Source organism: Drosophila albomicans, chromosome 2L (genome assembly GCF_009650485.2).
Source record: "Drosophila albomicans strain 15112-1751.03 chromosome 2L, ASM965048v2, whole genome shotgun sequence".
NCBI lineage: Eukaryota > Metazoa > Arthropoda > Insecta > Diptera > Drosophilidae > Drosophila > Drosophila albomicans.
Genome location: NC_047628.2, coordinates 15,498,960 through 15,643,138, shown reverse-complemented (window position 1 = coordinate 15,643,138; position 144,179 = coordinate 15,498,960). Strand labels below are relative to the sequence as shown.

Below are 144,179 nucleotides of genomic sequence, written 5' to 3'. Positions count from 1 at the left end.
AGGGCCTGATTAACCAAAAGTTTGATAATAATGTGAAACTGATTGTCAAATACATAGCAAACACTGAAGGATATAGAGCTAGCTATAGGATTCGATTGCAAGAGAAGAAACCAAAGAAGCCCAAGAAGCCAAAGCAGCCCACAAAAAAGCCCGATACTGAACCCATCGATAAGCCGGATTTCCCAGATGATGATGATGAGGACAAACCATTTGTGCTAACGATTGCTATCAAAGCCACCTGTCTTAAGTCGTGTGTCGGTTAAGCTAATATATAATCTTTATAAAGCTAATACTTTAAACTATAAATAATACTTCAAAGCAAACCAGTTGTCGATGCAAATCCAGAGCTAATTCATTGACTCTAATCAAACGTGCGAAGACAGGTTCAACGTGCTAGACTTCAAACACATTCGCACATAATTAAAACTTAATACACGTGAGTGTCAACGACGAAGATGTACTCGGTACCAGATTTTATTATTTTCAATAAATTGTTTATTTTACTTGAGTTAACTTCTTTATGTGTTTAATTCAGAATTGTATTGATGTAATGCAAAGTATATAAAGTAGCTGAATTTAATTTGCTTGTTGCATTGGAACAACAAAAATATGTGTATCAAACTATCGATAGTAGTAGGGTTGCCAGATACACATCAAACACTTCATTATGATTTTAATTTAAAAAGTATTTGAATTGAAATTGTGCAAAATTAAATATTCTATACTAACTTTCAATATTGCATACATGAATTTTTTATATTTGTAATTATTATAATTGTTTTTAAAAATCAATATTTTTTAATGCAAATTTCCATTATATCTAAGATAAAAAAATTATTAATGAAAAGTTCCTCAAAATTCTTTACGAACATGTCCACTAATCTATACTACTACTTTACTTTTAAGGTGTCAGGTATGGAATTTAAAAGTTATGCGTTGCTGCTGTATAAAGAACTTGTTTTTTTTTATGATGGATTATCTTTACAGCTTTAGGCTTTTATAATACTCTGCTAAATAAATTATGTTGAATTTTTTTTTTTGCTTTTGTAGCTGGCTTGTTTTTAGAGTCAGCAACATCTACCATTTGTAACAATCATCTTGAAATATTCTTATATAACATTATTCTAAGAAATGTTGACTCTTAGCATATAATAATAATGACAATAAAATTTGCCAAACTCTAAACAAGATTTTATACATTCTGCATTCTGTATACATTAAATTCTTTCATAATATTTCTCTCAGCTTGTTATCGTTTCGCAAGTCGAACTTTTGTACCAACTATACAAATACTTAATACTCCCAAGGAGGGTTTTCAATTGACGCCAATTCCCGGAGGTTATCAATTGCAGTAAGAAAGTGTAAGCAATGAAATGTTGTTCTATTTAGCTAATTTTTGATTGTTTAGAATAATACGAAAAGGCGATGAACTTGTAAGAGAGATTGAACCCAGGGAATTAAAAATACAGGGTATTAAAGATGCTAAACAATACTAACCTATGTATTTTTCATTTTTAAATTGTTCCATTTTCTTGTATATAATAATGCTTAAAGCAATGTTAAAACCACTAGAAAAAAACTAAATTTTCTTTCCTTTCTTTAAGATATTGCACTGCTTAAGCTTAAAATTTATTTAACCATTTCCAGAACTTTATTATTGTTAATTTGTTTTGTTGAAAAAACCTGTTGTGAATGCGGAATTCTTTTATTGTGTTTAGCAAATAACTTACTTAAACGGGAAATAAATTTATAAACATTCTTTTGTTAATGATATAAAAATATTGTATTATTTATATTTTTATTATTTTTGTGTCTAGCAAGACATTATAATTAATCATCTATTTTATTTTTATTCTAGTATCTATGTATAAAAGTCCCTCTAAGAAGTAGAAAGACTGAATCCTTCTATAATTGACACCAACAAATCAACATTGTTAGAAAATCTTTTATGATTTTGTATTTTATTAAATTCGAATATATTCTAACGATGACAGTTGTTTATAAAAATAAAATACTTGAAATCATGTCGCAAATTTGTGAACAGATTTCGCCATGAATCAAAAAAGGCGAGAGATTTCAGTGATTTTTCGCTGATGTTGCTGCTGTTGCAACTCGTTTACTGATGTTCGTTGTGTTCCGTCTCCCAGGAGTATAATGATTGATTATTTATGGCGCTATGTTGTCTGTCACTCGCTGCCGCTGTTGGAATGTTGCTGTTGGAATGCGCAATCTTTAACCCTGTAACGATAACGACATTTCCACAAAGATACATTCTTATGCTCTCTCTCTCTCTCTCACACACACATCCACTCTCTCTCTCTTTCATTTGTATTGATGTTGTTACACTTTCACGTAGTCTACATAAAAAGTCAATTTCGGTTTTTGGGGTCTGACACGATTTAATGGTGTCTGCGCTGCCCTGACAAATCGTGCACGCGGTCAGCCAACTAGGTGCACAGCGGGAGGGGGAGGGGGGAGGGAGTGAAAGGGGGGATGGACAGTAAGGGGAAGCATATCCATGTCGTTCATGTCGTGATAAAAGTCAGTCACTCGACTTGCTTTTTTCCAGCCTGTCTGGGGTTCGATTTTGACGAAATCTAATCAAAACGACGATGACAAAATAAATTGCCAACAAATCAAAGACAAGAAATTGATAAAAAAAAAATAAGGAAGCACAATATTTGAGGATATTTTGCCAGGCGAACCGTAATGGTAATACTTAGTAGTAATAATGATGATGATGATGATGATGATGATGGCGATAATGTAGTTAACTTTTTTCTTTGCTGACCATTTGCATGACACAATTAGCCTTGGCAGCTGGACAGTCGGCCTCGTTGGCATCTTAATGGCATTTAAAGCATTATAAATAAAATTTAATAAAAGTCAACTTTTGACTGCGACTTAATTATAATTTAGTGCCATGGCACGCGCGCAATCTCTCTCTCTCTCTCTCTCTCTCTCTCTCTCTCTCTCTCTCTCTCTCTCACTCTGTGTGTGGACAGGTGTAATTGTAATTACTCCGCATTGCCCACACCGCCCACACACAATTTGCACACGCACTTGGCAAACCAAAAGACCAAAGACCTGAACCAAAACTGTGCCGCTTTCATTGCGAGAAATGTCCATTTAAATGGCTTGATTAATGCCAGCGACAATCTGCCAAGCGGTAACAACAAAAAGCACAGTGGCTCAGAAGTGATTAAAAAGGGTAAAAAATTAATTGAAATTAATATCTCATTTATCAAAATTACCAAATTTGAAAATCAATATATTGCTACTAAAACTTTCAGTTTGCTTAACAAAAGAATTAATCATGTCGACTTAATCAAGCGAACTAGTAACTGGCGCCATCTAGCTATCATAGCAACTATATCGTATTGTTATTTCAATTATGATGTTTTTAAATGGAACGGTTAGAATACATATAGTTCGAAAAGCAGTTCCACTCTTATATTAAATTTTGATGAAACTTTTTTTCGAAAATACATATATATAAACTACATATGTAATACCCCCGAGTTAATATTGCAACAAAAGTAAATAAATAAATAATATTATATATATATATGTATATATATATATATATGCCTCGTTGGTATCTTAATGGTATTTATGGCATTATAAATAAAATTTAAAAAAAGTCAACTTTTGACTGCAACTTAATTAATTTAATTTAACGATCATAATGTATTACGGCTTGGAGGGAAAACGATTTTTTACAAAAATCAGATGTATTTGAATATTATTTCTAAAGTAAGACTTTTTCAATATTAGCTAATGACTTACAAATTTAATGAAATTCATTTTTTTCTATATTCCTTCTTAATTATTCCTTTTTAATAATAAAAATAATTTTTCCTATTTAAAATATTTTACTGTTGTATGCTTACTGTTGTTTCTATATTCAGTTTTATGAGTATTTTATCTAAAATAGTTATTTAGTACCTAAATTCTTTTTGCAAGAAGCATCTTTTTATCTAAAGAAATTAACAATTCCTATTCTGCTATTTGTTATTTCTGATTTATTTCTATCCTGATTTTTGCTTAACCTAATTTTAGATTTCATTTAGTAAAAATTTGTTTGTATTTATTTTTTATAAAATGTATTTCCTCTTTAAAAATGTTAAGCAGTTTATGTTTTGGCTTTAAAAAATCTAAAATTCCACTTACTGTTGCTTAGACGGGATACTTACTTTCAAGTTTAAACACAGTCAACACTTTAGACGCCATCAACCCGAATTTATGTGCCACAAATGTTTGTTTTGGAATTCATCGAGAGTACTTAAATGTTTGGCACCACTGTGCACACAGTGGCCTCTTGGTAAAGAACGATTGTGGATGGTGGACGGTGGCTGGCCACATTCATTCCCTTTTGAGGGTGCCAAGCAACTAACCGACTCTTTTTCCGTTTTAAGTGTATTTATTTGCTCTTTATTTTTATGACTGGCCCCCGTGTAATTGACGCTGTGTGCGCTCGGGAGCGCATTTTGATGGCCGTATAGAGGAGCCTCTTGTGAGCCTGTGTATGTGTGTGCGTGTGTTTGTGTATGTGTGTTGGGGCAGATCGGGGAAAAAAGCCATAAAGTGCACGCTGTTTGTTGGTCTTTTTTATGATGTTTTGTTTGTTTTATTTGCGAGCTTTTTATTCTGTTATATTTTATTTTAAAATTTTGCATCTCGTTTGCTGCTGTTGCTGCTTCTGTTCGAGTGCGTGTTTGTGGATGCTCATTTAAATTTTTAATTAAATTTAAAGTGTAGAGAGTACAGTGTGCACCCGTCCTGAAAATTCACATATTTTGTTAGTTCTTTCGGAATGGAATAATTAAACCAACTTGCAGCCATGATGGCTAAACAAAATTAAGCAATAAATAAATGGAATACCATTTATCATATGTGTGCAAAGTGTTTCTTATGCGCAACAAATAAAACAATTATTCAAATTAAAACAATAATTGTTGAGCAGCTTGTTGCGAATATACAATTTATTTTAATTTCATTTGCTGTATGGAATATATTTCGTTTGAAATTATTTGGCAATTGTTTCTCTATTTGTATTTTAGTTTTTAATTTGTGCAATTTTCAAATTATTTTCCATTTGTTTCTTTATTATTATTTTTTTAGTTTTTCATTAAATTATTATTTATTTTTAAATTATTTTGACTACACTTCATTAGAATAATAAACCGTATTTCGTTTTTAATGAATTCCACTTAAATTGTTTTTGAACTTATAATATATGTATGTACATTTATTTCTCTTCTATTTATTTGATATATTTTTGGATTATAATTTTTTCAGTCACTAGAGTTAATCATCTTTTTTATTGTATATTGAATTTGATTTTGTATTACATTATTCTTTCATAAAATAAATTTATTTTTTTTCTTTTATATACATTATTGTATTATATTTTTTGATTCTATTTCCCTAATCCTAAGAGTAATTAATCTTCGTTGTTTATTAGCTCACTTATATTTACGATGTGCATCGAAAAGTTACTGTCCCAGAAAATTGTGCGAGTTTGACGTATTTAGAATCTGTGGAAAAGCTGAATGGCTGAATTTCATTTGAAATTCCATGAGGCAGCAAATGGTTTAATTAGAGGCAATGGCATGCGATTGCTGGAATCTCAACATTGCATTGCACTCAAATGAATTTTGAACTACATTCTAAAGGGGGCGCAATATGCAGTTTGGCGACGACAATTGAAACGCGCCCACGTTATAAATCACAACGTTTTGGGGAGTAGGAGAACAGGCAGCAAAGCATAAAACCAACAGCACCAAATGACAGCAGGAAGAACAGGAAGAAACAACAACAGCATGAGGCGAGTGGAAAAACATGAAATTCATTTGCATGCAACACGTTGCCATCTCCGTAAACGCAAATGCAAACAAGCAAACGGTACTTGGCAGCCGGGGCCAATGTGGCGTATGAGCAACGCGACACAACGCGACGTCCACGACGACGTGCACAACGTGTCGCATGTGCTGCGCGTGTGGCAAGTTACGGCATTGGTCATGGCATAAAACGCCAGATGCCGACGACAGTTGTTGGCCCCAAAAATATGCAGTTAACTAAACAAGAACAGCAACCAGATGACCAGGGCTGAAGAGCTGTCGAAAAAAGTGAGTCAAAATAGGCAAAAAATATACCGACTTTTGCATTTTTTTTCACGCTTTGTATACAGAAAGAAAAACGTGCTAAAAGCAAGATTTATTCTTAAAACAAGATGGAAAAACATCTAGATTGCCCAACATCTAGATTCAAGAATCTTAGAAATATATAATTTGAACCAAGAAAGACCATATATCTCAAATTTGAACCAAGAAGTCCGCATTTAGATAAATAATTGATAAGAATGGACAAATTTCAAAAATAAACTTGAAAGAAAATTTAAATCAATCACAAAATAAGATATCTCTTTAATAACAGCAACAACAATAGAAATGCAAATATTTTAAATTGATGGAAGATTTTGGAAACAGATCAAAAAATCTTATAATGATCAAGATTGAATTTTTTGAGATCTAGTATAAAACAATTTTGAATTAAGATTTTATTCTTAAAATAAAATGTTTTTCATCTTAAAATGAAAATTTAGCATATAAATTTTGATTTAAAATCGTTTTCAACCTAAAAATCTTATTTCAAGATTGCTTTTTAAGATCGAAAAAATCTTTAATCTAGAATTGCCAAATCTACTTTTTTCTACATCTCGAGTTTTTCTTTTTCGGTATTTGTCCGATTTTCAGTGATTCTTTATCCGCGTTTGCAGCCCTCGTGGCATAATCTAATTTGAGCTCGGTCAAGTCCAGTTGACAATTTGTCACTCCATAAAAAAAAAAAACAGAACGTTGGAGAACCGGCTGTGATATGAGACACTGCCACTTCCATTTCTAGTTGCAGTTGCAAGTTGCAAGTTTTGGCAACCAGTTTCAATGTCAATCTTGTCTAATCTCAGGCTGTGTACTAATTAATCTTAGTCGTACAATGGCAATTGGCAAAGTCAAGAGCACGCATTTAAATTAAATTTGAATTAATTTTTAATGCGCTTGCCGCACGAGTTGGCGCTCTTGAGTTGGTTGCTACTGCATTGCAACGGAAACTTCTAATTGCAGCAATGTTGCACTCAAGTGTGCTACGCTGCATCATGAGCTGAATTTATTAGAATTTCAGTTAGTTAACTTCCCCATTTCCCTTCCCCTCCCATCATGTGTAACACTTAAATGTTGTGCAGCGTTCAGTTGTTGACCTTGTTGTGGTTAAGTGTGGAGGAGAAATGAGGAAATGAGGGGTAAAGAGAAGGAAGACAGGTGTGTGTGTGTGCGTATGTTGAGGGGACCAAGTTTGTTTGTATATGATATGAACTCTCTTGAATTTGTTTGCTGTCAAGCGGGAGAAATCAGACTCGACTGCAAGTCAGTCTGTAGTCTGTTCTCTGTCCTCAGGCAACAACAATCATCATCAAATAAAAACAAGCACAGCATTTCTATTTCAATTTCAATTTCAAGAGAAAAGCTGGAATATAAAAACGAATTACATCAAAATAAATTGTAGTAAATAAGATTCAATTTCAAATCAATTTAATTGATTTTAATTACACCTAAATGCTTTGCTTTCATTCACTTTTGTCTGTGCAGCAAGCAGCAAAGAACATTTTCTTTAGTGGCAGCAATAGCATTTGGTTTGAATATACCAATTAAAAGTAAATATTATATTTTTTAAAGCATTTGAGTTCTGTTTAAATTACTTGTTATAAATGTGTATGAAAGCATCTGTAAAATTAAGACTTTTTGTTATAAACACTTTAAATTAGGAAAGATCTTTGATTGCTTATACTTTAATTTCTATTTTATTTGGTGAGTTTAACATCAACATCCAAATTCTACCGAAATTCTAGATTGTCCAAAATGCACATTTAGCATTTAAATATTGATTTAAGATTTTTCAATCTAATAATCTTGTTTCAACACTTTCTTATTTATTCAAATATCGAAATCGAAAAAGTTTTTAATAAAGGTTTGCATGAATCTTAAATAAAGATTTGCAATCTAATTTTCAATCTAGATCTTCTCTGTGTACCTTTTTTAATTTTTCATTTATTGAAAAAAAGGTATTTCTTGCAATACTCAATTACGATTTGTTATTTTATTGATTGAATACATTTATTTTTAAGTAGCAAGTTTATAATTAAGCGTTTTTGACTGTAATTTTATTTTTTCAATTCATTTTCATTTTAAATAATTTTGTTAAAATTGACGGAATGTTGTGTTATAAGTATTATTTGGCTGTTATATATGTACGTCGTATTATCAATTTGTTGTTTACGATTTACTATATTTAAAGCAAATGCAATCTTTTCATTAAACTAAAAGTTCATTAGCTCTTTACAATTATAAAAATTTAATCAAGTTTCTTAACAACTTAAATCGTCAATATTTTCCTATTAATAATATCAAGTTTTCACTTTTAATTATACATCTATCTTTATATTTTTATACCCGCTACCCATAGGGTAGAAGGGTATTATAACTTTGTGCCGACAGGAAATGTATGTAACAGGTAGAAGGAGGCATCTCCGACCCTATAAAGTATATATATTCTTGATCAGCGTCAACAGCCGAGACGATATAGCCATGTCCGTCTGGCCGTCTGTGTGTCTGTCCGTCTGTCCGTCCGTCCGTATGAACACCTAGATCTCAGAGACTATAAGAGATAGAGCTATAATTTTTTTTCGACAGCATTTGTTATGTTTGCACGCAGATCAAGTTTGTTTCAAATTTTTGCCACGCCCACTTCCGCCCCCGCAAATCAAAAAAATCGAATAACAAGCGTAATTTTAAAGCTAAAGCTTCTAAAGCTTCGAATGGTATATACAATAATTACTATAGTAGTTATGATTCCTGAAAATTTGGTTGCGATCAGATAAAAATTGTGGAAGTTATCAAAGAAATACTTTTGTATGGGCAAAATCGCCTACTTACTAGGGGTCTGAGTTGCTTTGGCCGACAATCTGGCACATTGTGCCGTCTATGGTATATTTAGAATGGTGTACTATATCGATATACCAAACATACCATTTGGTATATTCTTAGTATTTTTAGTATATTTGCAGTATATTCGTTATATTTTGAGAATAATTCCGCAAAATATATTGCTTTTAATCAAATTGGGTAGCGGGTATCTCACAGTCGAGTACACTCGACTGTAGCTTTCTTACTTGTTTCTTTAATAGCAATTTTATATTTGAAAATTAAAATGAGTATCTCACTAGTTTAAATCATCCATATTATCTTACTTTAAATAACCTTTCACTTTCAAGAGTAATCCTTTATTGACAAAAGTTTTGTTGCAGCTTTAAATAATGTGTTGTTCATTTTATGATATTTTTCCTCATAGAAGACGCACACATTGAAGTTCCCATCCTCAAACATGGTTGGCACTTAAAAAGCATTTTGATAGCATTCGGTTTGTGTGCCCAACTAACACATTGTGCTCATATCTCAGTCTCAGTCCAAGTCCCAGTCCCCAGATTACACACATTCAACACATTACATATTTGGTATTACACATAGATATTTTAGTTTTAGCCAAGTCACCGTCCATGAAGGCGAAGAAGTTCATGTGTGTGTGTGGCTTTGCTTCCTAATGAGAAAACTGCATTGCTTTCTGTATCTTTTACACTCGTATTCTCCCTTTTTCTCCCTATTGACATTGGAAGTGTGCGAGCTTCTTTTACACTTTTACTTAATGGCTCCGCTTATTGCACTCTCTGCTTTACTTTTGCTTTCCGAGCAGAGTTGTGAGGTGAAGAAGAGAGAGGAGAAGAGAGGTGAGCAAAGCCTGGAGCTCATTACGGCGATGACAAATCAGTTTTCATGTCAAACACAAAACTTGACATCAAGTTTTGCGGATGACATTTTCCAATTTCATACTCAGCTCCGGGATTACGCTTTTTGCACGTAATCCTCCTTCCTCACAGACGACGACGTGATAGCATTGTTCTCCCCTTTGCCAATTCCGCAGTAAGCAATCTCTATAATTTTTCAAAAATTATCCAAATTACGACAGGTAATTCCAATTAATATCAGCTAAGTAACAAATCAATGGCTAAACTTGGCTAATGTGAGTGCTTGATATACAAGGGAAAGATATGAATATGTTATGAATGGGGAATGATTAGGTGTTAATTGGAGAAAATATTGCTGACAAATTGCATTCAAAATGTTCTTTAACTCTGTTGATAGTTTGTTAAGCAGCTGCTTGACAATGAAGAGATATGATTATGATTATGATTATAATTGATATTATTTATATTGCGAAATAATATACGAATAATTAAAGATATTATCTTATTTAATTTATAGTTTATAGTTAGTTTATATATGTACTTACTTAGTTTCAGAATAGAGATAATTTACAGAGTTGCGTGGTTGGCACCTCTAAGACTTTAAAACGCAGAGTTAAATCAAATAGTTTATTCAAGATTACAAAATTGAAGCCAATGTTCTTACAGAGCTTTATTAATTCAATAATGTTGATCCATAATATTCAAACATATATTATTCCAACAAATACATATAAATATATTTTTAATGGTGAATGATTTGGTTTTAATCAAGATAAATGTTACCATTCAAGATATTCGCCAATATAGTTTATAGTTTCTTCGGCTTCTGAATAGAATTTCATTGTAAAGAATTAAAATTATATTTAATTTGTACTTGTATTTAACTAAAGCATTATTTGCATGCATTTTGAATGAGCTCATAACAGGACAAATTTACATAATGTTATATTCAACATTGATTATTGATGATTATATTTTGCCTCAAACTAAAATTTCATTCATAAATATATAATTTGATTATACATATTATATATGATTTTAATATATATTTCGTATTTCAGGTATATTTCGAATTCTTTACATTGAAACCTTTCCGATTTTCATTTTAACAATATCTGTTCTTGGTGATATTATGTTGTCAATCTAAAACTTTTTTCAAACAAACAAACTTATTTACAAGCAAACAAATAAACCAACAAAAATTATATATATTTGTAATTCGTTTATTATAAAACAAAGTTATATTACAAAATATTATTAAATTAAAAACACTTTCTTGTCGTATTAGCAAATCATCATTAAATTAAGTAATGTACAAATTAGGACTATTTAAAGCATTCAATATGAGCAATTCAAGTTTTAATAGCTCCTTAATTGCTGGCTAAAATCGATACTTACTATTCAGTAATTGATTTGCCATAACAATTGCGCATATCTTTAGCTGAACGATGATGCTAAGTACTGGATTTAGTAGAGCAGAGATAATGTTGCTTGGAATCTGTTCGTTTTGTATACGAATCGCAAATCTAATTGAATGGAGCAGCATTTGGTTTTATTTGGCTTGGAGTTCGACACTCCCATTTTCCTCTTCCATTTTTCCACTTTCCCACTCTCTCGCTCTCTCTTGCTCTCTCAATCGTTCTGTCTCTCTCTTTTGGTGGTTTGCGTCTTTCAGCATTGTTTTTTTATGCGCATTCAAATGATTTTAATGACAGCAATTTGTGTTTCGAAATCGCGCAACATTAGCTTTCGGCTCGACGAAGATGCGATATCTTTAGGGTACAAAAAGTACACAAGTATGGTGTATTACGAAGAGACTGGGGAGAGAGAGGGAAAGGCGGGCGTTAAGTGAACGTGTTTATAACGCTTAACTTTCAAATTAGGGCCGGCTTCGTAGCCAGGGTCCCAGGCAACATGCGGAAGTTTCGATTTGTCAGTGGTTCGCTCGAGGCCCTTTGAAAATTACGCGACGCCGCGTCACGCAAAGGATAAATGTTGATAGAGAGTGAGGAGAGGGAGAAGGAGGAGAGACTGGCAGACAGTTTTGCTCCGTTACGTCATTATCATCGACTGCGGCTGCTGCTCATCATCAACGTGGGACAACGTCATCGTTTCGGCCAGCAACAAATTCATTTAGACACAACACAAAACTTGGCCAAAAGCAAAAGCAAAAGCATGACAACGTCCTCGCTTTTCCGCTTTTCCGTTATTCCTCGCCTCAGCGTCGGCCAAGTGTAAACTGAAATGTGGGTTAGTGGCATGCGGCATGGCAGCATCGTGTGGCATCGTGTGGCATGGGACGCAGTTTAGTTGAAAGAAATGTTTGTGATTTCTCGTGGCGTGCTACAAAATTATCACACTAAGATTTTGATTGATGAGACTTTTCGATGCTGCCGCTGGCTCTTCACATTTTCCTCCCTCCTCCTCCCCCTCTTGCCCTTCTCCTCTTTAGTCTCCTTGCCACCAATTTCCGTTTCATGTGGGCGTTGCCACGCGGTAACGCCTCAATTGAGGCCATCGCTCGAGTTGATGTTACCCAAAAAGCCGCGGGCTTTGATTAGTTTTTTCGGGCTTAGTGCCCTGGCAACGTTACTGCCCAAGACTCCGTTGTACTATGTGACATCCACATCAGCCTTTGTATTATGCCACTGAATAGGTGCCCAGGGATTTTTCGGGATTCAAGCAGATTATTTCGATCCATAATTCCACTCACACCACTCACAATTAATCGCACGCTATTAAAAGAAACTATTTATGGCACAAACATAAAATGTGATTGCCCAAAAATAAACTGTTATTAAATAAATATTAAAGTGTTAAAAAATATAAACAAAAAAAAAATTTTAAGTGTAAGACAGCTAAAACTGAATACGTAATATGCATATTAAAAATAACTATGGTTGAAAGTAAGAAATACATTTTAAAAAAGTATTATTTTTTAATGTTTTAATATAAAATAATATGTGTTTGCTCAAAATAAAGTGATAATAAATACACATATATTCAATGAGTAAGTTCTTTAATTAAAAAGTAAAATGTTTTTGTGCAAAATAATATGCTATTACATATTTAATAAAGTGTTATTAAATAAGAATTATTTTGCGGTAATGTTGTTGTTGAGAAGTAGAAGTAGTAAAGTATACAAATATACCAAATATTATTATTATTATTTCAGTATTTTTGGTGTATTAATTTGGTATACCTATTGATACAAAAATTTAATGCTCTTGTTGAGAAGTAGTAAAGTATGGTATATTTTTAATGTAGTAGAATACAAATATACCAACTATAGCATTCGGTATTATTTCACTATTTTGGTGTATTAATTTGGTATACCTATTTATCGAATACAGCCTTTGATATATTTCTAGTATTTTTGCTGTATTAATACTGTAATGTTTTGATTTTATATAAGCGAGTATCGCACAGCTGTAGCTTTATGATTTGTTGAAATTAAAATTAGTTTCATTTTCTTTCTGTACAAATCAATTTTTACTTTATTATATTATATTTAAGAGCTCCAAAAATACATATATAATACTCATTAAATTATTTTTAGCTTGTAATATTATTATCATTATGCTCAGAGTCATCTTATTTACCATTTCACTTCACAAACCTTCTTAAGAATTTTTCCAAATGCCGCTTTCATCATGTTAATTGGCAAACAAAAATATGCTTTGTGCCATGAAAATCGATTAGCATATTCTAAGTTGAAAATAATTAGCAAATTGCGGTGACTATTCAGATGTAATAACTCGAATTCGCATTGTGAAGAAGTCTTTCGTAATTGAAATTGCGACATAAACAAATGAAATATTTAGCAGACGCCCCGCAGACATTCAAAATGCCACCACGCATTGTGGTTGGTTGTTGTTGCTTTGGTTTGTTTGTGCTTCTTGTTGTATCGAAATAACAACAACTTATCACACAGCTGGCAGTCGTAAAAAAAGAGCGAGCCATAAAGAAAAATCATCATCCACATGGCTTGCAACATCAGCGCAATTTGCAACCAGACAACATCAAGAAATAAACTGCAACTTGTCCAAAAAAAAAACAAAACCCACAAGATCTTGGCCAGCAAAGCGAGTAGTAAAAAACGAAAACTAGTTTAAAATCTGCTGTGTATTTGTTTTTCCTTTTTAGAAGAAGTGCCAAAGAAAACAACAACAACAATAGAGCCTAAAACTTGGCATATCGTCGTCTGTTTTTTATGATTTAATATGGGAAAAACTGTTGGGTGGTAAACCGAAGCAAAGCAAACCAAACACAAAAAATAAACGAGACCACAAAAAACTGCTGAAAATAGACAGAAACACATTGTACTTGGCTGCTTTTGGGAGGGAAGAAGGGAGGCAGAAGGAAACTGAAGGGAGGCTGGGGAGTTGGTCTCACGTGAACAACATAATCGCACATTTAAGCGGCTGGCAACATTTGCTCTGCTTTGTCTCTCCCTCTCTTCCTACCCTCGCCATGCCTTTGATGTCGTTGCCCCAAACTGAGAGAGACGAGCTTCCATTGGGACAACAAGTTGGTGGACACTGTTGCCTATGTTTGTTTGTTGATATTATTATTATTATTTGTTGCTGTTGCTATTGTTGTTGTTGTTGTTGCCGTATGGCAACGTAATAGCCGGCTCTCAGTGGACGTGGCCAAAAGCCATGCAATCGCCAAATGAATATGTGAAAAACACGTTAAGTATTGTGAGTGAATATAGCCAAGGCTAGATGACTTAACTTGCTGTAGGTGATTTGTAATTTTGTAATTTTTGCACACTTGCATAGACTGTGATTGAGTTTTATTTGGATGTGGTTAAAACAAGTGTTTTAAGGAGCTTCTGAAAGCAGGAAGCACTTGCAAATTATGTTCGGCATATATGTATTTATTTTTTTTTATAAGTATTAAGCACAATTAACATTACTCAATTACTATTTAAGTTAATAGCTATAAGAAAATTAAAGTGTAGGAATATTTGGTATGAAAAAAGTAAAATCTTCTCATTTCTAATTTCTTATTCAATTCAATATTAATCTATTTATTGAGATTATATTTAACATTTATTTAGATTAATATTGAAAAAAACAATTGTAATAATTAAACTAATACCAATAGAAAGTGCAATAGGATATTTAGTATTAAAAAAGTGAGTTCTTTTGATTGGTGAAATTTCTTGTTCAATATTAATTTAGATTTTATTTATCATTTATTTAGATTAATATTGAATAAGAATTTGTAATAATCAGAAGGCCCATTGATTTGGCTGAAAATCTGGTATGTTTTGACCTTTATGGTATATTTCTAATGCAGCACTTCAACGATATACCAAATTTAGCCTTCAGTATATTGTAGTATATTCGAGGTATAGTTGGTATATTTTAAAAATAATACCGCACTATTTTGCGTTTATTCAAATTATACCAAATAAAGCTTTCAGTATATTCTAGTATATTTATGGTATATTTTAAGAATAATACCGCATTACTTTGCTTTTATTCAATTTGGGTAGCGGCTATCTCACATAAATATAAAAGTCACTTTCATAAATTTGCTCATGTTAAACTATAAATTTAAGAAGCTTTTGAAGCACGAATCTTATTTAACTATGCAGCATTAATTTTAAATTATTTACACTCTTATGCTTCTTCTAAATGCCAGTTTTATTTTAAAGTTTCTTTATTTTAATTTCAGGTTTTCAGTTTTCCTCGATATGGGGATATAAATGGACGTACAAAGATGTGAGTACAACTTAAAGCTAGCCAGATTAAAATAATTTATTTTCAAGCGTTTCGAGGTGTCTACATATTTGTAATCTCGTATTTCTCTCTGTTTGTCTGTACCTCTCAATTGCCAAAGCTAATTACAATTTAAGCATTTAATATTTAGCTTCAATGCGTATTCTAAGCTGTCTGAGATTTATCAGATTAGAGCTTAGTTTACATATTTTAATGGATGCACCAAAATATAAATGTCATACGCACAATTTGGTTTATTTCGTTGACATTTTTGCTGTTGCTGCTGCAAAAAAAGAATAATAAACAACAACCATAGGTCAATGTAAGCCCCGATGCATGAAGCATTTAACCCAGTGAAACTCTGAATTTTATTTCAGCTCGTTGCAACTTTTTGTGCATTTGTTTTTTATTTTGTTGTTAGTTTTGTAACCACTCTTGACATTTGGTATACTAAGTATTTTATTTGCATGCATATATGGTATATGTAAAATACTGTATATAGTTTTTTCGTATGCATTCCCTAGTCAGCTGTCCGCATGTAACTGGGCGAAACACACAACACACAGTTTTGTTTAAATGGAAAGTTTATCCGAAAGTTGGCCATGTCAAAGGTCAGGGCAATTAGCCAGCGTTGGCGTCGCTGGCTGGGATAAATCCACCCGGGAATGCTGTCAGAGATATGACAAATCAGTAAGCTCTGTGAGCGGTCTCGATAATATGGAAAACTCCAACACAAATATGCTAAACAGGCGAAGCAAAGACGCGACTTTGCTACCTACATTCTAAATAATGAACGCACCTTTAGTTTGAGGCTCTTTAGTATGCAAAATTTGCCAAGGTTGAAGCTTTAATTAATTCAGCAAAGAAGATAAAGAGAGAGATGGAAGTGGAAGCAATTGTATAATTAGTGTTATGGCCATCTCTTTTGCTCTTGTACTCTTACTTGGCTATCTGCATCTCTGGGCAATCAAGCATTTTCCGCACCCATTTCGCTGGCATTGACACAACGCCCACTTTGAGACTCTTAACGTGGCCAGCAGCAGCTCTTTAGCTAAATTTGTCAATTTGAGTTTGGCGCAACACGAAGGTGTTCAATTACACAAAGTAGACAAAACTCAAGAAGCAGAAAAAAAGAATAAATATGTATATGCTATAAAATAAAATACGAGGCGGGCAAAACGTCAAAAGCATTTCAAGAATTATTTTACACAATAAATTGTGGCGCTGAATGTTCGTTCTCGCTTTCGCTTGTCGTGCCCAAAATACAGAAAATTGTTCATTGATGAGTTGAGTTTTCAAGGCGTCTGTGTGTGTGCTTGTGTGTGTTATTTGAGAACCCATTTTCAAGGCACATTTCACAATTTACAATTTCACAATTGACTTCGACTTTTTGGGGGCATATTCCAATTTGAAAGAGGTAAATACCGAGCTGGCACAATGAGCTGCTTTTCTACTTAGGCTGCTGCCTTCGCATTCAAATATATTTCATAATACTTGCAAATGTTATACTTACACCTTCTACACCTCCACTTTAGACTCAAACATTTTCACATTGAAACTGTTTTCCTTTTTCTGCGAGCTGTTTAACATTTGCTCAGCTTCATTTCGTTTTAAATTTTCATTTTAAATTCCAGCTTTTTTAGGTTTTTTTTATCGTTTCGTAGAAGAACCTTATTTATGTAAATTTTCTAATTTATGTTTGAAATTAAATTTATTATTTCTTTAGTTGCTTCTCATTATTTTAAGTTGTGTAGAAAAACTTTATTCATGTAAACTTCTAATTTATGTTTCAAAGTAAATTTATTATTTGTTTGTTGCTCAAACTTGATTAAGATGGGTGGAAAAGTAATGTGATTTGTTTAATTCACACTTTTATAACCTATATAAAGTAGTTGCATTCAGTTGCATATTAAACTTAAGAGAGACTGACTTCAAAATGGACACAAAAGATTTTTACACACTTTTTATAAATAATCATAGAAGATGATTATTCAAATGAATAAAAAAGTCCATAAAAAATAAATGTATATATTTGAATCTTTTAACAAATTTATTGCTGAGATTCTTCATTCTTTTCTGCAATTATTTTCACTGTAAAATATATAGTTTAATAGATTATTTAAAACAAAAAAAACAAATATGCTGAAGATCTAAATACTTTTTCCATATAACTTTCATTTATGTTACTGAAATATACGAGTATTAGCAATCATAAGTGTCTACGTTTTCCTGCTCCTATTTCTAATAGCTTGAACCGTTTACTTATTAACTAACCATTTATTCAATTGACTTAAAGTGCACAAATTAAGCAATATGTTTGATGTGCTAAAGCTCAAATGCCATTGCCATTGGTGTTGAGCAATTACTGAAGGTGCAGCTTAATTGATTTTGCGCTGTACAGCTCATATCATTATAACAGCCACGCACTTGGCTCGTTTAGTAGAGGCGTTGTGCCACGCCCACACTCAAGACACAGGCAAATTACTATAGCTGAAGCCTAAGACTGTCGACGGTTAATGAAGATGCCGAGTGAAGTCAAATGAAAGCCAAACGAGAAATAGTCAAACTTGCACTCGCAATTCACACTCACACTCGCACTCACACTTGCATTCATACTCATGTTTGTGGCACTCACGACCTTATTCGTGGGCGTCTCTCGTAATCGCGTGGCGCGTGCTTAAGTAATGAGGCCCAAAAGCGAAAAGAGCGAAGAGAGGAAGTCAACGGCAATTAGAGAAGCTGGCCAGAAAACAAGCAAAAAAAAGGCAAGTTGAAGATGTCGACGCGGTGTCTCAATGAGTTTGTACTTTTATGGATTTGTTGATTGCAACGCAAAGTCGAAAGGTTAAGCAATCAATTAAGCGTGCAACTGCAACTGCAACTTCAGTTGCAAGCGAGAAAGTTTTGGTAACAAACATGAATAGGAACTGACCGAGGTAATAAAAACAAATGTAACGAAATGAAATGAAATGAAACCAAATGAAACGAAATGAAATGAAACGGAAATGAAACCTAACGGTGCTGCCAAGCAAATAGACAAACAACTGGCAATAAGGCAACGAGCAACTTTTCAACATGCCGTTACATTTATCCTGTTGCAACATGTTCTATGTTCAAAGTACGTCCGTGTGTGTGTGAATGTGTGTTTGTCTCTGTGTGTATGTGTGTGTTGATGCTAGTTAAAGTTTATCAAAGCTACGAAAGGAACAACAACCACAGCAACCGTGGAACAGCAGCAACAGGGAACAGCGAACAAAGTTTGCGTTCGAAAAACAAGTTCTCAGCCTCGCCTCAGCCAGCGACTTTTCTTGCGCCCTTCCTCGAGGTTTTCCTTCGGCATCTTGTTAGTGTTTGACTGTGCTTAAGTCGTAAGTCCTCTTTGGGAGTTTTTGACTTCTCAAGTTCAGTTGCTCGCGCCCGACTAATGCCAAGTTATATATTAAGTAAAGAAAGCAGTAACACGCACACCAAAACTCCACTCTTCACACCACACAACCAAACACACTCGTACACACACACATTCTTTCACACCGTCTTTCTATATATTCTTTGCTTGCTTCTTAGCCACATTTTGCCTTTAGTTCATTTGATTTGTATATTTTGTGCTTACTTCTCAAAGTACGTAAATTTCACTAGCCGCCGCCAAGTTTTGTTCTTGACTGTCATCTAAACTTGCTAATGAATTGAAAGGTGTTTATAGCATTCTAATCCACATGTTTATGTCAATTGTTTTGGTATTTTGTGAAGAGATTCTTTTGCTGACTTCGGATAGAGCATGAAAATATTTGAATTTAAGTATTAATTTAAGAATATTTATACAATTGGTTTTTTAGGTATTTACTCATTTTTAATATTTTACAGTATTCACATATTATTTTAATATGTGTAGTATTTAGTATGTTTTATTTTAAAATTTTTTAGAATTGGTTTTTATTTTTATAGTACTTTAGTATGTAAATTATTTGGTATTTTTTATTTCAGTACTTTTTATTATTTTAATATTTTAATTTGCGTATATGTAGTTTTCAGTATTAAGTATGAATATTATTTAGTATTTCCTATTTTAGTATTTTTTAGAGTTAATGATTTGTTTTAGTATGTATAGTACTTGGTATTTTTGCATAACTTGGTATTAGTACGTAATAAATTACAAAAATATTTCTAATATTCTTTGCAGCAGTTTTTATTGTTAAGTTTTTATGGTTTTTTTTTGGTATTTAATCCGGTATTCACTATTTTGAAATTAAAGACTGATTTTAACTTCAATATTAGAAAAATTTAGTTTTGTGGAGAGTTATGTTTTCAATTCAGAACTTATAATTAAAGCTCTATTTTAAATTTATATATAAATGCAGATTATATTATTAGTTATTTATTTTCCATTTATAAACTTACTGAATTTAATTTTATATACTAGCTTGTTAAAATAAAATTCCAGTTGCTGTCAGTTCCATACCTAAAACAGTCTGAAGTATTTAATGTGCTTAAAATAGCGTTAAAATATTGCACTTAACACACTTTTAAGCTGATTGGTGTAAAATTTATTGAAAATACCTAATTTCATTACTGGTCATTTGATTATAATTTTGTGTGGCAATCTGATTATTATGTTGTAAATATATTGCATTGTTGGCAGTTGAGTTGTGGAGAAATAAACAAAATATTCGTAGATTGAATTTATTATGCAAATGGAAATGAAACGATGCAAATCTAAACCGATGTCTGGCCCTCAAATTAAAAGCAAATAAACTACAACAACAAAAATGGCAACAAATCAAAAATATGTCGTCAGCTTCAAAATGGACAAAATGGTCAAATGGCAAATGGGCAAAAGTTAAAGCCATGGCTATGGAAAGTAAAGGCGGCCTATAGAATTTGCAAACAGATTTGCTCAACGGTCTCAAAACAATGGCCAACAGCAAAAGCTGCTGCTTCCGTTTTTGGTTAGAGCAATTTCCATTGCCTGTCACTGGGAAAATGGGAAATGCTTCCCCAGGGTCTAACGATGAAAATATTTGCCAAATGTAGCACAAATGCCACACAAACACACACACACACATAAAAGGCAAGCCAAATGTTTGGCTGGCGAGGAAACCAGAGGGAATGGTGGTTATCAAGGGAAGGGGAAGGGTATAGGGGAATGGAAAGGGGTGCCAATGCAAGCGTATGTAAATTTCTTTATTGTTGTTGCATCAAATTGAAATTTAGTATGCAATTTAGTTTACATAAAACAAGTGCGAATGCGTTATTAAACTAGATGCCAGCATACCCTGTAATGGGAATTGATTGAATGTTTACTATGAATGGGAAATAAGAGAGAGAGAGTGGAGAAAAGTGCAAAGTTGCCATTCTAATAACTAATTGTTTAACTATTGTATATCCTGTAATACCATATAAACTACAGATTAAATATGAATGGAATATGAGAGTAGCAACAACATAGCAACATAGCAATATTTACGTATCTATTGTACTAGCTTTCCTACTACTTTATATAAACTGACTTATACCCTGTCCATTAAAAAATTCTAATAAAGTTTGGATATCAATGAGCGCATGAATAAATAAAAGAAATACAAAGAATGTAAACCATAGTGAAACAATTATAATTTATAAATATTCTACTTCTATTCATTTGCGTATGCATTATTCAAGTGATAAACATATTTTATTAAAATAAATATTAAAAATTCTTTAAATTCGCAAAAGTAGTTCAGCAAATTTACTTGATTTTTGGGTTCATTTTTAATTTTTAAACTTTCACTAAGTACTTATTAAATAAGCCTAAGAGGAACGACATCATCGTATATAATTACTAGATTTGTTGGGTTTTTAAATCTTAGAGTATAAAATATAGTCTATGATTTAATAATTCAACAAATTTAATAATCATATTCGATGATTTCGTAATTTTAATAAAATTCCTGTCACGTAAATACAGATGGAATATAATTAACATGTACTATTGATTGTGGATATAAATTACAGCGCTATAAGTTCAGTTTTAAAATAATGTTGATATTTGGGAATAGTGGAAAGAGGAGTTAAAAAATAGCTCGACTAATTTCACAAACTTGTGTTCAGTAAACTGGGAAAGCGGCAAAGACTTTTGACTTTGTATGTTGCTAACAGCTTACTAGGAAATTTAAGTTTTTAATCTCAACAGCCTTTTTAAATTTCTGAAAGCTAAAATTTAATGTGTCTATTTCACAAACTCCAGGAGTTATTACAGGGTATTTGCTTGCACTTAAAGTGCAGCTGCTGCTCATTGAAGTCATTGAATTCCGGCATCGTTTGTCCATGGCTCTTGCTTTACTCGTGTGCAGTGCTCTTACTTGTCATCAAGTTGTTGTAGTTGTAGTTGTAGTTGTTTTAACCACTCGCCACTCGCCACTTGCTGCTGCTGTTTTTCTGTTGGCCACTTTTCGGTTATGCGTCGTATATCTGTATTAAAAACTGTTTTGTTGTGCTCGCATCGTTAGTCGGTTTATGGACTGAACGCAGCATTCGAAAACAGTGACTGCTGACTGCAAGCGCACACCCTTAAGTGGCCGCATTACAACCATATGCGAGGCTCTCTCTCTGTGTATGAGTGTGTGTGTGTGGGAGTTTATAGCATACTTTAAGGCGCCATAAGCTTATATTGCACTTAATAGCACATAAAAATGCGGTACGTGATAATGCAACGCTCCACAAAAGTGGCCATTCGATGAGAAAATGCCAAATACGAAGAAAAACCTCGCAACTCGTTGTGCGTCATGCGTTTGTCCGGAAAAAAAAGCCGTGAAAAATCGTCGAGAATTTAAAGTGATGCAAAAAAAAAAGAGAACCAAGGCTAAAAACAGAGAGTGCGGAAAAGATAAAAATCAGTGAGCGGAATGGCAAGTTACATAAAAAAAATTGTGATGCGAAGACAGAGAGAGAAATTGCAGCAAAGCAAAAAATTAAGTTTGGAAAATGATCAACTAAAACCTAACTACATGCTTCAAAAAATGTTTGAGGATGTAAGGCAGCTTTGTAAAAGATACACTAAACATTTTAGATGTTATTAAAAATTTTGTGAAATAAAATATGCAAAATATGGAGTAAAACTAATGAATAACAATCTTAGGAAATTTATTATAAAAGAGTTATATTACAATATTTGTTATCTATTAAGAAAAGTATCTCAAAACTTTTGAGAATCTTAATGGTAGGTTATCTTAAGAAAAGTCCAAAACTTTTGAAAAGGCTTTGAAAAATGTAAATTAAATTACAGCTCAAAATAAAACTAATTCAATTTGAAAACTATATTTGCACAGCATTTCAAATGCTCAGCAGATAAAAATCAATCAAATGTCCTTCGAAGCGAAACTATTTTCAAACTACAAATGAAAAACAAAACGAAAACAGGACGCAAACTAAATTGGAAACAATCTATTATCAAGCATCGAGCATCTTGAACTTTGATGTCAAGGCGAGCATCATTCATTAGCAGTACTCGAAATGAGAGTATGTGTGATTGTGAATGGTCAAAATGAATGTGGTTTCTACAGAGAGATGTATGCAAAAGCTTTTGGGCTTTAATTGACAAACAACTAAAGTTTATTTTTAGTCAAATTTGCGGAACTTATCGCTGCATGTCAAATGTCAAAGTGTCACTTAGCCAGCAAGTTGTAGCAACAAGCCAGGTCAATAGCCAGGTCAATAACAACAATAATAAGAGGAAGACTGCCCACGCTGCAAATGTAAACAAATGCTCAAAACAATAATAATAAACAAGAGGCAAAAAGCCATGAGTGTAATACAATCAGCCCAATTTAAGGTTATCAACATTCTTACGCATCGTTTGAGCTATAAGCGAATCGAAAAGCAAACGCCCATCAATCAAAAAAACAACAACTAAGTAACTACATGATGAAGGGAATGTACATGTGTATGTATGTGTTTATTGTGCGTGCGTGTTCATGAAAATAGCAAATGGCCAATGGCAATTTGAGGAAATGCAAGTGGAAAGTGGAAAAATGGAAAATAGTGCTGCAAAATCAATTGACAACTTGAAAAGCAGCTAAACATTTGTGAGGCAGCAAACAACAATAGCAGTGCTTGCCACTCGGCACTTGCCACATGCCACACATTTGCAGCACAATGCATTCAAAACCACCAAGAGACAGTCATTTAGTCAAGCATTCAAACAATCAACTCTGCCGGACACTCACTCACTCATATGGTTGTCGTTGCTTCGTTTGAGTGTGTGAATAAGTATGTGTGTGATTGCATTTCTGTGTTTGTGTGTGTGTGTGAAATAAACACACTCCACTCTCACACACACATTGTTGTTGTTTGGCCATCAAGTGCAGCTGACGTTGTCGTCCAGCTGCCATAAAACTTCCACTTTACTTTGCTCATTCTTCAAGCAGCCTTCAGCTGCCCCTCAAAGTATGCTACAATTTTTTATGCTCTCGCCATATGTAAATGTCCACTAAACAAGCTCTTTAGAGTACTTCACTCTCAAGATTAAAGAAATTATGTATTGAAGCTTTCTAAAAAAAATAACTTTAATATTTCAAAGGCTTGTCATAAGCAAAAACAACAAATTTGAACGAATCAATCACATTCGAATTTTTCTTGACTTTTAACTAAATGGTGAATAAAGTTGCTTATCAATAGTGAACAATGAAAATGTGTGTCATATGTCTCAAGGTAATTAAACTCATTTTAAAGTAAATTTAAATTATTGCCAATAAACGTAGTTTAATTATAGATTATAGTATATTTAAATTAATGCCAAAAATTGTATATAATATAATGGCTTGTTTTATAAATTTTGGTCAGTAATTTATATATATAATTTTAAAGCCAAGAATTGCATAAAACGTTTTGTACACTACAAAAAATGTTTACAATAAATACAGAAATTAATACCTAACAAAATAAGGAAATATACATTTTAAGCCAAGGCCAAAACTTTAATCAGGATTTTGGCTTTTTGTGTCAAGGTTTGACAACAATTTATATACAACATTTTATTGCAGAGAATTACTCGTGAATTATTTTCCAATGATATCATACATTAATATATTATAAATAAAGTAAATATACTCAATAGTTACTTAAATATGCACAATAACTCATTGAGAATTCGATAATGAATAAAATAAACTATATTTATAAATGTATGATTTCTGTTTCTTTTTAACAATAACATTAATTATTGAATAACTTAAGTCCGCATTTATTATGTTTTTTAATACAAAATGTATTTGAAAAAAGAAAGATTATTTCTTACCTTAATTTAATACATTTCCTTAACTTTTCGACCACAAATAAACTTGATCAGTTTAATTTTATATTTTTCAAAAAGAAGAAATCTTTCTTACTATAATTTACTTATTTTTCTCAAATTTTTCTGGCATAATTAAAGAGCATCAATGGACTTGCTTAATTTGTATTGAAAAATGTTGTTTGCTTGCAGTTTCTGGCTTGCTGTTTTTTCATTTCAGCTAACAACGTTCTTGTGGTTTATCTGCTCTTTGTTTGCATCGAGTTTTCCCATATGCAGAGCCTTAAAATTCCCGCTTACACACACCCACACACACCCCCACACACACTCATACGCACTCAGTTTGCAAAAGTGACAATAAACTTTCGAAAATCCTTTAATTGACTTTGCATTTTTTACCGCCCATCTCTTTTCCCCCTTGACACGCTTTTTCGATGAGTAGCTAAAAATCATTACGAGAGCATCGAAGTTGAAGCTGAGGACATGAGTTTTGCTATGCGAACAATCTCTCAGATTAGGTTACGAGGCCAAAAATTGTGTGTGTCTAATGTTTGATTTGCTTTCCTTTTTACTTTTTTTTCTGCTTTTTTTTGCATAATCGATTTTCCGGGGGAACTGGGAAAAGTTTACTGTCATGACATACAGAAAATGTAATGACTTGACTAAAAATCTATGCAAATACACACATGAGTAAGTGTGTGTGTATTTTTGGTGTGTGACTTTCATTGTCTGGGTTGTGTAACGTCAGACAATTATAGATATTTATGATGATGAGTTACAATTTGCCACTAAGATAGCAGCCAGCATAAAGACAGCAGACACATTGACATGAACATTGTGTGATGTATATATTGTGTGTATATCCAAATATATATATGTATATATATTTATATATATAACTATACCTATATCCATATCTATGCATACTTGTGGCAACCTCACACACATACACTCACACACATCAAATGTTGTAAAGAACAATGGCTACTGAAAATGTTTTGCAATTTTGTTGGCTCCTTTGTTGTTGCCACAAAAAATTGTGTGTGGCAAAAAATGCCGCACAGTTGGAAAATTGACAAAGGCATCCTTTGGGGTCAGACTGAAATCTGCATATACAATATACATACCCTATAAATATTTTTGTGGGTTGAATGTAAGCATAACAAGAAGGTGATTTTATAAGAAGTTTAAATAATAATTTAATCAATTAAACAAAATGAAGGAAATAATTACTTAGCACATAAGAAGAAGTTGTTAAATAAAAATTAATAGTATTTTAGAAAGCATGGAACAAAATTTAGTTAAATAAGTTATAATAATAGTGTTTTATATTTTATTTTTTATATTTTATTAGAATCTGCCAATTACATTTTAATTATTCATAATGTAAATTGAAAGAAGTAAGAAAATTAAAGTCAAGTGAGCTCGACGATGATATTCCCATTTTCTCTAAAGTCATATTCTAAATAAACCAAATAACATACCGAAAAAAATACCAAAATATACCGAAAACTATGTTTGGTATACCTTATACCCTATGAGTAGCGTGATGAGAATGAGTATGTGATATAAACATTGCAACTTAGTTCAACACTATTTAAAAAATCACAAATTGAATCAGAAATGATTTTGTTATAGAACTTTAAAATTATATTTTAAATTTTTTCATTTACAACAACTGCAAAAATATACAGGAAAGCAATAAGCAATTTTTTTTTAAATATATTAGCATAAACACAAATATTCTTTAAATTTATTTGTATTTTTTATTTTTAATTTATAGCAATCGTAAAAATAATCACCAAAATGAAAATCTACCGCAGTCACAGAATATATTTTTTATTTAAACATGTTTTTGAATTTACATTATTTTTTTAAATAGTTGAAAAATTAAATCCAGAAATTATTCAAATGTTTATTTCCATCACAGAACGTACGATTATAAATTCGTATATATTTTTTTCTCTTTCCTCTTTCCATGATATTTGTTCGTTGTGCTACCATAGCTGTCTTTACTTTTTCTCTATCCTCCTTCCAGGGTATTTAGTAGTGCGTTTCCATAGCTCTGACTGCATTGTTAGTCCACCACATACAAGTTGCTTTGCCATTGTTTAGGCATTGTGTGCACTAGCCATATGTCTTTAGGACATTGTTCTAAGCGCCGTTGCTAGACGACGAAGACAATTCATCGCCTTTCAGTTGCACATTTCCACTTTTGCATTCAGACTCCAACTCGACTTTTAAAGGGAGTCCTTTTTGCTTTGAAAAAATGGCACACACACTTTAATTGTGATAGCAAGATTCATTAATTTATGGCACCTGCCTTTCAGGTGCTTAGCCCAATTGTGATTCTGATTGTGCTGCAAGTGATCCCAGGCTTTGCATTGTTCACAATTTGCCAGCTAAACTGGCTTTGCCAGTTGCAATTAAGTGTGGCATTAATCTGGCTAACATCTTAAGCTGCCAAAGTGCTATTGATTTGATAGGGATTTATTCTTTGCCCATGATGCGAAAGCATCATGCAGCTCAGCTAAAGGCAGTTGGTTAAGGCTTTAAACTTGGACGAGTAACCATAAAGGCAATTCCAAAATATATATACTTAGTTTATGCAATTAATAGATATATCAAATAATAAGATTATGATGACTTTTAAAGATCAAATCATTTATCATAAAATCTTTAACTGAGTTTACCTAAATTTTAAAAATTTAAAAAATTATAACTGTAATACTTTACAAGTACATTTATCAATTCATAAATCCTGAAAAGCTCTCAAACTTTTAATATATAATGTTAGCTAATTAATTAAAAGTTATGTATAATACTTTACAATATTGTATGTGTTATTTTTTTTAGATGAATGAAGTGAATTATTCTGTCAGTCTTTATTCACAGCTAATTTCACTTTAGTTAGTTAGTAAGACGAATAATTGAAACAATGAAAGAAAGCCACAGTCAAGTGTGCTCGACTGTGAGATACCCGTTACCCATTTTGAATAAATCACAGTTTTGGTATTAATTTAAAATTATTTATTAATTCACCAAAGATATAGAAATAAATACCAATTATTCTTTTGGTATTTATTCTAGTACTACATTCGTGCTATACCAATTATATTTTACATACCATAGTTACCAGTTAGCCAGATTATCAGAATAATTAAAACTAAGTCTGTACGATTACGGACAGCTATCAGTTCAAGCTGTGCACGACTGTGAGATACCTATTATATACATTTTTATAAAAGCACACATAGAATTCGATTCATTACTCAAATATAAAGCTTAAGACTTTTGCAAAGCTCTTGCACATATGTTTCGATACTTTTATTATAAATAAAATAAAATAAAATAAATATTTTCAAAAAGCTTCTTAGAACGCCAACTAATTCAAATATCGAACAATTCTTAACAATTATTTCTCTTAATTAGCCATTTCAATTATTTAAGATATCTGCAATGCTTTTGAATCTTTGTTAAGTTTACTTATTATTGATTTCTTTATCTTTTAAACATCACTTAAGCAAATTTAGTTATTAATTTCTTTACGTAGTATTTTAAAATAAAATTAATTTATCTAAATTTTTTAAGAACTTTTCACAAACTCTTCACATTTTATTGGTTAGCTGCATCTTGAGTTATTTAGTCGAGAGCTTTAATCTGTAGCAACGCTCAATTACAGCTTTAATGAGCTTTTGAAACTATTTGAGCCATAATCAAGCGGCATATTGTCTGCGCATCGGGGCAAAAGAGAATCGTGCTAAGCAAGAATCCAAGTAATTATATTTTTATTGAGTATCGTCCGAGTTTCAAGATCCATTAACATTCCATTTTAATTATCTCACCCCTTTTTGCTCTTTTTCTATTTTTCGTCTTCTCTACTTTCAATTTCTTTTTTCCATTTTTTCCATTTTTTCCATTACGTTGCGATGTTTCGCATCCTTTCGCACTTTGCACGGCTCTCATTTCCTTTTTCCTTTTCCGTTTTCTAGTCTCAGTCTCAGTCTCAGTTGCACACACTCTTTTCACTTTTGTGCTTTGTGGCACGCAACAGTAATGTCACTTCTTAATTTCATGCCTTGCCATTTTTCAGTTTTCCATCTTTTGGCTTTGCGATGTCAATGCTCGAGGGCGGAAAAGAGGGAAATGCCATCTATTTTTAGCACTTTACCGCTTTTTCCTGTCCGGGTTTTCTTTGTCGACTGACCGTCACATTTTTTCTCCGAATCTTTGGTGTTTTAATTGCAATTGTAACATGTGACTTTATACCGAGAAAAAAAAGAACATTTAACCCTGTATTATTGGGCCAGAGGCCTTTAGTTCATTTGCCTGTGCCTGTGGCCTATGTATTAATGTCAACTCATTAGGCCCCTTTGCTAAACCATAATCACCAGATCACATCCTTGGGGAACCGAACCGAAAACCAAGCAAATGCTTCGTTCCAGCCACCGACTTTGCAGCTCCGAGTCGACCACGTAGCAACGCATAATTACAACTTAATCGCTTGACAAACAAAGCAGACACAACCATAAACATAAACAGCTTCAGCTCCACCTCCTGCCTCAGTCTTTGCTCTCCTTCCCTTTCCTTCAGGTGACAAAGCGACGCTCAGCTGAAGGAGTTTCGGGGCAATCTAGGATCTGTGGGCGTGCCTTAACTTTTAAACAGCAGACCAAACACTTTAAAGACACTCCCCACTCTCCTCACCCTTCCCTCTACTGTCCGTTTATGGCACATTGTCCCTCGGTTAATAGTTAATAGGCGGTTACACAAAATAATAAAAGCAAACTGAGGGCGGACAATGCAGTTTGTGACCGAAACGAGTGGTCAGTAAAATTCTTATAAGAAGAAAACATTAAATTCTAATGACAACTTTATTGAAAATTAAATAGTAATTCTAAATGAATTACACAGATCACACAAATCCCTAGGAAATGCTTTTACTAAATTAAGTTGCGAATTCTATAAAATAACATGACTTAAAACCCATTTTAAATGGTTGTTATTTAATTACAAATATAACAAAAACAAATTAATAAATATATAAACAAATACGTAAGCCGAAAAATAAGTATTTTAAATTATTAAATTAAATTCCATATATTTGTAAATGATGTCATGATCTATATAATTTATAAATATATTGAATATAATTTAAAGATTTAAAATTCTTATATACTTTAATACAAATTAAATTTATTAATATTAAAGTTCCCTTAAAATCATTCTTTATAAAAGATAAATATGTAATTTTTTTTTTTTTGGTAGCAAATCATCAATGAAAATGTAAAATAATTATAGCTTACTTATAAATCTAAGAGAGAAAAGATAAATAAATAAGAAACTATGTATTTGAAATTGAAATTTAAGCAGTCATCATCAACTCAAAACTTTTATTAAATTCAAATTGAGATGCCTCGGTTATAATTGAGATGCCTCGGTTATTTTTGTACATATTTTACAAATAAAGACATACAAAATGAGCTAAAATTAATTTAAAAGTATATTGTTGATTTGATAATTTGAAATGCTTATATGTTTATATTTTAACAGTTTGTTACTGAACTTTCATATTTAAAAAATAAATTTGATTCTTTTCGAATTGAATTTGTTTCAATTTTAATTTTCTTCTATTTAAATATTAACAAACGTTTCTTTGTCTTGGCAACAATATTAAATCTGTGATTGATTTTCTATATTACATATTCTTTTATTTGTTTTAGAAAAGTTAGATATTATTAAAATGAAGTCTAACGTATTTCTAAAGCACTTGCCTTCGGCTATTCATATTCTTTATTGCAGTATATTACATAAGGTACTTTGCATACAGTATATTATATCGCAATAAAATTGTGATATTTATTCAACTTATATTTCTTTCACATTCATTGCAAATATTTACAAAAGTTTCTTTGACTTTGAAACTAAGTGTATTTAACTATTTTTATTTATTTTTGTATATTTGCAAATTCTTTATTGCTTGACAATATTGTTTGTATTGAGCAAGTGAATTTCCAATTTGTTTGTAAATACTATTCTGTTAACATATTCTCATATATATTCTTAAGTTTCTTCATTTCCACTCGCTTGCTTTAAGCTTATTTACTTTTGAACTTTTCTTTACAAGTTTCTGTTGCTTTTATCATAGTTCTCACTTTGCATATCGTGGGGTACTTACTACTTGAACCACCCTCGCATACACACACTTTGCCCGCATATGTACACAGTACATTTGAATGTTTAGGGGACATGCAAAAACTATTTTCATGTTGAGGCACCTCACCACTGTCACAGTTGCTGTCGCTGTTGCTGTCGCCTCGGCATCATTGAATATTTTATGTCAATTAAAATGTTAACTCTGTCAAGCGTCGTGGCACGCACATAGACCATGCATTAAGCAGGCTTCTCCCTTGCCCCTTTTTCCCATCCCTTTCTATGGTTTCAACATGCAACATTCATACGAATAATGTTGCGGTCAATTTCGTTAGCTATGGTGTGGTGTGTCTGTGTGTGTGTGTGTTTGCTCTGTATGTGTGTGTGTGTGTGTGTGTGCGAGGACATTGCTTTGGCTTATTGGCATTAGCAAAGGCTTGGCGCGGCTTTAAGAGGGAGATGTTGCCGCCGCTTCGTTGCATGCCGCGCTGATTCTGATTTGACAGCCGACTGCGGGCTGCCAGCAGCATTTAAACGAAGCTGCTGCTGCATGTTGCACTGTTGTTGGGCCATGAAAGCGGCTTAAGCCAAACTGTAGCGACAGAGAGAGAGAGAGGAAGAGAGCGAGAGAGAAAGAAATGAAGCCATGCACATACATCACAATCACTTCATTAAACGTATCAACGTCAACGTCAGCGCAGCTGCTGATGCTGTTGCTGCAACATCATTTTGAGGCATGCCTCGTTTTGTGCTCAGCTCATAACGGTGCTCCATTGGCATTAGCATGCATCATTTGTCAATTTGCTGACCAGTTTCCAACTCGGTTTTCACCGTCTAATTGCCGCACAGCATTCGCCTTTTGTGTCCTTTAAGGCGAAGCCTTTCATTTCACCCAAACAACAGCGCGTTGAGTATAACCCCAAGCGCATATTAAGTATACGCCTCGCATGCCAATTATTTTTTGATTATGGCGCTGACTTGTCCATAAATAACTTTTGGCTTAAATTCGGCAATTTAATTGCACTGGCCCTAAACAAAAATATGCAAATAATGCAGCATAAATATCAAAACATATTTAACAAATAAGAAAGTTACATTTGAGTGTGCTCGACTGTCAGAGCGCGGAAATATTCTTAAAATATCAATCAATATGCAATATTCCACTAAAATATAACACTGGCTACAAAATAGCCAGATAAAAGTAAAAATTCGGTATTGTTCTTAAAATATAGCATATCAATATACCACAAAAATGCTAAAAATATACCATATTTGGTATATTAATAATAAATTGATTAAAATATTGATGCAAAAAGAAACATTTCTGTATTAATTTTTAAATATGCCAAATTAATTTACCAAAAAATACCAAAAAATTCTATATTTGGAATATTGATATACTTTAACATTTTAAATATACCATAGAATACAAAATATACCAGATGAAAACAAAGCAGTGCGGTATTGCTCTTTAAATATACCAAATCAATATACCACAAAATTATACAATCAATTATAGCAAATTTGGGATATTGAAATACTATTACATTTCAAATATACCAAAGAATACAATATATTCGTGATAAAGACAAAGCAGAGCGAGATTGTTCTTAAAATATACTCAATAAATATTCCATAAAAATTCTTTACATTTAAAATATACCAAATATACCGGATTGTCAGCCAAAGACGTTTATGTCCATACAAAAGTATTTCTTAAATATCTTCTACAATTTTTTATTTTATTCAACCAAATTTTTAATAGTATGCGCATTTTTCTGCCTTTTCCAGCAGGCACAAGCTTAGAATGCCCTTTTACCCTACTTATAGCAGGTATAAAAAGTAGCAATTAACTGCAAAAAATATTTGTAAACAAATATTGAGCCAATAGAAATGTGAATTATGCTATGAAATTTACTGAGAATTTATTGAGGCAAAAAAAATGTTTGTACAATTTTTGCATTTTTCATTTAGTTGATAATGCGAGCTAAAAGTAAACATTTTTTCTAAGTAAATTGCAATAAATAAAATAGCATTACTTTTTCTTGTAAATGCATTAATAATTTCGACAGAAATTTTTCATTATATTCATTTGCAAAAAACCTAAGTAAAATAAACAAATGAAGTTATAAATAATAAAATGGAAAATATTAAACTGGTAAACAAATAATCGAGGCAAATGCAAATAAGCAAAACTATGCAAAATAAATACAAAACATTTTTAACAAATTACTATATTAATAATTGGCTGACTTTGGCCATTGACTGCATCGCTGATTACTAAATATTATTAAATATTTAGAAAGCGCCACGGCAAAAATATGTGATTAACAACGATAACAAGGCAAACAAAATAGCTTTACAGCTGAAAGATTGTATTCGAACTCATCAATTCAATGCAATTCAATTCGATTCAATTTTATTTAAATTGTTTGCGGAGTCAATATGAAATTGCGGGCGAGATTGGCAAAGGCTCGGAGTTGGCTTAATTGATTTGCATTTACACAATGTGCAGTTAAAACACCTGGGAAAATTGATATAACTGTTGCCATTACAGTGATTTCTTTTTGCTGTCAATTAATTGAAAGTGAAATACGACACATTACACATTGCATTACATTTCCATACAATAAGTTGGGTGGATAGAAAAGAAATCTTTAAATTTAAATTCAATTCTTCTTTTCCTATAATTTATTCACTTCTTTAATTTACAATTCCCTAACACATGTTACATTTCATTAACTCAATTTCCATTTAATTTTTTGCTTCTTCATTAAATTCATTATGAAATTATACGACATTCTACGCATTAAATGTGACACATGGCGTATACATAATTGAGTGTACAGCTTTTAATCAATTAAAATAAAATAAATTGCAGCTGCAAGCGATTTAGAAATGAATTATGCAAAAATACATCGAGTTCGCTTCTAAAGTGGCCTATCAAATAAATCGCAAATTAATTTCTACGCTTTTTTTTCTATCTCTCCCTCTCTTGACTATTCAAATTATTTGTAACAAAGTTTTTTTCTTTTAGGTTGGATTTCGGAATTTGCAGCTAAATTTCAGTTGCGGTTTTAATTATATATTATATTTACAACCGCAAGAGCTGGCAAATTAAAAACACAATTATTTCATTTGAAGAACTTGCTTTTGTCGGGGCAATAAAATAATACGATTTTTACATAATATTTCAAAATGTATGATAGGAAAAATTAAGTATAAATAATTTCAAGTACTTTTTGCTTGCTAAATTTGAATCAAAACTAGAATAAATATTTTCGTAACTTACAAATTTTAAACTTGTCATTTATAAATATCTATTGAATTTTTTTTTACTTTTTGTTACAGATAATTATTATAGCAAAAATTGAAAATATAAAAATTCAAAAACATTTTAAGTTTCCGCATAATATTTCAGATTCGTATGATTGTAAATTTTAAATGCAAACTCTTTAGTAAAAATCGATGATTGCATATATTTATTTCTGTTAAATTTGAATGTAAACTTTTTAATACATAATTTATTATTTCGCTCCTTGAATACAGCTCGTGATTGCAATTAGAACATCCGCAAACATTATTCAATATTCAAGCTGGCCCAAAATGTGCATTAACTAATTAAAAATGAATATGTGATTATTGTTGGCACTTGATTACATGCCAAAAATGTTGGTGCAATTAACGCGTAAATGCCAATAATTAGAAATGGATATTTTGTTCAAATTATTCACATTTATTTTCGGGTGATACGTATTATTAATTGGCCAACACTTTATGATGATGATGAAGAAGAAGAGAGGTGGCAATTACCCAGCATATTCATATTCATAGAGCTAAAATGGCTCATTAGAAACTTCTGGCAAACAATTTATAAAAAAAGTGGAGAAAAAATCAGCTTAATTTTGGATGGCATGTCGGGCACATTAGGCGACTTGATGAGAGGATGGGGCACGTACAAAATATTAAGATACAAGATACAAAAACTCAGAGATACTAGCAAAGAGAGAGAGAGAGAGAGAGAAGGAGATAGAGACGGAGTCTCTGCAGACGATATACAATTTTAATGCGTTAATTTTGCGACAATATTTTTGTAATCTAGCGAAGCGTGCCACACACACACACACGCACACTTGCACACTAGCAGACACACATACATCTAGAGTTTAGAGTGTCACATATGACTGCCATCTTTCCGGCGGCGCACACGTGCAACGGAATGTGGCATGATGGAAACGTTGACGTCATTTTCAACTACGTCTTTATCTGTGCTGTTTCCTTTTGCCTACCTTACTGCCAGGATATCCCTTTGTTGTTAACGTCTTCGACTTTTATCGATGCTAATATGCTCCTCACTCTTCGTGCCACACGTTTCACACGTATGTATGTGTGTGTGTGCAGCCGACGGGCAAATCCACTAACAACTCAACAACAACTCGCTTTTTAAGTGTACCAAATTTCATGCATCACTTATCGCTGCCATATTTGAAAACTTTTGATCCTTGTTCGCTCGCATGTATGGGAAAAATTGTGCACATAACTTGAACTCGAACTCGAACTCGCTTCGAGAATCTTGAGCAATAAACAATTTTACAAGTCTCAGGCAGGTATTTTGTTGCCTCTGATTTTTCATAACGAAAAAAATATAAGGAGAAGGAGAACAAAAACTCAACTATTTACAGCCTTCAGTACATAATTAGTTAACTTTAACAGTTTTCCTCCCTCTCCCCACTCACCCCACTCAATTAAAGTTTTACAGTGTATGTGTGTGTGTGCGTGTGTCATGCAATTTCGCTAGTTATCGTTGCAGCAAAGTGGCAAAGTGCCTGCTGCAAACTATGCGGTTTCAGTTATGTGCCAACTTTGACGACACTTAACAGTTGCGCACATGTTAAACGCATGTTAACAGGTTGTTGCTAACAGCGAAGCTGTTAACTGCCAACTGCCAGCTGCAAAACTGTCAGCTGCGGCTTTTTGGCTTTAATGTTCTCTGCGGTCTGCTGCAAATGGCAATTGAACCCATTGAGACGCAACTTCATTTCCAGTTAGCAACTAACAAACGATACTAAAACTTTACTTTAGCAGCTATTCAACATTCCTTGGGGAATTGAGTAGATCTTGACTTCATTTATGGATGTAGAATTTCACTGTAAAATGTTAAAAACTATATCATTGTTAGTCTTTAGTTTACGGGTATTTTTCTGCTAAACTTTGGCTAAGTGTATGTTATCATAGATGATTTCCTCTCAAAAGTATATATTTAAAATCTCTCAAAGAGAATTAAGAAAATCAAATAATGTTTCAGAAAACCTAAAGATTAAAATTTAATACAAATTATTTATTTACTCCAAGAAATTTCGAAGCCATTGATCAATAAAAATTAAAAATAATTAATATAAAAATAAATAAACTTTTAAATTTAAGAACTGATAGTTTAGGATTCCTTATTCGCATTTAAATGTAGTAAAATTAATTTAAGGAATACTATGATCTTAAATATCAACCTAAATTATTATTAATATCACTACTGAGCAATTCCAAAAATTTCACTTTCTAATATCCTAAATTAATAATTGAAAAATCTCTATTAAAAATATTTTATTCTATAGTATATCATAATCATCCCATGAGCTTCTCTTTCTCGTTGCCAAGCAGAACGATGAGTTAAATTTCTGCTTCACTTTTATACACACATTTATGAATCAATTTGAAATCGATTTGCAAAACCAACGATTTCCTGATATTTGTAATCTTTGCACAACATTTATTTCATAGCTTGAGCATAATTATGATTTCCATATTTCGCATAGCGTTTAATAGCCTTTTGCATTTCCTCAACTGCCTAATTAATGGCCATTAATTGTGGCTGCAAAGTTAATTAAGCCACAATCCATTTTGCCACATTTGCTCAAACATGCAAAAGTTCGCTTTGTTATTATTTTCGACTAGACAAAACGATTCAAAAACTTCAAAATGTCTATTTAACAGCGGACTGTAAGTTAACAGTCAGATTAACGCCAACACCCGCACACCCAACGCAACTGTTAAGTTAACAGACGACGTCGCGTCGCTGCTTCAACTTCGGCTCGCATCTAACATGACGAGCTCGGCTCATGCGGTCGCTGTTAATACGGACTGCGGCTGCAGCAGCAGCGGCAGCAGCGCTGTTGTTTGTGTTATTTCAGTTCTTGGCTTGAGGCTTGTTGGCGCTTGTCTCAGTCACCTGCTAAGGTTTGAGCGCGTCGCAACGTAGCGGCAACTTTTGCAACGGTTTCTAACGTGAGTGTCTTATCGCATTGTTGTGCTTGCAAAGCACGCGCGTGTGTGTGAGTGTTAAGCGCGTCTGTCTGTACTCTGTGTGTGTGTGTTTGCTTTGTTTTTATTTACATTTAACACTTTGACACATTCCTTGAGCGCCGCGTTCGCTGCTCTTCCGCTCTCTCTCTCTGTGTCTCTCTCTATTTTTCTCTAATCTTCTAAGCACTAGAGTCCTGCTTAAATTTACAAAAAACAAAAACCAGTTTTTATGTGTACCATGCATACATATTTTAAACACTTGATTTGAGCTCGATGCCCGATAGAAAATACATAAACTCGATACTCGGTTCTGTTAATTGGCTGGCATGCAAGAATTTAAAGCGCGCGCCGCGTGACGTCGCTTGGATCCCCACTAGCTCTGTCTCCCTCACTCATCTCTTTCACTGCAACACTGTCTGTTACACTTTTAATACTCTACGCGCTAAAGTGGTGCATATTCTTTGCATTAATGTTACAACAGGCAACTGCTAGTCGTGCATGCCCAACTGTGGACTGCGCTCTTTTTGCTTGCTTTGTTTACCGTTAGCGGTTAGCAAGTTCTCATCTAGTATTTCTGCCGTCGATTGTTGTTCTTGTGCTTTGGTGCTGCTCTTGTTCATTCTCGAGTGCTGACACCTTTACAGCTGCTGCTTCAGCTTCAGCTTCAGCTTCAACTTCTCTTCTATCACTTCTTCTGTTCTTCTGCTTTTTCTCCTCACGTCGCTCGCTGGCCAACGAAGCGTGTGTTGGGATCTGGGTGTTTAGAAAGCCACTTGGCGACTCCAGACATATTTTAGTTGCTCTCCACCTCTCTCTCTATCTCGCTCTCGCTTTATGCATCTTGGAGTTGGAGAACTCTCCACATTTGCTATCAACGGTCTGAAGTCTGGCTTTAAAAATGCTTAATTAAATTGAAAGCAACTCAGTCTGGTAACTCGTAACTTCTCTCCGTAAATAAATTGACCGACTTCTTGTACCGAAACCAAAAAACCGTTAATTAATTCGATTGTTGATATTTTGACGTTATTCCATCCATCGCTTAGTATCTGTTAGTTTTTTTTTCTCATTCGTGGCTATAAACATTAATTAAAGTCCAATCGAAACACCAAACTAAATTTGAATGATAAGGATTTATAATTATATCATATTTAAATGTAAATATACGAATTTCAAAAAAATTAAAAGTGATTATTAGTAAAAATATTCTTGAAAGACAAAACAAAATTTGGAAACAAAAGTTTCTTGTAATTTAAAAGTGCTTTATAAAAATAATAACATTCATTTTTACATTTTTAAGAAATAACTTGCTCAAAAATAAATATTCTTGGAAGATTTATTTTGATAACTTTCATAATTTGATTGAAAATTCGAAATACATACCTTTGATAAATTTACTATATTTTGGACCTCAATAATTTGCCATTGAAGACTCGAAAATACAATTAAAAGTTTTGGCCAAGTCATATTTTAATTAGCACACAATTTGCATATTGGCCAATTTATTGTTTTTGGTATTTGCCCATTGGCATTGTTCTCTGTTGGTTAAACTCAAAAAAATATTTTACATTCTTTTGGTCAAACAGGTTGCCATAAACAGCAACGAAAAAAATAATAGCACGTGCAGAGCCGCCACAAGAAAATCATCAGCAATAGCAACAATAACGTGAAAATTATAAAGCCAAAAACACACGCAAACCGCATAAAAATTTCAAAAAACGCGCGCGCCAAATAAAAAAAAACCGACAACACACGAAAAAACCAAAAATACAACAAAAAAATGCTCGTAAAAAATTAAAAAAAATAAAAATAAAGCAAGGAGAAAAAAAAGAGAATTTTATTCGCTTGCGTTTTGTCAACCAGAAAAGGGCCAAGCGGCAATAAAAGCGCACAAGTGGAAGCAGCAACAACACCAACAACAACAACTGCAACTACAAAAAGCGACCCTGTGAATAAAAAAAAAATAATAATAATAAGAACTGAGGCCCAAACCGAAAACCCTTTTGAACCCGAGGCAGGAAAACGCTTGTTTCGACAAGCCAGTGACAAAAACAACAAAAACAACAACAGCATCAGCCACAACAACGAACAGCAGCAATAGCAACAACAACATCGACAACAACGACAACACAGGTGAGCACAGTGCATGAATGAAGTGAATAAATGAATGAATGAATGCCAGCTGAACTTCTGAACTGCTGTTGTTCGTACCGATTGCCAACCCACCCTCGCCCTGTCTCTCTCTGGCTGCCACTGCAGATTGAGTGATTGAAAACTGATAAAACAACAACAAAGCAAAGGCCACAAAAAAAAAATAAAGGCGAGATGAAAACACACCCAGAGCAAGAGAGCAAGAGAGAGTGAGAGAGCACAAAAATAATGCACAGGTTTTTGTCCTCCTCTGGATTTTTTCCTTCTTCTTCTTTTATTTTCCATTTGTTAAAAACAGAATACAAGCAGCACTCCCCCCTTTGGGCTCCTTCTTTTTACTTCTCTCAATAAGCAATTAATATGCACAAGTGTCTGCGAGGGCTGCAAACTGAATTTTGCTTCGTTTTTCGATAAGCAAGCGAGAGGAATGAGGCATGTGGCAGGGCCATGTGGCATGGCGACACCGCCACTTGTATAACAATAAACGTTAACCAAAATCGGTGCCATAGCCCCGACAACAACAACAACAAAAAAAGAAAATATAAACCAAAGTGGGTTTTGCCGAAAAGCATTGTGCGAAAAACGTGGCACATTGTTTTGCTTGTGGCATACAACAAAAGCAAATGCAGGGGGCAGACGAACAGAGAGTGTGTAGAACACACTGTTTGATGATATTTTATTCAGCTGGTCTTTATGCCTCTTTTAGGATCTGTTAAACGTTTTTTTCGGTTTTGTCGCATTTCACTTAAAGTTTGATAAGCAATTTAATTAGCATGACATTTCCAAAAAAAAAAAACTTTTTTTTGTCTGCTAAACGATTTTTAATTTTGGCTTTAATTTGAAATTGACTAAAATGCAGTAATTGAAATGATACAAATTTTTTGGCTTTAATATCAAATTAAAAAATGTATATAATAATTGAAATGATGCCAGTTTATATTAGAATAACACACTTGAACATCATTATTTTCTAATTTAATCAATTTGTTTGCTTGGAAGAAGTAATCGTATTTAAACTACTTTTATAATTATTTCGTTGACTTCCTCAAATAATAATTACTTTATTAGGTTGCCAAGTAATTACTTAATTTTGTTTTTGGCTAACAATTATTTTTCTCGGATATGCACAACTTAAATCTTTTTAATTTTGGAAATATTTATAAACTAGACACTGGCAATATTAAGTTTCAATATTGCGAGAGTTCAGTTTGCTGACAAAATTATTTAATTTGAAAGAAATCTTCTTGATTTATTAATTAATAATTAGAAAAAATCGTGTGTTGGATCAATATTTATTAAATATAATTATTTGGCTCTTTCGAAGTTAATCTGAAAAATTCTTCAACACTTTTCACAATTTTATAGAATTTTTATTATAATGAATCTAGTTGACGAATATTTGACATATAAGAATAAAAGATTCTATATTTGTTGGATTTTTCTTAATACTCCACTTTATTAAAAAAAAATATACTATGAGTATTGAACACATAAGGATAAAAGATTCTATATGTGATGGAATTTTCCTAAAACTGCAAATTCTTATTTTGCATATAATTTACATATTTGATTCTTAAATATGTTTTCAAAGTCAATGAAATGCATTCTTGTTTTGGAATAAAATCTTCGAGTTTCATAATTTTTTGGAAATGATGAATTAATTCCGAAAAAATAGTATATTTTTTGTAAATAAGAAAATAAGTCAGATATTAATTTAATGCAATTCTTTTATATTTTAGAATTAAGTCTTAGGCTCACAGAAATTCCATAAAAATGTTAATTAAACAAAAAACTAGTTTTTGACATCTAAGATAGCTAAAGATATTTATCTATCTCCACCATTCTTTCGGCTGCCTAAATTACGAATAAACAAACTACTTGGACAACTTTTGTTGAACCAGAAAACAAGCCCTAAACAATTTAAATTAATGCCCAATTTTCATAATCAAATTAAGTAAACTGCCCTTTTAGTATTATTCTCGTCTTAACATAACTCTCATTCGCATTCGCCGTCTCATTTTCATTGTCATTTTGTTTGGAGTTTTGGAGTTTTTAATTCAGCTTTCAGCATTCTGGGCAGCGTTCGCTGTTTGTCGATTTACTTGATTGTGATTATTTTTAGTGGCCTTAACTTGATTTTTACTGTTACAGTCACGACTCCTCTAATCTAAGGCAATTTGTAGTCGCCTTTGTGTAGAGGCAAATGCACGCAAAAAAACAAAAAAAAAATTGGTTATAAAAAGAGTCCAACTATTGCTTTAATCCCAGCTCTGTCGCAGAACTTTTCGAAACCCAAGTTGAAGTTGCAAAAAAAACAAGCGAGGGGGAAAATGGCAACTAGCAAAGCAAAGAAAGGAATCTTAAGATGTGGAAAATGCGTAGAAGAAAAACAAAGGGCACACACACACAAAAGGGGCTGAAAAGCAGTTGGACTTGAGTTTCAGTTCAAGTCGAGTTGCGAGTTGTGAGTCGAGTTGAGTTGAGTTTGAGTCAAAGTCAAGTTGAGGCAAAATATCGCACATTGCATACATAGAAGTTGTTATCGTTGTTTGGTAAAAATAGAAATTGAAGAAAAGTTCAAATAAACAGAAGAAAATACAAGTAAACAGACAGTCAAATGCGAGAGGAGCCAAAACGAAGGGAAGCAGACAAAACACAAACAAAAAGGAGCTCCGCACAAGTAATGTAAAACACAATAAAAGTGTCTAACTGTATAAAGAAATGAAAGTCAAAATGTGTTGGCCTTCCCTTCCCCTTCCCCTTTCCCCCTCGTCTTCTTCCCAGCGTTCTGTGTTCCCAGCATCTTTGGCATCATTAGCGGCAATTGAGTTTTTGGCTAAGTCGTTTGGTCCGACACAATTTTTACTGTCGTTTCTTCGTCTCGCTGTCTTTCCGTCTTTCTTTTCCATCACAAATATGATCCACAGGTTCTTAAAGTCTTTCGCTCTCTGTTTCCGTCTCTTTATGTCTCTTTTTCTCTTCATGATCATCATCATCATTCACTCTTGAGGTTGATCGTGAACTCAAAAGATGTGAAAAATGTGCTAAGGTGCCGCAGACACAGAATTAGCTTTTGAAAGACGAAAGTCTCTGACTAAGTTGAGAAGAAAGCGTGCAAATCTATACTACAGTGAGCACTCCAAATAACGCACAATTTTAAATTGGAATTTAATTTTTTTAATATTTCAACGTTAAATGTATAATATATACATAGATGAATTAATATGTGAAATATACATTTAAATTAAATTGTTATTTAAGTTTCTCGATTACAATCTTAGGCTTACATCAATTTATTTTTCATTGCATATATTTTCTATTAACAGTTCTTTAAGTCTGTTTCACGCTTAGTTGAGCACTTGCTTTTTATTTTTGAACCGTTCTTATTCTTCTTTGGATTAATTATAACTTTAATCTTTTAACTTAGATCTTTAGTCAGAATTAGCGATTATTTATTTTTTCTCAAAACATTTTATTCTTTGCTTAGCTTTGCTTTGCTTTTCTTATTAATTTTTTCAATATTTGCTTAGTTTTTGCTTTTCTTACTTACAGTAACTTTCTTTAAATAATTTAGACTTATAATTCTTAGTTTGAATTTTGTAAAATTTAATTCAAAATATAACTTTGTCTTTTAAATTTCTATTCAAATCTTCTTAAATGAAACTAATTTCTAGCTCAGACTAATATCTTTAAAATTCTTTGCCAATGGAGCACAAATTGTTCTCTTTTGATTAGAAGTCTATTAACAAATCTCTTTGTACTTACACCTATGATATTGCTACCTAGTTACTTCCTGTCTAAGTTTTGTCGCTGAGAAAATGATCTAATTTGATGAACTATAAAGCTGCAATTTGTCTAATGTCTTGTGCACTTCCTCTCAAAATAATTTTCCAAGTACCCAAATAAAAAATAAAACGAAGAATGAAATGAAAGGAAAAAAGCAGAGAGTGTAAAAGACAAAGGAAGAATACAGATGGTTCCCACTGTGGCACGTTGGTTTCTCATAATTGAATTATGATCACTGACTGTGTCAAGCGTTCACTCAGAGACAGACAGACAGACAGACGGACGGAACTAATGAACACGCCAAGCCAGAAGGGTAGTCAACTGTAGCACATAATAATGATGATGATGATGGTTATGATGATGATAATGCAGTTGCTTGTTGCCACTTGCAGATGCAAAGCGAATGAACGTGTGTGTGTGTGTGTGTGTGTGTAAAGGAAGTGCAAGTGCCAGAGAAATCTCAGAGAGCGAACTCCAAACTCGAACTCAAAACCCAAAGAGATGCCCAAGAGCTGCTCAAGCGGCAATGAACTCAAAAGAAACGCCAGACAAACAACAAAAATAAACACCAACAACAACAACAAGTTGTGAAAAGGCAGTCAAAGAAGAACGAGGCAAACGGCAGCAAACAAGAAATGCAGTTAACAAATACCAAAGATGCAACATAATGTGGCAGCATTTAGAATTTGTTTCGTTTTACTCGGCCTAGGACTCGACATCGGCACGCACTCTTAATATTTATTTGTGCAACAGATTTTTTTTTTGGGTTATCACAGTAACAGAGAAAAGACAGAAAGATAGAAAGATACAAACGGAGTTGGGGTTGGGGCAAGCAAGACAGCTGGGCGGGGCACACATGCCACACCAAGAACGAGAGCCAGAGCCTAGAGGTCATTCATCCAACAGAACGTTTATCACGTTTATCATGCCTGCCTGGGCGCGCTTTATTAACATATTTCTCTAGATACCCTGTACAAACAGCCAAGTGGGGTGGGATGTTAGATAAGCACCAGAAGCAGCCGCAGCAGCAACAAACGTGGAGCCGCAACTTGCTTATTTGCATACATTTTGTGAGCATGAATTGTACCACAAAAAAAGAGATAAGCAGTTAAACAACAAACTTAAAATTCTTGGTATACCCTGTAAAAGTTTTTAACAATTGTTCCAATTGATAATCTCAAACGCATCTCAGCTGAGGTATGAATATAGTCGAAAAGTTGACATGATAAAATTCAAAAATAATTTTTTTTCGAAATTTTAAATTTTATATAATTTAATTAAATAATAATTTAATTAAAAACCAAAAGAATAATATAACAAAAATATTACATAAAAAGACGATTAAGAAATTTGTAAACAAAAAAATACTTTTAGTGAAGTCATTTGTTGGATAATAAAAAGTAAAGTTCATCTTTACATATATCTAAGTTAACTATTCTGAACTTTTTAATAATGGTTATAATGATCTCTTCTTAGTATGACATTCTTATACAAGTTGAAGAATCTTTATTTCAATAGCTTTGCATTTTCTAAATTTTGCAAAACCTTTCAAAATTTTTTTTAATATATACCAACTAAAATAAGCAGCTGCAAATATTTGCTTAATTTTTTTTTATTTAAAGAGAGTAATTTGATTTTGACTCTATACATTTTTAAAAAATAAAATTTAGTTATGACATACCTCTTTTAGTTAATCAAATATGAAACCTTTAAAGACTTTTCTTATATTTTTGAGATATTAAATCTAAATATATATAAAAAATTATTGATTAATTTGCCTTCTTTCCAGCAAACATATTTTAAATATAACATTGAAACTTTTAGTTAATCAAATTGAGTTTGACAGCACATGTTTCTGGCCATCAGAATGAATTTGCATTCGTTTAAAGGGCAACTTCGCGCACATCAGATGGTTTATGCAACATGTTGCAACTGTTGTGGCTCTTGCTGCTTTTGTGGTGCTGAGGTGCTGGGGTGCTGTGGTCCCATTTGCTAGGCAAGAAAAACGACGGACAAGCGACACAACAAGTCTAGGCCATAGTTAACGTAACCTCGCTTATAGAGAGAGAGACCCAATCCTGTGACCGCTTCTCTCTCCCTCTCCTTCTTTGACCATTCCACATGCTCCACACGTTGCTTGCCCCCCCCCCGCTGTTGCTGTTGGTGACGCACAAGATAGTTTCTCTTTATGCATTTTAGAATTCCTGACAACACGCAGAGGGAAGAGAGAGAGAGGGCGACGAGGAGGAGTGAGTTTCGGCTGTGTTGCAATGCTTTGCGTTTGGGCCAACAGGAAATGGCCAACATTAGACAGTGTGGCACGTGTTTGTCTCTCCCTCTTACTCTCTCTTTCTCTCCCTCGCTATGAATGTGTTTTTTATGCACCCTGCGGACGGAAATGCGACAGGAACGCGTTGCAACAACAACTTTTCAACTGCAAACTGTTTATGCATTTTTATTTTTACTTTTTTTTTTTCGTTGGTTTCATAAATAAAATTTCAGGTAGAAATTACAGGTTGGCTTTTTGCTGTTGAGAACGTGTCGTTAAGCATAGAGTGTAAACTGTAAAGTGTACTGAACTCGACTGATTTATACCTGTGCTTTTCATACCCGCTACCCAAAGAGTAGAAGGGTATTCTATATATATTCTTTATCAACTATATGTATATATTCTTTATCCGTCGGTCCGACTGTCTGTTTATCTTTCCGTTTGTCCGAACCCTTGTGGCTGACAATTTGGTATATTTTGGACTCTATGGTATATTTTGAATATAGTAGTATATAAATATACACAATATTTCTTTCGGTATATTTTTAGAATTTTCGGTATATTAATTTGGTATAATTTTCTCTATATCTCTATATTTTGAATGTAGTACTATATCAATATACCAAATATAGCCTTTGACATATTTTTAGTATTTTTGCGGTACATTAATTCGGTATATTTTAAGAATATTTCCGCTGTGTAATTATACCACTCATGGTATATTTTGAATGTACAATTTCAATATGACCTTTGGTATATTTTCAGTATTTTTATAGTATATAATATTAATTTCGTGTATTTTACCGCAGTATTTTGCTTTTACTCAATTTCATAGTCGAGCACAATCAACTATAGCTTTCTGCCTTATTCTTTAAGAAAAGAGAACTTTTGCAGTTCATGCAGCTCATTAAAGACCAAATTCCACTCTCTCTCTCTCTCTTGGCCAGAAGTCATGCTTACCAAACAGCTGCTGCTGTTGCAGCTTCTGAAGAAAACGTGTAAAGAAAAGTGAGTACAAATAGAAAAAAAAATTGTATTTCTTTTGTGTTCAGTTTTTCTTTGGCTGCACAGTTTTTCCTCAACCGAGTTTATTTTGTGGCTCATTTGCATTATTTTAATTCATTTCTCTGCCGAGCCGAGTTGTTGTATTGTTTCATTTTTGGTTTGGCCAGAATGCCAATAAATAAATTTCATTTTGGCTACGGTTCTTGGCCGTTATATGTAGATGCACTTAATTAATTTTTGACCAAGTGTAATGAAAGGAAAAACCAACAAAACAACAGTTGCAAGAACAGTTGAAAAGAAAAGAATTTTCAGATGGGGGAGAAAAACTCTATATATAAATGTAATGAAATCATATGCCAAACTTTGAAAAATGAAAAAAACGAAAGCCAAAAGACAAATTACCAACTTTTTTAGGGGCCAAACTGAAATCACAGCAGATAGTTTTTGCACTTCGTCAGGTGGAGCGAAGTGTAGAGCGAAAGGGGAGGGGCTCGAGGCGGGGACAGACACAAAAGCCATTGGAAACTTGGTCCTGGCTTCGGCCAGCGGGACACTTGAAATAAATTGCAATTTGTTCCATGCCAACACGCAGTCCATATTGAGAAAAAAAAAGTAAAAAGTGCTTTTCGAACGAGATGCAGAGAGCGAGAGAGAGAGAGAAGCGAAAGAGTTGAGGGCAATCGTGGTTGTGGAGCCTATAAATTAAGTGCTGCAATTAATAATTAAAATGTGTGTTAATTAGCGAACGGGGCGGAGGTCCAACATTCGCCACTCTCAGGCTAATTGCAATTTCAATTAGCCGCATTAGAACAAGCATTGCGTGGGTCCAAAACCTAATCAACTCGACTCTTGAAAGCAGCTTAAAACTTTGCCAGATTTTATTTGAGTATAAAAATAACCAGCCAAGAAATCCCTAAATGAAATAATTCATTTAATTTTAGGATTTAAGCAATGACTTTGGAAAAAAGGCTTAGATTATTTTTAGTGGGAAACTACTCAAGAACTTTGATAGTAAAAATTTTGAGAGAAAAAACAAAAAGCAAATAAATAAAAAATATATAATTGTGTAATTGATTATACGACTTTAGAATTTTGTTATTTTAAATTTGGAAACGACTGAATTTAGTAACATATACAAAATGCGGATAAATTAGTACAATTAATTTTTTTAAGAAATGACTTTAAGAAAATGCAGAGAATATTTTGAATTGGATAAATAAAGTTGACTAACTACAAAAACCTTTTGCGAATAATGTTTTGAGAGAAAAAGTAAACAGGAAATAAATTTGTACTGATTAGTACGCGAATTTAACAATTGATTAAAAATTAGGAATTAGGATACCATTAAATTGCATAATTAATGTTGGGCAACTGCTGAAACTTTTCTTTGCAAAGAGAAGAGCAAAGAAGTTAACAAAAAAATAATAAATCAAATAAATAATTACCGAATTTTGCATCTGCGCTTTAGAATTAGGGCTGAATTTATGACTATTTTATGTTCATGACAGACTAAAGATTGATGAAGATATGTATTTGTATGAATTTATAGTTGACTTTAAGCTAATATTTTATAAGTATATCGATATGGAAGAAATTCGATAGTAATTGGACAACATAAAATCAGCAATATGCAAAATAATTTATAAGATTTATGTATTATTTGTGTGTTTAATTATTAAGCATCTGGCGAGCTGTATTCAATTTGAAAGTAAAGTTCTTTTATTAGATATATTAAATCCCTTGAAAACGAGAGAATTTCGACAATATTGTTATACAATATTTAATATAAAAATGCGCCAATTATTTATTTGATTTATGTATTATTTTTAGACGTAATAAATTACTAAACAACTGCCAAGCTACGTTTAATTGGACAGTAAATGCAAAACAAAAATGTGCTCAATAGAGCGCAATGCTAGACGAATTATGTGCTCTTAATATGACAGAGAGTGAGAGAATGAGAGTTGCTATGGCAAAGGGAATAATCGTCATATTGTGTTATAGATTATATTTGTACATATGTTATGTCACTTGATTTCTCTGCTCATTCATTTCACTCCTTTGCGCTTCATCTGTTTGTGTATTTTTATATCTTTTTGCGTTTGTCGCTGTGCCAAAACATTTTTCGCTGACAATTCGCATGGCTAACTAAGGCTTTGTTCGTTCTCATATTTCATTCGAGTTTCATTGTGCAAAGGAGGATGAGAAAATAAAATTGGAGGCAGCAACAGCAGCAGCCAAAGGATGCTGCATGCACCAGGCGACTGTTATCCTGACTACCGACAGTCGGCATCTTCCACTGCTGACTGTTTAATATTTCAGTGTGTGTGTTGAGGCTGTGAATCAGTGATTCCTTTATGGCATCACACGGATTAGATATCTCTTTCTGGGTATTGAAGTTAACTGCGCCTAAAACAGACCCCCTTTCTCTCTCTCTGATTTTTGTGGCATGCCCCTCACGTATTCGCTTTTCCATTTGTTTAGCTGCGTAATTTAGTTATGGCTCAATGATGTATGTGTACATTGAGATACATCTAAAGTATAAATAGGCACATCCATTGATTATTAACATTAATCAACGTATTGGTTTTATTTCGATTCCGATTTCATTTTGTTTTTATTTTTTTTTTGCTTTCTTCTGTATGTGGCAATTAGCTTGCAACACATGAATTCAATTGCGATTGCAAATGTTTTTCTTTTTTACTTCCAATTAGTTAATTAAAGCTGTGGAAAATACATATGTTGGATTGATGTGAAAGGCAGACGGCGGTAAATAAATATTAAATCAATCAATGCGCTTATTTAACGAGCCAAATAAAATTATGTCTACCAATCTGCAAGAGGAAATAAAATGCTTACTGTGAGCTTAAAGAGTGACAATTTCATTTCGATTTTCAATCGAATTGACTGCAATTGAAATCAATTTAATAGTACAATTAAATAATTACTAAATCATGCATGAAAATGAGCGTAAATTATTATTAATTCAAAATTAAGTCCACTTAAAATGAATTTATAATATAATAAATAATACAATTTAATTATGCAAAGTAAATATTGTATGCATAAGAGAGCAATTATATTTATTATGTAATTTATTAGGTAGGAAACAGGTTAAAAAATTATTTATTGATTCAACAGAAATTTAAGAAAAATTTTATGTTAGAAAAAAGTAAATAAAAAATAAATATTTACAATCCGCTGTGTGATATATTTTGAATGTAGTACTATATAAATATACCAAATATTGCCGATGGTATATTTTTAGTATTTTTGTGGTATACTAAATCGGTATATTTTAAGAATAATAACACATGGTATTATACCTCATATGGTATATTCTGAATGCAGTACTATATCAATATACCAAATATCACATATGTCATTTTTTGGTATATTTGCGGTATATTAATTTTGTATGATTCAAGAAAAATAAAGTAGCATACTGTCCATGTACAAAATATATACCATTTGATATATTTTTAGTATTTTTGCGGTATATTAATTTGGTATATTTTAAAGCTAATTCCGCACTGTTTTGCTTTTATTTCTTACTTGTTTTCATTTTAAATAGAGAATTATCGCTATATCAATTCTTCACATAATTGATTAAACTAGAATTTAGTAATAATATTTAGTCAGTTCTTTAACTAATGCTGTTAAATACATACATTAATTCTACACCTGATTGGACATTCAGTAGTTAATTATGCTGCAAAAAAAGATCAAAGGCAATTTCTGTGTCTTGAAAGTAGAATGTGTCAACAACTTAAGTCAATTCAAGCTACTTTTAGCCATGACCAGATTCAAGTCAAAGCAAAACGACAAAATTAATAGACAATTGCAGCACTGACAATGCATAAATAAATGTACATAAATGTGCATTTAATTCTTGCGCAACACACTGCGTATGAGTATTTTTTCGCAATTAACTTTAGAATTGTTGCAGCATTATAATTGATTTCCTGGCACTGACTGCGCAGCTTTTGCTTGTTAAAAACAACAATGTTAATTTCCATTTTAATGAAGTCGAAATGCCAAATGCGAAATATGTTATAATAATAACAACAATCATAAATGCGCTAAAATAAAAAAAATAGGTGAGCAGAACAACTAAGTCGAAACATTACGCAACTCTGATTTAAGCCAATTTAAATGAGTTGCAATTTTATTCCCAGGCAAAAAACGAACTGCAAAGCAAATAGTGGAAAAGTTGTGACGGATTAGACTAACAGATACCCTATACAAATTAGATGAAATGCCCTTATGATGGGCATTAGAAATAAAATTAAAAATAGTCAAGCAAAATACCCGTTTGAAGTTTTTTAACTGCTCGAAAGCACACGCATGTCGAAGAAGCTGAAGCAGTTGCTGCAGTTTTGGCCAACTGTTGTGGTTAATTGACAGCATGACGAACTGACAAACTGATGGATGGATGGATGGCTGCCTGGCTGCAGAAAGCCAAGCGAACAGCACTTTTGCTGTCTGACCCAAATACCGAGCATAAAACTGAAACAACAACTGAGCAACAAAAGCAACAGCAACAAAAAATGTTTCTAATGAGGCAAATTAAGCAAGCGCCAAACAATTAAAACAAAAGCAACAAATGAGCGCATAATTATTTTATAATTAAATTCCATTTAACAAAGTCTACGCACACACACAACAACACACGGAACTTTTTGTTGTGGAAGTTGCTAAATTTTGTGTAAACATTTGTGCATTTTTCATTGGTTGAATTTAAGCGCAACAGGTGCAAAATTACAACAGCTCGAAATGTGTTTGCAAACACTCACACATGAGAGGGCTGAGATAGCAGAGAAGGGAGAGAAATACGGTTACGGGTTGCAGTTATAATAACCGTCATCAACATTCTTGGCCACTCAAAATTAGTGGGCCAAAAAGTAGCTTACGGTTTGCCAAAAAAAAAACATGAAATTCCCTCAATAAAAATGGGGCAAATAGAGTGCTAAAAGTGTAGGGAAAGAAAAGAGTTAGGAGAACATTATTAAAATAAAAAGTATTCTCATGGAAAAATATATATTTTTTAATATATTTCAAGGTATCACAATTAAATAAAGTTATTACATCTTCGTATAATATGCACTTGTTTAAAACAACTTTAAAAAAAAATGAATGAGAGAGAGTCAAAAGAGAAGAGCAAGAAATTTTTGGTGTTACCAGCTTGCGTTTGCTCAATTATCTTTTGCTCCTATATAAATTGAATTAATATTTTTCCATGAATATTTTCTTAAATAAAATAAAATATATTCAAATGTGTTAATATTTACAAAACTCATTTCAAGAGTTATAAAAATGAAGATTATAATAGTATGGAACAACAACAGTTAAAGTTAAAATAATAATGTATACACTAGAAAATGACATGAATTAGAATATGCAATTTCAAATAAATAAATACGAGAAAATTATTACTATTTTATAGATGGTAATGTATCACATCTGTAAATTATAATTTTTTTGTAATTTTCTCTACTTTGTGTCTTGAGTAAATTTGCATAAAATGCTGACTTAAATTCTACTTAAAATGCTGAAATTTGAATAAGCAAAAGTTGTGGATACGCATCTCATTAGCTAAAAGATCTTCAGTGTTGACATTCGATATAAGCACATTTCTTTTACTGAAATAATCTAAAAATATATAAATCAAAAACTTTCTCAAAATGAAAAAAATATTGAAAAATGTTATAGATACATAGTTCACTTGAGACACCTGACACTTTGATTAACTCAAAAGCCACTTGAAGCATTTTGTAGAGTGGCAACCAAATAGAGTTGTTCACATCGTGACAGAGAGATGAGAAGAAAACAATTAAAAACACGTGTTGGAAACACAATCGAAGAAGAATTCGAGAGAAATAATCCAAGTAATGAGAATGATAATGATAATGATAATAATAATGTTATTTTTATTGCTATTGTTCGAATCGATGCCACAAAAATTGGTGAAAGTCGACAAAGATATTTGATGAAGTATTTCTTTTGCTGTTGCTGTTGCTATTGCTGTTGCTGTAGGCAGGCGTTGCCTAGTCAGATGTGCGTGCAACAATTTTCGCTGGCTTGCCGCAAGTGTGTTTAGTGGGTGGCACTTGCAACCAACAACAACAACAACAACATCTAGAGGCAGACGACGTGCAACAACTTCATTGAGCTTCTTGAGAGTTGCAAGAGCTGAACTAGTTTCCATTTTAATGGCAGCCGCAGCGGCGAGCAGCGAGCAGCGATAGCGGCAGCAAAGAGAGCATGAAATGTGCAACGAATTGTGGCAGCCGCAAAGATTTATTGAAGCCCGGCCGGGGCTATTAACAAAATTACTTACAAGCGGCCAACTGCAATGGACAGCGGCAGCCAAATGCATCGCATTTTGGTCAACGCCGACAGCCGACAACGACTATCGAAAAACAACCCAAAAACAAAAAGCAAAAACAACAACCAGCAACAACAATCGACAAGTGAACAGCTCTGAATTATTGCCAAGCGAGTGAGTTTTGAGTTTTCGTCTGTGATGACTGCCACACAGAGTGGAGTTTAAGCCCAAGCGAGTTCTGGACTCGAGTCTGGTCTGCTGCATCCACAAGCTTCACCTCAGTCACTTCTCCGCTCTTTCTCTGCCTCTGACTCTGCCTGCCAGGCGATATATTCTATTTAATTGCATTCGCGGTTTGATGCAGGCACAAAGCACAAACTCACACACGCACAGCACACTCACATAGACAGAGCACAGAGTTGAACTACAACAGCGAGAAGGACACTAAGCCTGTCCTTCTCTCTCTTTCCTCATCTATTTCTATAGTCGCAGTCAAGCTTTAGCCAGCGGCGTTTCCCTTTGGGGGCTGTAAAATGTTAATCTCAGTATTAAAACTGACAGCGAAAGAAGTAAAACCGTAGCACAATGCCAACAGAAAAATACTTACTTATGTACGTAATTCGTTGATTTATGATCACAGTCGTCGCTGACTATGAGAAGTTCTCTCTTTCTCTCTCTCTCTCTCTCTCTCTCTCACTCGCACAACGCCGACAGATCCTTTATAATGTGCATTCAATTAAAAGTTGCGGCAATGCATTGTTGGGTCCTTGGCTAACAACTTAAATGTGTTTTGGAAATATGAAATGTTACTGGAGATTAAGAAATAAAAGGAATAAGAAGAATTTAAGCACATAAGCCAGTTCAAATTTCATAGAAGCATTTAGATATGAATATTTAATGTATTTTAGAATTAAAGAAGAATTCATAGAACTAAACTAGAAAAGTAATAAGGTTATTTGAAGTGCTCATATTGAATTTATTGGAGACACACTTCAAAGGCAGATATCCGCTGCCCATTTTGAATAAAACCCAATTTTACTATAGAATGCAAAATATACCAAATTAATATACCACAAAAACTCTAAAAATATACCAAAAGTATATTTACAGAATACTAAAATCAAAATATACCAAACAATGCCAAAAACTACCAAATTCATAAACCGCATAAAACTTAATTATACCAAAGGCTATAATTGGTATATACACACCATAAAGAGCTAAATATACCTGATTATATAGTTATATAAATTGAACATTTCATAGAGAAATAAAATATATTCTTAACTTGAGACTTCAAATTTAATGTAACGTAGTAATAAACTACTTTAACTACTTCATAAATATTTATTAAATTCTTTTAAGCATTATTTGAATGCGCTTTTCATGGCTTGTTTAACTAGTCGAGCATTAATGTTAATTTAAGTGCTTGTATTATTTTGATTTATTTACTTGAATAATCCTAAATGTTGGCATTATCTCTGCATTTTTATTTTTAAGCATTCTCCTAGCTAATGCTCATTTCATTGCTCTCTTTTGTTCATACTTGAAATTCTTTTATGACACATAAAATCATCATGGTACATTACAATTTTTAATACCCATAAATTTGACATTCGTCAAAGCTTTATCAAGCAAAATCAGCAGCTGGGCACTTGGATTTTATGCTTGCAGTTAAACGCTTAAAAAGACATTCGGTTGGATAATTTAATAGCTCTAAATAATATATTCTTTTATAAGCAGAGAAAACAAAAAGCTGTACTTCATTATTTATTTTATTTTTTTCCATGAATTTTTATTCACACTTTTAATTTAATTAAATCACGAGAGTCTGAATTTTGCTATTAATTTAGCATATTCGCAAAGTGTGCTCAACTTGAATTTGAGTTAACATTATAATTCATTTTGGTTAAAAATTCATTGGCCACGTTAACAGCGCCAAAGAGCCAAAAACTTTTCAGCAAAAGTCGCAGCAAAAGTTGCAAGTTGAAGTGCAAGTCACTTGCTTTTCGTGCAGCTTGTGCTATTGACTCCCTGTTAGCAATTTTTGTGCTAACGACGCCTCTGGCAATGTGGCGGGGAATGAAGAGAAGGGGGAAGAGTTGGTCCAGTCACAGTTTTATAGACAGAAAACACAATAATAACAACAGCAGCAGGAGCAGCAACGGCAGCAATCGCGGTTGCCGCCTGCCAATCGGCAAAGTTGCAAGCGGCAAAGTTGACGACCGCAGTGAATAAGGGAAAAACAACAGCAACAGGGACAGCGATGAGAGCAATTCCAGCAACAGCAACAGCAACAACAACAACGACAACAGGGGCAACATCGATGCAATTTGTTATTTTGAATTTTTCAATTTTCGAGTTCAAACTATTTCTGGGCGCGCGATAGCAAAAAGCAATCACAGAACGCAGTGCGAGAAGTTCTCTCTCTCTCCAAGAGGGCGGGGGCATGCCACATGCTGCATGCTGTATGCTGCAATGGCAGCTCCTTTGAGCCGAGGCCGTCCCAAAATTGATATTTAATTAAATGTTGCTCTGACTTCAGGGTAAAGAGATGCAGCGACGAACAATCGGAACAATCAAACTGAGAAATCGAACAGACAAAGCTCCTCTGCAGAGCAATCATTTTTTTTTTTTTTGCTCTTCCAGACCGTCCATTAATCGAATGCTTTTGATAATGATTGGTTCAGCGGCAATAAAAATGCTGTTCTGCCTTCTTTTGTTGTGTGTGATTCACTTTAAATACAGAAATCTAGAGTCTATTTCGAGCCACAAGGACATAGCTTTTCTTTTCTCACGTATGCAAAGGATATGACAGTTGCCGATACTTTTGTCAACTGATTCGATTTATGCAGACGTCGTCTTTAACTTAGCAATCGTTCGTTGGTTCTTTCGCTTCGATTCGACGAATACTTGAAATCTCGCACGAAAGTCACATTCAAATTGCAAGTCAAGGACTAAATAAACTTTTTGGCTTCACTTTGGCAAAGAAGCTCGACAAAAAAGAAAAAAGAGAATACCATTATTTCAGGAATTTTTGGCAGCTCTTTTGATACCCTGTAAGGTATAGGAAAATGAGTATATTAAAGTACAGATATTTGGAATTGCAATTTTATTGAATTAACATATAGATATTAATATAAAATACAAAATATATGGAATTGCATTGAACTATTTTGAATTTTATATTATGTTAATATAAATTCCAAATATTCAATTTTGTAGATGATTGGTATTTATTTTTTGGAAACAAATAAGATTAATTAATTAGAGAGTTATTTAATATATGAATTTTCTAATATTTTCTATTATTATAGTTTAACGACTTTCGTTTAAATTTTGAGATATTTCCAAGACTGAGATAATAACTTTGTTTAACGTTTCCTTTGTTTAATTTGTTAATACTTTGTTATATAAAAGCATGAACTTATATTATTTTGTAATCTTTTCTTCGTTTAACTAAAGATTGTTAGCAAAGAGCTTAATCCTAGTGCACAAAAATAGAGTCAAAGCAGCTGAGACCTTCAGTGTAGAGTCGTTGTTAATTTCGCTGTCTCTTCTATTAATAAACTCGGCTAAAATCTTTAGGCAGACATTCAGATTGATAAATAGTCGTACAGGATATGTTGTCTTCGCACTCACATTTGGCAACAATTTATAGTAGTAGTGGCACTTGTCGTCATCCATCTCCTGGATGCTGACAGAACATATTTTATGTGTCTATCAATTCGACCTGTGGACTGGCATGAACCGCGCGCATCCATCCTTGAGCTGTTGCAAAAGTATAAATAGAGGACTCTCACCCACTCTCACTCTCATCCTTTCTCTCATTGTCTCTTTTTTCACTATATATATATACAGAATATAGGTATATATATCCACACGATGAGTATATCAAAGGCGTCTGCCAGTCTGTCTATCTCCGCTTACTGTTTCCCACTTTGCAAAATTTATTGAATTTAATATGCATATTGCAATAAAATTTATGCATTTTCCTTTCTCTCTCTTTTTTTTTTTTGCATATATTCTGCACTCGCTTTCACTCTTTCCCTCTCTCTCTTTCTATTTGCTATCTCTGTCTTTTGTCTGCTCTACGTTTTTTTGTCATTAAATTTGCAGCGTCAAGGCGTAAATTTGTTGTTGTTTTCTCTGGCGCGTCGCCTACAAAGGGCGCATTGGATTTTCCATTTTCCGTTTGAATTTTTCTGCCATTTTGCTGGCACCAAAATTTGATAGGTGCTGCACCGAAAAATTGCTTTATTTTTCTCTAATAAATTTATAACAGGCGCAAACTATACTAGTACTATATATTTTTTTTGTCGTCTGCTACGCTTTATGCAATTTATAAACCATTAGCAAAGTGTAAGAAGATCAGCTGAAATGAAATCTCGTTGAATAAAATTGCAATATCTGTCACAATATACTAAGAGCAATTTATGTCAAGAGTGGGAAAGTGCAGAAGTATGAAGCAGCTTGATGTTTAAAGAGACTTATTGCTTTTGTGTAAATTCTCAATAAATTTGTAGGAGCTTATAATCCGTTTCTCAGAATTTCATTTAATATTTAAACAATTCTTATTTTCCATTCTATTTTATACCCGTTACCCGTGACATATTTAGCATGCAGTACTATGTAAATATACCAAATGAAGCACTTGGTATATTTTAAAATTGTTTGTGGTATATTAGTTCGGCATATTTTACCCTCTATGATATATTCAGAATATATTATTATATAAATGTACCAAATATAGCCTTTGGTATAATTTGTAGTATTATTGTGATATATTTATTTTTAATATTTATTCATTTCATTATTTGTTTCTTTTGAAATTTTGCTCTAAAGCTTATATTTGCCATTTCACAATTTCGACTTGTCTAAATATTAAAATAAAACTTTCTTTCCTCTTTATTTTACCAAAATATTTAAAATTTTTAATTGCATTTTAGGATTAATGTTTGAATGAATATTTACTTTCTCTATTCATAATATTATTATTATATAATATATAAATTTAAAATGAAAAACCTTACAAAATTTTCCGAAATTACTTTTCTAATTTTAAAAGCATTTTTTTTAATAAATGTATTAAATATTTACTGTGGATTTTTAAATTTGTACATTTCTAAACTTGAAAACTTGTTAAACTGAACTGAACTTGTTTGTAATTTGAAATAATTTATCTAATATTCTTCTCTTCTATTATTCTTATAGTTTTTACTTCACTTCTATATTCAAAACCTACAAATATCTTAATTTGTAATTAAATTTTCTGTTATGCTTTTTTTGTATATAATTTTTTAACTAAATCGTTTGCGTATTAAATATTAACTTGGGACTTAATAATTGTAATTTACCTAAATTTAAATTTAGCAAAACTAAAGTTTGTTGGCAATTTTAAAGAAATTAACTAATGTTCTCCTTCTCTTCTTCTGTTATCTTTTCAGGTAAGTGTGCCAGAAGCTAGTCTAAGACGCTTAAATGCTCGTCAAGGTAAAACGCAAAATTTCTCATGCTCTTTGACCCATTACTACGGTCAGCCGATTTTCACAGAGAGTTCCACTAATTACATTTAAAGCTTCTTTGCTGGCTGAAAGTATGCGAGTGTGTTTTAGCTGATCATTTTTATTTTTGTTTTTTTGGGTGGTTTTTGCTTTTTCGAAGTGCCCTCGAATGGCCCATTAAAATGAGCCATTAATTCTTAGTCAATGACCCTCTTAACTGCCCCGAAAATGAAATAAAAACTAAGTTCGAGAAAGCAAAAGCTGAAATTCAAATGCGACATAGAAAACTAGAGACGAGAGCGAAGAAAATATGTATAATAAAACAAAATAATAAATAACCAATTAACAGAATGCGACACACCCCCTGCTAAGGTGAGGAAGGCGGTGCTACAGTTGGGGAAGGGGGCGTGTCCTAAGCGCCATAAACTTGTGCGAAATGTAGTGCGAATTCCATTAATTAGCCGTAATGAGGCCAAACAACGACATCGACATCGATGTCCAGTGGAGAGACGCGTTAGCAATCGCTCGATTGGCATATCAAAAACACATGTGGCGCGTGTCATGTGTGGCAAATGTCGCATGCAACATTTAACTGCAAAACTGAGCGGAGTTGGTGGCGGGCGAAGTGGAAGCATGAAACGCACATAAATGCGGCTAATTGCCAGCAAAATGTGGATGCCGCCTGAAGGTCAGGTTAAGCGCCTGTCACACAGCTACACAGATAAATGTCACACAGATACAGATACTCAGATATTCAGATACATTTACAGCTACAAACTACGCATAACTAATACACGCTTGACACATTTTCAATGGCTAATAAACTGCGTGAATGTTTCGGCGAGGCGGAGAAGTCTCGGACTCGGACTCGGATTAACCGTTAATAGCTTGAAATTGTTGCCACGCTTTTGTGATTTTCGGCAGCTTGGTTTTTGGTTTGGTTTGGTTTCTTACGCACTTTTCTGTGCTTTTCCTTCTCAGCTATTTGGTATGCGAAGCAACTCGATTGACTCGTTTTTGGTTTTTCTCTATTTTTTGACTGCCCTCTTACGGTCAACTTCATAATGATGATAACCACAACGATGATGATGATGATGTTGTTGATGCGGTAACTAAATCGCCTTCTGCTTCACTCGCTGCTGCAGTCAATTGCCAATGTTTATCTGGCCATTTAAAGTCGTTTTTCGAGTTGGCATCAATTTCCAATTGAGTTGTACAGTTGTCCAAGAAATACCAATCTCCAATTACACTCCACTAGCAAAGCATTTGTTCATCATATTTTTGCTTAAATGAGCATTGGGAATGCGTATCGCTTGAGTGTGGAAATTATTTGGCATAAATACGAGGAAAGGCTTATAGAGTTACTAGGATTACTAGGTTAACTAGGATGAAAGCCATAATTTCTATAGTTAATGTTTTGTTTTATCTTAATGCTGTCTATTGATAATATATATTATTATTGCACTCTATTTTGAGAGAATATCTAGAAATAATATATCCATCTGTACCAACCACATTTCACATTTGTTATACAATAGTTATCTTTGTCATAATTTCTTTATTCCTTTTCCCATAACCGCTACCAATGGGAAGAAATATAATAATTATTTAACGTTTACATTATGTTAATTTCAAATTCAAATGTTCCCAATGTCGCGATTTTGGGTACATATATACAATTTGTTGATATGGCCGATAATCTGGTATATTTTCAATATGGTATATACCAAATGCATTTTTGAATACTTATAATATTTAACTTAATGTTGTCTATTGATAAGATTAATTCTAAAGACTACATTTTGTGACTTTATTATTTATTATATATTTAAAAGAGTATCTTAAATTTGCACTCTCCTTAATATTTAAGTAATTTAATGAAGAGAACTTTGCTGCTATTTCACATTTATTTCCATAGTTTTTATCATATTTTGTTTAGCACGTATTTCTTTCTTTTTTGTACAATATATTTAAAGCAAATATTTTCTTAGAGCTTTATGTTGTCATTTCATCGCTTTGAGGTGGAAAATTTGTATCTTTTTATATTTCTATCAATCTACAAAGTAAATATTTCGTTATATTTACTAACTTGAATATCTTATAACTATTTGACTCCTTCATTAAAAATAAATCTTGTTCTTTATTTGAATTATAATAATCGCTTCTGCAATTATTTAATGCAATAAACAATAATTTTATTTGAGTAACAAAGTATTTAAAATCCTAATATCCACAAAAGGTCTAAAGCTTAACTTTGTGATTTCATTTTTCTCTCGCAATAAGTAGTTTTAATGCTCTCATCATTTCTTCACTTCAATGTCAAACTTATGCCAAGCAGTCTTCACTTTGAGCTGATGTCATTTGGTGCAGAACCTGCTGAAACTCCAGTTCATTATATCATTAAAATTATAATGTATCATAACATGCAATTACTACTTTAAACGTATTACTCAGTCGGCAAAGTCAACTTAAGTGTATACAGATAGATTATCTATGTCAAGTGAGCAAAAGATTCAACTCTTTCACTAACAAATTTGTTTAGAGTTGGTTTTTTGTACCGTTGCAAGTCAAGTTCAGCCCACATACGAGTATCATAGACCGGTAATATGTGAGCAGTAATTCAACATTCTGTTGACAACGCGATGTGCTGCTTCTTTTTTTCTATCTTTTTGCTACACATATGTATTACACAGAGCGAGTTCCCCACGCAAATTGGTTTGGTAACTCGTTTAGCACCAAAAAAACAGTAGAAGATGACGACGACAATGCTAATGATGACGATGACGATGACGATGATGATGATGATGATGATGATGATGATGATGAAGAAAAAGCGGGTCTATGAATACGTCGAAAAGTCAGACAACAGTTACAACATACATAAATAAACAACAGCAGAGATCCCAAGTCAAAGCCAAAGCTGAAGTCATGCGTATTAAATACCAAAAAAAAAAGTGGAGAAGAAAAATAATAATAAAACTAAGAAAAATTCAAATCGTTGCGCACGACCAAATTGTAGGCAATCATTTGGAAATACACACACACATACATATACTATAAAGTATCTGTGTATGTATTGGTTAGTCATGTGGTTAAATAGTCTCTCGATAGTTTGACGCTCGATGTGGATAACTTTATAACTGTGACCAACAGCTTTGTGCCATTTGCTGCTAATAATTTATTTGAAATGCGAGAGTGCTGCCAAAGGAGACACATTCTATGGAGAGAGGGGAGAGGAGGGACAACTGCGATTTACAACAATCAGCTTGCAACTAAATCAGTGCAACTAACAGTGCAACCTGTTTGAAGTGCACTCGTCGTCCACTGATGGACGATGGACGATGGACGATGACAGCGTTGTTTGCAAAAAGCGCACTTGGAAACAAGTTTCAAATGCAGCAGCCAGCAAATTGGCCAAGCAAATAGATTCTCCCCCCTCTGGTGTCCCCGCCCCTCTTTCTCCCTCCTTTTGGCAACCGCAGCCGCATCGTCGCGTGCTTGGCAAAGTGCAGCGTCCACAACGAACGGGACACTTAACGTTTTGGCCATTGACAACGATTAAAAACGAGTTTCCCCTTAGCCAACATAAACCCCGTCTCTCTCTCTCCCTTTCTCTCTTTCTCTTTCGCGCTGATGTGTCCCAAATAAGCGAGAGGCTGCAACTGGAACTGGAACCCGGACCGGGACACCAGCTACCAGTCAAGAGCCAACCAGCCAAGTGGCCAGGCGCGACAACATTGCTGACCCAAATACAAAAAGACATTCAATCGACTGACAACGACGACGACGCTCCACATGAACTGTATTTTTTTGTAGTTGTTGTTGTATCATATCTGCTGCTGCTTCTTTTTTTTTGTGATGCGCCTGCTTTTTATGGCCTTGCGACAGTTACAAGGAGTCACATCGACTGAGTGAGAACGACATATTTCGGGCGACAGAGAAGGAAGAAAGAGTAGAGTTCTTCTTTTTTAAAGAGTGAGGTTTCAGAGCATCGAGCAGACTCGAGGAAAAAAGTGTCTGGACTTAAAAAAGGAGTTCACTGCACTGTAAATACAGAAACTGTTTAATTTAAATAGAGCAAATAACTAGATTATGTGCAGTTTTTGTTGCCTAAAGAAATTGACTTTTATGACTATAGCATTTTGAATGCCACATAAAAATAAATTTAGGTAGCAAGAGAATATAATTCGTTAGTAAATAAAGTTACATTTAAAACTAAAACTTCTTAAAAGAATTTTCAACATTTAAATATGTACCTTTTAAAAATATATTTTAATAAAATTAGAATGTATTTTGTTAGTAAATTAAATGCCCATTTAAACTAAAATCGTTTTAAAAGAATTTTCAATATTTGAATACCATATACAAACATATTTCATTAAAATGAGAATAGAAAAGTAAAGATTTGGAAACGTTGAAAAGGTTTGTTACGTATACACAATAAATGTTTTAAAATGTATTTAGTAAATGGTTTGGAATGCATTTATTGCGTATACGTAACATACATTTCTAACATTTCCCTATCTTTGCTTTTATAATCTGTAAACATTGTACATTTTTGGAAAAGCTTTTATTGCGTATACGCATAATAAACATATTTTAAGTACTATATTATTATTTATAATTTGCCATAATAACTAGAAATAAAAACAGTTATTGAAACTCACATTTTTGATCTCTCAAATTTTAAAGTTTTTAGTTGTTTAATTAAATTTAGTACAAGCCATACTTTAAATTGCTTTCTAATATAATAAATAGAGCATTTGTGAGTTAGTCATTGCCAAAGACTTTTCTGTCAATTCCTGTCGTAAATAAAATATTGTGCAGAGAGTGAGAAGCATGCTAAGAGCGAAAAAAGAGGCAGATACTTTCAGTGCGCTGTGTGTGAGTGAAAGAGATGGCGAGGGTGCAACTGGAGAGCTGAATTGGCGGGCGAGTTTACTAGTTGTCATCAAAGCGCGTGTGTGTAAGCATCTATGCGAGTGTGTGTGTGCAGGTGTGTATATCTGATGATTTACCGTTGTGGCCTCACACACACACACAAAATCGCCGCTTTGCCCCGCTCTTTCGCACTAGCCCCGAAGCATTTGCTGGACCTGAAGCTGAAGCTCGTTTCGCTCGAATCCTCGGCGGCAAAAGTCGAGTTGTGGTTGCCGAGCGGCATCTTGTTGCCCGACTTGTTGTTGTTCGAGTTGTTGTTGTTGATGTAGCTATTGCTGTTGCTTTTGCTGCTGTTGTCGTGTTAGTTGTTGTGCCCATTTGAACGTTAGTTGCACGTAGTTGGCTTGTTAGCAAGTGTACGGTATTTTGCTTGCACACACACATATATAGAGTGTACAAACACAGCCACACTCTGCAACAATGGCAATAGAAACACACACACGCATACAAAACACTCACTCACTCACACTATCGCGTCCTCCCACAACAATGGACTTCAAAGTGAGCAGCTTCATTTTAAAATGCATATTCAAAGCATTCGCTGCATTTTACATTTCAATTGAAAATGCACGATTTGTGTATTAAGTTAAGAGAACTGGAAAACTGTATGTAAGCTGCCAAATAATCTAAATTGCGTAACGCAAAGATTAGTACCGCTTTTCCATTTATTTTAATGATATACAACGCTTTTATATTTTAAATTGATGTAATTTGATTTTAACAATGTTTTTATTGATGTATTAAAAGTATTTAACACTGTTGCATTCAGCTGCAGTTTGTGTCGTACACAGAATTAAGAGACACTCAAATTTCAAAAAGGTACCCAAAGGTGTATAATTTATATGAAAACGTGATATTTTGTTATGCAAATTAGTTTACTATAACTTAATCCTTTAATCTTTCAATCGGTGATTGAAGAGTTATATTCACACATAACTATTTCTAAAAGAGTATTTTTTTGTTAATTGTATTTTATTTTTAGAATTTAAAAAACCATTTTTGAAAAAAATTTATAGACAGTTTGTGCTCTTTTCAAAGAAGAAATTTTAAGTTCTTTCATAAAATAGCAAATTTCTTATGAAAACATAACTTTTAATGAAAATAATTCATTTCCAAAAAGCTTCTACGATATAAACAATAGAAAAAAAGATCTTTCTATAAAACGAGAAAATATAACAATTATTTCTTATCTTTAAAGGTTAAAATATGAAACATTTAAATGTTGATTTGAAATATGTTTATGTTATATATAACAATTTTTAGTTATTTCATAAATTAAAATAATTGAAATATAAAATAGAAATACATAAAAAAAACACATTTGCAGCATTTCTTTAAAATTGCTTTCAACAAAATTCCATAAAAAAAAAATTACTAATGATTTCAAGTCATAAGTTGAAACTTAGAAAGCGAATAGCTGAAGCTTTTAGCTTTTCTTATATAATTATTTTCTTATTTCACTCTTAATATCTTTCTCTTGGTTTGTGCTCAAAAATATAAAATAATTTTATTGGAAAACATAACTTTGAAATAAAACAATTGATTTTCAAAAAATATATAATATAAAATATAAACTAACGTAGACATTTGTAGCTTTTCTATTGAACTTCAAAAAAAAGTCTATAAAAAATAAAGTAGCTATTTCGGTTTACAGATAAAACTTTTAAATGTGTATTTCTTATAAAATTCTTTTCCTTTTCCACTCTCAATTTCTTTATTTTAATTTTAGCTCAAGGCTCAAGATCAAAGGGGAGCTAACGAGGGGATTGGGCAAAAGCGTAAATGAGTGAAATGAATGAAATGAGCACACACACGCATATAATACAACACATGTTGTTGCACGGCTGCTTGCCACGCCCACACAATGCCAGAGGTGGGACGCGCAACCAGGTTGCAAAAAAAAATAGAAAAAAAATCAACACAACGGCAACTTTTGCTGCTCGAAAGAAGACTAAAGCCCGCCAGTCATTTTAGTGTAGGGCAGTTTTGCCAAGTTGATGTTGATGATGATGATGAGAATGATGTGACTGGGAAAAGGTGGAGGCGTGGCACAGCCCCCTCCCGCGTTTTTGTTGTAACATAAGTATTAGCTTCATTTTGTGCAGCATTTAGCTCAAGCTACGTCGCTGCAACTACTGCTGCTGCAACTGCTGCTGCTGCTGCTCCTCGGGGCGCCTCGTCTTTGTAACTTTGTTTGCTTTTTTGTTGGCAGGCCTCAGATGAATTGAATGTGAAAAATTTAAATGCAAACAGCCGCAGTCGACGCAGTATGCAACCTGCAGCTCAGCAGCAGCAGCAGCAGCACACTCTGATGCCTTTTCTGCTTGCGTTGCATTACACAAGGCGACCCTCAACCCCCCTCTTGACTTCTCCCACTCCCCCTCAACAAGCTGTATACAAAGTTCATTGTACCACACAGCGCTTAGGCCAAGAGAAGAGTCTCGCAGCCCAAAAGAAAAACGCTGCCGCTGTTGCCGTCGCCGTCGCCGCTTTTGATTGCCAACAACAGCAGCGCAAGCAACACAAGAGCCCAATGGTCGTAATGAAGGGGGTGGAGAGCAGTGAAGGGAATTGTATAACTATATAGTGCTATAGGTGGCCAGGTCATAGACTTTAGCTTGTTACTTATACGACTCATAGGCCTGGTTAAATCTCCCCCGTTACACGCATCACATACGCGCATTTTTCTCATATTTATTTTGCTTTATTTTCACGACTTTTTTTTTAGCGTATTTCTTTCATATTTTTTTTGCGCGCTTCTCATGAGAAACTTTTATTGTTGTTGTAGGCGTTTTTCTCGTTTCTTTTTTTTTCGTTTTGCGAAGTGCGTGCCGAAGATTTACTGTTACTGTCGGTCGTTTCAGTTCAGTTGAATGGATTTTCAATGGGCTTGTGCCATTGTGAACCCAAAAAGGCGGCTATTGAATTTTACTCTCTCAGCGCGAGCGACTGCAGCTGACAAATATTAAATCATAGATTCACTGAGCTCATGAAGCACTAAAATATGAGGCACTCTTTTATATTCACCTCCCGGCTCCACTTGCACTTAATCGCCGAATTAATGCCTGCCAAGTAATCCTCATATTGCACTTCAGTAACGTAATACATTTTTAATTCTTTAAAGAAATTCATAGAAATCTTTTTAAAATATTATTCAGGTTTATTTTAAATTACGGAAGGTAGAAAGGTATTATAACTTTGGGCCTGTTCGTGTGTCTGTATAATAAATAAAGTTCTTATGATTCCTGTAAATTTAGTTGCGATTAGATACAAATTCTAGAAGTTATTTAAGAAATACTTTCCTTTGGAAAAATACATTTACTTTCTTAGTTGCTTTGATTGACAATTTAGTATATCTTAGGACTTTGTGGTATTTTTCGAATGTTGTATTATCAATATACTAATTATAGCATTTGTTACATTCATATACATTACTAAATCAATATACCAAATTTATAATTTGGTATAATTTTAGTATTATTGTGGTATATTTTATTTTCAGTATATTTTATAAATATTACTGCAAAATGGGTAGTGGGTATCTTCCAGTCGAACACTATCGAATACTTGTTTTTCATAATTTTAGTCATCTTTACTTACAGATTTACAAATTAAGAAATTCCGATGCATAATAATCCAAAAATAATACAAATACTGCTTTTAAGCAAGTTAGTAAATTATATTCCTATTTTCATTTACTTTGTTGATGTTATAAAATGTATTTCATTAACTTTATGGATGCACATAAATTATACTTTAAACATTAGTTACAATATTTTTATATCAAATTAAAATTCAAAATTCATTAAAACTGCACGTTAAAACTATACTTTTTACGGCATTTTATTCGCCTTGAACTCCTTAATTTTTATAAATTTTAAATTGTATTTGATAATACATTTCATTACCGTAAAAAAGTAAGCTGAACTATAAAAAATATAACGCGAAATTAAAGATCTTTAAATAAACGTTAACTGCCGCAAATAATCTGAATTTATAAAATAAATTAAACACTCAACTGTAACTAAATGCTAAGCGCTATCAATTTATGATTTCACAGACTAAAAATAAACTTCACTGACTACCATTAATCTTAATGTGTAGGAAATCAACAAAAAGTGTGGAATTCCTCTTGCTTTTGCTTGCTTAAAAATAGACTACTCCAACTTTTAATAGAATGTAATCAACTAAACTGTAACTAAACACTTTGCGCTGACTAAAACTTTTGTCAACGCTTCGAATCTTCCACTTTCTAAGTTACTCAGTAATGTGACTCATCTTTGATTGTTAATCAAAGTCAAAGCGAAACGTCAAAGCTGAAGTCGTTAGCTAAAAAGTAACTACAAAGAAATCGATTTCATCGAGTACAATTTCAAAGGTGTTTCATTGTCGTTTGGCGATGATTTCATGTGGTCAACTCTTTGTGACTTTCATCGCATTTCATTCACCTCGCAACTTTTGCTCCCGTACATCTTCTTCTTCGAGTACACAACTGTGTGATGTGAATGCACTCACTCTTATTCATTCACTTATGTAGATAGACTAGCATACAAAAAGAGAGAGAGATAGAGACTCACTTTAGCACCTTTTACATTCTCTTTGACGTTTGCTAACTGAACTTTCTCGGCTTTTAAGTCAACTGCGAAACCCTTTTTAGTCATTCACACACACTTGCCTCCCAAATTAGCACTTTAACAACTACGCATGGCGAGCACATGCCAAAGAAATTAGCAACTAAATAACGCACCAAAAAAAAAAAGCAGAGAACCCAACCCTAACATTCCCCAGTCTTCTCTCTATTTCACTTACATTCTTCATTCACTCTAACATCCACCCAACAACCCATTTTCATGGCATTCGGGGCACTAAATAATACGCCTTAACGCGCTCATAACATTTTGCAGCCACTGTGTGTAGAGGCAGCTATTCAAATGCTTTGCCCCCTCCCCCCATTTTGGTCCTTCTCTCGTTCTCTTGACTATCTCTGTTCTAGTTCACCCGCAGCATTTTCATTATGCAACGCACGCGTTTGCCTCTGCCACGAGTCCTGGCTGAGTTATCTATGAAGTCCTAGGCAGCAGCAGCAGAAGCAGCAGAAGCAGCTTCAGCACCACCGAAACAGCCACCAACAGATAAGCAGCCACATCAGCATACAGTTATGCTCTCTATCTTCCTCTTGCCACCTGCCCCGCGCACAGTTTTGTGCTTGTTTATTTTTAAATTTAGACTGCGAGAGTTGTTTATGGAGTAAGCAATCCCCCAGCTATAGTGGGCGGATATCGTAATAATTCTTAAATCTCAGACTTGTTAGTTGCAGTTTCCTTTAGGCATTAAATCTATCACAAGAATTATGAGCAAGGAAGGTGTTTTGGATTATGCTAATAAAACGTGTTATTCAATGCTTAAAACCCTGCTTAGCAACTGAATTATAATCTACATTATGCATAATTTAAAATAAGAAAAACAAACTCGGAATAAACCACAATATTTGCTTCATTCTTATTAGACAAAGTATTTTATAAATATTATAACATAGTAAAATATAGCTGAAAACAAATGAAATATATTTCTTTCACTTTGCGTCCTATAAAATATATTAGATATTATATTTTATATTGTTTTGAATATAACAAGAAAAATAAATATAAAAATAAATAGATGGTAGCCTTAAAATCATATATAAATGAAATAACTGAAAATCAAATGTTAAGGAGCACTTCAAAAAATTTGTAAATATGTAAAGCTTGCAGAAATAATAATAAACATATATAAAAATAATTGTAGATTAAAAATCATTGATGGTGTTGAACTCAAAAACAAATAGTACATATCCGCTTCATTGGGCTTACATATAATATACATATGCTTCAAATTTATATTAAAGATAATATAACGTAATGTTTATAATAATACAAAAATAAAAATATAGATGTAGAATTCAAAGCATAAAAAATGTATAACAGACTAAACGAAAATGCTTGCCTTCGTTCTATGAAATCATAAATCTTTACTTAAATATCAAAACTTAAAGCCAAGTAATTTTTCTATAATATTTAAAGAACAACATAAATAAAAACAACTCTATTCCTGACATATGCTCTTCCGTCAGATATTTAAGACCATCCCTAAGCACTTGGTGACCGTTCCACAATGAATGAACCCCTGACATTTCATTGTTGCCGCGATGTCATTCATTCATATCTTCTTTCATTTTCGTATACAATTTTTTGCTGCTCGCTGCTTGCAATGTCTAGATTTTCAGTGCGCTATCTTTGGGAGCAGCAGTTAATGATTGCCCCGGTACAATGCAATGGCAAAACTTTTCACTTGCAGTCACAACGCAGACGCGAGCGCACACACAGATAGTCCACAGTCACATGTAGAGCACATAAATTACGTATACGCCGCATTGACCGGCCTGCCAGTCTCAATTCACGTTTTTTTTTTGTTTCTGTCGCGCTCACTCGCTCGCTCTCTCGCTTTTTGTTGTTGTTGTCGTCTGGCCCCAACTCGTGGGCATATTCTCTGGGCCATTCATCATTTTTCATGGCGTTGACACTTTCACTTGTTTCAGACAAACAAACACAACACAAACAGCAACAACAGCAACAACAATAGTAACACCGACAGCAACAACGACAGGGACAGCACAAGTTGACAAGTCTATTTTTTACGGCCACGCCCCCCTCGCTTCCCTCTTTTCTCTCCATTTGTGAACCGACATCCTTGCCTTAACTTTAGCTGGTTACGCGCTGTCAAATTTATTAGTTTCAATATAAATTGACAACATGGAAATTTGTTTATAAATTGTTCGCATACAAATGGACTTTGTAAAAGCATTTTATAGTTGTTTATGAGCTGCGGAAGAAGTGGCTTAATGGGTATATAGAAGATAAATTCGCTTTAAAAATGTGTTTTTAGTAACTGCTTTTAATTTGCTCAATCGCAAATAAAAATATTCTTAAATATAAATTGACATTTTACCTACAAACTTAATAAGTGTTTTTTACTATCCTAAAAAAAGAATATTTTGGAAAAAATAATAACTTTAAAAAATATGCCAAGCAATTTTTCAAATCTACGCTTAATCTATTATGATTATTATTAATATTACATATAAATTTCTTAAGCTTTTTATTAAGTTATAAATTCCGAATATTTTAGATAAAGTAATAGCTTTAAAAATATATTAAAAATTTGTATAAAGTCAGAAGTCCTTTTTAGAATCCGCTTTTACTTTACTCAATCATGGCAAGAAATAAATAAATTTCTTTATTTGTTACATATAAATTTCTAAAACTGTTAATATACTCAAAAAACGTAATACTTTAGATACAGTAGTCGCTTTAAAAATACGTAAAAAATGTATATAAAGGATTTGTTTTTAATTTGCTAAATCATGACAGCATAAAATAAAAATACTTTTAAATGGTCCTCTGTACTATACATTATTATACATATGAGTTTATTAAGCTTTTAATACAATAATAAACACAGTATATTTTGTTTCTATTACGCATTAAAAATACGTAAAAAATGTATATAAAGGTATTGCAAATTTTTCGAATCTGCACTTAATTTTCCAAATCTTTGCAGACTAAAATAAACATATTCTAAAATTATGTTCAGAATTTTACATAAATATTTTTTAAAGCTTTTTATACACTCATAAATACAGGATATCTTGCTTGAAAGCAATTTCGACTAGATCTTACGATTATTTATCGCTCTGCTGCCGTCTGTGCTTGACTTTTTGAACTGTACAGTGGCTAAATGGCGGGGCACTGTCTTTAAATTTCACTCTTAACTCAAATTTATGTGTCGACCTTACCTGAAATTATCATAAATTGCCCCTCATTACAGCAATGTATAACAAATAAAACGAACAAACGAAGTTCGGGACAAAACAGCAAAGCAAAAGCAAAACATAAACGAGCCGACAATAAATATGAAAAGCGTTTTTCATAATGCGCTTCGCTCAGTTCAGTTCAGTTCAGTTCAGTTCAGTTGAGTTCAGTTTAGATGAGTTTTGAGTTCAGTTTTGTGTACGGAGTGAGTGTGTAGTATGGTTTTTTTCTCATTGTTTATGTTTGTCAGCAGTGAAAATCGCTTTCATCTGCGGCACGTAGCGAAACCAATGCAAAAGAAGGTAAAAAGGCAAAAAGCAAAATCCAAAAAGTGTTGACTGTCCAACACAGCAAGCAATCCATTCCAAATGTCTTCACTTTTATTGTTGCCGCATAGCTTGATTGTTGTTTTCCCAGCGTAGTTGATGTCTTCATTACAGGTAGACTACACTACAACAATATAATTCATTATGCTTTAGGTACATTTTTGATGAACTAACTAATTAACATCTGGCACGGACTTTCAATGTCAATGCCAAGTGGCAAGTGTGCACGCATATAAATTCCATTGTATTATACACTTAGAAGCCAAATGAGATAATTTCTTACGCCAGCCAAAACTCAGCTCCCCCGTCCTCTTTCTATCACTAAATATCATAGTCTTTTGTTATCGCCACTGACGTTCATTAAAGTTCCGACTCAGCGGGATGAGGAAGAGTGGGAGAGTGGCAACAGGATTAACTGATTAATATTGCGTTCGCATGCTGCGAATATGAACTAAGCTGAAGGTTATGCGTATTACGTTCACTGGAGAAGAGAGTTCAAAAGGTCAGAGCTGTGTTAAATAACAATGGATAAATAGGTAACCGTATTAAGCAAACGTGTGGCAAATATCAATTATTTATTGCAAGGGATACTTTATATATTCTATTAATTTATCTGCGCTTAAAATGTTGATTGCTCATAGGGCAGCATATGTTTTAAAATTAAATTTAATAGTTCATGCGCTTTCAATTATTTTTAAACGAAGTCGATTAATTGCAGTTATAAAGTGTCTGCTTAAATTGTGAAACAAATTTGAATCCTTATATAATTTTATTTAAATTGAATTGTAATAACCGAAAAGTGAGATAAGTTTTAACTGCTGAAGATAGACTATAAATATCAAGTATAGGTACTGTAAAGCAAGCTTCACTTGACTTTTACATTTAATTCTATGTCTGATTCATCAAGCAAATCAGAATAACTATATTTACTTTTCAAATGCTATCATTTTGTTTTATATGAATTGAAATGCAGTAACAAATTGTACGAAATATTAAGTATACGTTTCTCATTCATATTATATTTGCTACAAAATACATTTAAAACGTATTTTATTTACCTGAATTATTACTTAGTCTTTAATAAATTTATCATACAATTTCATTTAAATTTATTTGTGGTAGCACAACTCAATTTCCCATTGCCTTACATTTAACTCTGAAAATCTCTCTTCACCAAATTCGTATGTACCAAGCGAGTCAGTTTAATAATATTGAATTTCCAAAATTGATCATTGAATTGAATTTGCTATTTCTATTTTCTAGAAAATACATTTCATTAAATTGTTATTAATAAAGCAAGTCAGAATAAGTATGTTGGCTTTACTAAATTTGTAAGACAATTGTAAGAAATATTAATTACACTTGTGGTAACAAAATTATTTGAAATATTAAGTATACGTTCGATACTTCAATTTTCCATTTGCTAGAAAATACATTTTAAAGTTTGTGCAGCAAATTTCTCTTTAGCAAAGTCGTTTGATTAAATTGTTATTTGCCCAGCGTAGTCAGGTTGACTTTATCAAAAGTCTAGCTATAATTTGTCATGGTTTTAGTCTGCAATCAATCTGCGAATCGAGCAAAACAAGTTCTGAGCAAATCTCCCTCCCCGAAAAACCTGGGGCTTACACACATTTTACATTAACAAACACTTGAGAGCGACGAGAGCATGAGGCAATGCACTTAGCTTTATTTGCTTGGGGAGCCATCTCAAGAGCCACAAACAGCGGCAATATATCTGTCATAAGCTACCACAACATAACCATCTACGATTCACTCTAGTCGTGCATGCTTCGTTCCTATTTACAACTCACTTGGCTGGTCACACTTGACCCAGCAGCAACAGCAACAACAACAACAACAACCCAAAACTTCTCTTCTGCCTCGTTACGCAACTCGATCAAATGTCACTTTGCTCACAAGCAGCACTTCTCCAAGAGTCACTTCAAGTCACTTCACAAAAACTCCCTCGAAATAAAAATGCTAAGAAAAAAAAAAAAAGAATTGATTGTTGTTGGATCTGTTTTTATTGATTAGTTGTCATTGATGCGACTACTTGACCTTGGCGAATGTGTTTCTATCTATTCAAATGGAATTTTAAATTACAAATCGCGCGGCAGCACTTCCTCAACTGCAAAATATCTGACTGCCCACATCATCTGAATTCGTCATGGCACCATCATCATCATCATCATCATCATTACCACCGTAATCATCATCATCATGAATAGCTTTGCGAGTTTTATTTTTGGCCATCTGACATTTTGGTCAATTTTGTTGTGTTTTAATCTCTTCACATTTTTTATACATTTTACGCTTCATTGCGCATGTTGATTTTTTAACTTTAACATTTGTTTGTGGTGTTTTTATTTTTATTTGCTGTATTTTTTCATTGTACATTTTTGTGTGTGAAATTAACATATTTAAGACTTTTATTCGGTCTGCAAATGGTCTCTCATAAGCCATTAACAACAAAAAACTTTAGCGATTTGTATCTTATTATTTTTCATTTGCGTTCTTCTCAGTTCCGTACAACTTTTTTTCGCTTCCCGCCCAAAGGAAAACCCGAAAAAAAGACTTTTGTTCAGTTTGTTGTTCAATAAACAGGAAATCGAGACGAATTCCTGTTTCGATATTGGTAAACATAATATCAATGTTGTTGTTGTTGCTTTTGCTGCAGTCATTATTATGATGATGGTTGAGTTGACAAATACATTTGTAACATATATGATAATTTGGTTAGCTGTTAGCATATTCAAAGTTCTTCTACGGCTATGAGCAGCTGTTTATTTTTAGTCAAGTTTCATAAATGTTAGAGTCTTTTTTTCTTCTTTGCATAAACTGGTTTTACTGCCGACGCCAAGCAAACAATAATAATGCTCTTAATTAGCTGGAAAAAATATTATGCAAACAAATCATAATGAAGTCTGTAGGCCGAAAAGATGAGGCGAGTTTAATCAAGCTGTTTGCTCTAGGAAGTAGAACTAGAGGTATGATATATAGATATGAGTTATTGAGATGTGGTTTCATAATGAAGTTTGATTTCTAGGTATGAAATTTAGTTTTGAGTTATTGAGATGCGGTTTAGTTAATGAAGTTATCAAGTGTGTGTTTTAGATTGACATTTAGGATAATATCAATTGAATGGAAGCAGAAAATAATGGACATACCATGAATAAATTGCTTAATGGAAAGGAGAATTTAAATATTATGGATTCGAAATAGAAAATAATTGACGATGCCATGAACAGACTAAATATATATTAGATACTTGTAATGACAAGGAAAGTAACATTAAATTTAAGCACAGCGAAAAAGAAAAATTTATATTTAAAATGTAAATAAAAGTACAGTTTAGTAGCTCGAAAAATTATTTAAAAAAAAAAAACTGGAATAAAATTCCTTTTGCCTTATGGGTAGCGGGTATAACAAATGAAAGAAAACATTATAATTATGAAGCAAGATGAAAATATAGTTACGAATTGAATAACAATATAAATTGCAGGAATACATAAAACATATTCAACATTTCGCAATTATTTTCGACATTTTGCAGCTCTCATTAGCTTGAACTTTGATTTTAATGATAAATTGTGGCTACAATTAATCATTCGTCAAGCATCGATATAAATGATCTCAAGACATTCGCCATCTCAGACACAAAATTTGGCTAATGCATACAAATCATATTTCTCGCAATTTGACCAAGGCAAAAAAGACAAAACAATCCAAAAAAAAAGTAAAGCAACCACGTAGCAAATCACTTTACAACTGTCAACCAAACAATGGTGAAAAGATAAAAAAGAAATAAACTTGAGATGAAATCCTCCGCACCTGCAGCTCATTTCGCATTCCCCCTTATTCGGTGTCCGACATTTGACTTTATCGCACAAATTGATTGCATGCAGGTCCAGGCATATGCCCGAAAAATTTGATTGATAACTTATTAGTTGGGTTGCTTTCATGTCTGCCACTGGAACTAATCCCCCAGAGAGATTGATAGAGAGAGAGAGAGAGCTCTTTAGGTGGGTGTGTAGTTCGACAGCCAAACAATGGGGAGATACAATATCTCTCTCTCTCTCTCTCTCTCTCTCTCTCTCGCTCTACTCCATCGTATAGTTTGCTGTTTCATCATTTTTGCATGGCTTGCAAAACTTTTGTCTCTCGGACAGTTTATCGACTTGAGTTGAACGCATGAATGAATGCCTAATAAAGATGAATACACCCAAAAGATACGAATACTCATGCCACTACACTTGACTCCCCACCTCCCAAAGCTTGTTTTACAACAAATAGCTGCAAAATTTAAATATTCGTATACATTATCTTTGTTGTTGCTTATAAAAAAAATACAAAAAATACAAGTTTTCTCTGCTCGAAAATTTTAAACGACTTGCGGGTTGGCTGGGAAGTTACAACAAATTTATTGGGCTGGCCAACTGGACAAACGGGGCAGACGAAGGACAGACGGAAAGATGGACAGACTCTATCTTCTGGTGTTAGCTGCTGAGCAAAAGCAAATGCTAATACAAGAGTATTCGTACAAACAAGCGGATTTTGCGGTTTATGCAAATTGTGCCCAAAGTCACAGTACAAAAATAACAATAATTTTGCATGTTTTTCTTTCGCTTTATTTTTTACACAAAAAAACTCTTTTAAAATATACAAACACACACACACACAGAGTAACTTACACATATTGTTTGAATAAAATTGGGTATATGTATATTTTGTTGTTAACTATATATTTACACAAATATATTGTATGCAAAACAACAACAAATAAATAAAGATTTAATGTGAATGCAAGAAAAACTGTAAATAAACTGTTGCAGTCAGCAGGAGGGAGCTCGAAGGGCATATACCCTGTAAGTGACATTGAATTTGAGATGGATGTACTTAAATTTTATTTTTATTTAGAAACTAGAATCTCAACCAAAAAATAAAGATTTTATTATTAATATTTTAAATGTAATTTAAATTAAATACATACTTAAATATTTCATTTGATTTATTCGGTTTAAAATGAACTTTTAAAGACTACGTTTCTATAAAATGTAAAATACCATTTATTAAAAACTAATTTAAAAATTCAAGTCTAATAAAATCATTAAAAAATTGTAGTGTCGGCCTTCAACAACATACTACCCAACAGTGTAAATTTGCTATGAAGTCCCAAAACAAATTGTTGTTAAAATATATTCAACCTGCATGTGTGTGATTTTGCATGTACAATGGATGCGAATATACTGTATATAGTATATATAAATACTATGAATGTAGGTTTATTTGTTGCTCAGCTGTCAAACTGTGCAGTTCAAGGCTGAGTTGACTGCTTAGCCTGGCGGACTGCCTGGCGGGAATTGGGATTGGCATTGGCTCTGCAAGTGGATGTGGAAATGAATGTAGATGTGGCTGTGAATGTGGCTGTGGCTTTGCCTGTGGCTTGATGAGTCTCCGTCTGAGTCTGACTTTCGTATCGGGGTCGCCAAAAAATAAAAGAAGAAAAAGAAAAGTGCGGGTGGCAAAATACCATCAAGATAATGCCAAATGTTTTAGTTGTTGCCATTTTGCTGCTACTGCTGCTATTTCAATGTTGTGTGGTATTTATATAACACAACTTTGAGAGCTGAGGAAAAAGTAGAAGCTGCTGCCGCAGTTTGCAAACATCATTTCGTATATGAATCATTTTCATTTTCATTTGGCAAACGTCTTGTGTATGCTTTGGATATAGGCCAATTTTCTTGTGAGTTCCTGTTGCAGGTCTAAAGAAAAACAGCCAGAAGCAATAATTCATTTTGCAAAAGTTCCCGGCCGAGTGTCGACATTCAACATCGACATCGACATCAACGTGCTGAATTAGATGAAAAATCTTTGAAATTGAATTCAACACATTTGGTTAACATTTCAAATTGAAAACGTTTTCACCCCAAACACTGTGTGTGTGTGTGTGTATGGAGTGGGTGTAGATTTATATAAGCCACTGTTGAGGGAACCACACGCGTTTGTATTGATTGCATTCTATTTTTTAGACTATTTGAATTTTGTTCATTAGTTTGTTTGATTTGTGAGATTGAAAGCTTACACTTGGCATTTCATCCGTACTCTCACATTTCCAAAAAATATATATTCGCATTTATTTACTTTCGTTGTCTAAACTTTGCAGCTAATATTTGATATATGAAACGTTGGACAAAAGAAATATTTTTGAAGTGGAATGCTTTGATTCAATGTTTCATCAATTTATATGTTTAGGCACAAATAAATCACATAGGCTTGACGTAGTTGACCATTAATATTAAATAACAATAAATATATTTTAAACATGAATACAAATCTTTAAGGATTGATGGATTAGTTTAAAGATAAATAAGTAAGATATAAAAGCAAAATATTTGCGGTATTTGTTTTAAAATATACCAAATTAATATACAACAAATACCAAAATCATACTAAATGCTATAGTTGGTATATTGATATACTACAGATACTATACTACATTCAAAGTATACCTTAAAGTTACAGTATTTCTGAAATATTTTTAAAAATCATAAAAACTATAGTTATTTTGATATTTCAACGCCATCATTGCAAGTTATTTTCTTTTTTCTTTAATTAATACTTCAAATAAAACCTTCAACATTGTTAATTCAAATAGTGAATAAACTCTAAACTACAAAGATTAGTCTATTCATTTTCATAACAAGCAACTTGAAAACTTTTGTCAAACATCAATAGATTATGCTTAAATGAATTGCAATTTGCCACAATTTCAATTTGGCTAAAAACAGCAATAACAACGAATAAATCGAGTGAGTGTCTCTCGAGCAAACTATAAATTCCAATAAATATACGATGCCATCCATTTAGATTCGCAATTGCTTTGACTTGACTTTTGGCCTGCTGGCAGTTTCCACTCTCATTAAAAGCAACAAAAAGTCATTTTGAGCAAAACAATCGACCAAGTAGCCACTGGCACTTTGTGTTCTTTTATTTACATGGCCTTAACGAAGGGATTTCTGATTTGTTTTATTTGCATTTCGCTGCTCAAAAAGTGAAACAAAAAATGAGAAAACTACAGCGCAACTATAATTTTCAAAACTTTAGATTACTAATTAAACAAAATATAGCATTTGTATAAATTTTTGCCTTTATTAATATTTGTTTTCTCTTCTTTTTTTCTAGGTAAGTCTGCTCTCCACTTGTTTTCTACACTGATTGTAATTAGGCAATGTCTGGGTAAGTAAAGCGTGGTAACTGGGTAACTGGCAAGGGCCAAAGCCAATTGGCTTTTTGGCGCGTGTTCAACACTTTCTTCGTTTCGCTTGCGACCTTCAAGCGCAAACTCAATCTTCAAGATACAATGGTACTTGTATCTCAATGGCAATCTACTATCAAAAGATTTGCATCACATTCTAATTCATCTAGTTCTTGTCTCCCTTTCGCAACTTGTTCTTTTCTTTTTCACTTTTTTTTTTTTAATTTTTTGGGTCAGTTGGTCGTCGCCAAGTCTTTGGCATTTCCGAAGCAATTGCTGAGTTTTTTTTTCCCTTTCCATGTCACTTCCGCCTCATCAGTTTAAACTGTCTGCTGTTGCAGTAGCGGATTGTGATTGTAGAGGGTATTTGAGGGTGGCTCCTTAGAACTGTAAATAACATATGGAGTGAATTAACTTTGCAGACTTTACTTCGGTCAAATAATTTAAGCTTAAGACTTTCAAAATCAACAGTATACAACATTTTTAAATTTTTCTAAAAGACTAAGAAATTTGAATAAATTGTATCTAAGCTCTACACAAAGTCGAATTTTAATTCTACAATTTAATTTTCTCTTTGGCCAGATTATGGCAAAGACTTGCAATGAAAATATAGAATACAGTTTATAATTTAACTTAAATGTATTGCAAATAATTTCATTTGAATTCGAATAATTGATTCACTTTTGAGACTAATTTACTCTAATTTTAATTCTGCTCTAATTTATTGAATAAAAAGTTTGAGTTAAACACTGAAATGATGCAACTTATTAGAATTATGTGAATTTTGCTGTGAAACTAAAAAATTTCAGTTGAGTTGTTTAACTCAAACTTTTTAATTTAAGCACACATTGCGGATAATTGCAAAAGTTTTTCTATGAAAGACGAGTGAGCAATTGTTATTGACTTTATTCTGCATTTAATTTATGCTGCTAAAATAGTTTCAATTTTAGTTTGCTATCATTTTTCGCAACACTGACTCCGCTCCTGCACACAGCGTAGACACAGCGGAGTCTCATTGTCGCCACTTGCTGCAGTGTAGCCTTGAGTTGTCAGTAACCAGTTGCCAGTTGCCAGTTGCACAGTTGCACAGTTGCAAGTTGCACACTGTTTTACAGATATATCTCTGGCTAAAACACTACGCGTCGCAAGTGTTTACGGTTTGCACTCATTTACATTTAAATTTGCATTTTAATTTATTGTCTTATGTCTGTTTTTGGTGCCGCTTAAACACCCTAACCGGAGGTACTTCAGTGAAGTCGGGAAGTGGGAGCAAAAGTGGGAGAATAAAAGAGAATTAGATTAGCAAAAGTGAGGTCAACTCAGGGTGAAGATAATCAACATTTTCGTTACTCATTTCACAATTTATGTGGGTTTAATTCACATAAGTTTAAAACTTTTAATACCTGGTATCCATAGAGTAGTATGTTTTAGTATTTTTGTGGTATATTTTAATAATAAATTCGCACTTTTCGCACTCTGTGGTATATTTAAAATGTAGTACTTTGTCAATATACCAAATATAGCTCTTTGTATATTTTAGTATTTTCGTGGTATATTAATGTGGTATATTTTCGCATTCTGTGGTATATTTCAAATGTAGTACTATGTCAATATACCAAATATAGCTCTTTGTATATATTAGTATTTTTCGGTACATTAATTTTGTATACTTTAAGAATAATACAGAACTGTTTTGCTTTAATTCAAAATCGGTAGCTGGACAGTTTTCTTACTTGTTGTCACATCAACTACTTTTTAGTTAAGTCTCCAAATAGTCTCTCTGAAATACTTCATCCTCTCAGCAAGTGCATTTCATAGTCTGCATTCAATTACATCAATTTCTTCTTGGTTAAAGACTCTTTTGGCGCATTCGTTCGCACATTGCACAATTCATGAAGTTGTCGCCCCGCGTCTCGACTCACTTTGTCTCTATTTGCGCTTCGTTTTCATTCGCGAGTATTTGTGTTGTCTTTTCTTCCGGCTTTTGCCGTTTTCTAACAATTTATGCACTGACCTGTTTTGTTTATCCCTCCTCCGTCTCTCTATCTCTCTCTCTGTCTTTATCTCAGCTTTATTCTCTGTTTTGTCTCTAATTAATATTATAGTTGATTTGCACAATTGCATTTGCCATTGCGATTGTGTTGTGTCATTTCATGCACTGATTTAATGACATTTTTCCATTGTTTGCATAACAAACAAAAGTGGACACTTCATTAGAAAGCTAACGATAATAAACCAAAACTATTTTGTGATTAATGAGTGAAATTATGTCCGCCTGACTGATGATGGCCCGCTGTCAGCAGATAATTAATCGAAACAGAATTGTGTTGAGCTCAAATGATATTAAATCGCTTAAATTCACCTTTTGATTTCCACTTTTATCTGCTTAAATTCTTTAGCATTTTAACGGTAATTGACAGCGCATTACAAAACTCAAAGCTCAGCGAAATGGACAAGTTTGACACTTCTCGTTGAATATTTGAAATCCGTTTAAGATTTTATAGCAAATTGTAATAAATTGCATGCATATTGTTTTTCGTTTTACTTTGTCTGACTTTTTTTTGACGTTTGCCCGCGTTCATCATAAATAAATATGCATTCGCATATTCGAACTCTCGTCTCGTATTTACAATTGTTGTTATTTGCGGCTCATTTGAATGCATTCGTTGCATTGCGTGCTTGTGGCAGCAATTGATAAACAATTTTTTATTGTTTTATGCAGAAAAGTGCTTAAAATTAATGCTGCATATTTATGGCACTTGCTGAACTCATTTAATAGGCTAACGATTCAAATTGTGCTGAGCTCATTTTTTGTTTAAAGTACTACTGCAACAGACAACACAATACAAAAAAAAACAAGTAGGAGTCACGAATGTGCTCGACTGTGAGATACTTGGTACCCACTTTGAATATAGACAAAGCAGTGCGGTAATATACCAAATAAATATACTGACATAGTACTACAATTAAAATATACCACATAGCGCAAAATATACTGAATTAATATATGACAAAAATACTAAAAATATACCAAGGGCTATAGTTGGTACTTTGATGTGGCTATATCGTCTCGGCTGTTGGGGCTGATCAAGAATAAATATAATTTATGGCGTCGGAGATGCCTTCTTCTAGCTGTTACACAACATTATAATACCCCTCTACCCTATGTGTATAGGGTATAAACAGACATGCGCTAAAAAGAAAGCTGTTGTAAAATGTCATTTGTTAAAAGCGTAATTTCCTTGCAAATGTATTTGGACATATTTATTGGATTTGTGGTATTTATGCATATTGCAATAAATTGATTACAGCCAAACTAGTTGACTTTAACTGTGAGCTTTATGCACGCTTGCTTCCGCTGCCATATATCGCAGATAAATCATAACAATAATAATTATTATTGTTTTCCAATTGTGTATCTATTTAATGCAGTTCTCAGACTCCAGCATTATTTTATTATTCTAAATGCAACTCAACTGTGAGTAGAACATAATTGATGCACGTAATTTTAATCCTTTGAAATTGAATTAAAAACCACACATGATTTCCTTAACCAAGTTTCATTCTCCAACTCCAAAATGCACATAAGAATAGTGCATTAAGAGTTGTGCAACTATTTATCTGGCAGCTTAAAGTTAAGTTCCTTCAGGCATTTTTGCATAACCACAATACAAGTTTTTAATTGACCCAATTGTATAAAAGTTTTATTTGGGTTTGAGTTCTGCTCAGCGTTTTATCTGTCCACTTGGCACGCACTTCTGTAATTATATCGAAATGCAAAGGCCAACAACAAAAAAAAAAAAAAAAATGGCAGACATAAACGTAGTTAAAATTAAAAAATGCACTTGAAACAAAAGCAAACTGGCAACTCAAATTCAAATTCAAACTCAAAAGCAAAAACTTAAACAATTTTGTGCAACTGCAGAAAGTTGAGAAAACGCCGGCAAAACTTTTCGGTTTATCATTTCCATTTACTTTGTTTTGGTTTTTTTTTCTACTCTGTGCTGTCTTGTTGCTGTGTCTACTGGGTTTTTTTCTTCCCTTTTTTCGCAGACGACGTCAGACATTGTCTTGTTGAAAAATTGCGCATATTTCCGTTTCCGTTTTGCAGCAGAGTTGCGTGTGTTACACTCGCATTACTCATGGGTGTGTACGAGGGAGTTTGTGTGTGTGTAAGTGTGTGTCAATGAGTCTGTGTATGAAAAGTTGGGCAAGAGTTCCTCAGCTCGACCTGTGCTTTAGTTTTGCTGATGTCTGTGCATAAATTAACATAAAATTCATTTAGCAGACAGACGCAGAGAAAGGAGTAAGCGAATGTGTGTAAATTAAAAACCAAATGCAACATGGCATATAAATGAAACTTGACGCATTGTAATTTAAATTCGAAAAGTTGCATAAATAATTATACTCGTAGATTCTTCATCTTCATCATTGTCATCCTCATTCTACATTTGGTTTCTTGCTCTGACCCAATGCCAATTCGTAATCCCCAATCGCAGGGTTCATCATTCAGTGACAGCCAATTCATGCATGAATAGCTACGAGTACATCCAAATATTTCGCATTCATTCATTTGACTGTCTCTGTCTTCTCTCTTTTGCACTCACACTTGTAGAGAAAAACATTTCATATTGATGAAATTTTCATTCGACTTGTTCCTGTTATTTTTTTCAATAAAATTGTTGACAGCATTTGTAAAATTTTGTGCTATTTTGTATTATAAGCCAAACACATTTTACCATTTGTTTGCTATGTCTGTAGAGGTATGCTTGTACTCATGTATTTTACTCATATGATATGCAAACTAGCGAGCGGTTCAATCAACATTCCTGACATTTATTGTAAAAACCCTTCAAACACATCTCGCTGTGCACGCGCGTAGCTTCAAAAAAATACCTTAACATTATGATACTTTCAGAGTTGTATAAAATTAAATATATATTCATTGTTTATAATCCTAGAATATTATTTTAAATTAAAATTATAAATTCCATTGATACTAGAGTTTTCTCTCTTAAAACATATGCATTTTAATAAATGATTTACAATCAAAATTTGATTCATTATCAAGGTTTTCTTATCATACGCGAGTATTTCTATTTTTTTGTTGTTAATCGCAGTCGATGAAAAAGTAATGAAATTATAGATTTTTTCTGACGATACTGATATAAAATTCTTGACATTTTTATTTATAGCTACTTCTTAAATATTCGAAAATACAAATTTATCTAAAATATAAAAGTAATTATTTATCAGAATTGTTTATTTTTAAATCGTTGATAAAACCCTAAAGTTATTTTTAGTCAATTCATTCTGAACTGTATTTAACAACGTTTTTGCTACGCCTTTCATCACATGCTTATCTCCCATCATTAATTCAAATTATTCAAGGTTTATTTCCTTTACGCTTTCCTAAAGATTGTTACTTACTTTATTCATCATTCATTCTGAAACTAAACTACTTCATCAGTCTTAACTTTTCGCATATAAATCCTAGGGTATCTTAATAGTCGCCTATGCTTGGCACTAAAAAGCAGCTAGTTCATTTTATCAGCCATTGCAGTGTAAATTTTTTGTCAATATGTGGAATACATTCCGGCGACACGACGACTGATTGCGTATACGTAATGTGACAGTTGTTGAAAAATGTTGCGCATACGTCATATGTGCATAGTACAAAAATAGTTGCTAGTCGATGTGGTGGCGGTGGCGGTGGCGGTGACGATGTTGAGGACTCCCCAGATGTGATTTTTAATTTTACAATTTTTGACATTTGCGTTTGCATTTATATTAGATTTTACGATGGGGCCAAAATCCACCTAGAGAGTAGCACCTGAGTGCGATGAGGCGAGGCGAGGTGAGGTGAAGTGAAGCGAAGCGAGGCGCATTGCCGGGTCAATGGAGACTGACAAACCGAGCAGGTCGAGCACCGAGCGAACGACGGCTCGTTGCAGGCGTGACAAATGGGATTTAGTTCAAACATTTCATTTGTGGACACATGTATGTGTGTGTGTGTGCGTGTGTGCAACATATTCTATGTTAGACTGCAACTCGTTCATATGCCAGCCACGCTCGCATCAGGTACCGAGTAATCTATCCCAAGCCAAAGTAACAAAATTTCCTCCGAGCACACGTAGAGCTGCAGATAGCACTTTGGTCAGGTACTGTTAAGGGGGGTAGGGGAGTTAAGGGTTCTTAGTTGGCAGTTAAGCTTAAATGTTGACTGTGCCTCATAAATTTTAGCAGGCAAGTTCATTTCACAAAAAGGACTGTCGAAAATGTGTTGGCCCTTGGCTTAGGCGCCAGCACTAATTAAAACATTAAATTTGCAAAATGTCTCAATTGGCAAAAGAAGTGAAATATATCGAAGAGACGGAAGAGAGAGAGTTTGAGGCGTCGAGTTGTTGTCACTGTTTGCCTGCGGCATTTCTCGGCACACTGGCTGCAACATCATTAATTGCAACAGCAGCAGACAAGCAACAACAACAACAACAGTAACGAAAAAACACAACTGACAACCGACAAACTGCGCTCCAATCAGTTTGCAACGCCAGCTCAGTTGATAGCCCCTGGCAAATGGTTGTCACAGAATGTTGTTAAAGCCACAGCAACAACAACAGCAGCAGCAACCAAGCAACCAGAAGCAGCAACCAGAAGGGACTACAATGACGTCAGCAGCAACTTTGCGCCATCAAATTAATTTTAATAATGATGACGTTTATAAATGAAAGTAATCATAATTATTATGCTTGCCCCAGAAAAATTTGTTGCACAAATTAATTAAACTTTAATAGCTGCCGCTACGTTTTATACTTACTCTATATGTCTGCATACAATGCGATAACAAGAATGCGTTTAGCAGCCAAACAACATTACTTTTTAAGCATCCTAATAATGCGTAATTTAATAATAAAATCCCAGACTTGTTTTTCTCCCTTCCTCCAAAAAACAAAAAATTCCGCGCAAAACTTTTACCTCAAACACAAACAATGAGGGGAAAAAAGCTGCGCATAAAATCAGGAATTTGCTTTAAAGGATTCAAAGCGTTATGAGCGTTGCTTCCTTTTTATGGCCAATTGAAGTTGCCCAACACTTTCTGGGGCCAAACAGCTGCTGTCTTTAAAATGAGCTTAAATCGCACATTAAATAGACATAAAGTGACCGAGGAAAAGCTGTTTATTGTGCTCACAATGCATGACAGCTACTTTTTTTTGTTCAGCTCTCGATTGTTAGCCTCAAAGTGATAATATTTATTTTTATTTGAGCTTAATATTATGTAATCTTCCTTATATTCAATTACATATATTGTATCAAATTTATGTTTTAAATTTTCTTCCTTATATCCAATTTGAATTTTTTTATTTTATATATACAAAGTAAAGTAATAATTTAAAATTGCAGTCTTAGCTTTAGAGTAGAGACTACAAAGGTCTCTAATTAGTGACACAATTTATATTTTTTTTTTATATATAAAGAAAGACAATTCACAATTGTTTAATATTCATTTATAATACAAAATAAAAAACAGAGGATAATTTTGTGCCTAAAAAAATATTTATAAAGAAACAAACAACATGAAAGAAATGTTTTCAATTTTGAGTGCTTAATAATAACTTAAAATTATTGACTTAACTTTAGGGTAAAGTAGCCCTGACTACAAAAGTCTCTGACTGCAAAATTGTTTATTATTATTATTTAGTGAGAATTTATAATACAAAATAAAGACCAAAGATTAACTTTTCACCTGGAAAGATTTACATTGATACAAAGAAAATCAAAATAATGACTTTCCTTTAAAGTGCTTTACATTTTACCCTAACACCAAACCAAAACTTATAAACTCGTTTATCAACAGCTGTTGACATGTTTATGACATCCGAAAGAAAAATCTATTGAAGACATATGATGAATATGGATATTATTATTGTGTAATTCAAATGCACAAAGACAATTCTTCTTATGTTATATTAAATTCCTTTGGCTTCATGCCATTTTTAGTTTGAAATACATTGATGGCATTTGATGTGCAGTAACACTTCATTACACACAGTCTATATGTATTTATAAATGAATTCTTCGACTAGCTTTACGACCTTTTTCCATTAGGCTGCAAATAAACAAACTAATCATAATAGGCAGGCAAACGGTAGCAAATTTCACAAAATTTCTAATCATAAGTGCACACAATTTGCTGAACAACAAATTTGAGCAACAAACATACACACGAGACACAATCTTGACTTCGACTGTGTCTTCAACTCCAACTCTAACTCTAACTGCGACTTCGACTCCATCATTATGCCGTTTACAATGGAGTCGTAAAGTAAATTCAAGCCAAGCGGCTGCCGTTTGACTTTTGTGTGTGCGCCTATTTGACTTTGAGTCAACTCTTGCTTTGGCAACAAATCTCAGCTGGAGAGAGAGAAGAGGGAAGAGGGACGGCCAAGAACAATGGCCAGCGATAAATGGCAAAAGCGCAATAACATTAACCGTTAGCAGGCAGCAGGCAGCAAGCTAGAGCTGCAGGCCAAAAATGCGGCATTTGACCCAATTCTCGCACAACGCGTCGTCGCGACGTTGTTTCCCCTCCTCCTTCTCCTCCTCCCAAAGCTCTTTCGTTGGCTTTTTGAGGCCAGATTCAATCGTCTGCGTCATTGGCAGCAACCGAGGCAGCGATCAGAGGCAAAGGCAGCAGTAAAGTGGTGGACGGAGAGGGTAGCGGAGAGTACATGGCAACATTGCCAACTTAGTCTGCTGCTTCTGCTTCTGCTTTTACGTATTTGGCACACACACACACATAGTTACTCCAAAGCGATAGACACACGCACTGTTTGCCCATCGAGGCATGTGTGTTGGTTGTTCTATCTCTTAAGCACCAAAGCAGTCACTTATCTATGTGTGTGTGTGTGTGTGTGTTAGAGTTGAGTTTGTGTGTGTCTCTTTCCGTGTGTATTTGAGCCAAGCCACTGACGTAATTTTCCTGAACGTCTCCAAATGCATTTGCAGCTAGAGATGAGCGCGTGATTAGCCAGCAAATAAGGTTGGGCTTAAGAGAAGCTATAACTTTGATCAATTTCGGAGAGTGGAAATACTTTAAGAGTTCTGCGAGTTACAGTTTCTACAACTGTTGGCAATATGTTTGCTAGAATTGTTGATATTTAACTAAAAAAAGTTCTTTATTTATTAAAAAAGGTTAAATATAATTTAAATTAACTTATTTCTAAAGCACTGGCTGACTTTCATCTTAAAAACGTTCTTATTCTAATGAAAAAAATCTATTGTTACGAAAATGTATTATATATGCAAGTTAAAAAAATTTTTAATGAAGTGTCTTGAATTTTTAATGAAGATTTGTATCCCATAAGAAAGCATAAAAAAAGATTAGAAATCTTAAAAACAAACGTATTTATTTATCTAAAAGTTCTCTTAACTAATGGTGCTGTAAGTAGTTAGTTACGGTATGACCTTAAAACGACAACTCAAATCAAAATTATTTGTGTTTTATTCAATATTACAAAAGCGAACACCAATAATTATATTAATATTAGTCTTGAATAAAGAACAATCAATTTTGATTGAACTTTGCAGAGCATTGTTAATTAATAAATGCTGCCGGCTTGATAATATTCAAACTTACATTTTTCCAACAAAAGTATATAATACAAAATTAAAGCAATAAGCAATAAGTTCAACGAATTGGAAATATTAGGAAAAAATATAGTTGTTAAGCAGTGATAATAAAGTTCTTAAAATACAATTCAAAATATTATCGAATGAAAAAATATGATTATAAGATTTATAAATCATTCATTAAAATAAGATAGAAAACAGGTTTGGAATTTTGATGATGATATTGACCATGAGCAAAGATGGAAAAAAAGACTTCTGTATTCAAAATGCATATACAAATTTTAATTAAAGTCTATAATTTTGACAGTCTAGCCGCTAAAACGAGGTGTTAAACAAGTTGAAGCAACTATTAGCGATAGACAGTCGAGACATAAATCAATTAAAATACGAACAAAAAAGAGTAGAGAAGAGAATGAAATTGTCAGCTTTAGCTTTAGCTTAAAATTTATTAATAACAAAATATATTAGAATCTAATAAATAAGCAATACTATTTGAGCAGCCTGGGAACTTAGTTTCTGTGGCTATAATAAATAAAAATGTAATAAATTATATTGAAACAATAAACTTTTCAGCACAGCACAAATTAAGAAATATGTTTAGTAAATATAGGAATTAATAGACAAATTCTTCCATTATTTGCATTACTCAAAGTTTTTCCTAATGATCTAGTTAACATTATTTTCTTTTGTCAAACATTCCTTAGTTTAGCTCCTCTTTGCAAAGTATCTAGAACCAATTGCAGTAACCAGAATACGTAGATAGCATCTTTAGTGTCGCTTTTTTGCTGCTCAGCTCTAAAAGCGCTTTTCTTATTTCGCATTTCTGATCACAGCCAAGAGCGCGTTGTCCGTAACTTTGTGCAAATGTTTGTGCTGCGATTGCTCATGTATGTATGTGTGTGAAAGAGTGTGTGTGTGTGTTTGTGGCCAGTAAACGCTTTATATGCGTGTGTGTGTTTTGATGCGTTTCTGTTAGCAGTTGTTTTCCAATTGAATTTCCAATTCGGTTGGCCATCGCTCGCAACTTTTTCAATTGGAAATTTCAACTTTAAGTCTGCTGCAGCGACGCATCTCGCATCTTTTGCTCGCTTTTTCGCTTGCCAATTTAATTAGCCATTAAAAATAAAATAACAGCTACAAAAAATTGCCAGAGCTCTGGTGCCGTGCCTCCTTGGAGAATTGGTAACGGTGCAGATATTTTCATAAATATTTCTTGCCAACGCGGTGGCATATCGCGTACCCTGCAAATCGGGCAACTTGTTAAGCGGGTATAATGTCAGTTATGATACAAAGTTGATAAGAATTTTATAAATTTCAAAAGATTTATATTGAAACAAAGAAAATCGATGTTACTACTTGTCTTTTGCGTTCTGTAATAAGCTTTAAATTTTAGTTTAAGGCAAGACCAAACTTATAAAGTCCGATTATGAAAACCTATTGACATGTTCATGACATGATTAAAGAAATATATCTCAAAGACAAGAATTATCAGTGTTTTTAAAAATATTTTGAATTCAAAATTAAACAGCCAAAGCACATAATTAAAAAGATTTCAGAATCAAATGAGAATATTAGAAAAGTAAAGGAATGTAAAGTAAAATAAAATATTTAAAACTTAAGTGAGAATATTAGTAGAGTAAAGTAAAGTAATGTTAAATTTAAATCAATTCAAAAATCATATAAATTAATCAATTTATAGTCCACATTTTATTATATTAAAAATTAAAGAACCAGAATAACAGCCTCAACTCTTAATTATGAAATATTATACTTTTTGTGATAGGAATATTAAAATTAAAATGAAAAAATTAATAAATTATATTTTTTAAAAATAACATTAATTAAAAAACAAAGCATTTAAAAGCTTATATTCCCAATAGAATAGTTACATTAATAAAAGGAACGCTTTTCAAAACGTATTCCCAATTAAAGCGAATTTGGAATTAAGATCTTAGAATCATTTAAATGTAAGATTAAAATACCTTAGTTATATATTCATTTATATTATATTTGAAAAATCAAATTCTATAAGTTAATTATTTTCCATTTTTGTATGTTTAATGTACATTTGTATATTTCATATATTGTATTTATCACACAATTGAAATATGAAAATTCTTGCATTTGTTAAGCAGGGTATCCTCTAGTCTACTCTCGCCTATGCCACGCCCGTTATCATTCAATTTTTATTATTTATTTGTTGTTGCTGCCGCGTTTGTTGTAATTTATGGGGCTGTGCTGTAAATTTTACGCAGATTTCTCGACGCGCTCATTTTCGGCATTGGAGCATGGAAGGGGAAGGGGAGGCTTAAGCCAACGCTCAACGCGCTTGTATGAGCGAGTTTGCCTCATCATCATTTGCTCTACGGCGACGTCGACGTGTCTGCCTCTTAACACCTTTTGGCAGCAGCTGCCACGCCCTGGCAATGTTAATAAATGCCTTTGCCTCCACAACTCATGCCGACCCCCCACATATCTCATTGCTTGCCCCACCCACACCATCCGCAGCAGCAGGAGCAGCATCAGCATCATCGTCGTCATCGTCATCTCTCATCGCAGAGAGTTGATCTGTGAAAACCGAAAAAACAAAGGGAAAAAGGGCAGGAGAAAACAGGCAGCGACTTAAAGTTGCGCCATCGTTCTGCAGCTTTTCGCCCTTTTTTATTTTGTTTGTGGGGTATTAAAAAGTTTTCTTTTCTTGCGATATATTTAAAGCCGTTTATTAAGAATTTAAGCATGCCAAAAGAGTAAGTTCCAGTTATTTGCTTCCTTCAACTTCTGTGTGTGTGTGTTTAAGAATATCGCCCGAAAAAATACACAGCTTACAATGATGATATCAATAATCCAATTTTTGCAGCGCGAAGCGAGCGCGCCATGAAATTAATAGAGTTAAAAGTTAAAAGTGGAGAGATGAAGTTGCAGAAGTTAATAGTAAACTTTGCCAGGGAAATTGTTGAAAATTTTTAATAAAATAAAGCTCAAATGAAAACTTAACCAAAGATGAATTTTAAATTTCAAGAGTAAAAGATTTAGTTATGTTTTAAAGAAAAGAAATTTTAGCTTCAATGACACTCAATTTTAAATTGCAAAACTAAAGTAAAGGAAATATAAACTTAACAACAGCTGAATTATGAGTTTAAGCTCTCAAAATGGTAACAATTGATATTTCAATATTTCAATTTAAATAAATATTTAGCTGGTCGCTTTCATAATTATTCTGACTCATCCACGCTCATTAATTAGTTAGCTAAAAACAAATGATAAACAATATGTTAAAGCAGGTCAATTGCTTAAGCGGATGTCGCCGCTGTGGATTGATTTAAAGACCAAGCCCATAAAAGAGATATTTGAATACAAATTGATTGAGATGCGGGCGTAAACATGCATGTTGTATGGTATTTAAATAACCCACACATACGCACACACACAACTCAATATTAAGTATACGCAATATGCGACACATGCAGACAACGCTAATTGCTGGCGAACAATTGGCATCTTCAATTACAATTATTTGCAATCACTTTGCTTGCTTTGCTCTTACGCTTGCCTCAAGAGACGCGTTACACAACTTCAAAACGCTGTTGAGTATTTTACACACCCGAAATAAATTACGGGTCTACTCACACACACACACACACACTCACATTCACTCTCATGGAAATTTGTAATAAGCTGCTTAAGATGAGAGGCTTCAGGCTTTTGGATTTTAGGCTGACATGACCCCAAAAATATATATAAAAAAAAAATGTGACAACGAGCTACAACAAACTTGGCAACTCTTAACTCTCAACTCAACTCTGACACCATAAAAAAACATCATCGTCTGCAATTTGTCGTTGCTCTTTGGCACGATTTAATCATAATTTGTGCTGTTGTATTTTTCACTGCTCTTTTTGTTCGGTTTACTTTTAATTATTGAGTTGTGAAACTTATAATCTCTGTTCAGCTCAGTTCAGTTCAGTTTTTGGCTCTGCTCCCGTTGCCTTTTTTACGATGAATATGCAAATTTGTGCGCAATTCCCACACTTAGTTTTTAATGCAGCTTTGTTCAAATATGGCTTTTTCAGCAGAAGAGTTAATACTCTACTTAATTGTTAAAAGAATGATTTAACATTTAGAGCATTGAGTAGTTAAGAGTTATCAGGATTTATCAGATATATTTTTACTCTATGGTTTATTTTATATGAAATGGAGTATTGATATATCAAATATAGTATTCGGTATATTTCGCGCATTTTGAAGTCAATGTTATATTTTAAGAACATTGAGTTGTAAAGACTTAATAATTCTCTGACATATTTTTACTGTATTGTATTTTTTAATGAATTAGTATATTGATATACTAAACACAGCCTTTAGTAGGTTTAGAGCATTGAGTACTAAAGACTTATCATAATTCATCAGACATATTTTAGCTCTATGTGTATTTTAAATGAAATAGTATTTTAATATACCAAATATAGTAGTATATTTAGAGCATTGAGTAGCCAAGAGTTATCACAATGCATCACTCATATTTGTACTCTATGGTATATTTTAAATGAAATAGTATTACAAATATATCTTTTGGTTTATAATTTGTTATATTTTACGAATACAGTTTTCATTTTATTTAAAATAAGTGGTCTCACAGTTGAGTACACTGGATTGAAGCTTTCTTTCTTGTTATTAATATCATTTAGATGAAGTCCGTCAAGCTCTTGATTTCAATTAGTGTTTTCATCAAGTAAGAGAGAGAACTAAGAAAAGGGCTAAGCCAGCTGCACATTTTTTCAGTTGAATAATTCATGTGCATCAAAGTCAAAATCCAGTTAACTCATTTTCATAGTTCCGAGTTCTTGGCACCAATACGAAAATTGTGGCAGCCGCTGCTGCTTGCTTCATTCATTTTCATGATTTTCATTTCATTTTTATTCAGAGCTACTTTTCAATTTGCAGTCACACACACACACGTACACAAGTTCAATAGAAATTGAAAATCTCAACAAGTCTTGCATTTTTATCCCTGCTCCTCAACTCTCATGTTTCTCTTCTCACTCTGTCTGCTATAATTCAATTTTCTGTGCGAATAAAAAAAATACATATATATATATATATACCATATATAAAAGGGCTTTCATTAAAATTCAACTGCATCAGCAAAATTGTAACACTGGCCACACACACACACCGCAATACACACACACATTGTGAGTGTGTTTGTGTGTGTGTAGGTACCACAAAACCACCAGCAAATCAATTGGAAGTGAGCTTCCCCCATTCAGCGGCCATTTCATGGCAAATTGATTGTAAGAATTTAATTAATTTTTTCTTTTTTTCTGTGTTTGTGTGTGTAAAACATATTATTGAAAAGGACATCGTTGCATATGTATGTGGATATTCATATTTTTAGTTATTGTGTGCGCCATTTACTTCTGATTTGCCAAGTGGATTTAACTGCTGGCTCTCACTGTGTGTTCTGGGTTCTAGCTGCAACTGTGATTCATGCTGTGTTCCAAATGCTGCTTACGTTTGACTTGCTTTTGAGTAAAGAAATAGTAATTGAATTAGCCTGAGCAGTCTTTTTAGTTTAATTAGATTTGGAAAAAAGTTTGCCCAAAATAATTTTAAATGAGTTTTTATGAATTAATTAAGATTTGGTTTAGAAGAAGCTATTGAAAAGTGTAGCTTAAATGTTTCTTTTTGTAAGTATGAGATTGCTTATGGGAATTATTGTATTGTAGCGCAATTTAATTGAAAATATCGTATCTCAAGAAATACTATTGCAATTTTATTTAAAATTTTGTTAAGCAAAGAAAATGAAATTTATATTTTTGTATAAAAAAAGGGGTTAAATAGTTCTCTTTAAAACCCGTTTAATTTTAATTTTATGTGAAGAAAGAATTCTTAAATTTTATATTCACAGCATTCTGATTTAAATTCCAAGTGAAATCATATTAAAGAGTTAATATAATATGAGTTAAAAGTTTTAGCTGCCTGAACTGTTTACTTCGACTAAAGAAATGCTGAATTTATTTGTTAAAAACAAAGTGATTTTTAAAGCTAAATCTTTGAAATGCTGGAATTATATAACTACCATTATAATGCATATAAATTCTTTCATTTGAAATTAAAATGATCATAAATTAAAATAAGCCATTTACAGAGCTTCATCAAAATGAGGTTTTTATTCACACGTACATTTTGTTGTACAATGTTTGCGCACAGTGTTAATGGAGTTCTTTTTAAAGGATTATAATAAACATTGCGGCTCGTTACAGAAAGCAATGCTATAAATACAAAGTACGAGTACAAGTATTTTTATGCAACTTTTTTTTTTTTTTTTTGCTGCATTTCGGGGCGAGTCAAAGTGGGCTGCCAAGTTGTTGACTGCAGTTTTGCAGACTGCACGAATTTTCTCCAACAGTTTTGCTTGTTGTGGCAGGTCGAGCGTCGACTCCCTTATTACTGCTTACACTTGCCCCTCTTGCACCTTCTCCTTCCCCATGTTGTACACAAAACAATTATAGCCTGTAGGTAATTTAGTGTCGGAACATTTACGAGCATCAGCAAAAGGCAGGAAAGAGAAGAAATGTTTTATGCGAGAGTGTGTGTGTGTTGTGTTGTGTGTTGGCCAAGAGGCAAAACTGTGTTCCTTTGGCAGCTACGACCGACTACGCTTAAAATAATTTCAGTTAAACATGGCCCACAATTTGCTTACCCCACCACAACAACAACGACGACGACGACGTCTAGTGTGTCTTGCCTTTGGCATGACTTTTTTGCCTACCTCCACTTTGGAATGTTGGCAATTTCCATATCTCAAGCAGCAGCTCATTGTCGTTGTTCGGTGAAAACATTTCGCTTTAAGTGGCGTGTCAATGGGGCAATGATTATGCGATTAGATGCTGTTGCTTTAATAATTTTATTGCATTTTGAATACAACTTACAGCAAAAACAAAGCACCAAATATAGTAAGTAAAAAGAGAGAAGCAAAATATCATAAGTTATCTATATAGTAAATACGGTTTTGATTATGGAATCAGTTTCGAGAGTTCTCAGACAAATGTTGTGCTCTCGGTGAAGGCGCCGCAGAGTCGCAATTTATCCCCAGTGACAATCGCTCGCATAAATTGCGGTCCCATGTAGAGACCCTTTTCGGTGGCCTTTGTATCGCCATCGAGTCGTATAACGTAGTCCTTGCTGATCAAACGATTCGAGATATCCTGCTCCAGCTTCGGACTGAGAATGTCATACAGACTGCCAGCTGAGGCCAAATCACTTGTTGCCGCCAGCTTCTTATTGACAATGGTGCAACTGTTTTCATTCTTGAGTATCTCATCGAATTGTTGCTTGATCTGCGCCAGATTGCTGCGCTTTGGATAGCCAGCGAGTCGCTCAAAGCATTTGAATTGATAGAAGCGACGCTCGAGTTCGGCGAGATTCGAGAGAAATGCTTCCAGGTTGGGCGGCTCATTGGAATGGGAGCGCGAAAGGCGACACAAGTCGTTCAGCAGCTGCTCGATGTGCGAGCTAAAAACATCTTCTACGTGGGCATTGCTGTAAATGTCCTGTGGGGAGTAGAAGAGATACGAGATCAATTATTCAATATGATTTGAAAGATGTTTAAAAAATATATATTTAATAAGAATTGTTATAGAAAAGAAATTTGACTGATTAAATTGTTAGTGAGCTTTCCTTAATCACATTGACTTCTACTACTACTATTAGAAAATTCTAAAAAATATATTTAAATAATTTCCATATTTTATTTCATACTTACAATCAGTTTAAGCAGCGCTGTGTGCAATGCTGGAATTACAGTCAGCGCATAGATCTCGCTCATGTTGCGCGTCTCGAGATAGTGCAACACTTTCAGAGCCTCGTTGGTGTCATCGAAGAGACGTCGCTGCCTTGCCACAGGCACTGGTTGAGCCTGTTGCCACACCTTCTGCCAGGTGTTGCCCTCGGTTGTCATTCGCACACTCAGCTGCTGAGTAGTCGATCCATTTGCTAAGAAAATAAACGAATTCTAAATAAATTGCTCATGGAATCAATTATCAATTATTTCTCTCTCACCATTCTCCACTTCTTCCCAGTCCTTGGGACTGTACCAGCGTATAAAGTCTTCCATTTTGCCACGTGGATTGGCCGCCTTAAAGGCCTCCATATCCGACAACAACGAGGTGCACATCATCTGTGTACTCAGCCCTGAACCGGGTCCCAATTGCAGCATCACCTCGGCATCGTCATGAAGTTGATCCTCTGTCTTGGGCACCGGCTCTTGGGTTTGAGGAATATACAGGAATTCCTCTGGTTCGTCGAGCAAACGTTGTTCACCCAAACGCTTCAAGCGACCCTCGGGCTTGAGGCTTAACACAGCGCGCGTTGGTGAACCGCTTGTTGCGCTCGTTGGCTCATCGCAGTCATAGAATTCTCCCTCATCCTCATCCTCGCTCAATTGCTGTTGTGCCTCTGGCTCTGGCTGTTGTTGCTGTTTGCGCTTGCCGAGTGCTTCACGATGAACACGACGCTCCACGCACACGTTGAGCATCTGCAGCTTCTGGTGCAGCAGACAAGTGCGCGTATCGGGGAAACCAGGTGCAGTGCTGCAAGAGGAGAGAGATTTGTGTTAAGGCTGGGATAACATTCAACATATTCGGGGTATAAACAACATTTGCTTGAAGCAACAAATTTAGTATTAAAGCCAGGGCTGCTTAAGGGAAATGTTGCAGAGTTTAAGGTCATACAAGAAGCATCTATATTAGTAATATTCTTTACAAATAGTGAACAAACTTCGGAAAAAATTTAGGCGTCGAAAATTTATATATATTGTAAAGAAATGTACAACAATTATTTGTAAGATTAAACAATGAAAAGAAAATGAAAAGAAAACTAAAGTTTCCGATTTGCAATAAAAACAAATAATAATAAAGTATACCGAAAAAATTCTGAAATATACCGAAGGATATGTTATGTCATGTTATACATGTATGTTAAAACAGAAAATTAACTTCATCATTAGGAATATCAAAGTATTTGTTAATTATATTGGAAGACAATCTTTTACATAATAAAGTAAATAAATTAAATAAACATTAACATAAATTAGAAAAGAATGTCTTACAATTTGGAACCTAAAGTGAATTAGAAAATAATCTTTTCCAATAGCAACATATCTGTGAGACACTCAAAACTCAGTAAACAATTCTATACACGAATAAAATTGCCAAAAAAAATAAAAGATGTATAAAATGTAAATTTGTATCTAAGCACTAGAAAAGTATCTGCAAATAGTTTCAACACATCGCCTTGTTAATGCCAAGGTTGTCAGTCCGACAAAAAGTCGGACGACTTTAAAGCGAGCTAATGGCCATAAACAATATCTACGTGCTGATATAGCTTTATCACAGATTTGATGTGCATGTAATGCTAAGGATTGCCAACTCTATGTGTGTATGGGAGCGGGTAATAAAAACTGTGGCGATTTTTCGGTGTACAAAGAACCAAAGAACGTAGTCAGAGCCCGTCTCAGAGACAACAGCAAAGTGGCAATAAAAACCTGACGTTGCGGCGTGCAAAACAAAGACAAAGAAGAAAGAAGAAACTCAGCCATCAGCTGTCTGTCAGCTAACAACTACTGAATGTATGTATGAATGTGTGTATATAGCTGTTGATATGTAGATGTATCTGGAATCCATGACACGCACTGCGTCTGAAGACAAGCGCGAAAGAAAACGCAGAATGGTTGTCATTGTCTTTGCGCACACACACACACACAATATTGGTATGCACAGTGGGACAACTTCTTGTCATAGTCGTTGTTGTTGCTATTGTGCGTGGCGTGGCACAAACATTCTGGTTGTTCTGCATAGCAAATGAGCAGTGAGCAACAAGCGCAGCTCTTGTGACTCATCGAGCAAGAGTTTATTGAACCAGAGTTTGGTTTTTTTTTTCATTCTTTCTTTCTTCTTCTATGGCCACTTGAACAGTTATGTCTTGTCTTTTGCTTTTGTGTTGCATGCATGGCTTAGAGGGAATTTTTGTGCTGCTGCTGCTCAAAAGGGAACAGGAACTGACTTATTTGGCCAGAACGACAGGCGGATGTGCCGCTGTTGTTGCCCTTTTTGCATTTGCATAAAGTTCGCTTATGAGTTTCGTGTTGGCAGCTGCAAGCGGCAGCTGCTTAAAAGCTTTTTAAGCCAAACTACAAAAAAACAACACCGAAACCAAATTGGCCACAATGAAGCTAGTTTCAGCTGCTGACCAACTTAAGATCAAGTGGCCCTCTGCACATCATTTAATGTACACACACACCCACAACAACGAAAAAGAAATAAACTTACCAAATATATGAGCAAACGTTACGTTTTATTTTGTGGCCACAAGACACAAGCACCACAAACACACACACACACACAATTTGTTTTTTGGCTATTTTCGGCCAAGTCACTTTATAGTTCTATTTATTTCAAGTGCGTCTGAAGAAGAGATGAACAGCCCGGAAATGGCTCAAGCTCTTAAAGTGGCCACAACAAATGTTTGCCAAAATATTTTATTAAATTTCTTGCGAAAGTGTTGCCAAGTATTATTAAATTTCTACAAAAAAAAAATATGATTCAATTTTTGCTAGCTGTTCCCATAATAAATATTGAGTATTCGGTTTTATCTCTATTGAAACTTGATATGCCAATTGCTAACTGATTCACACTCATTCACCAATTTGATATACTACTTGTGTCTGGCAACAGGCAAAACAATTTCAATGAAAATGAAAACAAATTGTTATCTAAATAAAGTGTAGCATTTTATGAGCTTTGAATTCTTTGAAAGCCGGTTTGCAAATATCGTCATTTAATAGCTGCTGATTGTTTAACTGATCAAATTCGATAAGATCAGATTTATGAAAAGCAGTTTTGCCAATAAAACATTCAAATACAAATCTATATTTTAATAACAAATAAATCAAATAATCACATGCATATTTCTATCGATTAGTAATAGACAATAAATTATGTAGCTTAACTGATATTTATTGAATTCAGTTATCACAAGAAGTGTGTGCTATTCAATTATTAATAACTAACAATTAAATCAACAGCATTAAGCCACACACTTCATAGAATTACTTAATCGTAAGAAACTACTTTTTAGTGATAGTAATGTTGTTAAGTATGTTTATTATTTATCAACAGTAGTACGAACTTTACTATCGTTGTTAAATTTTGTGTTAAATAAAATCAATCGCATTAAGCCACACACTTCATAGAATTACTTAAACGTAAAAGACTATTTTTTACTGATAGTAATGCTGTGTTTTTAGTATTAATGTTATTTATCGATAGTATTTACTATCGTTTAGATATTTTGTATTTATAAATTACTTCAATAGTCTATTCTACAGATTTTCTTTTGAAAAATTGGCAGCTTAAATATTTTGGTCTATAAATTCTCTTTTTCTAACTAGAGTTAAATTAACTATTTCACATTATGAGCAATTATTCGCTCAACTATCAATAGTTGCTTATCACTCTGGGCTATAAAATTACTAGAAAATTGTTGCTTATAAATCCAACAAATACACTAGAGCATATCTTTAGCTACTACTGCTGTTTATATAGCATAGATTTATAAATTTACCAGCATATAATCAATGGAAAAAAATGCTTAGAAAAAGGTGTGAATTGTATTGGTTTTTGATAAGCAATCCTTGAATGACGTATTCTTTTCTTCTGTAGTAAATATCTGAGTAGCTTTCCGCTAATCTTCGCCTTACAGCAAATGATTTATCAATGAAGCACAACAAACAAAACATCTGCGCCTTTTGCTCGTATTATTTTCGGCAAATTAATCTAATCATTTATCGCCACCGCCGGAATTTCCAACATAACGCGCTCTCTTCTAATAATCAATTTTGAAATTTCATTTCGGTGTTTATCAACGGCCTTTAAATAGATGCTACACTAGAATGGGTTTCAATTAGTTTGCAATCGGTACTCAACGTGAACACAATGAAAGGAAGGAATTTAGTTAACTGTTTGGCATTGATTTTGCTGGCCAACTTTGCGACAAGTCAGCGCGTCGAAGACATCTGTCAATTGTTCTCCGATGGCACTGTGTTACGTGATCCCGAATCCTGCAGTCGATCGATCACATGCCAGGACGCAAAGAGCACTTACACCACCTGCTCGGGATCGACGCCGTTCTTTAACAAGGACACACTGAAGTGTGTGAAAACACTCGACGACAGCGACGGTTGTGATGTGACGTGTGCAAATTCCACAGCGAAATTCATTAACGATCCCAAGTCCTGTTTTGGCTATTACTATTGTGCCGACGAACAGACGCCGATGTATGGCAAATGCGCCGCTGGCCAACACTTTAATGGAACCACTCAGAGTTGTGTTTGGACACAGCATTCGACATGCACCGCAGCCTCATTTGATTACTGCAGCATTATCAAGAACGGTGTGAGTTTTGACAGCAACTTGGGCTGCAATCGGTATTATGAATGCACCAAGGGTGCACTCGTGGACAGCACCTGCAAGTCGGGCTACTACGATGCCCGATCTGGTGCATGTATCTCCAAGAGTCTGGTGCATTGCGATGCCCATCCGTATCCCACGAATGTTTGCGGCACCGCCAAAAGTCCCAAGATAAACGCCTATGTGGCAGATGGGGCCACCTGCCACGGTTATTTCTACTGCACCCAGACATCGGATGGCAGTCCGGATCCGGCTCCCAAGTGGGGCCACTGCGGCGATGATTTGTTCTTCGACGCGACTTCGCAGATCTGCACTACGCCAATTAAGGTGGCTTGCTCTGAGGATCGTTGCCAAGGACGCACGATTCCCTTTGTGCTCAGCGCCACGAAGGGTTGTCGGAACTATTTAAGATGCTCGAATGGTGTCACGAAAGATGAAAAGTCCTGTGCTGGCAATTTGTTCTTTGACGAGGAGCAAGGCTCGTGTGGCAGAGATCTTAAAATTCGCAGCCTGCTAAAGCGATTGTCTAGAAGCATATTATATATATCTCAGCAAAACTAAAATCCTATGGATTTCTTATTTTATTTTTAATAAAAAATATCGTATATACTATTATTTTAACAATGACAAATTGAAGCTTGCAATTTAGTTTCTTTTTTCTATGTCAATTTAATATTGCTATTGCTTCATGATTGTTTTTTTTTTTTGGCAAAATAAAAACGCCAATTAAAGACGTGACTACCACATTCGACAATTGCCACTTGAAGATTGTGTTATCTGAACACTTAACGATCCCAACAATAGGCAGCACTAAATCAATTGTTAAAATACTTTTGTTTATCGTAAAGGAAATCACAAGCGTCGTTGCTATTGCCGATTGTGCGTCCAGCTGCTTGTTATTAATTATTTATAGATCAATTAATTAGCCACATATTACTGATGTGATTGGCTAAGCGCTTATCAGTCGGCTGCATAAAGAAAAGTGTTGAAAATATATTTAATTCATCGCTTAAAGCGTCTCTCTTTAAAGTCCTTGTTGTCAGACTTTTAATTAGATGAAACTGACTGCTTCCTGACAGAATCCACTTAAAAAATACATGCAATGCTTTCTTCTATCTTTTTTTTGGATTCAAGCTCAAGCTCAAGTAAATTTCATTTACCTTTTTGGGCGAGCGATGACCTAAAAGATTATTTCAACCAAAAACCAAAAAAAAAAAAATCCACCTGCAACTTTTCAATTGACAACTTTTCGTCTTCAACACACAGCACACAAAAATAACTTTTTCTCTTTCTACGTATTTTTTTGACACCTCCAAATTCTAATCCACTTAAATGCTTAACCGAATTATCATGCGGTCGCCTGGCACGTCATGGCCACGCCCACTAAAAAAGTGTGCCAACAGCAAGCGAGCAAAAAAAAACTTCACGGCCTTTGTTAAATAAAACTTCAATTAAATCTCATTTTAAGTGAGGCCAAGACCCGAGTCCGGCCCTAAGGGAAAAATTGTTTGTAAGCTGCCCAAAAATAGACACGAGATGCGAGAAATAAAAGCGAAAAAGAAAAAAATACACACAAATTTGTAGCGTTGTCTCGCACTCTTGGCCCATTGTCTAAAAATGCAAATTTGGCAAGGAGAGAAAAAAAAACACCAAAATTAAAAACAAAACACAGACAAAAAGTGAATAATTATGCTGCCACTAACCACAACAACAACAACAACAGAAACAACAATAAAACATTTACACCTTCAATTGGGCTGAGAGAAAAAAAAAGTGTGGAAGTTGCGCAGTCTCAGCTGCTCTACCCTGTAATTAAGGGAAACTTGTCTCAGGTGATGATGATATTATATGGCAAGCATGGCATTTACTATAATTTTCTCAGTGTTAAATATAAGTTGAGATAAAACTAATGACATTAGCGTAGCTCCAAGAAATTGCATTGTTTTGCATTAATTTATAATATTAATTTTTATAGAGATTTCTATTTCGAGATCTTTAATGATAATTCTGGTATATTTTGCACTGTATGGTATATAATGAATGTAGTACTAAATCAATATACCATACCTTTGATTTTAGTATTTCTGTGGTGCAATAATTCAGTATATTTTAAGAATAATGTGCTGTATTATACTTTTAATATTTTTGCAGTTATTGATTCGGTATATTTTAAGAATAATGGCACATATCGGTATATTATTTTGGTATATTTTAAGAATAATACCGTAGAGTATCTGTAAGTATAACAAATGCGTGATGTCACTATTCTTAAAATATACCGAATTAAATACCGCAAAAACACTAAAACATACCGGAAGCTGTTTTACTTTCATTAAAAATGGGCAGCAGAGAATTGAATAGTAATAAAATAAATAAAAGAATATATTTTATGCAATCGACTAAAATATTGGGTGAGGTGAGTTAGCATATAAAATAATTAAATAATTTTAAATAACTCCACATCAAGTTCATACCCTTATTCGTATACTAGGGCATTCATTTAGTCGCTCTCTAATTTGGTTTATCTCTGCTCAACTGCATTCCGATTCTCAACTTTGCAGCACAACTGTACTTTGATTCCGTTTCCATATTCTACACGTATTTTTTGCTTTTTTTTTCCCATTGCATTGCATTCATTCAGCGCTCTTGTGTCTTGCAATTTTCGCACTTTTCGCGCATTAAAAAATTTAGTGATGCAATTAATACGATGGACGAAGAGCTGCAGAAAAATGGTTGCCAAGAATTTTTTAATTAAATTTGTGGCCGGACAGCTGAGTGAGAAATGAGATGAAAAACCCCATGAACTGAGAAAGGGAGGATGTGATTGCAATAGTGCAGTTGCCGCAAGGAATGCACACTCGAATGCGAATAAAAAACATATTTTTTAGTTCACGTAATGCAATTTAGAGCTGCAAACATAAGGAAATTGTGGAAATGTGAAATATACGAAATGCAAAATACAAAACTGATGCTGAAGAAAATAAATCGCAAAACGAAACGAAACGCAAATCGCATGAAATATTAAGTCAAGCGTAACGACATTTTAGAGCCGCAGGGCTGGAAAATTAGCAATAAGGAAAACGCAAAATGAAATATAATTTGCTGCAGAAAAACTATCAATCAAACAAAAACAAAAAATACAAATTGCTGCTGTCAATGATTTTGTTGCGAGGGAGCGAAGCGTGCAGCTTAATTTATTTAATCATTTTTATTTGTGGCTTTTATGATAGAAATCGAATCGATGAAGCGTTTGATTATGATTTTCGATGGAAGCACAGCTGAAAATTTTACTTTTACTTTTGCCTTTAAATAATACAGTTGAAATTGAAAGTGTTGTGCTGCAATTTATACGAAAAATGCAGCAAAAGATTCATTGACCTGTTTCACGTAACGATACAATTAATAAAAGTTTACTTAATCAAATTTTATATAAATTAATTCAATTTGCTGCACTTAAAGAGTAATTAGAAAACTAAATTGATTAGAGGAAATGTGGAAAATATTAATTCTAATTTAATATAATTGAATATACTTTTCAAAATAATATACAATTAAATTTAGTTAAATTTGTATTCTAGTGTTGTATTTCCTCATATTTAGTTCTCACAGCTGTCGAAACTTTTGACTAACCAAATCTAGCTCTTTTGTCTACAGCCCGCTATCTGACACAACTTTCATTCATAGTTGGCAACCAGGTTTTGTTGAATAATACGGGTATTTGATAAATTAGCATTGTTTTCGCACAGTTTTGCACAGGTTTGTGAGAAAACCAACAGCATTGACCTTTCGCAACGGGCAACGCGGCGTATGCGTAATATTTATTTAGAGTACATTCAACCCCTTCGTTGAGGCAAAACAATAGCCAGCTGCTAAATAGAGACACAACACACACCTCGATGAAGACACACACTGGCAAAACTTGAGTGTCGCCATAATTCATGATTATGCAAAAAGGTCAACAGCTTTGGCTTTCACGCTTTGGCTTTGACGGGGGGCAGCAGCCACTTTGTCGTAGCAGGAGGATTTCACTTGTCGCCTTCTCTTCTCTTCGCTTCGCATTTTTATTTTTATGACGCGCCTGGCAAATTAAATTAAATGTTTCGTCCCCTAACAAAAAAAGGGATGCGGGATTTATTGTTGCTGCTCCTTTTGCTTTGCTTCTTTGCATTTTTTATGCTTCTTTTTTATGGTGAGTGAAGAAGAGGGCGTGAGGTAAACGTTGAGCTGTCCACTCTCGTCTTGTCCAGGGCAGACAGGCAAATTAATCAAACTAAACTGCCAAAGGATCAGAGCGAAGGCATGATAAGGAGCTGCACGCACAGTTTGTTGTTTAACGAGCATGAAAATGAAATTGAATTTAACTGGACAACTGATTGATAAAGCTATTCGTCTGTCCCCTAAAAGTGCTTTTGGCACGCGGCAGCAGCGTATTAATTGCATAATTGATGGCAATCGAATCCCCACTCACAACATTATCTAATTCCTTTTTCCTTTTCTATACTTACAGCTCTATGCCGGCGCCAAGATGAGACGCAGCAGCATTACACACACAGCAACCACGCCCACAAATGGCAAGCAGCCCTCTACGAAAAACCAGAGTCTGCTGCTGCTTCTGCTGCTCGCCTGCTGCGGCAGCCCGGTTCAGGTGCTTGCCCAGTGTCCCTGGCAGCGGGATGTGCCCGATCTGCAGACGAGCTGCATTTGTGCCTACAATCTGGGACGCGAGCTGAGCGTGCAATGTGATCAGGTAAGCTACAAATTACTTTCGATAAGAACTTTAAGACTATCGATATTATTTTCAAATAACTAAAATTAATAAATGCAAAATGTTAGTCTTCAAATAATATGAACAGTAAACACATCAGTAGCGTAGATGCTATCTATTTATATACATAAATACTCATCGATAGTAACTAGAGATTAATATTATCTATAATACTATTACTATCGATATGTGAGTACACAATCTGAAAATTAATATGAGTAATCATCGATTATAACTAAAGACCAATAAAATGGTGCCACTATAGATTATTGAGCACATTAATCGTCAACAGTAAATAAATCAAAACCTTCATAATCCTACTATCGATAGTACATAAACTGAAACTGAATATGAGTTATCGTCGCTAGTAACTATAAAACAATAAGATTAAATGATGTTACTATCCACAGCTGAACACATACATAATATCAGTAAACATCGAAAATGAATGCAAATAATGTCAATAATACAAATCTTACTATCGATAATATATAATCGACAGTACAAATTCTGATAATTAGTATGAATAATGGTAGATAATAACTTCAGACCCTTTAGATCAACACCAACGATAGCTAACTACACAATATCAGTAGTAATCGATAGTAACTCCAAATAGTAATATTAATATTAATCTTACTATCGATAGTAGTATCGTTAGCTTCTCTAAAACAACTCTACTCTCTACTTCCTAAGCTTTCCTGTTTTCTTACATCCCACTCATTGTTAACAACTTCTCTGATTCACGCAGGTGGACTTCTCACAGCTGCTGGAAGCGATGAACAAGTATGCACGCTTGAAGCCCGTGGATTTGCTGTATGTGAACAATGCAAGCATTGAGGAGCTCGGAGACAATGTTTTCAGCCAGCTGAGTCTGCACAATGTGCAGCTCTCCAGCTGTGGCATTCGTCGCATCGCAAGTGGTGCCTTCAAGGGCCAGGAGTCGGTGCTCAAGAATCTCAATCTGCAGGACAATCAGCTGGACGAGGTGCCCGTGGAGGCGTTGCAAGTGCTGTCCAAGCTCAATCTGTTGGACTTGTCACGGAATTTGCTCTCCCAGATACCCGACGATGCCTTCGCCGGTCTCAGCAAGTTGTCCACACTGAAGCTGAACGACAACAATGTGACGCTGGCATCGAACGCATTTCGTGGCCTCGAACAGAGTTTAAAGAATCTGAACTTGAAGGGCACAAGGCAGCGCAGGGTGCCCGAATGTATACGCGGTCTCAAGAGCCTGGCGTTCTTGGATCTCTCGCAGAATGGCATCAAGGAGCTGCCTGGTGCTGCTGGCATACGTGTCTTTGATGGCTTGGATGCCCTCACGGCACTAAACATGGAAAGGAATCTGATACAAAGCATTGCGGAAACAGCATTCGCCGGAGTGCGCAAGACATTGAGCTCATTGAGTTTACTCAACAATTTGCTCGCCGAATTTCCCATTGGCGCCGTGCATTCCCTGAAGGAGCTGCGTGTGCTGGACATTGGTTTCAATTTGCTCACCTCGCTGCCCGAGGCGGCGTTTCGTGGCAATCCAAGCATCACCCTCTTGGCTCTCGATGGCAATCCACTGAGCACTGTGCCCGAGGGCGCCTTTACCCATTTGAATGCCACATTGCGCGGCCTCTCGCTTGGCGGTCGCTTCCTTCACTGCGACTGCAAGTTGCGCTGGGTTGCCGAATGGATACGCAATGGTGACTTGCAGGTAATTTCAAGTGAACTTCTTTCGACTTTGCCCATTTTAACTACTTAATGCATTCGATATTTTTTAGGTCACTTCTCGCGAACGTAATCCACAGTTTTGTGGCACGCCGCCGCGTTTCCGTGATCGCGGTTTCTACTCCATACAGCCGGAGGAGCTCAATTGTCCCGAGATTGCAGATGCTGCGCTGCGCGGTCCCGTTGGCCTTGCCGACAATCTGAAGCCCACGTTTCCCACCTCACCAGATTCGGTTGAGTTCGAAACCGGTTCGGGCACAGGCACGGGAACAGGAACGGGCACAGCTGCCTCATCGCCGGTGGCAACTAGCGTGAGCAGCACTTCGCCTACCACAACAACCACTGTGTCCACCACAACAACCACAACAGCAGCGCCCACAACTAGCTCCAGCTTAAGCACAACAGCCAGCACGGTGAGTTAATCAAAATGATCACAGTTAATACAGCACTTCAACTAATAATGGGTCAGAAATTTAAATGGGGTATTGACATTGATATTGAATTGATTTAAAATTCAATAACAATTGTTAGTTGATTGAGAGTGTTAGAAAGCAACATTAGTGATATGTCGTTTACTGAATTTAAACTAACAGTCAGCTGCACTTTGAATAGCATCCCATTGAAAAATGACATTTAGTTTAATTTTAATTAAATAGATGAACAATTGATTTGAAATCAATTAACTAAAGCTAAAGTGTTGAGACCCACATGGTTATTAAATTGATTTCAAATTAAATAAAAGTCGATTCTTCATTGATTGTTTATGAAAGATAATAATATTGTTGATAAAAATGTTTAGTTTAGTTTCATTTAAAATAACTAGATGAGGAATTGATTTTAAATCAAACTAAACAAGCTAACAATCAGAAGCAATTTTAATGCCAAATAAGTAAACTGAAACTAAACTATAAATAAACTGGATTTTGTGTGCCTAAACAATTGATTTATTGTTAGTTTAGCAAGTGATAATTGATGCTAAAAATGTTCGAGAATTTAAGCTAACAATAAGTTAAATATGTGGTGTATATTCAATTGAGTTTAAATCAAACAAGAATTAATTTGCAATCGATCCAATAGAAAGCAAAATGTCTGATGCCAAGAAGTAAGTTTTTAAATAACTGTTTTTAATAAATTGAAAATAATGTTGAACTAATAAAGACTTTTCCTAGTTTTTAACTGAAATATTGAAAAACAATTAAATAACAATAACTAAAAGTTTTCTACAAAGAAACTATAACAAACTTTGAGAACATTTTAGAAGAGAGTCGAAGTTAAGTTGAGTTCAAAAGTCTGTTTCATAATAATTGTAGTTGCAATAGATTCTTGAGAATTCAAGAATGAAAATGTAAAGCATTATGAATCCTCTTGATTCTATTTTATTGATTCTATTTAAAAAGAAAAAAAATGAGTGTAGCTATTGTGCATAGGAATGCGTCAACATTTGTATTATAATAGTTTAGATATCCTAGCAAATTTTAAAGTTCAGCTGCATAAATGAAGTATAAAATATTTATGTATATCATAAAGAAACAATGCATTGATTGAGCTACTAAAGAAGCAAAGCTTGAAAGAAACAATGCATCTTTAGATACAAAGAGAAGCAAAGCCTGAATAAAGCCTACAGAAGTCTACTCCACAACAATTGACTTTATAAAGCAAGGTTTAATAATAATAAGTATTAAATATGCCTCAACCACTCTTCATAAATCAATGCTTTGCTCTCTCTCGCCTTTCGATAGACGCCTCGTCCCGCGACCACAGCGGCAACAAAGTCCATCAAAGCCTTGCCCACAGTGGGCGTCAATGGCACCGGCAGCGTTCAAGCTACGGCCATCACATCGACTAGCAGCAGCAGCAGCTCGAGCTCTAGTGCCAGCTCAACGTTGCATACAGCAGGCGGCAAACAGGCGCCAGGCTGGCGTCAAGGCCCAAACAATGCCAATGGGAATCAACACAAGCCACAGCGACCGCCGCTGGTGTTGGGTTATCCGCCGCAGCGTGGCACACGCATTGACGATGCGAATGAGGTGCAGGTGAAGCATGCGTTCCGTCAGGATAGCTCTGTGATCATTCAATGGGATTCGGAGACAGCGAATATACTCGGCTTCCGGGTCGTCTATCGACTGTTTGGCGAGAAGGCCTTCAAGCAAGGACCGCCACTGGAGTCGAGTGAGCGTGAGTTCAAGATTAAGAATGTGCCCGCCCAGGAGTGCATCATAGTGTGTGTGATATCGCTGGAGGAGCTGCATGTGACGCCGGAGACGGTGCCGTATCAGCAGTGTCGTGAGGTTCGCACCGTCAGCTCACAGACATCGAACATGGATAAGATAACGATAGCGGCAAGTGCCGCCATTTGTGGCACCATCATTGTGGCCGTGATTGTCTTTATAGCTGCCAGCAGGTCAGTATCAAAAAAACACTTTATCATCAACAACAGCATTATTAAACTTCCTCCTCTTCCACTTTGCCGTTAGACGCTCGCGTAAACTGCAAAATAACCAGCAAAAGAGTCCACTGCCAATTGGAGGTTTGCCCGTTAATTGTTGCGGTCCAACCGGTTCGCCAGGACCACTTGGCTCCATTGCCACGCTATCGGCCTTTAACAATCACAAGGTGAGTTTAGTTGCCAATTGGCTATAAAAAAAAAAAGAAAATCAGGCTACAAAAATGTTGGCCCCGTTTGTTGTTGAATTGACTTGTGACTCGGAAAACGGCAGCAATTGATGCCAAACATTCCCATTCCCCATTTTCCTTTCCTTTCCTTCGCTCTCTCACTTTTTTTTCATTTTCATTTATATTTATGGCCCAACAAATAGCAGTTACAATATTCCGGCCAATATTCGTGTACGTTTATATATATAAAATTTTGTTGTGAGCCAAGAACTCTTAAATTTGAATAAATGTCGAGCAGGCGTTTATTTAAACATTTATTTATTCGTAGTAAATTAAAACAGCATTTCTCATGTTTGGCAACTGAAAAGTTGCTTGATTCCACTGTGAACGATTAAAACAACATTTAATCATCAATCAACAATTGAAAGAAACTTTTGTTTTGGGTTTAAGGAGACATTTATTGGAATAAATTCCCGAGTAACTGATTCATTTATAAAATCATTTATAGGAAACTTTGTAAATACTAGTTTAAACATATTTCCTAGCTGAAAAATACTGGTATCTCGAAAATGGTTTGCTTAAAATATGTAAATCCAATAAACAACATTACTATAATAGATACATTATTCGACTAAGAAGTGTATTTGAACAAAATTTCGGAGCTGTAACGTTAATAGAATCTGAGATCAATGAGTTAAGATAAGCAGAAAAAGCCGAATACGCAATATTGGCATAAAAATTCCTAAATAACTGCTTATTGTTGTAAAAAAAATTAAAACGCATTTGGTGGGAAAGATACAAAAGTAAAAGAAAAAGTATAAGAAAATTCAAAAATAAAATTATGAATTTATGCAAAATTACGGAATGAAAACAATCTTAATATAATGAACAACAGATTAAAAAAATACCCCAAAAGTCAAATGAAAATTATGAAATTCAACTAATAAGATTATTTTAACAAAATTTCATAACTCTTTCTCTAATAGAACCAGAGATTAACGAGTTTATAAATAAACCATAATCTTATAATGGTCTTTTAATTATATTAGGCAGAGAGCTTCACAAGTCTTTAAGTATAATTTTTTTTAATAATTTTCACACAATTCTTATTTTATTCAAAAAATTCCGTATTTAATTTCTCTTCTTATTGAATTCTCTTTGCAGGAATGGGATCAGGTATCGGCGTACAGTGGACGCTCGATACCGCGACCACGCATTTATCCCGTCGAACAGCCCGACGACATGCGCAGCCATTTCTCTGGCATGCCTGGCAAGGTGGCAAAATCACGGTAAGTTGGGGGCGTGGCATTTGGTAAACATTTGCATGACATTTCGCATATTTTGATTTTACATTTGATTTCCCTTCATATGTTTATTTGTTTTTATGTTGATGTTGATGTTTTTATTCTTTTCTTTTTGTTTATTCAATTCCATGTTGTGGCTCATGTTGCACACACACACGCACACACACACTCAACACACTCGACACACACACAGCTCCATAGCCGATGGGCAATCGCAGCACAGTTTCTCGAACAATTCACATCGCGGCTATTTGGGCAGCGCATTCCCCACAAATCTGGTCAATTCCCGCCCAGAGCTGCGTCAGTCGCGTCAATCGCTGGCCGCCGCCTCTGAGCGCATGTCGCGTGCCTCCTACGCCGGCTCCATACATAACGGTATGGGTGGCGGCGGCGGCGGAGGCGGTGGCAATGGCGGTGGCAATGTCATGGTTGGCATGGGAGGCGGCCCTGGCAGTCTGATGGGCATGAGCGGATTGGTTGGCCCTGGCGGACCAGCTAGCATTGCATCCAGCAATGCAAGACGCTCGCGTCCGCGTTCCAGATCACGCGATCAACTGAATACCACGCACATACATAACCATCGACCGGGAAGTCGGTAAGTAGAACTCACACAATTTCTACACAGCAACCAACAACCAAACTCTCAAACAAACGCTGCAACACAATCTCATAGCTACGCTCAATTAACACACACACACACACACACACAACTGTCAAGCTGCTTAACACTTCCCACTAATTGCAAAAAGCAAAACGAAAAAAAAAATACGCTACACTTTCAATCTTTATTTTTTTTTTATTTCTCTCTCGAAAGTTGTCGGAAAACATGTTTTTTGTTGTCTTTTGTCAACTTTAATGCCAACCATTAAATTTTTATTAACAATTTGTGCTACATATCCCACATCTCACTTTAGATTTCATTCAGATTTTCTGTTTTTATTGTTGTTTAAAGAGTGTTGTTTTAGTAGAACACAGAATTTGACTCTGTTGGGGGCTTAGCAAAAGTGAACGTCTTAGTGAATGAAAGTGCAGACCTTGAATAGCTCAAGTTTTTAAAAACATATTCCGATTAGTGATGTTTTACTTTAATGTGCACACAATGAATAGCCCAAGTTTTTAAAAAGATATTCCATTTAGTGATAAAGCTACTTTATTTTTACAAAAATAAATTGTGATTTCGAATTTTTTTTATTGAGAACTAAATATTATATTAGAAATGAAGATTGAAAGCCAAGTTTTGCTTTACTTTTCATACATTTTTCCATTGAAAACAAAAAAATCTATGTAATACAATCGATTCTTAAAGCAAATTTTTCGTACTGAATTTATTTTAAAAATCAAAGCTATATAGGAAAAAAAGCCTTTTAATTTCCACATCTCAAATGATATAACAAAATCATTTCTAGCTAGGAAAAAAACTGTTCAACAATTGTAGTTGGAATAGGAACAAATTGCAAAAGGTTTCAGACTGTCGAAAAATATTTAAAACATTTAAAATTAATTCAAAATACTATATATCTGCAAAAATTAATGGACTTCAAAAAAATTTAATATACTTTAATTAAAAAGGTATATTTTATTTTATTTTTAACGAAGTATTGCAGATTTTTCGTAGGCTCTTTAAAAAGAATATCTTTTATTTTTTTATAAAATATTGCAGTACTAGGATTCATAAATAAACTAAGAATTTTTTGCAAATAGAAGAATAACTGAATTTTTAGAAAATTTTTTTTTCAGTATTCTTGCTTCTTCTTCTCATTTTACATAATTTACTTATCATTTTGTACATTTATCCGGTGGAAACCTAACCTGTACCTACTCTTTAAAATATCGTATTACTATCGAAGTTTACATCGATAAACAAATTACTTAAAGTTTTGGTTAATTTGCTAACATTTCATTTTTATAAGCATTGCAACTAACAGTATTCATTTAAGCTACACTGTAAATATGAACTGGAAAAACACGAAAAACTATAACAGAAAATGCACTCATTAAATGTACAGACAGCACATTAAACTCATCGTCGATAAATCGATTGAGCAAGAGCAACTATCGCATTAAGTTAAATTGTTATTTACTTTGATTTTCCTTTTATTCATTTGCACTCTTTGTTGTATTTTGTGTTCAAAGTGTAACAAGCATTATATAGTATTTAATTTGGGGTTCGGTTAAACAATTTTTGCACAACACATTAACTGCCTCGTTGGCAAAAAAAAACTTTCCACACTCATTGGCCAATTTAATTGTGGTGTTGTGTGTGAAGAGTAAATTGTTTTTTTTTTGTTTAAATTGTAAACCATTCGAATCGTCTTTATAGATATTCACAAGCGGGTTCAACGCACACGTTGAACAATTATTGCGATACATCGGACAATTGGACCGATCACGATATGGATATATATATGGCGCGCAATCCGACAACGCGCAACGGTTTGGTGCCATTATGAGGGCGGCTTATGTTATCCTGATATTTCAATGTTGTATTAAATCTCGATGGTATTTTCTGACAATATCTGACGCCGGCCATTGGCGGAGGCGAAGCAGCAACTGGTCGGCGTCAGCATTTAAGAGTTGTTGCACAGCAGCAACAGCAGCAGCAGCAATTGGAGCAACGACATAGAAACAATCAGCAACAACAACAGCAACTGGAGCAGCCATATCAACCACAGCAGCAGCAACAGCAACAACAGCAACATCAGCAGCAGCAACATCAGCGTTTACAATACTACAATACACCGCAGACACAGCGTTGCACCTCGCCGCCCGATGTGGTGCCCCGTGCAGCCAATTTCCATAATAGCAGCAACAGCAACAACAGTCACAACAACAGCAACGCAAGCAATAACAATGAGCAACAGCAATTGCCAACGACAGGGGCAACAACAACAGCAACAACGGCAGCGGAGGCAACGTCTGGCATTGTTGTTGAGAACTATTTTAACGAATATGAGCGTCAGGAAATCATTTATCATCCCACAAGCAACAACAGCAGCAACAACAACAATAACAGTAACACGCCTGCAATACGTCCACACGGCAGCAACAAGAGCAACAGCAGTCGTAGCAATGCTTTCCGTTTGCAGTTGCCGGCAACGACTAACAATATTTTATATAGACGAAACAACAATTATTTAATAGATGCAACTAATGCGCATACAATTAGTGATAACTGTAACTGTACTTGTAATTGTAGACTAAGCGAACAACAGCAGCAGCAGCAGCAACACCAACAACAGCAACCACTGTCAGCAACAACAACAACAACAGCGGCAAGTGACTCAAGTCGCGAAGAAGCATCCTTGGCGCCCAGCACCTCAGTGTCAAGCATTGAGCAAGTGCAGCCAGCCAAGTATGAGGAGGATGCCACAGCAACAGCAACAACAGCAACAACAGCAGCAACAGCTGCAGCTGCGGCCTCGTCACTGAACTTGACATTGGCTGACATTGACACGGACTTGGACTTGGAATTGGACATGGACATGGACACGCTTTGAGTGCAATAAAATTCAACTCTTGTTGTCCTTGTTGTTGTTAACATTATTCGTTGTCGTCATTGTTGGTGTTGTTGCAATTGTGTTGCTAATGTTGTTGTTGTTGTTGCGTGTTGTAGTGTCCTAAGCAATTTGCATAGAAATGTTAACAGACACAAGAATCAAGTTGCATAATTTAGCAAACTATTTTTGTATGCTGTTTAAAGAAGTGCAATGAATATGTTAAGTACTTTTTCCCCCCTTTCCTCTAGCCCTCCCCCCAATTGTTTGTGTACATATAAACTGCAATTGTATCTTGTATCTTGTAACTCTGTACTGTATCTGTAGCTTTCCTTGGTTCTTTGTCGCTGTGCGAGTAGTTGATATATATTTGAAAAGAAAGAGATAGCAGAGAAAGAGTAGAGAGAGAGAAGCAAATGTTAAGCAATCAAAGAACTAAAACGTAAGTCAATATCTTAAAAATATATGGTACTAATATGCAATACTTAATAGCTCTTAAAAACGAACAAAAACTAAACTAAACTTGTTGAAGCTGCGGTTAGATGAGACAGAAAAAAATAATTAAACACTTTTCACTGTAAATAATTATGAGCAAAGAGTCAGAACAACAAATTTCCACAATTATTTCAAGTTTATAAAAAGAGTTTTAGAATTTTTGAAATATTTTTCTTTTTAAAGTCTGAATACCTCAAGATAATTATTTCAAATATTTGAATTTTGCAGCTTATCTAACCCAGCAAGAAAACCTTAGAAAAAAAAGTAAAACATTCCAATAGCTCTACAAACAGTTTAGTAGAGTAAATTTACTGCCTTAAACTTATGAGGTATTTTTAATTTTATCAGTTCAATTTCCAGTTATTTTTCTTTTTGTATAAAATCTTCAGTCGAAACCTTTGCGTGCTAAGTTTTAACAAATAATTGCCTAATTTATAGTACTTAATTATAATTTGTAGTGCGATTTTAATAAAAATTAAACGAAATACTTGAAAAATGAAAACGTTTTAATTTTCTTAATTTTCTGTTTTGTGAATTATTATTTATTTATTTTTCAAATTCGAGATTTCAAAGGACTAACTCTTCTTTTGGTTTGTATATTATGTATTTGAAAATGCAAAATCTTTTCAATTATATTAGAAATTTGAACTATTATTATTATTTTTGAAACGCTTTGGTTTTTATTTTAATTTTAATTTTCCATTAAATGAAATATTTTAAAATGGAAATATTTTCTATTTTAGGATTTTTTTTTTGTCAAACGCTTTTTCAGCTCGTATATTATTATTTTATCTGATTTAAATAAAAGTTTTTTATTGTTTTCGATATTGCAATGATTTTGTAGGCCCTTTAGGCATATTTATTGTAAAAGCCTTGTACATAAATTTTCTAGTCCTAAGCTTCAACGTTGAGTTTCAAGCATTTTTAATGATGGGGATTTGGCCGAGTGCAAAATCCGTGCGAACACAGTTGACAGTTAACAATATTTAGTGCCCATGGACAGGGATTACGATTCGATTACCGAAACGCTACCCACAACCGTCTATGTCTGGCACTAAATACTTAGTGAAGTAAGGCGAAAAACGAAAAATAAACTAAATAAATAAATACATATATCTATTAGAATATATCGATTTAAGAGAGAGAGACGTGTTAAATGAACGCTTTGAGCATTAGACGACTAACACACAATTGAGATGGAAAACGGGAGCAATTATTTAAAAAGAACAACAATAAATTTAAAAGTATACACACACTATACAACATGTATATGGAATAAACAAAAATAAACAACAATTGTAGGCAATAAATAACTAAAGAATAAAACCCCCCGTAGGATATATTTTAATTCAAAAGCAAATAAACACGAAATGTTTCACTTGTAAAGTAAGCAGAGAAAATTAGCTAAGAATTAACCAAGTATTTATCGATAACTCCACACCCCAACTGAGTTATCGCAAATAGATAATTGTAAGAAATGAAATTTAACATCAAATTTAGTATTAAACGTAATTACAATGAATTAATTATTAATAAACTGCCTTAGCACCAGCGCGAAACAGAAAAACAAAAATACCAAGTTGAAGTATGTTTAGATGAAAAAATTACGAAGCACGTGCTTAGTTTTAGTTTAGCAGCACTCTTTAGAGCCGACATATTGAGCAATATATGAATGCATATTATGGATTACAATTACTGCCAATTACAAGAAGACAAACGTGACTTTGAGCCAGGTTTTCATTTGATTACCTTTTTTCTTAGTTGTTTTTTTTTTAATTCAATTGCTTAAAAGTCACAAAAAGATTCTTACTATCGATCAGTGATAAACTGTTATCGAAGAAGGCTCATCTCTAGACAAAACACCAATAAACGATTAACGATAGTCGATAACGAACACCACCCGATTTTAGATTTTAGAACGGAATGAAGTTACTCTCTAACCATAAATGTGCGTTACAAATTGTTAATACATATTAACTAAAATGTTAACTTTGCGGCTTCAACACAAAAAAACACACACACACAGATACACAAATGTGTTACACACATATTAGCTAAAGTTAATTAGAGCAATTTTTGTCTGTTCCATTGTGTTGTTTGTACTACAATTTAAATCACATCTTTAGTTTCGTACTCATCAAAGTTTCAAATAAAGCATATTTTTGTTAACTTCTTCGAGAGTTTTAATAAAAAAAAATACTTACCCTGGCACTGTCAGCGAATTATCCCATAAGACTCGCAGTTGACGTGTAAATGCCGCCCACACTTGAGCCATGCTCTCAACGCCACCCAAGTGGGCGTGGCAGGTGGCCAACAAGCAGCTGAGACGACTGACCAAGGAATCTGTAACGGCGCTTTTGATGCGCATAGGATCGAACTGCAAAGAGAGATATATTCAAGAGAATATATTGCAATATATCGAGGATTAGGAGATCATATAAAAAATAAGAACTTTACTAATACATATATAGACATTCCGATGGCTTAAAATGTATGTAGAACAGTCTGAATTTAATTTAATGAAACTGTTTGGATATATCGAGAAAACCTCAATAAATTAGTTTCTAATTTAACTTACTGTTTTTTCATTAAATGATAAATTTGGGTCATATAAAAAATTACCACATTTTATTATGGAATTTTGTGGTCCGATTGTTGTTGGACTATTCTATTTATAAATTAAATTAGAGGTTAACATATTCAAAGAGTTTTTTACTTAAAATGAGTCTGCAGTTAAACAATTGGAATGTAAGTATATTTTAATATACTAAAATATTAAATTAATTCATTAAATGACTCAAAATTATCGAAATATTTTATCTATAAACCAAATTAAAGGTTTAAATATTCAAAAACTTTTTTACTAAAGCAAGTCTGCAGTTAAAATGTTGGAATACAAGTATGTATATTAAAACATTTTATCTATAATCCAAATTAGAAGTTTAAATATTTCAATACCTGTTTTCCTAAAACTGTTGGAATGTAAGTATAGTATATTAAAATACTAAATTAATTCACTCATTAACTCAAAGTGATCAGAATATTTTATCTATAAACTAGATTAGAAGTTTAAACATTCCAAGACTTTTTTACTTTAAATTCTAAAGTTAAAATTATGGAATGAAAATATAGTATATTAAAATACTATTTTTTTTCTTACAATAATAAATTTGATATACAAAATCAACTAAAATTCATGTAAATTGCATATTTCAAGAATTGCCCTAACTCACCTTATCCTTGAAGCTCTGCTTGGAATAGGGATACAATGCCATTTGGGGATGCATATCGGGGAACAAGTAGGCGAGTAGCTCTGTGAGTTCGCTCTCATTCATCGGTCCCGGCAAACTCTTCGTGAGTCCCGCCTGCGAAGGCAGCTCGTAGTTACTCCGCTCTGCCCTTCTGCCAGTCAGCTTGTGTTCGGTAAGCTTATCCAAGGGATTTGTGTGCTCAGCGCCGCTGCTGATGCCCGAGAAATTCCTGCCCACAAACGATTCCAACGAGCGTGAGACTTTTCCCACCGCTTGATAGTCGCTCAAGCAAAGTGTTAGATAGGAAAAGGCTTCCACAGACAAATAAATCTTGCCCAGCGGCGCTTTGGCAGGCACAAAATCTGTGCGCATTTCGCTGTCAAACGCAACGTTCTCGGAGAGTTCTGGCCAAGTGTAGACCAAGTAGCTTTCGGTGCTCGATTCGGGAGCATAACCATGAGGCAGGGCATAGAAATTTTGAACATCCAGACGCTCCACATCGCCATCGATGGCAATATCCTCGGTGTAGCAATTGAAGGGCACATACAAGGGCATGCGTATGCGCACCGCATCCAGCGAGTAGGTGGTGCGCACCGAGATCTTGGCATCTCGTGGATACAAAGCGGGCAGCTTGTCATGGAAGAGCGTCAACAAACCCGTCAAGTAGCGACAGTCTTCGGGCGTCTGTTCGAGGCCAATCAGTCTAAAATTGGTACGCAAAGCTGGTGCCAAGGAGACGCCCATATAAAAGTTCCACTTGGGATCATGGATCTGCACAAAAATGGGCACCACACTGGACACTTCGGCAGCCACAACAGCAGCAGCGCTCAGAATGAAATTGAATTCTGATGGTGACCTCATATAGTTGTTGCCGCCACCAGCGGGATGCAGCACTACGAAGCGACGCAGTCCATAGATCCTGGCCAGTGTGTGGAGCTCACTGGATTTGCGTATGGGCGGCCCAAAACTATTCCAATTGCTCATCAAATCGTGATGACAATTGGTGCGTTGCAGACACCTCTCGGCAGCAGCTGTTTGACCCTCTGCTGGTGGCTCACGTTCTGCTAACTGTGCTTCGTAGTAGTCCACGGCAATGCCATTGTGCAGCATGTCCAATGTTTTTGTCTCGATTTGCCATTTGCAGTGGAAGAGTTCCTCGGGCTGCAGTGGGACGCCAATATCGACGTCCACTTCCCATTTGCGCAGTAAATCGCCTAGCTGTGCGTTGAATACTTCCCAGTCTGTGTCGGCACTGAAGTTTTCACGATAAAAATCATTATCGTCAATTTCCTCGGCCATTGTTTATTGCCAATTTTCGCGTGTCAACAAAAACAAAAGATGCACAATAAGCAAAATGCAAGTAAACGCTGCCAGCTGTTAGCCAGACTACTAGCGTTGCCAGCTGAGTTGAGAGCGTTGCCAGATGGCCATGAATATATCGGCTGTACAGTACTTTTTTAAGGAATTAATAAACATGTCTTACAATGCTACTAAGCTTTTGGATATTCTATAAGTGTTCTCTTCATGCTCTTAAAAGGTCATTCTTTCACAATGTTGTCCCTTGATCATATAAATATTCAAAATTTATATTTTAAAAACATCGAACAGCTGTTCAACATTTGAACCATACAATACTTATTATGCTGGTAATTTTGGTATATTTGCCAACCCTAAATGGCGCATTTCGACATACCACAATGCGGTCACTACACAACGATGCAGAAGAGAAAAAGTAAACAAAAGTGGAGCCAATTGTAAAATATTTAAATATTTATTACATTTATTTATGAATTTCAGATGAGAAAGAACTGAAACATGTCGGCAGTCGCTTCGATTGGAGTCAAGAGCCCACGAAGATGTTTCTGGAACTGTGGGAGGAGAACATTCCGAATTTGCGCGCGGGCAAAAAAAGAGCTCAAGTGCACAAGGAAATTGCATTGAAAATGCATATGTATAAAGCAAGAACAACTGAAATTAAATCAAAAATGGATAACATGGTTAAGAAATACAAGTAAGTATGCCTAGTAATTAAATAGAGTTTATAATTATATTTCTCTATTTTACAGAAAAGAAATGCTGGAACATCACTTGAAGGGAGAGCAATCTTCTTGGGAATATTTTGATCAAGTGCACAATATATTAAAAGAAACGAAATACCACAACGTATGGTCTACGGAAAAATTTGGTTAGTGTTTGCCAATTAAACTACGAATAGATTTCAATACTTTACTTGTTACAGACTTTTCTCCTTTGGAAGATAGCGACACCGACGACAGCAACGACTCGGCAATTTGGCCAATAGGCGACAATGAAACGTCAAAAAAGGCGAAAACTTCAACGGCAGAAATCTTTGAACCTGAGACTTTTGAGGAAACTGCTTCAGTCAAAAGTGAATTGACTTTCACATCCCCTGAACGACCTGTTTCAATCAACAGTTATTTAACTTTCGCATCAGCAGAAGAAGAAGAAGAATATAACAATGTAACTGCTGCTACCAGCGAATTTGAACCTGAATCAGATAGAAGACTGGCCATTGAAGAGGCCAAATTGGCAATTCAGCGTGAAGAGCTAAAACTTATGAAAAACATGGCAGATGAATTGTCAGCCTTGCACCGCGAATTCCTTAAAGAATACAAAAATTAATGAATCTTACCATATTGCTCCAATAAGTACAAAACATACAAATACATATTTCCACAAGGCAAATTAACAAATTAACATTAAACATTAACATTAAATTAAAAACAACTCGTCCAATTTCAAACTGACGCTAATTTAGCTGTTCGGTAAAGTGCATTCAAACAGATGTTTGCCTAAGCTCAGCGTATTATCGAACAACGATTAATAACCCGATAACTCTGTCGATAAATCAGTTTTTGCGCGATTTGGTTTACAGTTATTCCGAACTTTTTGCGCGTTTGCGAAAATAAAATTTTAATTTGTTTTGCTCGTATTTAAAACGTCGCGTCGCGTGTATTTTTTTAATGTATTAGGAGCAAGTGCGGTTGCTTAAAAATTGTTTTAGTAAATGCGAAAATACGTTGCAGCTAATATAAAAATTAAATTTATTTTCGCGCCCGCGTTTAGCATGTGTGTGTGTGGGACTTAACGTTGTGCTTAAAGGTAAGACAATAATTTGATTTCAGCTTTAATGTTTGTTTGGTTGTTTTATTATTAATTTACATCAATCCATTCACTATATTTTTTGCTGACTCGCGGGCTTTATATGCTTAAAAGGGGTAAACATAACGCTTAACCAACAACCAAGGTGCCCTCATCGGGGAACTCATGAGTGGGCACCTCCAAGTTCAATGGCGCCGGTCCCTTGCGAATGCGTCCAGATGCATCGTAATGGGAGCCGTGGCAGGGGCAATAATAGCCGCCCCAATCGCCAGCATTCGCAATTGGCACACAGCCCAAATGCGTGCAAACGCCAATCACCACAAGCCATTCGGGCTTAATGACGCGTTGCTGTAACGTAACACACAAATTTAGTATATTAAGCTAGTAAAGTATATTCGAAAAATACGCACATCGTCGGTCTGAGGATCACGCAATTCAGATGTGGCCACACCGCGTTCCGTTTGAATTTCGCTTGGGGTACGATGACGAATAAACAATGGCTTGCCGCGCCATTTGAACGTCACCGACTTGCCCTCGGGGATGTCGGCCAGTTTAATTTCGATCTTGGCCATGGCCAACACATCGGCTGTGGCGCTCATTGAGCTGACGAAAGCATTAACCAGTCCCTTGGCGGCATAAGCACCTCCAACGGCGCCAGCACCAACCATCAAGTAGGAGAAAGCCTTGCGCTCCTCTGTTGTCTGGTTGCGACGACGTGCATCCTGCACCGAGTCACGACGATAGGGAGAGAAGTCGGGAACCTGCAGATCGGTGTGACCCTGGCGCGTAGCTGAAAGAGGAAAATGCATTAGTATCCCATTCACTAAATGCGTCAGTAGTGTTGTTTTGTGTGTGTGTTGGTGCGCTTGTCAATCAGCTGTTTTCACTTGTCTCGGGGGTGGAGGTTATGTTGAAATTACGTAAGGAAACTCGCAACTTTAGCAATTGCAGAGTTGAAAACATTGCAAAAATTGCATTTAGTTAATCCGTGTTTGCATCCTCCATACATAATTCATACACTTGGGGCGCCTACATTATGTAACTCGACTGTTGCTGTCGTCGTTGTCAGAGATTACTTGTGCTTACCAACGGCATTGACAGCGACACCGCTTGCACGCAGGCCCGTGGACAGCGCTTGTGCGTTGGAGCGCACAAGGGCACAGGAGACGGCTTTCATCATCTTGTGGCTTGAGTTTAGTTTGTTACTTATTTGTTTTTGTATCGAAAATCTCGTTGACGAGACCAACGTCGTCCGTCTACTTTGCTGTTGCTGTGAAAACCAGAGTGAACGTTTGCAGCAAGTCAATAAATACCAAATCAGTTTATACGAATTTTTTGACAAATGTCTATACAAAACAATATAAAATGCAAAGCATCAATGGATTTTGTCAAGTTTATATATTCTGTTATTGGCAAACGTTGCTATGTGTCATAAATTTTTTAAATATTTAAAGTTTATGTAGTATTTTGTACATGACGCAAAATGAGCTACATAGCGCAATAATGCTGTACGTAACGCAATACGCTCACGTAACGTAACAAGCGTTACGCAGCGTTTATTAAGTGGGCAGTACGCAAAGTTGCGACTCACTTGATGGCTCCGTACGCATTATTTGACTCACTTAAAGTTGGTTGCGTACTCAAAATTTGAACCACATGAAGTTGGATGCGCAAGTTTAAAAACCCGCTAAGTTTTGAATTTGAAAATCGCAATTGTTATTGTATTAGTAAATAGGGTACAACTGAATATATAATTAACCTTTCTTTTCAATGTTATTGTTGTGTACGTTTGTTACTTATATATTATTTTTAATAGATTCTACTGCAATCTTTTGAAAGTCATCATTAATCTTTCTTCTTACGGATTAACGGCAATGCACAATGTGGTATTAAAAACTTTCCCTTAATTTTTGATCTCCGATTTGATAGAATTGCATGCTAATAATCCCCATCCTCTGTGTCAAGGTAAGCAACCCTCATTAATGAAAAGTTTTCCTTATGAAAATTAGCGACTGCAACAGTTTAGCTTTTGGCAAAAAAGGGTTTTCACGGCAAACCGGTTGTGAATCATCCACCCGACCCACCACCACACAGTTTGCACAGTTTTCCTTTTTCCGATTGCATTTCCCCGACTGAGCTCAGAATGATGTCATTTGATTCAAATCCTGCGCTTTGATGTCCTCGTTGAGCACAGCACAAATAATTGTTTAGGCATGGGGTTGCAAAGGGGGATTGTGTTTTGGGGAAATGTCAGTCAACAAGGGACGGGGGAAGGGGAAACTCAATTCGTTTAACAAAATTAATAAGCGCATTGTGAGCAGCATTTGGATATTTTTGTGTTGATGTTTTATTTTTATTTTTATTTTTATTTTTGTTGGTGAGAAATTGTTCGCTGACCTCATCGTGTTAAACCGCAAAACAATAAACGCATAAAATGCTCGTAAAAAAAATGCATAAAAATGAGCAACTTGCCGCAAATAAAAAACACAAAAAATTGTGTATGCGCATAAAAGTAGGCAACGTCAAATAATTCGCCAAACTTTAAACCGAAAGAGAGTAGCAAAAAAAAAATAAATAAAAAAAATAAAGCTGTAAAAAACGGCAAACGCGCAGCCGGCAAAAGTAATTCCTTTGGCGCCAGGCCTGTGATTATCGAAAGTAGTTCTTTTTGATGTCGAAAGTTTTTCGGCCTCCCTCGCTCTCCCTCGCTCCCAAACTCCCCAGTCTCTAGGTGGCATGAAACGAAAGCGAAAGGCGAATCTACTGCTGCTGCTGCTGCTGCTGCTTCTGCTTCTGCTGCTGGGCAATCTGCGCACATAACGGCGCCTCTATGTACTTGCTTTCACACACATACCAGCAAAAGACCCCCTTCCCCCTCTACGCACACACATACACAGAAAGAGGAGCGCACACACTCTATAACATTCGCATAGAGACATAGCAGAAAAAGTGCGTGAATTTTTGGGGGGCCAACAGGAAATCATTTGGGATGCACCGAAACACAATTACACTAACGAGGCGGGCAAAGGGAAAGGGGATAGAGGATAGAAAGGAGACAAGAAAGTGGTTAAAGAGCGAAAGAATGTCATCATATATTACATATTTCTCTGTATGAAGGGAATTCCCCTTTATTTTCTGTCTGCACAGCAAATATTTCCGTCGTTTCATTCATGCATGTTAAAGAGTGGAAAAATTTATGGCACACATAAAGCGTGCGTGGTGGTTGCACTTTCAAGAATTACGATCAATTATATTTTACAGATTCGGTTATTTATTTATTTGTTTCAAAATTTTTATTAATAGTATGTTGATTGATTATGTTGATGAATAGAATTTATTTGTTATAAAATATCTAAATAATTGAGCAAAATATATAACAAAATATAAATCTCAATATGAGATTAAAATATGCATAATTTGAATAAAATTTTTTCTAACTAAATGAACAGCAAATACAGCAGAATATAAAATTAGGACTTCAAAATGAAATGTAATGTTGATATCACTTACAATGTCAATTGATAGATTGTTAATTTGTTAGATAATAGGTATTGCAAATGCAATTTATTTATATTGAATGGGTGTAATAAAGAGAAGATTATATTAATATTATACCATTATAAATAGTGGAATGATATGTCTCTTTTTAATTGATTTAGTAATTTCAATTCAGCATTTAAATTCAGTCTGCTTATACAAGCTACTTACAAAAAATGTTTCTACTTTAAAATTTTTAGTTTTCTTTTCATTTTTACTTTAAATATTCATTTTATTAGATTTGCAAACATTCTATATTATTACTTCGATTTTTTAAAATGCAGTTTTTAAATGTAGATTTATATAGAACGAAATTTCTTTACCAACAGTTAAAATTCGGCATGTAAGCTCAGTCTGTTTATGACAGCTACTTAGAAGAAATGTTTCTATTATTACAAGTATTCGACTTTTCTTAATCTTCACTTTAAATGCTTCATTCTGCTTCAACTTTACTTTTATTAGGTTCGCTAACATTCAACGTTTTTTCTCATTTTGGCAACGACTTCTGAATTGAATGACTTAAATTTTGATATCAATCATATTACGAAATTCGTTTACTATGAGTTGAACATAATTTTACTAGAATTTTTCTTTCTCTTCTTTATTTGTAAATAAAGTATGGGCATTAAAATATTAGTACGACGATGCATAAGAAAGTGGTTTATTGTAGATGCCCCTTTTAAAGCTAAATCATATTCTCCTTCATAACTTTCCCTCTGGCAAACATTGTAAAATAGTCAAGCTTATCATTTGAAATTTTGATAACAAATAGTTTAACCTGTTTTTATTTAAATTTTTTAGTTTCCTTTCAATTAGTCAATAAAATTGTGGCTCTACAAACTGATATGAATTTCAAATGCAATCAAAAGCGTCAAGAAAAGTGAAAGAAACTGTGTCTTGATCTGTTTAATAAGTTTTCCTCTTGCAAACACTATGAAATTCAATCTGTTTATATAAGAAAAGAGAAAAGAATTGTCGCTTGATAACTTTCCCTCTGACAAACCTTGTGAAATAGTCAAGTTTACCAACTTTGGCAAGTGTATTGCAATAGCACAGTTAAAACTATGCCGCGTAGGCGACGCAGCAGCAACAACAACAACTTAAAGGCAGCAGCAGAAAGCAAACTGCGGAAACTCGCACCCCTTCCACACACACACACACACAGGCACACACATACCCCCCACCTCACTTTTGCCAGACTGCGTTACACTTTTCAGCAACTTTTACATTGGGCAATGGCGCCAACTACAACAGCAGCAGTAACAGCAGCAGCAACAGCAACAACAACGATAGCAACTGCTTTTCTGCTGCCTATTTTTCAACCCCCTACCACAAAGTTATAGAGCCGAGGGCTGCTTTTCCAGCTCCAGCTCAATGTGTGTGTGTGTGTGTGTGTGAGTGGCGTGTGCAGCGTTGCGGCTGCGGCTGTGGCAATAACAACAGCAGCAACAGCAACAGCAACAACAACGACGACGACGACGACGACAGCAACATTGCCGCTTATCGCAACATCAACCAAGCATAAAGCTCAATACACACGCACCACACCCCCGCCCCTCAGCAAACCGCCCTGCAACAACAGCTCGCCCTCGCCCCCCCTTCGCTGCCCCTCCCCCCTCTGTTGCCACCGAGTTTGAGGAAAGTTGAAAGTGGAAAATTGTGCGTGGCAGCCAGAAAGTTTTTGAGCTGAGCCGACGAGCTGAGTGACGGCCTCCAAAGTGAACTGACTGACAGTAGAGAGTTTGCCACCCGTCCCTCCCCCTGCCATAACCCGCCTCCGCCCTTTCCCCTCCCCTCTTATCTTATGCCATGCAAAACCCATTTACTCCTTGGGCGTCTTTCACTGGAAATTAAATGAGCGAGCTGTGCAACGCCTGCAAAAGCAGAAGCAGAAGAGGAGAGAAGCGGGAAGTGGGAAGCGTGTGGCATGTGCAGCCTTTAAGATGCTTGCGCTGGCCGAAGAGTCCCAAGAGTTGCCACCAACAGAAAAAAAAAAGAAAAACCGAAAATGTAGCACAGCTGGCATTCATTTTGTAGGCTGCTCTCTCGGTTTGCATTTAAAGTTATTATGCCAAGGGCCACGATTTTCAGCTTGGGTCGCTTGCGCTGCGTGGGAGTTTTCATCATCTTTTAGTTGTTGTTGCTGCTGCTCCTGTTGTTGCCACATGCTTAGCGAGGCCGCTTTGTTGCCTAGCTAAGGACTTGTATATCCATCGCTTTCTGCCCTTTTTTTGGGCTCTCTTTCTCTTAGTTGGCTGAGCCATTTTGTCAGCCAGAGGATTAGGTGACCATGACAATTGGTCAATGGCCATTGGTCAAAATGGGCGTCTGTTTGTTTTCATCTTTAAAATGCGAAACCCCACAGCAAAAAACAACTTTAAAATGACTCGCAAATTATCCTTTTTTTTTGTGTGAGACAAAACAATGCAACATTCTAGTGCTTTCTTCGGGGAATTCAGTAAAAAGTTTTAATGGAATTGGCTTCAAATGTCTAATGAAAAGATGAGTAATGATGTAGAGCATAGAATGAAAGCACGTATTGTGATCGCAGGTCCTCTTTATTTATCTGGTTAACACAGTCTGTTCGATACTATGATTAAATCTGAGATTTATTATCATATCTCTTAACTCTACTTATGTTGTATTTAAGTTAATATTACAATTTCAGTAGCTTTTCTATACTGTCATGTATTCATCACTGCCAGCTGGCTTCAATATTTCTGATTTTAGAAATTTTCATTTAAATTATTATTAGTCTTTTATTGAAACAATGAATAAAATTCCTTTTTGCACTAAGACGAGCTAGAGCGAATAAGGCCTTCAGACAACATTTTAATATTCATATCATTAAATGCAAAGAAATTAAGTTTAAAAGTATTTATTATATTGGAAACATTCATTAAATACTTTGACAAGATTAAATAATAATTGTTAAATAAACAAGACTGCAAACTTATTTTATTTATATGTTTAATAAAACATCATCTAATAGCAAAGTAATAATAAAGAAATACATCAAGAAGTTTCTCAGATTTAATCTATTAGAAGTTCCTTACAAAATGTTGTACATATATTTTTAACTATTATTGTTGGTGAATACAGATTTTGATTCGATTTTTTGTTGTACATTTTTTAGAGAGATTTTACTAGCACTATTTACTTTTATTCCACAATTGTAACTTGATAATTTGACCTCTTCAACTTTATAAGAAATTCACGTTTTCAAGATTCAAGATTTGACACCTTTTATTCATAATGCACTTGAGCAATGCAGACTTAAATATAAATTGTTAGACAACTGAATTTGGTACACATATTATAAACGAATTTTAAAAGCGTTATTTTACTATTCAAAAACTTCATCACCTAATTATTTATTTAGAAAACGATTTTATATTTTCTCAATTACTCTTTCAAAAATATTCTTATGAACAGAAGCCAACTTTCGTTTTCATTTTATTTAGTGAAGAATCTGTACAGCAAATTTAAAGTACCTTAACATCACAGGAGTATCAAATATAAAAATAAACCAAACCTCAACATAAATTAAAGCAAACTGAGGATCATTGCGAATTGCCATACAAAATAAATAGTGTTGCCTACTTTCAGGCAGATATACAAAAATCGTTGCCTACTTTCAGGCAGTTCATAATAATCCCTTCATAGTGGAAAGCAACTTTCACGCTTAACCTATTTATTATTATATCCAATCTATTTTGACTGTTCCAAGCTCTATATGAAATGTTACCACTCCCCCCGCCCCCAACTCGAAGCGTCCCTTATAAAGCCCACTGCCACGCCCCTCGCACTTTAAACTTTGTTGACATTTTTCAATTTGCGGCAACTTGAAAGTTTTGCCAAAAAAAAAGAAAGCAAAAAAAAAAAATAAACTTTGCCTCGAAGCTAAAGGAAAAGAAGGAAAACGAAAACGAAAATGTAAAAGGAAAAGCGTCAATGAAACCTGCCCTAAATTTGCACAAGCGGCTTAAAACAACAACAACAATGACACAAAAAGGAAACAAAACATATAAAAAGCACAAAAAAAAAAACACTGAAACGAAGAAAGTGAAAATAAAAACAGGACACGAAGCGTGGCAAATAAGGCGCTGCAGAAGCAGCAGCAGCACAAGTCGCACAGCGGGGGGAGGGGATAAAAAGGTGGAAAGTGGCGCAGGAAGTTCTTATTGAAGAAGAAGAAGAATAAGCAGCGACAGCAGCGGAAGAAAGGAAACGTCGACGCTGCGTTTTCTTTTTTTTTTCTTTTGGCTCGTTTGCTGCGTTTCTTGCTGCGCTGTCTACTTCCCTCCTCCTCCCCTTCTCTCTTTCTCTCTTTCTTTCTCTTTCCCTGCCTCTTGTCTCTCTCAGGACTCCAGCAGGACACGCGCCATAAGCAAAAGGAGGCGCAGCACGCATAAATCTAATGCCAAATTACATTATTTTGTCATTTTGGGGCCGACGCACACACAGCGTCAAAACTCCCTTCTCCCACCCCCCCGTCTCCCTCCCCCTCGTTGTTGCCATTGCTGCAGTGTCCTGGCCACAGGGCATAAAACACTGTCAAAAATAAACTTGCGTCGAGCAGCAGTCGCAACAACAGCAACAGCAACAAAAGTGAAAGCGAAAGTAAAATATAAAAAGAAAAAATGCAGAAAGCTCTTGGGGTAAAAGTTTTGTTTGCCTCCCCCCGCATCCTCCGCACTCGCTGTTGTTGCCTGTAAAAAGTACATTATATGCAAGCCTGCAAAGGAGCCAGAGGGGGTGTGTGTGTGTGTGTGTGCGAAGAGGTGGAGGGGGACTGTCCCTGGGTCTGGGGTTGTTTGCCAAGTTCGCGGCCAAAGCCGAAAGTGAAAGTAAATGCAAGCGAAGCTCGCGCGTCGCAGTCGCTGCCGGCGTTGCAGTCGACGTCGACGTCGCTGCCGACGTCAGTGTCAGCCAAATATCCTTCGGCACGTTGCTTGGCCAAGGACATTGCGGCCATTAAAAATCGTAGCGCTTTCTTGAGACGCGACTGCAGCGATGTTGTGTGTGAAGCGCACTTTTCTCGCTCTCTTTTCTCTGCACTTGCGCTCGCTCTCTCCGAGTGAAAACTCGCTTACGCTCTCTCTCTGTTTCTCTCTCTCTCACGCTCCCTGCTCTCTTTGCTGCTGCGCACTTTGTGCACTTTCACTTTCTTTGCCTTGCCCTTTACCTTCGGCAGCTTTTCACTTTCGCTTTTTTCAACACAGAGAGAGAAAAACCCTGAAAAGTTCGTCGACGTTTTGTCCCTCTATTGCTATTGCTGTCTCACTCTAAGCTTTGTCTCTCTGTCGCACGCACTGCGACTTCCTGTCTGTGTGTGTGGGCTTCCGGTTTTGTTTTTACAACTGATAAGGCGTTAGTCAGGCGACGCAACGCAACCCGCCGCCTGCCCCAAAAAAGTATGCTATGCTTTTTGCTTCGCTCCCCTTTTATGAATGTGTGTGTGCGTGTGTTTTTGTGTTTTGGGAAGACGACCAGCAGGCGCCCCTTTATTGTTGTTGTTGCCTGGCGTTGCAAGGATCAAGGACGTTCAAGAAAACAGAAATGGGCGACGCTCGGCTTCGTGCTTCGCGTTCCAAACTCAACTCGAGTCGAGTCGAGTCGAGTCGAAAAACCGAAAAAACTGCAGGGCGTACATTTCATTTACTTTGGGGCGTCGCTGTTGCTGCTGCTGTTGTTGCTGCTTTTTGGTGGTGGCTTGACTTTGACATGGGTACATTGGGGAGAGGTTAAAGGGAGGCAGCTGTCTAAGAGTGGGGAAAGTTGGGTGGCTTCCTTTTTGCGGCTGCAGCTGCCTCGACATTCAAGTATATAGCCGAAAAGATGTGCGTGTGCGTCTTCTATATACATTAATGGAATAGGGAAAGGGAAACTCTCTCTGTTTGAGTGTGTGTGTGTGTGTGGATTGCGGCTGCAGTCCTTTATTGAGGCGCCACCACCACCACCCACAAAAAAAAAAAAAAACAAGAATAACAACAAAAAATAAAAAGCACTTTTGGAAGCCTACGAAAAGCGACCGCTCGCTGCGTTTGTAATTTTGGCGCTTTTTGTGCGTGTGCAGCATTGTGACTGACGTTGATTGCTATTGTTGTTGTTGTTGTTCGTTGTTTGTTGCGTGTATATAGACCTATATAATATTGCGACTTCTGCGTAGTTTTTGCCACTGCACAAGCACAAAAATTTCATTTGCTTGTGTTGATTCTTATGTGGGTCGCTGCCTCTGCTTCTCTAGTCTCTGGTGTCTTGCTTCATGTGCGGTGCATAGCAATGAGAATTTATATGCCACACTCCCTTCCTCCCTCTCTCTCTTGCGGTGCGTTAGTTTAAAGTTGAGTTGCTTTCCCTTTTTCGCCTTTTTTGAGGCTTTTGCGGGTTTTTTGCCTTCCTTTTCAACTTGGTTTCCTCATCAAGTGCGTGCCAAATGTCTTCGTATGCGGTTCCTTTTTTTTAGGAAAGCGGGGGAAAGCGGTTTGAACTCGTTTCCTTTAAACTTAATTGCCAACATTCAGTTTTTGTGCTCGAGCCTGGATTTAAATACCTTGGAGATAAATAGTTAAATACACAACATATAATTCAGAAAGGGAAAGCATGCGAAATGCTAATGAGCGTTGAAATGTCAGCAAATGTTTTAGTTAATTGTGAGAAATTGACACTCTTGTGTGGTTAATCATTGACTTTAATATCAGCTGATGAAGTTTTGAGGACAATTATAAATAGAACATAAACTAAATGAGTATTTCAATGTTAAGCATAAACTACATTATTAGATTATAACTACATTATTAGAAATAAGTACTAAAACAAAAAATGTACTTAAATATATCAGCTAACGAATTATAGGAGACTTTTTAATAACAGCAATAATATCATTAATAATTATAGTGATACTAAATCATTAAATACACCTAGAGAATCTGAAAGAAAACTTACGATACAATGAATTTTTTGATATTGTTGAAATAAATACAACAAAGAAATTAATCATTAAATTGAGTAATAGTTTATCATAGTTTATGTTAGTTCATTATAGTAATTGTGAATCATTAACTGCAATAAAAGCACAATTTTCATAGTCAAATTTTAAAATAAATAAATGTCAATCCAAACACTCCTAACAAAATGCTAGTATTATTTGTATTATATGAAGTTAAGGGTAAAATGTCAATGATATACTCTAAAATGTTCTTCAAACTCAAATATCACCCATATGTAATACTATTAAAAGCAATTCCCTTAATAGTAATTATGAAAACTCTGCCATGAAACTCAACAAGTTTTCTTTACTCTAAACTTTCTAAACTCAATACTTTCATACTGCTATAGAATTTCTACAAAATTCTTAAACATATGCTGTACATTTGTACATCATAAATTATAGTAATTGAAAAGATTTAATAAAGATTTTTTGCAAAATTTTGAAATATGTAAGTGCAATCATATTTTAAGAATATTTATAGTAAAGATTTCAAAATTGTTGCAATGAAAGTATACGGTGTACTAATATAGTGTTTAGAACTCTATGGTATATTTGGTATATGACTTTCGGTATATTTTAGCATTTTATGGTATATTAATTGGTATATTTTATTTAAGTAAAAATTTCAAAATTATTGCAAAGAAAGTTTTACTCCCTACCAATAGGGTGTTTACAACTCTATGGTATATTTGGTATATGACTGTCGGTATATTTTAGTATTTTGGTGGTATATTTTTCAAAAAATACCGCACTTTTATGCTTTTAATGGATATGGGGGACTGTAGCATTCTTTCATGTTGTATTTGTCTCCAACTCATAAGTTTTTTTTTCTTAACCCACTTCACCTTTTGATTCGCATTACTTTAGCTTTTTTCGCGTATTCCCACTGCGCATTTGCATTTGACTCAGTTGTGTTCGAATCGCTTTTGGCTTTTGCTTCTGGCTGCTGCTTTTGTGCGTTTGTGGCATCCTCTTTCATTCAGAAATTACTCAATGACAGCACCTGCCCATCAAAATCAGCAGCGCTTTCTCCCACCTCTCTTCGCTTCGGCTTTTGCCCTAGCAACTTGGCAACTACCTGTGTTCCCCCTTCTCTTATTTTATTTGCTGTACTCGCTTTTGTCCCCCTCCTCTGACCTCCTCTTGAGTTTTTACTACACTCGTACAATCTCGAAAATGTCAATCAAAACAAAATGTCAGCCTGCAATCTCTTTGCTTTCTTCTCTTTCCCTTTCGCTTTCCCCCAACTCAACTGGCAGCTCATTTGAGCGCAATCGTTGCCATTCGTTTCGCTTCGCATTTTCCACTCTGTGTGTGTGTGTGTGCGTGTATTTGTGTGTGTGCTTTAAGGGGGGCTTTTCAGCTTTTCTACAAAAACAATTAAAAAACTTTCGGGATTAAAATGTATTTGTAATTATGTATTAGGCCAAATAAAAACAGCTAAAAAACAAAAACAAAATAAAAATGTTCGAGGACGCTTTTGTTGTTGTTGTTGTTGTTACTGATAGCACACACACACACACACACAATCACATAGCTACTGCTTTGGGCTATGTAAAAGCTCCGCTTGCTGAGGTACATACTCAACACAGGAAACACGCGCAGCAGCGACGCCAACGTCGACTGCGACGGCGACGTCCAAAAATTTTTGTGTTGCATTGACAGACGCAGCCTACGCACAACATACACACACATACATATACACGCACACAGTGGGAGAGTAATTATGTTGCCCGGCATCCTTCGGCTCTGAACCAAGCCAAGCCTCTGCCAGCTGCCCCGCCCCTGCCCCCCGTCAGCTCTTCCCTTTGGTATTTTTAGTTGTGCTTCTCTGTCTTGTTTTCATTGCATGCCTCAATGCCCCCCCACTCTCCTCCTTCTCCTGCCTTTCCTGGGCTTAGCCTGCCACCCACTAGTTGTGTGTCTATGTGTCTCTGCCTTTCTATGTGCGTGTGTGTGTGTGTGTGTGCGTTTTGACGTCGCCGTCGACTGCGCAGCTCATTGAAATTTGAGGATTTTTGTCTCAGTGCCCTAATTAATTTTACGTACCATGAAAATCATTGTTTGTTGCTTTGCTTTTACTCTATTTTCCCTCTTGTACTTGCTCTGCTGCTTCTTACTGTTTGCTGTCACTGTATGTGTGTGTGTGTGTGTTTAAGTGTGTGTGTGTGCGATTGCGAGTCGCATTGCACTATGGGGCATTTTCCATTTTAGCTGGCATTTAATATTACGAGTAAACCATAAGAGATTTTTTACTGCAGTTTTCGTTATTATGTTACTTTATTCCCAAGGAATGTATCATAGAAAAGTAGGCGTGGCAACACCTCTACCGCCCACAAAAATCGAAAAAAATTGAATATTACGGACACCTATGGAGTTAGTATTATAAAATTTTAACACCACTATGTACTTACCCTTCAGAATTCGACACGCCCCTTAAAATTTTTCCCCGCCCCTTCCGCCCACAAAATTTTGAAAAAACTAAATATTTTGAGCAGTTTTAGAGCAAAAGACCCCATTCTTGGTAGACATAATGTAAATCCTATCCCGGATGTGCACTGCAAATTTTGTGCCGATCGGATCAAAAACAAGGAAGTTATTCACAAAACATTGCTTCAGACGGCCCTTCACTCTATTTCCTACAGAGCTCTGCAGAGCACAAATCGGTGTTGGAAAACGTGAGGTTCCCTGAGAAAAAAGCAAATTGTGCCAATTGTGCGGAATTGTGCAGAATAAGACAACTATTGATGGAATAAAGAATTGACAACACTACAACATACACTTGAAGTTTTTGCTAACTTTTGCTAACTTCATTTTCAAAATCCTTTCCAAAGTTGAAAATTGTTCTTCAAAATCCAGCTTAAAAGGCTTTTAAAAATTTGCAAAATATTAGTATAAACACACACAATTTGATTAATTATTTACATTTAACATATAGCACAAACATGCAAATTATTATCCATCACTTCTTTTTTTTTTGTTAATAGCTTTCAACATAAATAAATGAATAACAAAGTTCACTCAAAAAAATATGCAAACTTAGCGCGCGTGCTTTCGGATGCAACAGCTGACTTTACAGCTGTTATGCTCAAAAGAGCTGTTAGATATACATGTTTTTGGTACGAGCCATAACAGTTTGATGTTCTGTTAATGCATTGACATTAACATTTTTCTAATTGGAACACTTTTCAAAAACCCCTAAATGCCAGCTAAAATGGAAAATGCCCCATAGTGCATTGCAGAGACAGAAACCTGTTTGAGCTACAACAACAATGAAGACAACGCAGCAGCTCGCGCATCTCATAAGAACAGATTCCTGCAACACTAGTCGCGACTACACTGCACAAAATTTAACCATAGTTATCTATGCAATTTGTTATATGCAGCTAAGATAGTTTTACTTACAACTAGTTGCACAACAAATCACAATTTTTTTATTTCAATCAAATGCAGAGTAAATACAAATCTCTATTTAACAAAAAAAATAATTTCTGAGTATTTATACAATATTTGAGCATTCATTAACATTGCAAGCCTATTAAAGTAAATAAAATAGAAATCATTATTAATCAACAAGAAAAAGAACTATGGGTGTTATAATTGACAGGCCAGATTTTAAATACTATTAAATATTATAAAAATACACATATGAATGAGAGGCAATCAGAATTCACTAATAAAGAAGAGACAAGTAATGATAAAAAAGTGAATTTGCATAAAGTTAGACAAAGTTCTTATTAATAATTTGAATTGTAACAAAAAAATTGTTTACATTTAATATACTTTTTAGAGTAGAAGATGACTTCTTCTGGCTGTTACATACATTTTATGGAGGCAGTAAGTTATAATACCTTTCTATCTTATGAGTAACGGGTATAAAAATTCAACATATTGCTTTGACTGACAATCTTAAATGTCATATGTTTATTTTGCACTCTATGTTAAATTTTGAATGTATCAATATATCAAATATACTCTTTAGTATATTTTTAGTATTTTTGTGGTATATTTAGAAATGAATACTACGTTGTTTTGCTTTAATTAAAAATGGGTTTTTGAGCAATCTCGACTGTGGCTTTCTTACTTGAATTAAGAGTTCCTTTTGCAGCTAATCAGCATGCTATCAATTTGTTGTTGCAGTATTAGAACCACTTTTCGTAAATTCCTAAACAATTCTTACAATGTAGTATGTATTTTATGCAGCTTTCAAGCTTGCTTTGAAATGCTTTTGTTGCAGTGTATATAACTCCGGCAATCTCCTCAAATAGAACGCACTTAAACTGCGCCATATTTTGCCGACATTGTTGGCCTAAACGTTTGGCTAGAAGAACATTGGCAGCGTTGTCGTTGCTGTTGTCGTTGCCGTTGCCGTTTGCTGTTGTCGTTTTTGTTGACGTTGTTGTTGGTCGTTTGGAAATTTGAGAAAATTAGGTTTTGTTTTCGCTGTTGGCAAGCCGGCAAGCGAAAGACAGGCAATGTCCTGGCACGTCCTGCGTCCGCGTCTTCATCTGGCGGCCTAACCTGTTTTCTCTGCTCCCCTCCGTTCGTGTTTTTCTCTTTGTGTTTTTGTGCTGAAGTTGCCGCCGTGGTTGGTTGGTAATTAAATGCTGCGTTGCTGGACCACAGCAACAAGGCGAATAAAGGGGAGGAGAGAAGAGAGAAGAGAGTGGAAGTCGATGGCAGGCACCTAATCAGCAATCCCAGCAGCGATGCTCGAATCTGAGCCGACGCCTTTCACCCATTCCTGGGGTGGAAATTATGCAAATGCCAGTTGCCAGTTACCAGGACCAAGGACCAAAGACGACCCTCAGCGCTTTTTTGGCTGGCAAATTGTTTTTCATTGCTGCATTTAAAATATGCTCCAGTTCTCATTTGCCATGGCTACAAATGGCTCTGGCAGTTTAATTAAAATTTCACTTTCGATGTGCTTCCATTTTTTAACCCCACTGGAATACCGAAGCGAAGCAAAGCAGTTGCATTTGAATGCTAAGTACGTCTCAAAAGACGCGACTGATGAATTGATAACTCTGATAGCTACGATTCTACGATATCTAAGACAATATTTTTCAAAGATTATTTATCAGATGGATTGAAACAATAGGTTTTCTTGAAATTTAATACTTTTGAAGATAAATTCAAGCTTAAACGGGATTTTCATTGCAGTATTTGAGAAGATTACATGAGAATGGGAAAGCAGCTTTCCATTGAATAGTTGTAGATTTATTATGCATCAATAACGTTTATTAATTAGCTGACCAATTGCCATAGCTTATTATTTTGATTAAGTACTTAGTGATAAGTTTTAATACATAAATTAATATTTAAAAAAGAAGATAGAGAATAGCAGAATATTGAAGTTAATTACGCTAAGTTTAAATAATTATTTCATGTTGATGAATTTTAATCGGTTAGTTACAACTTTTAAGAGTTTTTCATTACAAATAATCAAGGAAAGTAATAATATTTCTTTATACATTGATTTCTTAATATGTAGTCATAGCTATATTTATTTATTTTTTTTTTTTTTGTAAAGAATTTAGCGATATATTTTCATAGTTAAATATAAATAAGTAAATAAAGAAAAAAGGAAAGTAGTAGTAGAAGTAGTTGTAAAAATATCTATTGACATTGCTTCATTTTCTTATGTTAATTATCTATTTTACCATTTATTACTCAAGCTGTAAAATTGTTCTCAATTGATCGAAGTCTCTTAGCATGTCGCAGGCCTTCTAAACTTTATTTTTAAATCTTGTAGACAAAAATTTATTGAATATTATGTTAAAGTTTAAAAATATAGTTTATACAGAAAGTTTTATTAAAAGTAAACAGATTATAAAATACTTAAAAATTTAATTCATTTTCTTACACAAGATAGAGTTAAGTATTAAGTGGCGCATTTTCTATTATACTTAAATTTTACTTAGTGGAAGTCTTGGGTTATCTCATGACTATCAACATGTTTATAATAATCAATGGATAGCTTAAAGATTTGTCCATATATTTATACCCAATATAAGATCGTCTAATAGGAAAAGAAAACTATATATTTTCTAAATGCTTTCCTTCCATAATTATTGGATAATTACAAATATAAATTCTTAATATACCATAATTATTTATAATATCTACATTTCATTGACCGATTAAGCTCTTCAGAGCTCTCCAGGGGGCTACACGGACCATCAATTTGCTTGGCCTCACACTTTAGACTTGACTTTTGCAATCTACCCTCTTATTTTTTTGAACTTTTTCTTCATTTTCCGCATAAATTTATGCTCGTGCATATTAGTTTTGTTATTGCCTTTTGTTTTATTAATTCGACTTCCTCTTTTCACATGGCACATTGCCTTGGCAACTTAAATCCCTCACAATTGTGGCCATCCATTAGTCTGATGCGCTCCTCTTGGATTGAAGCTGACTCAGCTTCAATTGCTTTTGTTGCTGTTGTGGCTAATAAAGTGCCCGTTGGGCCATCATAAATAACAATTTCTTAAGATTTTTTAAGCACAGTTTGGCGCAGCTCAAAAGTCGTCACTAAGTACGAAATATACATTTTGATATTGCAGTGAATATTCCACGAATTTAAAAATTATAAAGTTTTTAATTTTTTGAGCTGGTGTAGAAAGAATTTAGTTCGTTTTAAGCGGAGATAATGAAGTATTAAATGAATATTTAGTGTTGAGATTCAGATATTATTATTTTATAGTGAAATACGTCTGCAAACAGCATTATCTTAACTTGGATTGCCAAATTCTTAGAAAAATGGTAAGATTGTAGCATATCTTCAGGCAGCTTTTCAAGTCGCTAGTTTTACTGTATTTAGTTTATTTTTCAATATCTTTGTTTTCACATTGGTATTTATCTTATTTTTATAGCCGCTACCTACCCGCTAGAAGGGTATTATAACTTTGTGCCGACAGGAAATGTATGTAACAGGTAGAAGAGGACATCTCCGACCCTATAAAGTATATATATTCTTGATCAGCGTCAACAGCCGAGACGATCTAGCCATGTCCGTCTGTCCGTCTGTGTGTCTGTCCGTATGAACACCTAGATCTCAGAGACTATATGAGATAGAGCTATAATTTTTTTTCAACAGCATTTGTTATATTTGCACGCAGATCAAGTTTGTTTCAAATTTTTGCCACGCCCCTGCGAATCAAAAAAATCGAATAACAAACCATTTTAAAGCTAGAGTTACGAATTTTGGTATATGCAGTAATAACTATAGTAGTTATTATTCCTGAAAATTGGGTTGCGATCGGATACAAATTGTCGAAGTATTAAAGAAATGCTTTTGTAGGCAAAACGCCTACTTACTAGGGGTCTTAGTTGCTTTGGCTGACAATCTGGTATATTGTGCCGTCTATGGTATATTTTGAATGCGGTACTGCGGTACTATATCGATATACCACATATACCATTCGGTATATTTTTAGTATTTTTTTGTGGTATATTCGGTATATTTTGAGAATAATACCGCAAAATATATTGCTTTTATTCAAAATGGGTAGCGGGTATCTCACAGTCGAGTACACTCGACTGTAGCTTTCTTACTTGTTTAGTAATTACAAGTTGATGTTTATTTTGATAGTTTTATATCTTATTGTTATTGGAGAATTCTTAGAAGACTTCATTCAAAAGGTCTACGAGTTTAGCATATCTGCAGCTAGCTTTTCTTATCACCAATTTCCCATTATCTTCGCTCGCATATTGAATAGAAATAACCACAATAAGGCAACAACGCATTGCGTTTTTGACTGCAGCATGCGGCATGATTTATTTGTTCAAATTTGTTGCTCTCGATGTCGTTGTGTGACCATTAAATTAATTGCAATTTATCGATTTTTAAATTGCAATCACAACGTTGCTGCCTCGTTTTTTGTTTGGTTTTTTTTTTTTGTTTTTTTGCTGTGGGGGTCGAGGCCATAAAAAATATTGCGCGTCGCAACGCATGAATCCCCAAAATGCCGCAACGACTCGCGTCAGATAAGGGCGAGAACTGGGCCGTGTGTGTGTGTGAGAGAGGAGGGAGGCTGGGATTGGGGGCGTGGCAAAATAAGCCCACAACTCGTTGGGGTTTTGAGTTGTGCCTCTGGCAGGATGCAGTCGCGAAATTTTGTGTTCTCGCGTGTATACAAAATAAATTTAGTCAGTGTCTGGCTGACATAGCGTATACGTAATGCGAATGAGGCAGCTAAAAAGGGAGGCTTAAGCGGTACACTATGGAATTAAGTGAACTATTTGTGAGCGAGTTTTGTGAGTGGGATTTGGCAAGTGATTTTATGACTGCGATTTAAGAAAGGAGGCGGCAAATTTATAAGATACAGTAGAGTAGAGATAGAGTGCAAATCTAGGGTATTTAAAAGTCGATGTTTATGCTATTTGCTGCTCTGCAAATTTATAAGATAGAGTAGAGTATTGATAGAGTACAATCTAGGGTATTTAATAGTCGTTGCTTATTCAACTCGCTGCTCTCACTTGCTGCTGCTGCCGCTTTATTTTGTTGCGCTTTTTGTGTGACAGCAGCAATAATGAAAAATATATGTGAGCGCCATTAAAATACATCAGATAGGCATAGATCACACCCGACTCTCTGTGCTGTTCTCTCCTCTATCCTTTGCTATGCTGTGTCCTGCTGGTCATTTGCTTGCCACACACACACACATGCATTGAACAATCCTCGCACCATGTTGCTGCCACAGTTGCTGTTGCTGTCGCGTTATCTTTGCTGTCACAGCAACGACAGCCGAGTGTGCTCCCCGGCAATCTCATGTGGGTGGCGTGTGTGGATTATGTGCGTGTCTCTCCCTCCCTCTCTCCTTCTCTCCCTTGATGTCTGTGCGTGCAACTTTATGCAGGTTGAAATAGCTTGTTAGTAGCGAGCAAAAACAGTAGTAGCAACCAGTAACAGCGACAGCAACAGCAGTATGTAACTTTAATGAGGTGCGGCCCACAGCAGTTGAAGGAACACTTCCCCTCCTCCTCCTCCTTTTCTCTCCCTCTCTCTCTCTCTCTCTCTCTCCCAACAGACCCCTAATAAACTTGAGTGCTTGGCTTACCAAAACTCATTATGGCTCGTAGAAACTCTAGAGCTTTGGTAAAAGCAAATGGTAATGAAAGATGCAAGCTTCAATTTCTGCCAATAAATTAAGTTAAACTTCAACTCAATTGAAATACGATCTCTTTGATTGAACTGTGATTGTACTGCGTTGCAATTTGTTAAAACAGCACTCTAAAGTTCGGCTTGATTGCGCATTAAATGCGACTTGTTACCTTTTATTTTTTAGACTTGCGAATTTAATTCTTTTAAAATAGTTGATTAAGCACTAATTGATTGATTTTAGTATTACAAAAAGAGAATTTTATTCTTTTATAGTTAAGTAGAATCTTTTGTTTATCGACTTTAAATATTTACTTATTTTTTCTTTCTGTTTCTTTCAGTGAAATTTTTTGTTTTTTTTTTAAGTGCTGTGTCAATTCTATTTTGTGATTGAAAAGTGATGTGAATAGTGCATAAGTGTTTAGGCTATTAAGTGGAATGTTGTTTGATGCTGTCTAAAGCACAAATTTGGTAAGTACATTTTATATAAATGCAATCATTGAATAATATATTGAAATATTTGACAGCAAAGTTTGCTTTACATTTTCAAATTAAAAAGGGTCATTATTCATGATTGATCACTGATTGAAGCTCATTTATTAACTGTATTTCTTATCTATTTTCTGGTTGAAGCCCTTTTCTTTTATAATTAATATGCCAATTAATCAATTCTCATAACTTATTTGTCTTCGATTGTTGTTTGATGCACTTTTGATTGAGCTCTGATTGAAGTTGTTTTACTTTTAACGAATTGATGTTAAAGTAATTTCTGTGACTAATAATAATACCATTTAGGTAATCTTCATCATTCTCACAAGATTAATACTCTCAAACCATATGCAAGGCACTTGATTGAGCTCTGATTGAAGCTGTTTAACTTTTGAGGAATTATCTCCCAACTCTGTTAAATTTAATGCTTGTTAAAAACGTATGTTGAAACATTTTGACTAATTGTTTAGTATACAAATTACGTAATAACTTCACATTATTAATTGGCTCAAATGATTGCCTAAACTCCTGATTGAACTATGAGTGATTATAAGGTATTGTCTCAAACTTTTATGAATTAGTCCGTCGAAACTATCTAAAGTGCATTCCAATTCGAAACATTAATTAATCTCTTATCATTATTGACCCGCATTAATTGCATTCGATTGTTGTTTGTTAAGCACTTGATTGACCTCTGATTGAAGCTGTTTAACTTTCAAAGAATTATATGCCAACTTTTGTTAAATTAATTAATTTAAATTACTTTTAAAATTAAAATTTCTGTGAAAGAAATTTCTTTGGCTAATTAATTAACCATTTAATCTCACTTCATTATTGTACCACATTAATTACCTTATACCATTTGCAAATCATTTGATTCAGCTCTGATTGAAGCTATATAACTTTTAAAGCTTTGAATTCAAATTACAAATTTCTGTTAAAGTAATTTCTAATTAATACCATTTAATCACACTCCCACTTTAATTGGCTTAAACCGTGTGCAAAGCTCTTGATTGAGCTCTGGTTGAAGCTTTTTAAATTTTAAAGAATTCTCTCCCAACTCTCGTTAAATGGTTGGTCAGCACTTGAAGCGAATGCCGAATGTAATTTTTCGCATTTTCGCAGAATCCGACAATTACGAAGGTATTTAGAAGGCTCTGTCGTAAGAAGACGTTGCTGTTGTTGTTGTTGCCCCTGTCGTTTGTCGCAAAAGCAGCTTATGTTGAGGATCTATGGCACTTTAAACTGGATGTCTAAGCAACATAAATTTGAGCAAGGAGAGCAAAGTGGAAGTTGCACAAGTAGAAGCAGAAGACAGCGAAATATATTTCAAGTGCTTCTTGACTTGCCCTACTTGTTGTAAATGTTTCGCCCTCGACACACACAAAAAAAGTAAAGGAAAGAAAGAAAAAAAGAAGGGAAAAAGAAAGACGAAGCAGAGAAAAACAAGTTGGGCGCCGGTGTAACTTTGCTTCGCATGTGTTGTGGTCTTCCATCATGGCCAGAGCATACTTTTATGGTAGGCGGGGCGGCGCATCAAGTATGCGCACTGTTGGCCAGGCAGGGAAAAGGAAAGCAAAAAAGAAAAAAAGCACAAAATTTAGATATACAGCTGCCTCACTAAAGAGTGTGTGTGCCTAAAAATTGTATGTTTTGCAACGCAGTCGTCGTCCCACAAAAACAGTCAAGAACGAAGAAGTTCGGAGAGGGGGTGGCGACGGGCTGTAGGCGTGGCAACTGCTGGAAAAGTGCGTGTGTCTACATTGTAAAACTTTTAATGGCTTGTAGGTTGTTGCTGTTGTTGTTGGGCTACAGAATCAAGAGCAACGCAACTTTCGCCTTACACATGTGTCCCGGCAGGTGCGCTTGCCCCTCTTCCCTCCTCTCTCCTCTCTTTACTAAGGCCTCTTATCGCCTTGCCCGAGTTGCCATAATCATTAACGTTATTGCCGGCATCGCGTGCAGCTGCTAAATCTGCCGCTTGGCTCTTTAAAATAATGCTTGAATTTTCAATTTGTTTTCGTGAAAATGCATTTTCAATATTCGCACAGAGAGAGAAAACGTCGCACACAAATTTATTTGTGTTGCTTTGTTTTTGTGCACATAAATCAAAAATGCGTAAAAATTTATACGTCGTACGCAAAGAGCCGGCATCTACTTCGTCTCCTGCTTCTCCTTCTCCTTCAGCTGCTTACCCCAGGAGGCAAAACCTCCAGGCCCATTATCATCATCAACAGTCAGCAAAATGGCCCCAACTTGAATGTTGAATGTTGAATGGCAACAGCAACAGTAACAGCAACAGCAACGACAGCAGCAATGGTTGTGGCAGCAACAAGCAGCCGCACCTGAAGCTGCTACAAGTTGAACGGGGGAATAAACGAGAGAGGATAGAGAAAGGGGAACACAGAAGGAAGGGAAGCCATGTGATGTGTTAGCAAAGTGAGCTCGCTTGATGGGTGTATTGAGCAGTTCTAGATAATGCGGCGAAT

At 34.6% G+C, this 144,179-nt stretch overlaps 6 protein-coding genes across 7 annotated transcripts in view; 4 read left to right on the top strand and 2 right to left on the bottom strand.

Moving 5' to 3' along the window:
* The window catches only part of LOC117565310 (uncharacterized), a 789-nt gene extending 364 nt beyond the window's left edge, over window positions 1-425 (top strand). Inside the window, exon 3 of the mRNA XM_034244347.2 lies at window positions 1-425. This exon is cut by the window's left edge and continues 68 nt beyond it. Within this exon, the coding sequence (XP_034100238.1) occupies window positions 1-263 (263 nt within the window). The 3' untranslated portion in view covers window positions 264-425.
* Window positions 426-37,190: 36,765 nt separating this feature from the next.
* Window positions 37,191-113,847, top strand: LOC117563800 (leucine-rich repeat and fibronectin type-III domain-containing protein 3). 2 transcript variants are annotated; one of them, XM_052003051.1, is made up of 10 exons: window positions 37,191-37,282; window positions 38,884-39,430; window positions 105,314-105,553; window positions 106,323-107,273; window positions 107,341-107,700; window positions 109,027-109,688; window positions 109,762-109,900; window positions 111,065-111,189; window positions 111,398-111,799; window positions 113,525-113,847. In XM_052003051.1, the coding sequence occupies exons 3-10, from the start codon at window positions 105,332-105,334 to the stop codon at window positions 113,652-113,654; spliced, it is 2,991 nt and encodes a 996-aa protein (XP_051859011.1). In that variant the 5' UTR covers window positions 37,191-37,282; window positions 38,884-39,430; window positions 105,314-105,331; the 3' UTR covers window positions 113,655-113,847. The 2 variants fall into 2 exon arrangements, with proteins under 2 accessions (XP_051859011.1, XP_051859012.1); XM_052003052.1 differs by lacking the exons at window positions 37,191-37,282; window positions 111,398-111,799.
* Window positions 95,233-119,833, bottom strand: LOC117563801 (rab3 GTPase-activating protein catalytic subunit). Its single transcript, XM_034242333.2, has 5 exons — window positions 118,427-119,833; window positions 117,398-117,570; window positions 96,401-96,930; window positions 96,105-96,334; window positions 95,233-95,892 (listed from the first exon to the last, which is right to left on the bottom strand). Exons 1-5 carry the CDS (start codon window positions 119,741-119,743, stop codon window positions 95,380-95,382), a joined length of 2,763 nt encoding a protein of 920 aa, XP_034098224.1. The 5' UTR covers window positions 119,744-119,833; the 3' UTR covers window positions 95,233-95,379.
* On the top strand, window positions 100,305-101,367 carry LOC117563802 (peritrophin-44). The gene has a single exon (XM_034242334.2). The coding sequence runs from the start codon at window positions 100,333-100,335 to the stop codon at window positions 101,365-101,367; it is 1,035 nt and encodes a 344-aa protein (XP_034098225.1). The 5' UTR covers window positions 100,305-100,332.
* Window positions 119,834-120,100: 267 nt separating the features above from the next.
* LOC117565060 (uncharacterized) lies at window positions 120,101-121,156 on the top strand. The gene is made up of 4 exons (XM_034244007.2): window positions 120,101-120,176; window positions 120,242-120,455; window positions 120,511-120,629; window positions 120,684-121,156. The coding sequence occupies exons 1-4, from the start codon at window positions 120,119-120,121 to the stop codon at window positions 121,085-121,087; spliced, it is 795 nt and encodes a 264-aa protein (XP_034099898.1). The 5' UTR covers window positions 120,101-120,118; the 3' UTR covers window positions 121,088-121,156.
* A 435-nt stretch (window positions 121,157-121,591) lies between these two features.
* Window positions 121,592-122,884, bottom strand: LOC117565061 (cytochrome b-c1 complex subunit Rieske, mitochondrial). The gene is made up of 3 exons (XM_034244008.2): window positions 122,654-122,884; window positions 121,978-122,357; window positions 121,592-121,915 (listed from the first exon to the last, which is right to left on the bottom strand). Exons 1-3 carry the CDS (start codon window positions 122,745-122,747, stop codon window positions 121,697-121,699), a joined length of 693 nt encoding a protein of 230 aa, XP_034099899.1. The 5' UTR covers window positions 122,748-122,884; the 3' UTR covers window positions 121,592-121,696.
* Window positions 122,885-144,179: the final 21,295 nt, after the last annotated feature.

Excerpts from the sequence above, each read along its gene's own strand:
- LOC117565061 (XM_034244008.2), bottom strand. The coding sequence starts at position 122,747 with ATGATGAAAGCCGTCTCCTGTGCCCTTGTGCGCTCCAACGCACAAGCG. Across the intron at positions 122,358-122,653 it reads TGTCGCTGTCAATGCCGTTG|CTACGCGCCAGGGTCACACC; the intron begins GTAAGCACAAGT and ends TTCCTCTTTCAG. Across the intron at positions 121,916-121,977 it reads GTGATCCTCAGACCGACGAT|CAACGCGTCATTAAGCCCGA; the intron begins GTGCGTATTTTT and ends GTTACGTTACAG.
- LOC117563802 (XM_034242334.2), top strand. The coding sequence starts at position 100,333 with ATGAAAGGAAGGAATTTAGTTAACTGTTTGGCATTGATTTTGCTGGCC.
- LOC117565060 (XM_034244007.2), top strand. The coding sequence starts at position 120,119 with ATGGCGCATTTCGACATACCACAATGCGGTCACTACACAACGATGCAG. Across the intron at positions 120,177-120,241 it reads AACGATGCAGAAGAGAAAAA|ATGAGAAAGAACTGAAACAT; the intron begins GTAAACAAAAGT and ends TATGAATTTCAG. Across the intron at positions 120,456-120,510 it reads AACATGGTTAAGAAATACAA|AAAAGAAATGCTGGAACATC; the intron begins GTAAGTATGCCT and ends TCTATTTTACAG.
- LOC117563800 (XM_052003051.1), top strand. The coding sequence starts at position 105,332 with ATGAGACGCAGCAGCATTACACACACAGCAACCACGCCCACAAATGGC. Across the intron at positions 107,701-109,026 it reads TAAGCACAACAGCCAGCACG|ACGCCTCGTCCCGCGACCAC; the intron begins GTGAGTTAATCA and ends GCCTTTCGATAG. Across the intron at positions 109,689-109,761 it reads GTCTTTATAGCTGCCAGCAG|ACGCTCGCGTAAACTGCAAA; the intron begins GTCAGTATCAAA and ends CTTTGCCGTTAG.
- LOC117563801 (XM_034242333.2), bottom strand. The coding sequence starts at position 119,743 with ATGGCCGAGGAAATTGACGATAATGATTTTTATCGTGAAAACTTCAGT. Across the intron at positions 117,571-118,426 it reads AGCAGAGCTTCAAGGATAAG|TTCGATCCTATGCGCATCAA; the intron begins GTGAGTTAGGGC and ends CTCTCTTTGCAG. Across the intron at positions 95,893-96,104 it reads CAGCGCTGCTTAAACTGATT|GACATTTACAGCAATGCCCA; the intron begins GTAAGTATGAAA and ends TACTCCCCACAG.